This window comes from Chiroxiphia lanceolata, chromosome 2 (assembly GCF_009829145.1).
Source record: "Chiroxiphia lanceolata isolate bChiLan1 chromosome 2, bChiLan1.pri, whole genome shotgun sequence".
Lineage (NCBI taxonomy): Eukaryota > Metazoa > Chordata > Aves > Passeriformes > Pipridae > Chiroxiphia > Chiroxiphia lanceolata.
The window spans coordinates 712,430-818,361 of NC_045638.1; the positions used below are offsets into that span (position 1 = coordinate 712,430).

The 105,932-nt window shown below is 51.2% G+C and overlaps 5 protein-coding genes and 1 long non-coding RNA gene across 20 annotated transcripts; 3 read left to right on the top strand and 3 right to left on the bottom strand.

Annotated features, from left to right (window-relative positions):
- Nucleotides 1-1,064: 1,064 nt before the first annotated feature.
- Nucleotides 1,065-10,446, bottom strand: TMEM50B (transmembrane protein 50B). Of its 6 annotated transcripts, XR_004355408.1 has the most exons (8): nucleotides 10,362-10,446; nucleotides 6,663-6,837; nucleotides 5,346-5,458; nucleotides 4,731-4,798; nucleotides 3,963-4,055; nucleotides 3,702-3,759; nucleotides 1,842-2,297; nucleotides 1,644-1,758 (listed from the first exon to the last, which is right to left on the bottom strand). XR_004355408.1 is itself a non-coding variant. In XM_032680169.1 (7 exons), exons 2-7 carry the CDS (start codon nucleotides 6,759-6,761, stop codon nucleotides 1,610-1,612), a joined length of 615 nt encoding a protein of 204 aa, XP_032536060.1. In that variant the 5' UTR covers nucleotides 6,762-6,837; nucleotides 10,362-10,446; the 3' UTR covers nucleotides 1,065-1,609. The 6 variants fall into 6 exon arrangements, 5 of the variants coding, with proteins under 5 accessions (XP_032536060.1, XP_032536063.1, XP_032536061.1 ...); XM_032680169.1 differs by lacking the exon at nucleotides 1,842-2,297 and having other exon boundaries at nucleotides 1,065-1,793; XM_032680172.1 differs by lacking the exons at nucleotides 1,842-2,297; nucleotides 10,362-10,446 and adding an exon at nucleotides 10,146-10,166 and having other exon boundaries at nucleotides 1,065-1,793.
- Nucleotides 10,447-13,746: 3,300 nt separating this feature from the next.
- On the bottom strand, nucleotides 13,747-17,682 carry DNAJC28 (DnaJ heat shock protein family (Hsp40) member C28). Of its 2 annotated transcripts, none has more exons than XM_032680134.1 (3): nucleotides 17,280-17,682; nucleotides 15,813-15,958; nucleotides 13,747-15,098 (listed from the first exon to the last, which is right to left on the bottom strand). In XM_032680134.1, exon 3 carries the CDS (start codon nucleotides 15,046-15,048, stop codon nucleotides 13,948-13,950), a length of 1,101 nt encoding a protein of 366 aa, XP_032536025.1. In that variant the 5' UTR covers nucleotides 15,049-15,098; nucleotides 15,813-15,958; nucleotides 17,280-17,682; the 3' UTR covers nucleotides 13,747-13,947. The 2 variants fall into 2 exon arrangements, with proteins under 2 accessions (XP_032536025.1, XP_032536024.1); XM_032680133.1 differs by having other exon boundaries at nucleotides 15,755-15,958; nucleotides 17,280-17,454.
- Nucleotides 17,683-19,764: 2,082 nt separating this feature from the next.
- Nucleotides 19,765-21,607, top strand: LOC116781972 (CREB-binding protein-like). Its single transcript, XM_032677874.1, has 3 exons — nucleotides 19,765-20,616; nucleotides 20,650-21,514; nucleotides 21,561-21,607. The coding sequence occupies exons 1-3, from the start codon at nucleotides 19,765-19,767 to the stop codon at nucleotides 21,605-21,607; spliced, it is 1,764 nt and encodes a 587-aa protein (XP_032533765.1).
- A 176-nt stretch (nucleotides 21,608-21,783) lies between these two features.
- On the top strand, nucleotides 21,784-22,940 carry LOC116782993. Its single transcript, XR_004355417.1, has 4 exons — nucleotides 21,784-22,250; nucleotides 22,466-22,542; nucleotides 22,636-22,717; nucleotides 22,854-22,940. It is a non-coding gene; the product is annotated as an uncharacterized LOC116782993 (long non-coding RNA).
- Nucleotides 22,941-42,581: 19,641 nt separating this feature from the next.
- On the top strand, nucleotides 42,582-70,615 carry LOC116782942 (trifunctional purine biosynthetic protein adenosine-3-like). 9 transcript variants are annotated; one of them, XM_032680063.1, is made up of 24 exons: nucleotides 42,582-42,771; nucleotides 44,413-44,518; nucleotides 47,349-47,497; nucleotides 48,122-48,217; nucleotides 48,502-48,676; nucleotides 49,132-49,243; nucleotides 49,700-49,759; nucleotides 50,299-50,424; nucleotides 51,193-51,280; nucleotides 51,603-51,688; nucleotides 52,117-52,285; nucleotides 59,626-59,857; nucleotides 59,982-60,076; nucleotides 60,820-60,929; nucleotides 62,681-62,879; nucleotides 63,706-63,957; nucleotides 64,619-64,771; nucleotides 65,803-66,009; nucleotides 66,943-67,086; nucleotides 67,183-67,236; nucleotides 67,399-67,529; nucleotides 68,725-68,866; nucleotides 69,396-69,511; nucleotides 69,994-70,615. In XM_032680063.1, the coding sequence occupies exons 1-24, from the start codon at nucleotides 42,750-42,752 to the stop codon at nucleotides 70,264-70,266; spliced, it is 3,297 nt and encodes a 1,098-aa protein (XP_032535954.1). In that variant the 5' UTR covers nucleotides 42,582-42,749; the 3' UTR covers nucleotides 70,267-70,615. The 9 variants fall into 9 exon arrangements, with proteins under 9 accessions (XP_032535954.1, XP_032535961.1, XP_032535955.1 ...); XM_032680070.1 differs by lacking the exon at nucleotides 42,582-42,771 and adding an exon at nucleotides 43,334-43,345; XM_032680064.1 differs by lacking the exon at nucleotides 42,582-42,771 and adding an exon at nucleotides 43,442-43,848.
- A 2,238-nt stretch (nucleotides 70,616-72,853) lies between these two features.
- On the bottom strand, nucleotides 72,854-104,403 carry LOC116782943 (trifunctional purine biosynthetic protein adenosine-3). Its single transcript, XM_032680071.1, has 22 exons — nucleotides 104,281-104,403; nucleotides 100,365-100,513; nucleotides 96,626-96,721; nucleotides 95,848-96,022; nucleotides 95,114-95,225; nucleotides 93,847-93,915; nucleotides 92,562-92,687; nucleotides 91,933-92,020; nucleotides 91,464-91,549; nucleotides 90,703-90,871; nucleotides 89,632-89,863; nucleotides 86,461-86,555; nucleotides 85,478-85,587; nucleotides 84,684-84,882; nucleotides 82,848-83,096; nucleotides 82,385-82,537; nucleotides 80,911-81,114; nucleotides 80,530-80,661; nucleotides 79,832-79,962; nucleotides 78,081-78,222; nucleotides 75,374-75,489; nucleotides 72,854-74,118 (listed from the first exon to the last, which is right to left on the bottom strand). Exons 2-22 carry the CDS (start codon nucleotides 100,507-100,509, stop codon nucleotides 73,936-73,938), a joined length of 3,012 nt encoding a protein of 1,003 aa, XP_032535962.1. The 5' UTR covers nucleotides 100,510-100,513; nucleotides 104,281-104,403; the 3' UTR covers nucleotides 72,854-73,935.
- Nucleotides 104,404-105,932: the final 1,529 nt, after the last annotated feature.

Here is a 105,932-nt window from a genome sequence, read left to right on the forward strand (position 1 = left end):
CTTCTCTGGGCTGGGCTGGGAGCAGATGGGGAACCACAGCTCCCAGCAGCAACCACCTCATGCACAACAGAGGGCACAACTGTTAAAACATCTCCTGGATACACACATACACATATATATATATATATATTCCTGAATAAACCCTACACCAGCCTTCTGTCAGGGAAGGGTCTGTCAGAGATCCGAGTCATTAAATAGTTACACAAACAGGCTCTATTTGACACAAATAGGCCAAAGTTAAAAACCATTTCTTGGGGTACAGAAGACACAAAGAATCCCAGACTGGTTTGGGTTGGGAGGGACCTCAAAGCCCATCCAGTGCCACCCCTGCCATGGGCAGGGACACCTTCCACCAGCCCAGGCTGCTCCAAGCCCTGTCCGACCTGGCCTTGGACACTTCCAGGGATCCAGGGGCAGCCACAGCTTCTCTGGGCAACCTGGGCCAGGGCCTCCCCACCCTCCCAGCCAGGAATCCCTTCCCAGTATCCCATCTGACCCTGCCCTCCCTTCCCAGGTGAACACCTCCAGCTCTCCCAGTCTGTCTTGCCTTGTTGAAGTTCTGGTTTCAGGTACAAGATCCAGTCACTGGGATTAGTTTCAGGCCACACTCATTTCTCACCTTGTAAAAACCCAACAACCATTCCCAAGCTCTTGTACGAGAAACCCAAGAAAGCTGCAAACCAAAGCCTGGTTGTGCTTCCCCCCTGGTGTGAACCTTGTGTCCAGGCCAGTCCTCCTCGGGCTCCTGCAGATCAGCTGTGAACCCACAGGAGGGAGAACACGAGCTCACCTTTCCTGCAGTTTTCTGACATTACACCCACCAGCCACGTCCTGCACAGGCTGTGAGTGACACCAGTGACCCCCTCGTGTCCCCCCAGCCGGTGGCACAACGGCAGCTCCAGGGTTTGCTGCAGGTCCTGGCAGCTGGGGAGATCCCCACGGGGAGCAGGTGGATCCCTGGCAGTTCCAGACTCCAAGCACAGCACTTACACTCAGCAGTTTGGTACCACTGGGGCAGAACTTGATACAGGGAAAGTTATAAAAGCTTTGAGACACAGGGGAGAGTCAAATGCCTTAAAACCCACAGAGAACTCGTGAGAGAAGGAGTCACCAACAGCAAACGAATGTACAAGATCAGCCCAAGGCTATAAAACATCCTCTCCCTCCCTTCTGTGCACTCCAGACAGAAGAAACTGGATTTCAAATCACGGAAAGGTGAGATAAGCACATTTTAACTGGGGTAAAGGGCAGCCCCACAGCTGGCACATTTTAACCGGGGCAAGGGCAGTCCTAAAGCTGGCACATTTTAAGTGGGGCAAAGGGCAGCCCTAAAGCTGGCAATTATTTCAAGGTCAGACTGTGTACAACAAATAAATCCATACCCCCATTCACCTTTTAGGTGAACTCATTCACCTGAACATTCACCTTTTAGGTACAGAAGGGGAAAAGTGCAGGAAAACTGTTCATTTACGAGCAAAAAGCTTCCCCTGGAGAAAACAACACCTGTGTGATTTCATAGAATCACAGAATCATCTGAAAGCTGTTGGTCTGACTCTCAGTTGTTCTTTATATTCCTGAAGTAGGACAGGCAGCAGTTTGTTGGAGTTTTTTATTCTAATATCAGGAAATACATTAAATACCAATTGGTATCTCTTACACTGAGCAGCATGAAATTAATTCCAAGGACTGTGGTGCCAGCAAATGTCCTTTGTGCCAGAGCCATCCCAGGGCAGGAGTAGTTTGATTGCCATGCAGAACCTGCCGAGTGTAGGGACGTGCTTAAAAACCAGAACCTTTTACAAAAAAAAAAAAACAAAACAAAAAAGCTACTTTATATTCACCTGAACAATAATATAAAATCTTAAAATCAGCTCTTATCCCAGCACAGCCCCTGCTCCAGGGATGGGCCTGGTCCTGTTCCAGGGATGGGCTTTGTCCTGTTTGCTCACTGACAGTTCACTGAAGCCTCAGACACGGGTGGAGGTTTGGAGGATGAAATGATGGAAAGCCTTGGGGTGGAAGGAAGAAGGCTGAAGATTCCAGCAGGAAAGCCTGGCAGGCTGCCATTCCCTTTGGAAGAGATCCAGTCCTATGTACATATTCACAAGTGTGTCCTGGGAGAAGAGGAGCTTCTTACAGAGCCTGGGATTCGTCTCAGTCCAGGGTTTGGAAAGCAAACCAAGAACAAAGAACTGTAAATTATCTACATACAGAGAGCCACGTGGTAACTATGGACCAGCCCAGGGGGAGCTCAGCCCCACAGCTCTTCTGTCCTTCCAAACTTGTAGATCAGAGTACTGAGGGGAAAAAAATAAAAGGAATAAAAATCAGACCATACATAAGGTAGTTTTAACAGTGTTCTTGACTCTGATCCTATAAATCAACAGCCCTGAATTTGCATTCCAGCCAGTGGCTGTATTTTATTTCCTGTGCATGGCTGAAGCTCAAACAAAAAATAACCAGTTTCACAGCCCTTCTGAAGGGAAAAACTGGTATTTATGGGATTCTAGGACTGATCCACAGAGTTCCAGAGCAGCAAGTCTCAGCCTGGCACCTGGAACCAAGCTGAGCGTGACACGTGCTGGGATAAAATCTAAGCAGTTCCATTTTTATGAGCCAATCCAAAAGAAAATGGATCCTGTGGTGGAGAGGGCAGATCCAAATTACAAAAGCTCCATCCCTGGGTGTGTCCAAGGCCAGGCTGGACGGGGCTTGGAGCAACCTGGGCTGGTGGAAGGTGTCCCTGCCCATGGCAGGGGTGGCACTGGATGGTCCTCAAGGTCCCTCCCAACCCAAACCAGCCTGGGAGTCCAAATAAGACTAAAGATTTCAGGCACAGTGAAACTGTTCTCAAAATCTGCCCTCAGCAATTTCCCACTTCAATCCCAGAGGAGATTTAGGAAGTGCTGTTTCCTGCAGGAGCATCCCTAATTTCCCAGCCAGGGTATTGCTCCAGAGTCCACTGATCTCATTCCCTGCAAAGCATTTGATGTGGGACTGGAAGGAAAAGGGTCAGCTCAGGAATTTAAAAAAAGGAGGTGAGGTGAAATTTTTCAGTGACTGATCTTGGAACTGACACTATTTAAGGCTTTCAGTGTCTTTTGTTAATAAGATCCCTGGACTGCAGAATGCATTCTACATCTGAAGAGTTATTACAGATGCCAACTCAGTTCAAAGTGTTATATGAGAAACCCAACAATATGAGCTGAAATAAATCCAGTGTGCTGTCACAAAACACAGCAGCACGCTCTCAGAAAATGGAATTATCACCCTTTACAACTGCAAGCTCAGCCACTGGAAGGAAATACAGGTAATATCAACTATCAGATAATTGAGCCATCGGTGTGAAATAGTCTGGAAAGGGGCAACTGAATCTCCCACCTGGTTCTGCTGGGACAGATGCCAAGGTATTTGCAGCACAGAGCTAAAAGCATCATTGCCATGATCCAAAGACACTGGCAACACTGGCTGGATCCACATTCCAGAGCTGTAAACTCAGGGAGAGCAGGGAGAGCTGCACTAACAGGAGCCTGAGGGGAAGGAAGCAAGAGCCTCTCATGGGCTGGGAAGGGGCAAATCAAACCTTGTTTTTAAGCTCTGGGGCAAAGGGAGTAGGAAAAAGAACTCTTTTTCCAGGAATCTCAGTGTATGGAAGCAGGTGAGTCCCTCTGGAAGGAGGGAAGTTTGCCAAGGTAACTTACCTGAAAAATATTAATGCATTTTGGAAAAACACTGCTAAGCCAGGGTACACATTAGTGTCTGCAAAGGAAGGAACAAAGGGAAAACATTGAGTTTTCAGCACTGGGAGGGGTGTCCAACACACAGCTCAGGGTCTCTGACCCAAACCTGGGTGCTGTGGTTTGGATCCTGTCAGACACCACACACACCTCCATCCTTTGGGACCTGCTGCCAAAAGCTGGCAGGAAAAGCACTTTTCTAGAGGTGACAAGAACCAAACTCACTCTGTGTGACATATGCTCCAAAGAGGATCCACATGGAAGCAATGAGGGATCCAAACATCAGCATGAAGCCAATGAAGAGCCAGATCCGAGCACCTGCAGGGAGATCAAAACCTCTGAGAACATGGGGGTTGTTATCCATGTTATCCCTGGGGACAGACAATCCAGCTGCTCTGGGATGATGGTTAAACCCTGGATCAGGGACAAAGCAATCCACCTGCTCACTCACAGGAAAGGAAAAATATTCTCTTTTTCTCTTGAGCTGGTTCATGAATGACAGACAAAAGAGCATCACAGGCCAGTTCAACCATCAGTAAATCCCACCAGATTCCCCCTGAGGCATCTACAAACCCCATGGAAAAGGCTGCTGGGACCCACATGGGAAATAGGGCAGGAATTATGAAGGGAAGCAGAGAGGACAGCAGGCCCATGGACACCACACAGAGGGAGTGGGATGTCTGGGACACATTCCTAAGCAATGTCTGCTCCAGAGCCCACCCCAAGGCAGGAATTTAGTTCTCCCAGCAGCCACCCAGGATTTGCAGAGGAAAGTTTAAGAAGCCAAGATATCCAGCAGCTGAATTTTTCTAAGTTCACCTTTTTAATAAAGACAGACCTTATCTCCAAGGGTTAATTCTGTAAAGAAATTCATTCACAGAATTCTCTCCTGCTCCTTGTCTTCAGATTATTTCTTTCACCACAAGTTGGAAAAAACCCCAACACAGAAATAACCAGTCCTTCAGCTCAGTGGGACTTCTAGAGTTAATTTACCTGTTCTTCCTAAGCATCCATCACTGTAGCTGTCTCCTCTCACCTGTGCATTGGATACAGCATTTATCCTAGGAACAAAAACAGCAGACACACTTCAGATTATCAGAAAATCAATTTAAAGTTATAAGTTAAAAATTCTGGAAAAAAATTCCTTGGCATTCTGTACAGTCACAAACCCAAATTCCTCCTTTTTTCTTGCCAGTATTGGGTGACTCAATAAAAGTTGTTACTTCTCCTTCAAGGTTCCAGATTTACATCTCCATGACAAGAGCCAGACCATCACCTCTCCCATTTGAGGAAGTTTTGGGCAAGGAACAGGCATAAAAATTGTTTCAAAATAGGAGGGAAAAATGCAGTTAAATTGTTTTATATTGAGGTATTAAGTTAAGTACTGGGCTCCCCATTCCTGGAAGTGTTCCAGGCCAGGTTGGAGCACCCTGGGCTGGTGGAAGGTGTCCCTGCCCATGGCAGGGGTGGCACTGGGTGGGCTTTGAGGTCCCTCCCAACCCAACCCATTCCATGACCCTACGATTTGTCCATACTGGACATTTGTCCTGTGCCACCTGGGTTGGACAGCTGGAGCTGAGTTGCTCAGAACCCCCCTGCCCCACTCACATGAAGAAGGCCAGTGTGGAGAAGACCCCACAGGTGTGGAAGGCGTGGTTCAGCTGCTCCGGCTTGGGATAGACCACGGCAGCGTCGATCATGATCCACCAGCCTGTGAAAAACTGGGAGCAAAACACACCCCTGTGAGGAACCTGGCAGGGCACAGGGGCAGAGACAGAAACCAGGGCCAGGGGTCAGGGACAGCACTGGCTTGATTGGGTTTTAACAAGCACAAACTCTTCTGGAAAGACACTGAGTTGGACTCTAAAAGTGCTTGATGGACAAGTCCTGCACAAACCTCAGTGTTCCCAGTTTGGGAGGAGTGTTTGGGAATTGGTCACATTTCTAATCAAATTAAATATCAGGGTATGGATAAATTTATGCCCAGAGAAGCTGTGGCTGCCCCTGGATCCCTAGAAGTGTCCAAGGCCGGGTTGGACGGGTTGGAGCAACCTGGGCTGGTGGAAGGTGTCCCTGCCCATGGCAGGGGTGGCACTGGGGGGGTTTTGAGGTCTCTCCCAACCCAAACCTTCCCTGATTCTATGAAATTCCCTTTGCAGCCTTAGGAAAGAGAATCCTCTAACCACAGATGAGGTACAGATGATGCAGAACAGAGGTGTTCTAACTGATCTAATTATGCAGAAAATCCAGGAGGAATTTTTTTTTTTAAAGGGGGGCAGGAATGGTTCATCATCAGCAACGTCACAGGAATCATAAAAACGCTGCTGACGATCCCACAAGACTTTAAGGAATCACAGGATGGCACTTCACAGAATCCCAGAACATGCTGAGTTTGGAAGGGACCCACCAGGATCATCCAGTCCCACCCCTGGCCCTGTGCAGGACTATCCCCAGGAGTCACCCCCTGTGCCCCAGAGGATCATCCAAACCCTCTTGGAGCTCTGGCAGCCTTGGGGCTGTGCCCACTGCCCTGGGGAGCCTGGGCAGTGCCCAACCACCCTCTGGGGGAAGAACCTTTTCCTGAGATCCAACCTGAGCCTGCCCTGACACAGCTCCAGCCATTCCCTGGCTGCTGTCCCTGGTCCCCCCAGAGCAGAGCTCAGTCCCTGCCCCTCCTCTGCCCCTGCCCAGGCAGTTGGAACTGCACTGAGGTCTCCCCTCAGCCTCCTCTGCTCCAGCTGAACACCCCAAGTGCCCTCAGTGCTCTCCCACGGCTCCAAACCCAGGCCCTTCCCCACCTCTGCAGGCTCTCGAGGGGCAGTTCAGGGGGAACCCTCCCCAGAGGTGAAGCCAAACTGCAGCTCCCCGTGGTGCTGCCCCAGGTGCCCCCAGCCCCGTGGCAGCCCCGTGGCAGCCCCAGCTCACCAGCACCCCTGCCACGATGGAGGCCACGGCGTTCCTGCGCTCGCTCCAGTCGATGCACTCACACTCCGGCCAGCGGAAATTGTCCAGGAATCCTGCCATGGCCCCCAGCTCACACTGCCCGGCTGCTCTGGGGCTGGCACCTGGAGCTTTCCATGAACAGCCCTGTCCCAGGTACCTGGAACGCAGCCAAACAGAAATCAGTGACATCTGGAGAGGGACAACTCTCCTGAGCGTTTTTTTTACAGTTTTTTTACAGGGTTAAGTATTTCACACAGAACCTTCCAGTGGAAGGTTCCCTGACCATGGATCGAGGTGATTTTAAGGTCTCCCCCCAACCCAAACCATTCCATGATTCCATGATAAACTCTATGGATGCTTTACTGAGATATTTTTTTAAAAACAACCCACCTTCAACAGAATTACAAAAGAAAATCATCACACAACCCCAAAACTTCAAGACTTAAAGTCATGTCAAGGATTCTGGATTAGACACTAACATTTCCAGTCTCCAAATTAGCAGACAATATAATACAGTGCCTTTCTAACACAGGGAAAAAGAAACCAACTCAGCAAATCAACTGATACTAAGGGTAAGGAAGGTCTTGCTGCAGAGAGAGAAGGTCACAGAGAACTTTAAATATGGGGAGAGGAAAGCAAAGTTAATTAACTGATTCACAGCTACTTCAGCACCATTCTATTTGGGTTTAGTATTGCCAACCTCCATAATTCATTTCCAACCACTTGTTAAAGACTGACAACAAATGTCCTTCAGGATTATGTTACAGCACAGACTGATGGTGACCATATTTCTGGCTAATGTCAACAATCAGAAATTCTACACTAAGAAGTGGAATAAAAATGAATAAATAAAGAGTTTGACTACATTACAAACACAGGTCACCTCCTGTGAATAAGATCAGAACCTCTGTCCTCCTGTACCCAGCTCCAGAAAGCCACAGTTGTGAGGTTACTTTAAACACCAAAATCATTCAGTTCCAACATTATTTTTCGTCTGTGCAGTATCTGGGCTCAGCCATCTGGCCCTCCCTGGTTTTCAAATAGCTCCATCTGGGCTCTGTTTGTCCCTCCTCAGAGCATGGATGTGTCTGTGCCCTTCCCCTCGCCCAGGCTGGATGACTTATGAAAGAACTCTTCTCACTGGGACAGAAAGGCTCCAGCTCCAAAGACAGGGAACTACATAAACACCAGCCCTTCCTTGCTGTGACTGAAAGGAGACACATTGTTTGGATTGGCAGCTCCAAGGGATATAATGTTGATATCATCAAGCCAACTTCCAATCCACAGAGTGACTCACGTTCATCCCAGTAAAGCCCTTCCCACTGGGCACAGTCAGAGCTGAGCAATGTTCTGGGGACACCACACTCTGCACAGCCCCTGCCTTGATCACTGAGGGCTTCCTGAACATTCCTGACAAACCAGAGGCGTTTTGCTCACTTCAGAATCTGAGACAAAACTACAGACGTGGAATATGGATCCATATGGATCATGGAAGGGACCTCAAAGCCCATCCAGTGCCACCCCTGCCATGGGCAGGGACACCTTCCACCAGCCCAGGTTGCTCCAAGCCCCGTCCAACCTGGCCTTGGACACTTCCAGGGATCCAGGGGCAGCCACAGCTTCTCTGGGCAACCTGGGCCAGGGCCTCCCCACCCTCCCAGCCAGGAATTCCTTCCCAATATCCCATCTCTCCCTGCCCTCTGGCACTGGGAAGCCATTCCCTGTGTCCTGTCCCTCCATCCCTTGTCCAAAGTCCCTCTCCAGCTCTCCTGGAGCCCCTTTATGCAGCCACACAGCTCTGGCTGCCCCTGGATCCCTGGGAGTGTCCAAGGCCAGGTTGGACGGGGCTTGGAGCAACCTGGGCTGGTGGAAGGTGTCCCTGCCCATGGCAGGGGTGGCACTGGATGGGCTTTGAGGTCCCTCCCAACCCAAACCATTCCATGATCCGCATCTGTAGTTCCCAACACCCCCAGAAACAAAGGAAGAAAACAATAATAATCTGTATTTCACCGTGAAAAAGCAGCTGAGGCTCCACCAGGAGCACAAGACCAGGCTGAAGTTTGTCCCCACAGAGATTAACACAGACACAGGGACAGGTTTCAGCCCAGTTCCATCCTGCTCCACAAACAGATACCTCTGCTGGAGGCAGATCCTTTCAGCTGGAATTTCTTACCTCCATAAAGGCCCAAAACTCACTCTCTGCCTTCAGCTTCCACCCACACACTTCACAGGAGGAAACAGGCAAAGCCCTTGGCATCCACTGCCCTCCAATGCCCTTCCCACAATCAGCCTCCTCCCCTTTTCCAAGGACAGACAGGTTCTCCCACTGCTCCTGGAGACATTCCTCACTCATGGCCAACGAACAAAAACACATTTGCAAGAGCAAACTGCAGACACTGAACAGGCTGAGCACAACTGAAGCTCTAAAAGCCAGCCTTGGCAGCACTCAGGGTGAACCCACCTGTGTATTATTTAGGCAGAAAACACAATGGCAGCTCAACATTTTCACCTGAAAATAAGCTTTTCTCTTCCAAAATGAACTGATTTCACTTCAATAAAATATTAAAAGCAGCTGCAAGGAAATACAAAAAGTCTACACAAAGAAAACTGGAATATCATCAGGTTAGGAAAGAATAGAACCTCCTGTTCCCAAAGAAAAAAAGATACGAAGGAGGAAGAGAAGAAACTACAAGTCAAGAAGAAAACTCAAGTTTTCCATGAAGAAGTTGCATCTTCCACAAGCAACTCATCAGTATATGCTTTAACCCACATACATAGATGATGAAAAGTAATTCAGGAGCTTCTGTGAACATTTCTATGCAGTCCACTGTGGTTTTTTTCCACTTATTTCAGTAATTCCCTGCAGTTTCACTTTCAGTTCTCCCCATCCCACAGCACTGGGCTGTGCTAATTTTTAAGTATTACAGAAAGACAGAAGGAGGAAAGAAAGGAACTTAGACAAAAACAAGGCTGTGTGGCAAAATTATTAAAAAGTGATGGTATTTACATTTACGTTCTTTGTGATGCCCCATCCCTGGGAGTGCCCAAGGCCGGGCTGGACGGGGCTTGGAGCAGCCTGGGCTGGTGGAAGGTGTCCCTGCCCATGGCAGGGGTGGCACTGGGTGGGCGTTAAGGTCCCTCCAACCCAAACCATTCCGTGATTTATCCCTTTACAGGAATGTGATGCTCAGCCCCGGAGCAAAGCGAGGGCTCTTTAAGAGCGCTATTAAAGTTTGAAGACTTGAGAGAGGCAGGAGAAGAAATAAAACCCCCCAGATGAATCCTGCGGTTCCCCAGCGGCCAGTTCGGGCTGTAAATCCGCACCTGGGGCAGCGACATCCCCGCGACGGGGCGGGAGGAGGCAGGACCCCGAGCCGCAGCCAAAGCCCTGCCAGGAACGGTAACGCTCGAAATAAATTGCCATTTAGACGCAATAAGCCTCTTTTTTTCCCCTTCAAGCCTCACCCGCAGAGCCCAAAATCCGCGCGCGGCACCGGCGGCGCCTCCCCGGGCGAGGTCAGGCGGTGACACACCTGGACGCGCCGGGACCGGCCCGGAGCGCCCTCGCGGGCCCGTTCCCTCTCTGTGTCTGCCGCTCCCACTCCCGCTCCCACTCCCGCTCCCGTTCCCAATCCCGTTCCCAACCCCGCTCCCGTTCCCCCCCGTCCCGACCCCCCGTACCCGCTCCTGGGCGCGACTCTTCCGCCCGCGGCCGCTGAGCCCCCTGAGTGACGCGCCCACCCGCCAATCAGGAGCGAGCGCCGCGCGTCAGCCGGCGCTGGGTGAGAACGGAGCACCGCGATTGGTCAATGTGGCGGTGAGCCCCGCCCCCTCCCCCGAGGGCGGGGAGGGAAGGGGCGGAGCCCGCGCGCTGCCACCTTTCCCCTCAGGCCCCGCCCCCTTCCCCCGTCATGGCCGCCCTCCCCCTCAGAGCCCGGCGGCCCCTCACAGCCCACAGAACTCCCACACGGCCCGAAATAACCCCCGCCCTCCTCCACGCCCCAAAAAGCGCCAACATTAATATTTTCGAGCAGTTCCCGTGTCGGAATAGATAAAACTTCAGCCCCAAAATGCTGTTGCGCCTCAGTCCCGTGACTGGTTTAATAAAAGCAAACGGAATTAATGAGCACTTCGTAGGATTAATGAGCAGTTCGTAGGATTAAAGAATCACGGAATGGTTTGGGTGGGGTGGGACAAGCAAAAGGGGAGTCACAAAAACATCAATAAACTAACCGAGGAACATATTCCGTCTCAAACCACAAAACAAATGCGTGACAGAAAATGGATGTTGAATAAAAGCCCCGTGAGAAGGAAAGGAAAAGAGCTGGATCGAAGTCAACAGACTGAAGATGAGAGGGCACATCTCACAGACACTGAATTTAAAGAATCATGGAATGGTTTGGGCTGGGAGGGACCTCAAAGCCCATCCAGTGCCACCCCTGCCATGGGCAGGGACACCTTCCACCAGCCCAGGTTGCTCCAAGCCCCGTCCAACCTGGCCTTGGACACTCCCAGGGATGGGACATCATAAAGAATGCAAATATAAATAATATCAACCTGTGCCAGAGCCACAGGGGGCACAAAGTAAGAAAAGGGGCAGTGTGAGAAAGGCCCAGAGAGATCACAAGACAAGCTGTGGACCCACGAAATGCCACTGAAATCCCACTAAATCCTACTATAAGTTGTACTCAAAGCCCTCCTCTTCCAGCTCCCCTCCTTTTTTTTCTTTCTAGTTATATGTATGGACTGTGTTCCATCAAGTCTGCAGACACCACACACCCCTGTTCCCTCAGAGGGGCAGTTTCTCCTACTAAGAATAAAGATTTACCACTTGTCTTTTTCTCTTGCAAGATTCCCCGCTCTTGCTTCTCCTTTTACTCCTTCTCCTCGGAGCCTTCTCTGTATCTCCACGTTCGTCCTGAGATGTAATTACTCTGAAACAAAGGGATCCTCAGCAGGCCTTGACATTTACAATGTCTACAGAATAGAAGAATTTCTTCCCAAAAATCGAACCTAAAGCTCTCCTTCAGTTTTAAACCATTCCCCCTTGTCCTCTCACTTCCTTTCCTTGGAAAGCACTGACATGGATAATTAGCTCACCAACAGTGCTTGAAAGAGCCATCAGATTGCTGGGCAAGAAAGAAATTCTTCACCCTGAGAAAAATGGATACTTCAACTAATATATCTTATGTATCTTACACAAACCATCATTATCTTCATATTAAGATATCACCTAGTGAAGCCTTTCAACCCACAAGCTGTAAGGTCACTGAACCAACACGTGGACGTTCTGGGAACAGTCAATATGTCTGGTTCTGGAAATAGCAGTGATTTCACCCTTTTGAGGTCAACGATAAAATAACATTTATCAAATTCAAATTCACAGTCTGTGGCAGCTCGAAAAATTCCTTCTGAAGGCCGTTCTCTCCTGGCTTTTTCTTCCACAGCAGTTGGTATTCCTTGTTCTAGAACGATTTACTAAATACTTGTTCTAGCAGGATTTACTAAACACTGCTCTGAGGATTTTGTGAGCTCAGAGCAACAAAATTATAGACCAGCCCTGAAAAAATGTACTCCTCCACACACCTGGGGAAAATAGAAATGTAAATTATTTTTCCATCATCATCATAAATGCCGAAGAAGTGGATTTTTGTGCCTGGCAGTTTTGATGACAACAGTGTCAGGCTGATTTAAAGTGCTGGAGTCAGGTCACACCTACTCCATTTAAACCTGAGGAGTCTGAATAAGAACATAAAAATCCCCCACTCTGCTGATTCATCCATTACAGCAACTTCAATATTGAAACTGCTGATGCTTCACTTCATCAAGAGCCAAACTGTTTTCCAGCAGGGCTGCATTTACTGCAAACTCGTTTCTGTTTTATCTTGTGCAATGAATTCAATTTGCTCTTTAAATCTCCCACTGGAGTGGTTTAAACAGTAATTCAGATCCAATTCCTGCAGATCATAACGAAAAGCTAAATGCAATCTTTTAAGGAATATTATGTCAAAGGACTTCCAGAAAAGTATGTTTAATTTACAGTTTTCATTCTAAACAAAAATAAACTATTGAAATAAACAGCCATTGGATCACACAGCTGTTGGAGCCAGGCTGGGAGAGCTGAGGGGGCTCAGCCCAGAAAAGAGAAGGCTCCAGGGAGACCTCAGAGTCCCTTCCAGGGCCTAAAGGAGCTCCAGGAGAGCTGGAGAGGGACTGGAGACAAGGGATGGAAGGACAGGAAAAGCAGGAATGGCTTCCCACTGCCAGAGGATATTGGGAAAGAATTCTTCCCTGGGAGGGTGGTGAGGCCCTGGCCCAGGTTGCCTAGAGAAGTTGTGGCTGCCCCTGGATCCCTGGAAGTGTCCAAGGCCAGGTTGGACGGGGCATCCAGTGCCACCCCTGCCATGGGCAGGGACACCTTCCACCAGCCCAGGTTGCTCCAAGCCCCGTCCAACCTGGCCTGGGACACTTCCAGGGATCCAGGGGCAGCCACAGCTTCTCTGGCCAACCTGGGCCAGGGCCTCCCCACCCTCCCAGCCAGGAATTCCTTCCTAAATCTTGTCATGACTAATTTGCTGTAACACAGAGGCCTGAAAGACCCAGAGTGTTCACAAATAAACAAATAAATTTCCAAGACCTGTTTCTGTGTTAAAGATCCAAAAATGGACTTCTGCACATGTACAGCCCAAGCCCAGACACTCAGAACCCTCCCTTCAGGGCCATTTAATTTAATCTTAAATAGATGAATGGACTTTTAAAATACATGCATTGAACCTGCCAACAATTTATGAGCTATAAGCTTTTAAATATAAAGGTCAAACTAACACAGCACAGCAAGACTTTTGCTGCCACTTTATCTTTTAATGTGTTTTTCTTATGCCTCGATTTTCCCTTTTGAAGAGATAACAGACTGTAGAAGTCATTACACTCTGTGCTAAAGTGAAGCATTAATTTGGATTTAAGCAGAAGTAAAATGACCTGAAAGAGAGTAATGGCTTTAACCTCGAGCACAGGGGAGGTGTGAGGGGCCCCTGCTCAGTGACAAAAATTAACTCTACCACAGCCCAAACTGGCACATTTCCTTTAATAGTATTTAAAAATAAATTCATTATTTGTAATGCAAATGCCCATCCGACAACCAAATTTCTTTTAACTGCTGTGACAGTGTGGATTTGATATTTTCAGTGTACCCGAAATTTCTATAGTGCAACATTTCATTAATAAAGTGCATTCAAAATCTTCACAAGAGACAGGAATTAGTATTAAATTATTTCAGTGTAAAGTTTAACCACTTAAACAGAGAAGACTTCCACCCAAACCTTTTACCATCTTCCCCTTGGCTCTCCTTCGTGTCTGGATGAGAAGCCTTTTCCACCAGAGCCTCGTAAGTGTTTTGTGCTCGAACAATTTCCTTCTCTGGGCTGAAATGCACCATCTGCCTGCTCAGAATGGGAACGACCAGGTTGAAGTTGTCGACTCTCTTGTTTAGTTTCCTGATGTCTTCCACGAACTGCTCGCAGACCCGACTCCACTGCTTCTGCTCCAGCGGCGTCATGGGCTCTCCCAGCTTCCTCCTCGAGGCCACCACGCTCTTCCTCAGCCGCTCGATGGTCTCCCGGATCTCCTTCTGCAGCAGGATCCACTCGGGCTGGTACCCGTTGTCGATCAGGATCCTGTTGAGGTTGTGGGTCATGGGGTCGATGTGGGGACAGTCCGAGAATTTCTGCAGAGGTTTTCCTTTGCCCCTGAGGTTGTCGAAGTCTCCTTTGGCCATGGATTCCTGGATGAGGTCCTCCACCAACCGTTCCACCGCTTGAGTTATTTTCACCTTCTTGCTCTCCCTCACATCTCTGGCTCTCATCAGGTCAGTCTCAGCGTAGCTGCTCCCGAGCCTGTGCTGCCGGTACTCCAGCACCTGCTCCGTGGCGCGGTCCACTCGGAACTGCATGTACTGCTTCTCCCTCTGGCTCGGCGTCCCGATGCCGACGCCTTCAAAACTCAAGTAGTGCCTGTGCTGCAGGGACTTGCATTTGAACTGGTCTTCCTCCTCTTCGCTGTCCTCGCCGGGTTTCTGCTTGGCTGCCACGTCGTTGAGCACGACCCTGTAGGCCTCCTCCACCCTGATGAAGGCGGCGGGGTCGGCCGCGCTGGAGCTGCTGTCGGGGTGGTACTTTTTGGCGAGGGTTCGGTACGAGTTCCTCACCTCGTCGAGGGAACATCCTTCCTCAAGCTCCAGGATTTTGTAAGAGTCCTTGACGTCGCCTTTGGGTTTGTAACCCGACAACATCCTGCAGAGAAACGGCTTCAGCTTCCTTGGGATCACGGCTCCCTGTGCCAGGAAACGGTGCCCCATGGTGTTGGTCAGCATGGCACAGACACACTGGGGATTTCTTCAGGTGCAGCTACATTATAAACAGCCTACAAACACATTTGGGTATGAACTGTGTTAAATATGCTTTTTTAAAGAACTCCCAGGATTTATGCCTTATCTTTGTGGTATCATAGAATCATGGAATCACAGGAGGACTTGGGTTGGAAAGGACCTTAAAAATCATCTCATTCCATCCCCCTGCCATGGGCAGGGACACCTTCCACCAGCCCAGGTTGCTCCAAGCCCCGTCCAACCTGGCCTTGGACACTTCCAGGGATCCAGGGGCAGCCACAGCTTCTCTGGGCAACCTGGGCCAGGGCCTCCCCACCCTCCCAGCCAGGAATTCCTTCCCAATATCCCACCTAATCCTACCCTCCTTCAGTTTAACACCATTAATCTGCACTTCTAATTAATTAATATTGAAGTCTGTGGAAGGCCCAGACTAAACTACCACAAAGTCATATTACAATGTAAAAGAAAATTCATTCATACTATAGTTTTCTCCTACAACAGCAGCATGGGTTTGTTTTGCAGTGCAGAATTCCCAGAGAGCATTTTTATCGCCTTTCTTTTATTTTTTGATTAATTATTTTATTGCCCTTATTGCCTATCAGCAAACTCAGAGCAGGGTAAACTGGAAATAGCCTTTATGCTGAGGGGTAACTGCTGAAACGAATCCTTCCCTTTCCCCCTCTGTACCTACATTCAGCACTATCTGAATTTCCCACTCCCACGGATCCCAATGCCTCAACATGTACAACCTGGAACACTCCCAAAGGATGTCATCACAGCACGTTTTTGGTACTTCCCAGCAGTGTTCAGGTTATACATTAATTTAGGCCGACTCTTGTATCCCAGCAGGGGCCAAACTCCTTCGCTGGTGCCAGGTAAGGCTGGAAACCTGGAACTGGAACAGATCAATAGTGGTCAGTATTTCCCTCTGTCAGCACTTCCAGTGCTTTGGGATTATTTGGGAAAAGAGCAAAAGGAACAGCTTATAAATCAGGTCTTTATGTAAGTTCAAAGTAGAAGAATATAACACAACCTGCACCCACTGTTTAAACATAGCTAACTCCTCCTTCATTCATGGAAATAAATCCTAAGGGAAATGCTGGATCACTGGTGCCAAGAGCTCAGGGAGGGCAACATCCCCTTGGCTGACTCAATTTCCAAACAAAAAACTAGGTCAAATCGAGGTTAATTAAGGACTAAATAGTACTTATCTGTCCTGTACATAAAAAACTGCCCTTCTGCCCCAATCCAGAGAAGGAAGAGGGGATGTTCTTGGGAATGGATCAATCCTAAATGCTTTCAGCTGATTTTGATCTGTGTCACTTGTTGAGTCGTCAGCTTGTGATAACGGACTTCATCAACACGTGTTTTTTTTAATTTATGATATAGAGTAGTGTGATATATAAATAATTGTGATTCGTGAAACAAATGGGTGATTACATCAAAATAAAACAAACGGATTGTAAAACTTAATTACACCCCCATAAAGAAATAAAACAGACCCTTACAAGGTCAAGAGGCCCTAAACCTCCCTACTATCCTAAAAATAAAATATGGGTTTTTTAGGTGCCTGTTCGTCCAAGAATGCATGAATTATGACTGGTTGTAGAGATAACCCCTTTTAGCTTTAGCTGTAAGAAATCCCATATATTAAATACTTAGCAAAAACCTGTAGAATGTATATGTATATGATATATGAGAATGTATATGTATATGATATAATTAATATGCATGAAGTAGCTAAGATAAATACTAAATTTGGGAATGGGAAATTGGTCCCCATTTCTGTCACCCAGCTGGCTGCTTGCTTTTACCATATAATAAACTATTATTCAAAAACTTATAGAAACTCGAGACTTTGTTTATCACAGTAGTGATTTCTTTCGTTCTAGGTGTCAGACAAAGATAATAATTGAGTTCTATACAGCCATAAGAACCTGCGTCACTACTACTGAAACGGAAAGAACAGTGCCTACACTCTTCAATTCAATCACTGCTCAGAAAGTGACTTTCTCGTAGCTCCGCAGCCATTAATTTAATATATTTGTGCTTAAAGAAGCGTGAATAGAACCCCGGCTCCACCCAAAGGGGGTTTATCCCCGGCGGGGACTGGGAAGGGGAACCGTGCTGAGCCCCCAGGCCCCCCATCCCTCCCTCCCTCCCTCCCTCCCTCCCTCCCTGTCCGCACCTGAGACCCCCGAGCCCCCCCGGCTCACCTGGAGCCCCGGGCCGAGCAGGCCGGTAACGGCGGCGGGGAGCAGGAGGAGGGCACGGAGGAAGAGCAGAGGATGGGGCAGCCGCTGTGACCCCGCGCTCAAGGACGGGAGGGAGGGAGAGAGACTGAGAGAGGGGCGGGAACGGGGAGGGACGGAACGAGGGGGACGGAGAGGAGACGGGGAAGGAGGGGAGAGGGAGGGAAGGAGGAAAGAAGGGGGGGAGGGAGGGGAAAAGGGAGGGAGGAAAGGACGAAGCAGAAGAAGAAGGGAGTAAGGGAGGGAAGAATGGCGGGGAGAGTGACGAGGAGGGGGGCGAGAGAGGGAAGGAGGGCGGAGAGCGAGGGAAGGAGAGCAGAGCGGGGCAGGCCGGGGACCCGCCGCTGCCCCCGCTCCCCGCCAGGGGCCGCCCGAGAGCCGCGGCAGCCGTGAGGGGCGGGGCCGTGAGAAGCGGGGCCGTGAGGGGTGGGCACTGTGAGGGGGCGGGGCGCTGTGAGGGGGCGGGGCGCTGTGAGGGGCGGGGCCGCTGTGAGGGGCCGGGGCGCTGTGAGGGGCCGGGGTGGCCGTGAGGGGCTGAGGGCCCTCGCGCTGCGATTTCTGCGCGGCCGCTCCCACACACGGACCCCAGCGCCCTTTTTAGGCTTTGTCCTCCCGAGGCAGTTCCGCCGGAGCGGGGGGAGGATCCGCTGCCTCGTCACGGGCTCGTCAAACAGCTTCCCCCGGAATGCGGGGGACGGTTCCCCACAGGAGGCGCTGCCGCCTCTGCCCCATAAGGCGCCTTCCAACTGCTGCGAGGGGCTCTGAGAGTCCCTCAGACAGGGCTAGATGGAATATTGGGAAGAAATCCTTCTCTGTGAGGGGGGGAGCCGCTGGCAGAGATTGGCCAGAGAAGGTGTGGATGCCCCATCCCTGGAAGTGTTCAAGACCAAGCTGGGAAGCTCTGGACCAAGGGAAGAGGGCCTGGGATTAAGGGCAAACCTCTGCAGGCTCCCCCTGCTCTCTGGAATTGAAGGACTTGCTGTGTGAGCAGCGAGGAAACGTCTCAGCCCTGCCAAGCTGAACGTCTTTCTGCAGGGGGGGTTTGGATCCCCAGCAGAGACTTGTCAAAAATTAAAGCTGTTCCTCCCATTTCAGCTTCTCAGGTCCCGCTTTTTATTGCTGTGTGTGAAGCCGGGGGTGATAAAAGTCAGCCCGGTGTGCACATCGAGATGTGTCCCTTGGGGACAGGGATCAGGGGTGAGCGTGGTGGTGCTGGGGGAGGGTGGGACTGGAGGATCCTGGAGGGCTCTTCCCTGATGACTGTGTGACCCTTGGGATTGCCCCGAGGCAGGGGCAGCAGCTGGCCCCTGGCCTTGTGGAAGCTGCTGAGGTTGTGGTGGTGCCACTCGTGCAGCTTGTGCAGGTGGCCGTGGATGGCCCCGTCCTTGCGTGGTGTGCCCTGCCCCGCTGGGCTGCCCGTGCCCTGCCCCGTGCTGAGGGTGCGCTGGTGCCACCGCGTGTCCCTGAGCAGGGCCCTGAGGAGCCGCGGGGCAGAGCCCTGAGGGACACCCCTCGTGCCCGGCCCAGCTCGGGCCATGGGGCCACTGCCCACAAGTGCCTGGCACGGCCACGGGGCCGATTCCTGCTGCGCCGCCCAGCCCAGCCTGCAAAGCTGTGCCCTGTGGAGAGCGGGGGTCGTGTGGGACCGAGGGCAAAGCCGCCCAGGGCTCCGGGCACAGCAGGGGCTGCAAGGCCACAAGTGCCGGGGCTGCCCCGGGCCGGGTCCGGGCGGTGCCGCTGTCCAAGGGGGGCCGGGGGTGGCCCTTTGTGACACGGGCACCTTCCAGGGCCCTTTGTGACACGGGACATGGGGGGGCCCGGAGACCCTTGTGACATCACAGAGCCCTGCCCTGCCCGCAGGGGTTTGAGGGGCACAGAGCCCTGGGGCGCCCACTCCCAGGAGAGCCCCTCTCGCAGGAGGAAGCAGCTCCCGGGATCTCTCTGTCAGAGAGGACGAGAGAAGTTTTAGAAGGAGAAGAAGACGGAGATGGACAAGCGCAACTCCCAGCCCAGCCAGGGGCAAACTCCGAGCCTGCCCAGGGTGAGGGACAGGGAGCCAACGCTGCCATCTCTGCCACGGCAATCAAGGCAGCCACTGCTGCCACTGCGGCCACGAATGTCACCACTGGCACGACAGCCAAGGCAGCCAGTGCTGCCACCATTGCCAGAGCAGCCAAGGCAGCCAACAATGTCACTGCTGCCACCGCTGCCAGCACTGGAACGACAGCCAAGGCAGCCAACACTGCCATCGCTGCCACCACTGCCGAGGCAGCCAACGCTGCCACCACTGTCATCGCTGCCAGCACTGGCAGCACTGCCACGGCAGCCAACGCTGCCACCACTGACAACGCTGCCACCACTGACAACGCTGCCACGGCAGCCACGGGAGACGAGGAAGATGGAGATTTCTGAGGAGGAGAGGAAGATGGAGAGGGACGAGAACAGGAAGATGGAGAGGAACGAGAGCAGGAAGATGGAGATGGATAAGCCACCGCTGCCAGCACTGCCAGGGCAGCCAAGGAAGCAACAACTGCCACCGCTGGCAGCACTGCCACTGGTTCCACCGCAGCCACAGCCGCCGCTGCCACCACTGTCCAAGCTACCACAGCTGCCAGCACTGGCACAGGTGCCTCAACTGCCACGACTGGCACCACTGCCCCAGCGGCCACCGCTGCCACCGGTGCCACGGGAGCCCCCAGTGCCAGCGCTGCCCTGCCCAGAGAGCCCCAGGGACACCGGGAGCCGGGGCACAGAGCTGGGCAGCGCGGGGGCACAGGAGGCCCCAGCCCGGCCCGCGCTCGCTGCCGGCGCCAGCTGGGAGCCTCCTCCTCTGCCGGCAGCTCCCTCGGCCGCTCCTGCCAGCCAGAGCAGCCTCCCCGGCACGGCACCGCTGCAGCACCAGCCTGGCACAGAGCTCAGCCTCGTGTCCGACACGCAGCTGCTGCAGGAGCTGCACAGGAGGGGCCTGCTCCGTGCTGCCACAGATCTCAGCCTCGTCTCGGACACGGAGCTGCTGCAGGAGCTGCACAGGAGGCTCCTGCTCCGTGCTGGCACCACAGAGGCCCCACCGCTCCTGGGGGGCACTACAAGCCAAGGACAGTCCCAGCAGGAAGAGGACAAAGAGCTGTGCCAAGAGACAGGTGGCCTTGGCAAACAAGTGTCCCAAGGGGAAGATGTCCAGTTGGAAGGGGACTCCAATGTCCAAGAGCTCTCCCAACTAGAAGAGGACATTGGGGAACCACTGTCCCCACAGGAAGAGGACATTTTAAAACCACTGTCCCCACGGGAAGAGGACATTTTAAAACCACTGTCCCCACGGGAAGAGGGCAGTGGCAAACCACTGTCCCCAGCAGAAGAAAACACTGTCCCGTGTGGCCCCACTGACTCGTCACAGCTGGAGCACCACGGGACTGGGAAGGAGCCGGACGTCGAGTCTCAGCTGCAGCTCCCACAGAGGCGGCCCAGGAGTGGCCTGTTTGGAGGAATGAAAAGAATAAGGAACTGGTTCCGCGAGCCAAGAGACGAGGCAGCGGAACGGGAATACCAGAGGAGGCAGGAGTATGTGGAGATGTGGCTGGAAGCCCATTTGTCCTGCAATTACAACATCAACGAAAAGAGGAGGCGGAGGGGTGAAGAGCTGGCGCGACAGAAAGCCGAGCAAAGGGAACGGGAGTACAGGGAGAAGTACGAGGGCAGAGACGACTGGATTGAAGACTATTTGCTCCGCAGTCCTTACTGTCCGCTCCCCAGAAAGCCAGAGCAGGAGAGGGACAGGCCCCAAGAGCTGGCCCAGGGGGAGCAGTCCAAGAGCCAAGGACTCGCCCAAGAGAAAGCTGACCAAGAGGAACGGCCGTGCCAAGGGCCAGGGGAGAATGACCAGGCCAAGGAGCTTTCCCAAGGGCAAGACAACAGAGTCCAGGGGCTGTCCCAAGGGCACGATGACAAACCCTTGGGCCTGAGCAGCGAGGACGACCCCCTGGAGGGGCCCAGCTCTCTCTGCATCCCGAGCAAGACCCAGCGGCCTCTGTCTTCCAAGCAATCAAAGGCAGACACTTCTCCATCCACCAGTGAGGAGCAGACCCCAGCAGGGTCCCGCAGCTCCTCACAGGGCAGCCAAGTTCTGCAGGACACAGTCCAGCCCCTCATCCACGACATCCTGAGCAAGGCTGTGCTGGAGGTGGAGACTTCTTCATCCATCAGTGAGTACTTCACCCCAGCAGGGTCCCGGAACCCCTCCCAGGGCAGCCAAGCTCTGTGGGACACAGCTCAGAAATTCATCCAGCACGTTCTGAGCAAGTCTGTGCTGGAGGTGCAGAGGTGCCCCCAGCAGCCACAGGAACAGCAGGAGCTGGGCCAAAGCCCGGCTGCAGAGGTGGAACCAGCAGTTGCAGCGGAACGGGAGGAGAGCCCAGGCCCTGCCCGCAGCCCCTCGCCTGCCCAGGTGGAGGCCCAGGCCCTGGGTGGGAAACGTCCCTCCCTGTTGAGGCGCACGCTCCGCGCTGTGCACAGGCTGTTCCGCTGGCCCCGCAGGCCGGCACAGCCCCACCATTAGGCCCCGCTCCAGCGCCAGGCCCGGCCCAGACAGCGCAGGGCGGGCAGCACTTTGCCGGGACCAACATCTCCCGCAGACCAGCACGGCACGGAACAGCACAGGCGCCACAACCAGGCCAAGGAGTGACCACAGAACGGAGGGGGACCGAGACCCCCAGAGACCCCCAGACCACAGACTCCTTTCCAGAAAGGTCTGAAAGAACAGACTGTGCGTGACAACTCATTGGCACAGAAGACAGAAAGCCACCTTCTGTGGGGAACCCTGTCCCTGCAAAGGTACCCCCAGCAAGCCCAGCAGCCTGGACATCCCTCCAGCTGCATCCACGCTGGACACCGGACTGACCCCTTGCACAGGATGGAGGCGTCACCCATTCTCAGAGGAAGGTAGGACACTGTGCTGAATGTCACCTCCCAGAGCTGTAGGAACAGTCCCTTGACAAGGTCCCAGTGTGCCAGTATCAAAAAGTCAGTTAAATGATGGCCATTTGTAGTGCTGTACAAAACAGCTCCATTTAGGGTTCCTTTCTTTGGCCTCCTGGTGACTGGCTCGTTGTGCTTGGAGAGCCCAAACTGATGCCCTTGTTTGTGGTTTCCTTCAGCTTTGCCCCAGGTTCCTGCAGACCAAGGGCACCACTCAGTCACCCCTGGCCCTTCAGTGCAGTTGCAGAACTCACGGGTACCTTGGTGGTCTGAGAGCTTGTCGTGTTTGATTCCCTTCCCTTGCCCAGAGAATTCCCCCAGCCAAAGCCAACAGGAGTTTGTCCTGCAGGGAAGGCCAGAGCTGCCACCAAGGAGGGAAGCAGAGCCCCGTGGCTGTGGGAAGGACTGACTCTTTGCAGGCTGACAACATGGTAAGTGGGTGCAGCTGTTTGAACAGCCCAAACCCTTCCCAACTGTCACCTGGACCTGGATGCCCTCTCTTGTTGATGCTGCAATCCCTTGGATGAAGTTGTCCCTGTGGATACAATTGGTACTTCTTGTTCCTAGGAAGGACCCTCCCCAGCTGGGCAAGCTTTGTGCAGCCGTGGTTTCTGTTGCACTCGGGGCAGCTCTTTCCCCTCCTGTCCATAGGAAGGGGAGTCTAAAGCACTTTGGAGCTCCCTCGGGGAGAGCCAGCCCATGGCTGGGAGAAAGTAAATATTGCACCAGCTGCTTTGGGGGCAGCAAAGGAAACCAGAGCCCTGTCTTGGTTGCATTTTCCATTCTCACAGCTCAGCCACTCACCTCCACCTACAGTGTTTGCCTCTGTGGGGCTGTAAGAACAATCAACCTACAAGAGCTGTGGAACTGGGTGTTGGCTTTGGGGGAGGGTCACCAGGTCGGGATGCAGCTGCTTCATCGTAACATTGGGACTGAAGTCGGGGTGGAACACGGACTCTCTGGCAGCTGAAGCACTTCAAAATATGTTCCCACTTCAACTGTTTGGGTTTTGCTTCAAATATCCCAGCCTTTTCCCCTTCTTTTCCTGCAGACAATGCCATGACCCGGATGGGAGTGCAGAGCAGGTCTGGATTGACAGGACAGTCATCCGTGACCACATCAGCCTGACATTCCCTGATGATGGCAACGGGATGAACTCGGAGCAGCTGCACAAAATACTAAGGTGGAGAACCCCTCTCTGGAGGAATTCCAGCTCCTCCTTCTGTTAGTGCTCAGCTCATTCCTTTTTCTCTGATGGAATTCCCTCCTTTGGGTCAGGAACTCAACATTTCTGAAGGGCAGGGAGAATTCACGGGAGACTCCAGAACCTACAAATGCTCTGGAAACTTCCACACAACTTTGTCACGGAACTTTGATCTCCTCATTTCCTTTCATCCTTTCTCTCAGCCTTCCCCATGCACTGTGCAACCTCTCTGGAGTGCCCATTAGTGGAGAGAAAGAGAGTTCATATGGTTGTGATTGTCTTTACTTTCAGCTGGCAACCAAGAGAAGAGGGAGACTCGGCTCCAATCCTTTGGAGTATTGATAAGAGAAGGTATTGTGGGAAATGATCCTGTGCTTTTTCTGTTTCTCCTGCCATGGTCGGTAGGGTTTGGACTGATCTCTCTTTTATTTCTCCAGGTAGCAGAGAGGTTTCTTTCCCCTTTAGTAGAGAAGATTGTGTAGTGACCCCTTTAGCAGAGAAGATTGCTCTGCCTGCAGCTGTACCCGTGGACCAGCTTGGATTCCAACAGTTCCGTTCACGGCAAGTGAGTCCCCACTTGTGTGTATTTCTGCTGCTGATCTGCTCGCCCCTCTGCGATTGTTTCCAGCATTTTCTCGCCTGCACTTGGATGTTGATGCTTTTGCATCTCTTTAAACAGTGCAGCTGTGGCAGTTCCCTGCTTAGAGTGAAGCTGGAATTCGTTGGCACTGGAGCACATTGTCCCAGGAAGCGACTACTCCCTGCCAGGACGTAGGAGATGTTTTTCCATTGGCCTTGGGTTTGGGAGCTGGAGGGTTTGTGGGGGTTGTTTTAAAATCAGGTCTGTTTTGTGGGCTTTTGCAGTACTTGGTACCTGAAGCCGAGCACGCAGATCATCCTGGGAGGACAGAAAGCCAAAACACAGCTGGGTTCCAAAGGTCTGGCCTCCCCTGAGTGTGACCCAGACAGTTGCAAAATCCTGATTTCCAGCACTTGCTGGATCCTGAGCCAGTTGGTGTGACTGGGCAGGTGTGGGTCTGGGTCCTGTCTTTGGGAATGCTAATTGCTCAGGTTTGATGTCCCTCTGGGTTTGTCCCCTTCCTTTTTCTTACCTTCCCAACTGCAAACACAAACGTTTTTCCCATTCCACAGATCCGTACCAGTCAGTGGGACTGACCAGGCTGGTTCCTGGCACTTCCTGCCCCAGCAGTCAGGTTTGTCTCTCTGCTCCTTTTGGGGCTGCTTTGACCACGTGCCCGTAGAGGAGGAGACACTCTCTTCCCATGAGCCCTAACACTTGCTTTTCCTGGGGGTTTAGAAATTGAGGATACTGACTTGCAAACTGAAGCTGGAGATAAAATCCTTCAGCACACATGGATTTGGGTTCTTTCCCCGTGGGTGTTGCTCTGGGAGAGGACAGGTTCAGTCTGTCAGCAGAGCCCAGAAGTTACGATGGAGTCTTCCCAAACTTCTCCCCATCCTTAACTCCCTTGATTCTCTCTGTACATTGAGCTGGAGCTGCAGTGACTCCAGTCCTGCATCCCTTTGTCACTAACTGTGGACAGTTCTCTCCCTTTGCTCTTCCACGCAGAGTCAATCAAGTGTGTTGTGTTGTGTTGTTGTGTTGTGTTGTGTTGTGTTGTGTTGTGTTGTGTTGTGTTGTGTTGTGTGAGGAATCATCATGGAATATGTCCCCTGTGTACTGACCACATTCCACGCAGGAAGCAGCAACTGCATTTCCCCCTGTAACTTCAGTGCTGTCCCACCTTCTGTTTCCGTGGGAATGTAACTTCCCCCTTTTCTCTGGTTTTCCCCCAGCTGTCTTCCCCCACACTTGTCATGTGGGCACAGGGATACCACACTTGCAAGGGTTTCTCCAAAGGTTTTTGTGCCAGGAGTGCTCCAGGCTTTCAGAAGGTAACTTTCCAGCCCAGAACAGAAACACGAACCTGATGCTGTCCTTTCCTGAGCACTGTAAGGTGTCCTGCACCTCTTGCCTCCCCACAGAGGGATGGGATCCCATCCCTGCACGGCTGCTCCTTTCTGCCCTTGTGCCGCTTCCTTGGCCCGGCCCAGAAATCCATGGCTTGGCTTCAGAGCTGATCTGGATCCCAGCCCTCTGGGCCAGCCTAGTTCTCTGCACACACTCTGGTGTCAGTGCAGTCCTGGGGGGTGCAGGCATTGGAAGAAGCCAGGCAGGGAGGGACTGACTTGGTTCCTCAGCCCTTTGTTCCTGGGAGGTGAATTCCACCCCCTGACGAGGGGCAGCCTTGACCTGCCCTTCACCCGTGGGGCTGGTTGTTCTCCCTCCCCTCTCCCTGCTGGCTGTGCCAGCTCTGGTGCTCACTGAGCTGCACCAGGAGCCCTGAGCAGGAACCAAATCCAGCCCCAAATGCCCCTGGCTGAGACTGGGCTGTTCCTTTGAGCAGCGGGGACACTTGAGCCCGCCCTGCCCTGAGCCCGGCTTTGCCATCTCCCTGGAGCAGAGTTGTCCGTGGGCTCCGAGTGCTCCTGACCCTGCAGTCCAGGGAGGGACAGAAACAGCCAAACACGGGGGGAGGGCTGGCTGGGCTGGTGGGTTTGGGCTTTTCTTTGCTTCCCCGACTGGGGCTGAACTGGTGAGGCACCTTCAGGGTGTGCCCTGTCCAGGATCAGCATTTCGCAATCCAACACTCCGGATTTCAGGCTTTGTTCTCCAACGTGCATTTCCAGGAATGTTTGGGCTGACAAACATGACTTCACACAATTCCTCATCTCTACAGCTTTGTAAAAGCAAAAGGCTTTTGTAAAGCTTTCTAAGAGAAAAAGCAAAAAAAAAGGGAGATCCAAGAAAAAGCCTTTGGAGTGGTTTTTGCACGGTGGTGTGAGTAGAAATATCGGAGTGTTCCTCCACTTCTTCTGTCCCTGGAGTTTGTAAAGGTGCTTTCTGTGCTAGAACTGTCTTATTTAAGGTGGTCTTTTAAAATCTTGTCCTTTTGGACTCAGCAGAGCAGCCCTGGGAGAGCAGCTGAGTGATGACGGCAATGAGCTGCAGAGGCAGAAGAAGGAGGAACGTCCCTTGGCTGTGCCAGGTGAGGAGATGCAGTGAGTGGCAAGGCCAGGGAGAGCAAAGGCCTTGCCGTGCTGTGGCTGTGGTTGGTTTCCCCGAGTGCTGAGCAGGAGCCTTTGATGGACAAGCTGTGCTGGTTTTTCCCTGGCAGAAAGCAGCCAGAGCAGCCGTGGGTCCATGCGAGGCGCGTGTGAAGTGTGGGAAGGTGGCGGAGGGGACGGAGCAGTTGTGCAGAAGTGGTGCTGCTGCCCGAGCCCTGAGGCGCAGTCCCGGGAATGCCACATTGCAGGGAACATCTGCAACCTGCTCTGAGCTCTGAGCTGATCCCCTGCTGATGCTCAGCTCTTTCTGTTGTGTTTTTTTGTCTCCCCTTTGCTTAACTCAGAAAGTGTAACGCGGCTGAGGAAGTGGGCGGTGATGATTTGATAAAGGAGAAGAAGGAGAAGGAGAAGAAAAAGGAAAAGAAGAAGTAAAAGAAGAAGGAGGAGGAGGAGCAGGAGGAGGAGAAGAAGAAGAAGAAGGAAGAGAAGAAGAAGGAAGAGAAGATGAATGTGGCACTTAGTGCCATGACGTAGTAACCGCAGCAGTAGTGGATCAAGGGTTGGACTTGATGATCTCTCAACCCAGCTGATTCTATGATTGTAAGAAGAAAGAAGAGAAGAAGAAGGAAGAGAAGAAGAAGGAAGAGAAGAAGGAAGAGAAGAAGGAGAAGAAGAAGGAGAAGAAGAAGAAGAAGAAAGAAGAAAGAAGAAGGAAAAGAAGAAAGAAGAGAAGAAGAATGAAGAAAGAAGAATGAAGAGAAGAAGAAAGAAGAGAAGAAGAATGAAGAGAAGGAAGAGAAGAAGAAAGAAGAGAAGAAGAAAGAAGAGAAGAAGAAAGAAGAGAAGAAGAAAGAAGAGAAGAAGAAGGAAGAGAAGAAGAATCACAGAATCATAGAATCACAGAATCAGCTGGGTTGGAAGGGACCTCCGACTTGGACTCATCGAGTCCAACCCTTGATCCAACCCCGCTGCAGTTCCCAGCCCATGGCACTGATGCCAAATCCAATCTCCTTTTAAAAACCTCCAGGGACAGAGAATCCACCACTACCCTGGGCAGCCCATTCCAATGGCTGAGCACCCTCTCTGTAAAGAAATTCTTTCTAATATCCAACCTAAACCTCCCCTGGCACAGCTGAAGACTGAGCCCTCTTGTCTTGCTGATCATTGCCTGGGAAAAGGGACCAACCCCCCACTGGCTCCCCCCTCCTGTCAGGGAGTTGTAGAGAGTGAGGAGGTCTCCCCTGAGCCTCCTCTTCTCCAGGCTGAGCCCCCCCAGCTCCCTCAGCCTCTCCTCATAGGACTTGTGCTTGAGTCCCTTCACCAGCCTAGTTGCCCTCCTCTGGACTTGCTCCAGGACCTCAAGAGAAGAAGAAGGAAGAGAAGAAGAAAGAAGAGAAGAAGAAAGAAGAGCAGAAGAAGGAAGAGAAGAAGAAAGAAGAGCAGAAGAAGGAAGAGAAGAAGAAAGAAGAGAAGAAGAATGAAGAGGAGAAGAAGGAAGAGAAGAAGAAGGAAGAGAAGAAGAAAGAAGAGAAGAAGAAGAAGAAGAAGAAGAAGAAGAAAGAAGAAAGAAGAAAGAAGAAAGAAGAAAGAAGAAAGAAGAAAGAAGAAAGAAGAAAGAAGAAAGAAGAAAGAAGAAAGAAGAAAGAAGAAAGAAAGAAGAAGAAGGAAGAGAAGAAGGAAGAGAAGAAGAAGGAAGACAAGGAGAAGAAAAGAAGGAGGAGGAGGAGGAGGAGGAGGAGGAGAACAATCTGGAGTTCATTTCCCCACAGTAGCCCTCCCAGTGCTGTGCTTTGCACTGGGGGGCAGGAGGGGTTGGTGACCGTCCCACTGAAGCTGCTTCCCAGCAGTGCCGACCACGGCTGCTCATGGGAGCAGAGAACAAACCCTGCTCTCTTTGGCTTCTGCACACGCAAGCTCAGCTTTACTTTTTGCTTTAAATAAACTGCCTTCTCCCGACCCATGAGTTGTTTTCCACCTTAATCTCTCTCTTGTCCGGCTGGGAAGGGGAGGGATAGAGCGGCTGGGTGGGCACCTGGTGCCCAGCCAAGGTCAAGCCACCACAGAGAAGAAGGACAAGATGAAGAAGGAGAAACAGGGGAAGAAGAAGAAGGGAAGGAAGGCATGTCAGAAAGAGAGGGAAGCAGGGAAAAAGAGAGGGAGGCATCTGGATCAAGGGAAGAGGGCCTGGGATAAAGGGCAAACCTCTGCAGGCTCCCCCTGCTCTCTGGAATTGAAGGGCTTGCTGTGTGAGCAGCGAGGAAACGTCTCAGCCCTGCCAAGCTGAACGTCTTTCTGTAGGGGGGGTTGGATCCCCAGCAGAGACTTGTCAAAAATTAAAGCTGTTCCTCCCATTTCAGCTTCTCAGGTCCCGCTTTTTATTGCTGTGTGTGAAGCCGGGGGTGATAAAAGTCAGCCCGGTGTGCACATCGAGATGTGTCCCTTGGGGACAGGGATCAGGGGTGAGCGTGGTGGTGCTGGGGGAGGGTGGGACTGGAGGATCCTGGAGGGCTCTTCCCTGATGATTGTGTGACCCTTGGGATTGCCCCGAAGCAGGGGCAGCAGCTGGCCCCTGGCCTTGTGGAAGCTGCTGAGGTTGTGGTGGTGCCACTCGTGCAGCTTGTGCAGGTGGCCGTGGATGGCCCCGTCCTTGCGTGGTGTGCCCTGCCCCGCTCAGCTGCCCGTGCCCTGCCCCGTGCTGAGGGTGCGCTGGTGCCACCGCGTGTCCCTGAGCAGGGCCCTGAGGAGCCGCGGGGCAGAGCCCTGAGGGACACCCCTCGTGCCCGGCCCAGCCCGGGCCGTGGGGCCACTGCCCACAAGTGCCTGGCACGGCCACGGGGCCGATTCCTGCTGCGCCGCCCAGCCCAGCCTGCAAAGCTGTGCCCTGTGGAGAGCGGGGGTCGTGTGGGACCGAGGGCAAAGCCCCCCAGGGCTCCGGGCACAGCAGGGGCTGCAAGGCCACAAGTGCCGGGGCTGCCCCGGGCCGGGTCCAAGAAAAGGTGAGTTCTGGACAATTTCTGACAAGGGGCTCAACACTATGAACTGCTCAGGACAGCGCTGCAGCAACTTAAGAACACTCCATAGTAGGTTTCCCCCAAGCTCTGCTGCTTAAGGAATGGGGGGGTGGGGATGTTCCTGGAAATACTGAGTCTTCTCTTTCAAACCAGTGTGTGAAGGTGGTAACTCAGTGCGGGGATGTCAGGCACTTGTTTTTACAGGGAAGGGATTTACTCTGGCTGCACATCTTAAAATCCCCGGCAGGGGGACATTCCTTTCTCGTTTTGGAGTGGGAGTTTTGAATCGTGCTCGGAGAAACACTAAACGTGGTTTGAAACAAATATTTGTGCAGCGCAACTGCTTTAGAATCCGACAGTGAACGGCTGAGCAGCACTGAGAGGGACAGACACAAAAGCGAGGTATGTTGTTAAAACAGCTACATCCTTCCAACAGTTCAGTTGTTTCTGGGGTTTATTGCCTGTTTTGTAGCAGTTCTAATACACAGTGTGTTTATGGTTTTCACGGCTCTTTTTTATTTCATTGCCAGATGGAACTACGAGAAGTGGGAAAAAATCCAGTGGCCCGTGTGTGAAGAACTCGAGGCAGAACTCGCCCAGTTAAAGCTTCGATCCCACCAGCAGTTGCACATGCAAATGACTCTACCACCAGTGATTTGCACAGAAGTGAGAAATTTGCACAGAAGTGAGAAATCCACTTTTGGGGTGGGAACCCTGTCCACGAAAAGGTCCTCCCAGCAAACCCAGGACCCTGGACAACCCTTCAGCTGGACTGATGCTGGAACAAGGACTGACATCCCATCAGCTGGATCGACACTGGATTCCAGACTGACCTCCCATGAGCTGCACTGACACTGGAACCAGAACGGATGATCTCTTTTTCTTTATCTCTTTCTTTCTCTCTCTCTCTCCCTCTTTAACTCATCTCTTCCTTTCTCTCTTCCCTTTGAAGCACTTTGGCCTAACTGGAAAATGGCTGTAAGTAGAATTATTTCACCCGGGGTGACTGAGGAAACAAGACGTTCACAGCAACTGAGATAAGGTGACCTTGTCTTAGGAGAAACAGTGTGGCCTGATGCATGTTGATTCATTATTACAAAGGCTTTAAAAAACCAAAAGCAGCCAACTTCCAGTAGGAATATTTTACTGAGGAATAGTTCAATGTGATGTAAATGGACAATACATTCATTCTTAAGTCCTTCTCAGCAACTTGAGGACTGGAATAGGGGAATTCTGCACAAGCTGTTCCCAACGCCAAAGCCTTCCTGGAAAACCTGCCGCAGATGCCGTGGCTGCCCCTGGATCCCTGGAAGTGCCCAAGGCCGGGCTGGCCGGGGCTGGGAGCAAGCTGGGCTGGTGGAAGGTGTCCCTGGCCATGGCAGGGGTGGCACCGGAGGAGCTTTGGGGTCCCTCCCAGCCCAGCCCGTCCCCGCTCCCCCCACAGGCAGAACTCTCCCCGGGCTCTCTCCCGCTCCCTCCCTGCTGGGGGAGGCGCTGCGGGCACTGGGGAGGACTGGGAGCGACACCTCGGGCTCCGACCCCCGGCCAGCGGCGCTTCTGCCGGAGGGGGACAGGGAAAAGCAGATGCCAATCTGTCCGGATGCAAGTTTGTATTCTTGTGACTCCTTCGACGGGAAAGGTTTGCACTTGCAAGAGGGGAGTTTGAGGCCAGGTGGCCCTTGGAGTGGTTTCTGCCTTTAGACAGGCCGGGCGCAGCAGTGCCGGCGAACTGAAATGAAAGTGCTCGTTGTGGGGAGAGGCGAGCGTTGGGCCGGTTGAGTTTTCGGTTTCTTTGTCGGTTTTTGCGGGTCTTTTGCCCTCGGAAGCCCCTGAGGGCGCCTGAGGGGGCGCGCGGGGCGGGGCGGGAAACGGAGGGAGCGCGCGGGGGGAGCGGGCCCAGCCCGGGCCATGGGGCCACTGCCCACAAGTGCCTGGCACGGCCACGGGGCCGATTCCTGCTGCGCCGCCCAGCCCAGCCTGCAAAGCTGTGCCCTGTGGAGAGCGGGGGTCGTGTGGGACCGAGGGCAAAGCCGCCCAGGGCTCCGGGCACAGCAGGGGCTGCAAGGCCACAAGTGCCGGGGCTGCCCCGGGCCGGGTCCGGGCGGTGCCGCTGTCCAAGGGGGGCCAGGGGTGGCCCTTTGTGACACGGGCACCTTCCAGGGCCCTTTGTGACACGGGACATGGGGGTGCCCGGAGACCCTTGTGACATCACAGAGCCCTGCCCTGCCCGCAGGGGTTTGAGGGGCACAGAGCCCTTGGGCGCCCACTCCCAGGAGAGCCCCTCTCACAGGAGGAAGCAGCTCCCGGGATCTCTCTGTCAGAGAGGACGAGAGAAGTTTTAGGAGAGAAGAAGACGGAGATGGACAAGCGCAACTCCCAGCCCAGCCAGGGGCAAACTCCGAGCCTGCCCAGGGTGAGGGACAGGGAGCCAACGCTGCCATCTCTGCCACGGCAATCAAGGCAGCCACTGCTGCCACTGCGGCCACGAATGTCACCACTGGCACGACAGCCAAGGCAGCCAGTGCTGCCACCACTGCCAGAGCAGCCAAGGCAGCCAACAATGTCACTGCTGCCACCGCTGCCAGCACTGGAACGACAGCCAAGGCAGCCAACACTGCCATCGCTGCCACCACTGCCGAGGCAGCCAACGCTGCCACCACTGTCATCGCTGCCAGCACTGGCAGCACTGCCACGGCAGCCAACGCTGCCACCACTGACAACGCTGCCACGGCAGCCACGGGAGACGAGGAAGATGGAGATTTCTGAGGAGGAGAGGAAGATGGAGAGGGACGAGAACAGGAAGATGGAGAGGAACGAGAGCAGGAAGATGGAGATGGATAAGCCACCGCTGCCAGCACTGCCAGGGCAGCCAAGGAAGCAACAACTGCCACCGCTGGCAGCACTGCCACTGGTTCCACCGCAGCCACAGCCGCCGCTGCCACCACTGTCCAAGCTGCCACAGCTGCCAGCACTGGCACAGGTGCCTCAACTGCCACGGCTGGCACCACTGCCCCAGCGGCCACCGCTGCCGCCGGTGCCACGGCAGCCCCCAGTGCCAGCGCTGCCCTGCCCAGAGAGCCCCAGGGACACCGGGAGCCGGGGCACAGAGCTGGGCAGCGCGGGGACACAGGAGGCCCCAGCCCGGCCCGCGCTCGCTGCCGGCGCCAGCTGGGAGCCTCCTCCTCTGCCGGCAGCTCCCTCGGCCGCTCCTGCCAGCCAGAGCAGCCTCCCCGGCACGGCACCGCTGCAGCACCAGCCTGGCACAGAGCTCAGCCTCGTGTCCGACACGCAGCTGCTGCAGGAGCTGCACAGGAGGGGCCTGCTCCGTGCTGCCACAGATCTCAGCCTCGTCTCGGACACGGAGCTGCTGCAGGAGCTGCACAGGAGGCTCCTGCTCCGTGCTGGCACCACAGAGGCCCCACTGCTCCTGGGGGGCATTACAAACCAAGGACAGTCCCAGCAGGAAGAGGACAAAGAGCTGTGCCAAGAGACAGGTGGCCTTGGCAAACAAGTGTCCCAAGGGGAAGATGTCCAGTTGGAAGGGGACTCCAATGTCCAAGAGCTCTCCCAGCTAGAAGAGGACATTGGGGAACCACTGTCCCCACAGGAAGAGGACATTTTAAAACCACTGTCCCCACGGGAAGAGGACATTTTAAAACCACTGTCCCCACAGGAAGAGGACACTGGAAAACCGCTGTCCCCACAGGAAGAGGACATTGGAAAACCACTGTCCCCACGGGAAGAGGACATTTTAAAACCACTGTCCCCACGGGAAGAGGGCAGTGGCAAACCACTGTCCCCAGCAGAAGAAAACACTGTCCCGTGTGGCCCCACTGACTCGTCACGGCTGGAGCACCACGGGACTGGGAAGGAGCCGGACGTCGAGTCTCAGCTGCAGCTCCCACAGAGGCGGCCCAGGAGTGGCCTGTTTGGAGGAATGAAAAGAATAAGGAACTGGTTCCGCGAGCCAAGAGACGAGGCAGCGGAACGGGAATACCAGAGGAGGCAGGAGTACGTGGAGATGTGGCTGGAAGCCCATTTGTCCTGCAATTACAACATCAACGAAGAGAGGAGGCGGAGGGGTGAAGAGCTGGCGCGACAGAAAGCCGAGCAAAGGGAACGGGAGTACAGGGAGAAGTACGAGGGCAGAGACGACTGGATTGAAGACTATTTGCTCCGCAGTCCTTACTGTCCGCTCCCCAGAAGGCCAGAGCAGGAGAGGGACAGGCCCCAAGAGCTGGCCCAGGGGGAGCAGTCCCAGAGCCAAGGACTCGCCCAAGAGAAAGCTGACCAAGAGGAACGGCCGTGCCAAGGGCCAGGGGAGAACGACCAGGCCAAGGAGCTTTCCCAAGGGCAAGACAACAGAGTCCAGGGGCTGTCCCAAGGGCACGATGACAAACCCTTGGGCCTGAGCAGCGACGACGACCCCCTGGAGGGGCCCAGCTCTCTCTACATCCCGAGCAAGACCCAGCGGCCTCTGTCTTCCAAGCAATCAAAGGCAGACACTTCTCCATCCGCCAGTGAGGAGCAGACCCCAGCAGGGTCCCGCAGCTCCTCACAGGGCAGCCAAGTTCTGCAGGACACAGTCCAGCCCCTCATCCACGACATCCTGAGCAAGGCTGTGCTGGAGGTGGAGACTTCTTCATCCATCAGTGAGTACTTCACCCCAGCAGGGTCCCGGAACCCCTCCCAGGGCAGCCAAGCTCTGTGGGACACAGCTCAGAAATTCATCCAGCACGTTCTGAGCAAGTCTGTGCTGGAGGTGCAGAGGTGCCCCCAGCAGCCACAGGAACAGCAGGAGCTGGGACAAAGCCCAGCTGCAGAGGTGGAACCAGCAGTTGCAGCGGAACGGGAGGAGAGCCCAGGCCCTGCCCGCAGCCCCTCGCCTGCCCAGGTGGAGGCCCAGGCCCTGGGTGGGAAACGTCCCTCCCTGTTGAGGCGCACGCTCCGCGCTGTGCACAGGCTGTTCCGCTGGCCCCGCAGGCCGGCACAGCCCCACCATTAGGCCCCGCTCCAGCGCCAGGCCCGGCCCAGACAGCGCAGGGCGGGCAGCACTTTGCCGGGACCAACATCTCCCGCAGACCAGCACGGCACGGAACAGCACAGGCGCCACAACCAGGACAAGAAGTGACCACAGACCGGAGGGGGACCGAGACCCCCAGACCTCAGACCCGTTTCCAGAAAGGTCTGAAAGAACAGGCTGTGCGTGACAACTCATTGGCACAGAAGACAGAAAGCCACCTTCTGTGGGGAGCCCTGTCCCTGCAAAGGTACCCCCAGCAAGCCCAGCAGCCTGGACATCCCTCCAGCTGCATCCACGCTGGACACCGGACTGACCCCTTGCACAGGATGGAGGCGTCACCCATTCTCAGAGGAAGGTAGGACACTGTGCTGAATGTCACCTCCCAGAGCTGTAGGAACAGTCCCTTGACAAGGTCCCAGTGTGCCAGTATCAAAAAGTCAGTTAAATGATGGCCTTTTGTAGTGTTGTACAAAACAGCTCCATTTAGGGTTCCTTTCTTTGGCCTCCTGGTGACTGGCTCGTTGTGCTTGGAGAGCACAAACCGATGCCCTTGTTTGTGGTTTCCTTCAGCTTTGCCCCAGGTTCCTGCAGACCAAGGGCACCACTCAGTCACCCCTGGCCCTTCAGTGCAGTTGCAGAACTCACGGGTACCTTGGTGGTCTGAGAGCTTGTCGTGTTTGATTCCCTTCCCTTGCCCAGAGAATTCCCCCAGCCAAAGCCAACAGGAGTTTTTCCTGCAGGGAAGGCCAGAGCTGCCACCAAGGAGGGAAGCAGAGCCCCGTGGCTGTGGGAAGGACTGACTCTTTGCAGGCTGACAACATGGTAAGTGGGTGCAGCTGTTTGAACAGCCCAAACCCTTCCCAACTGTCACCTGGACCTGGATGCCCTCTCTTGTTGATGCTGCAATCCCTTGGATGAAGTTGCCCCTGTGGATACAATTGGTACTTCATGTTCCTAGGAAGGACCCTCCCCAGCTGGGCAAGCTTTGTGCAGCCGTGGTTTCTGTTGCACTCGGGGCAGCTCTTTCCCCTCCTGTCCATAGGAAGGGGAGTCTAAAGCACTTTGGAGCTCCCTCGGGGAGAGCCAGCCCATGGCTGGGAGAAAGTAAATATTGCACCAGCTGCTTTGGGGGCAGCAAAGGAAACCAGAGCCCTGTCTTGGTTGCATTTTCCATTCTCACGCCTCAGCCACTCACCTCCACCTACAGTGTTTGCCTCTGTGGGGCTGTAAGAACAATCAACCTACAAGAGCTGTGGAACTGGGTGTTGGCTTTGGGGGAGGGTCACCAGGTCGGGATGCAGCTGCTTCATCGTAACATTGGGACTGAAGTCGGGGTGGAACACGGACTCTCTGGCAGCTGAAGCACTTCAAAATATGTTCCCACTTCAACTGTTTGGGTTTTGCTTCAAATATCCCAGCCTTTTCCCCTTCTTTTCCTGCAGACAATGCCATGACCCGGATGGGAGTGCAGAGCAGGTCTGGACTGACAGGACAGTCATCCATGACCACATCAGCCTGACATTCCCTGATGATGGCAACGGGATGAACTCGGAGCAGCTGCACAAAATACTAAGGTGGAGAACCCCTCTCTGGAGGAATTCCAGCTCCTCCTTCTGTTAGTGCTCAGCTCATTCCTTTTTCTCTGATGGAATTCCCTCCTTTGGGTCAGGAACTCAACATTTCTGAAGGGCAGGGAGAATTCACGGGAGACTCCAGAGCCTACAAATGCTCTGGAAACTTCCACACAACTTTGTCACGGAACTTTGATCTCCTCATTTCCTTGGATCCTTTCTCTCAGCCTTCCCCATGCACTGTGCAACCTCTCGGGAGTGCCCATTAGTGGAGAGAAAGAGAGTTCATATGGTTGTGATTGTCTTTACTTTCAGCTGGCAACCAAGAGAAGAGGGAGACTCGGCTCCAATCCTTTGGAGTATTGATAAGAGAAGGTATTGTGGGAAATGATCCTGTGCTTTTTCTGTTTCTCCTGCCATGGTCGGTAGGGTTTGGACTGATCTCTCTTTTATTTCTCCAGGTAGCAGAGAGGTTTCTTTCCCCTTTAGTAGAGAAGGTTGTGTAGTGACCCCTTTAGTAGAGAAGATTGCTCTGCCTGCAGCTGTACCCGTGGACCAGCTTGGATTCCAACAGTTCCGTTCACGGCAAGTGAGTCCCCACTTGTGTGTATTTCTGCTGCTGATCTGCTCGCCCCTCTGCGATTGTTTCCAGCATTTTCTCGCCTGCACTTGGATGTTGATGCTTTTGCATCTCTTTAAACAGTGCAGCTGTGGCAGTTCCCTGCTTAGAGTGAAGCTGGAATTCGTTGGCACTGGAGCACATTGTCCCAGGAAGCGACTACTCCCTGCCAGGACGTAGGAGATGTTTTTCCATTGGCCTTGGTTTGGGGAGCTGGAGGGTTTGTGGGGGTTGTTTTAAAATCAGGTCTGTTTTGTGGGCTTTTGCAGTACTTGGTACCTGAAGCCGAGCACGCAGATCATCCTGGGAGGACAGAAAGCCAAAACACAGCTGGTTTCCAAAGGTCTGGCCTCCCCTGAGTGTGACCCAGACAGTTGCAAAATCCTGATTTCCAGCACTTGCTGGATCCTGAGCCAGTTGGTGTGACTGGGCAGGTGTGGGTCTGGGTCCTGTCTTTGGGAATGCTAATTGCTCAGGTTTGATGTCCCTCTGGGTTTGTCCCCTTCCTTTTTCTTACCTTCCCAACTGCAAACACAAACGTTTTTCCCATTCCACAGATCCGTACCAGTCAGTGGGACTGACCAGGCTGGTTCCTGGCACTTCCTGCCCCAGCAGTCAGGTTTGTCTCTCTGCTCCTTTTGGGGCTGCTTTGACCACGTGCCCGTAGAGGAGGAGACACTCTCTTCCCACGAGCCCTAACACTTGCTTTTCCTGGGGGTTTAGAAATTGAGGATACTGACTTGCAAACTGAAGCTGGAGATAAAATCCTTCAGCACACATGGATTTGGGTTCTTTCCCAATGGGAGAGTGTGTTGTGCTGTGTGAGGAATCATCATGGAATATGTCCCCTGTGTACCGACCACATTCCACGCAGGAAGCAGCAACTGCATTTCCCCCTGTAACTTCAGTGCTATCCCACCTTCTGTTTCTGTGGGAATGTAACTTCCCCCTTTTCTCTGGTTTTCCCCCAGCTGTCTTCCCCCACACTTGTCATGTGGGCACAGGGATACCACACTTGCAAGGGCTTCTCCAAAGGTTTTTGTGCCGGCAGTGCTCCAGGCTTTCAGAAGGTAACTTTCCAGCCCAGAACAGAAACAGGGACCTGATGCTGTCCTTTCCTGAGCACTGTAAGGTGTCCTGCACCTCTTGCCTCCCCACAGAGGGATGGGATCCCATCCCTGCACGGCTGCTCCTTTCTGCCCTTGTGCCGCTTCCTTGGCCCGGCCCAGAAATCCATGGCTTGGCTTCAGAGCTGATCTGGATCCCAGCCCTCTGGGCCAGCCTAGTTCTCTGCACACACTCTGGCGTCAGTGGAGTCCTGGGGGGTGCAGGCGTTGGAAGAAGCCAGGCAGGGAGGGACTGACTTGGTTCCTCAGCCCTTTGTTCCTGGGTGGTCTTTTAAAATCTTGTCCTTTTGGACTCAGCAGAGCAGCCCTGGGAGAGCAGCTGAGTGATGACGGCAATGAGCTGCAGAGGCAGAAGAAGGAGGAACGTCCCTTGGCTGTGCCAGGTGAGGAGATGCAGTGAGTGGCAAGGCCAGGGAGAGCAAAGGCCTTGCCGTGCTGTGGCTGTGGTTGGTTTGTCCCGAGTGCTGAGCAGGAGCCTTTGATGGACAAGCTGTGCTGGTTTTTCCCTGGCAGAAAGCAGCCAGAGCAGCCGTGGGTCCATGCGAGGCGCGTGTGAAGTGTGGGAAGGTGGCGGAGGGGACGGAGCAGTTGTGCAGAAGTGGTGCTGCTGCCCGAGCCCTGAGGCGCAGTCCCGGGAATGCCACATTGCAGGGAACATCTGCAGCCTGCTGTGAGCTCTGAGCTGATCCCCTGCTGATGCTCAGCTCTTTCTGTTGTGTTTTTTTGTCTCCCCTTTGCTTAACTCAGAAAGTGTAACGCGGCTGAGGAAGTGGACGGTGATGATTTGATAAAGGAGAAGAAGGAGAAGGAGAAGCAAAAGGAAAAGAGGAAGTAAAAGAAGAAGGAGGAGGAGGAGGAGAAGAAGAAGGAAGAGAAGAAGAAGGAAGAGAAGAAGAAGAAGAAAGAAGAAAGAAGAAAGAAGAAAGAAGAGGAAAGAAGAGAAGAAGAAGAAGAAGAAAGAAGAAAGAAGAAAGAAGAAGAAGGAAGAAGAAGAAAGAAGAAAGAAGAAGGAAGAGAAGAAGAAAGAAGAGAAGAAGAAGAAGGAAGAGAAGAAGAAGAAGGAAGAGAAGAAGAAGGAAGAGAAGAAGAAGGAAGAGAAGAAGAAGGAAGAGAAGAAGAAGGAAGAGAAGAAGAAGGAAGAGAAGAAGAAGAAGAAGAAAGAAGAAAGAAGAAGAAAGAAGAGAAGAAGAAGAAGAAGAAAGAAGAAAGAAGAAAGAAGAAGAAGGAAGAAGAAGAAAGAAGAAAGAAGAAAGAAGGAAGAGAAGAAGAAAGAAGGGAAGAAGAAGAAGGAAGAGAAGAAGAAGGAAGACAAGGAGAAGAAAAGAAGGAGGAGGAGGAGGAGGAGGAGAACAATCTGGAGTTCATTTCCCCACTGTAGCCCTCCCAGTGCTGTGCTTTGCACTGGGGGGCAGGAGGGGTTGGTGACCGTCCCACTGAAGCTGCTTCCCAGCAGTGCCGACCACGGCTGCTCATGGGAGCAGAGAACAAACCCTGCTCTCTTTGGCTTCTGCACACACAAGCTCAGCTTTACTTTTTGCTTTAAATAAACTGCCTTCTCCCGACCCATGAGTTGTTTTCCACCTTAATCTCTCTCTTGTCCGGCTGGGAAGGGGAGGGATAGAGCGGCTGGGTGGGCACCTGGTGCCCAGCCAAGGTCAAGCCACCACAGAGAAGGAGAAGGACAAGATGAAGAAGGAGAAACAGGGGAAGAAGAAGAAGGGAAGAAGAAGAAGGGAAGGAAGGCATGTCAGAAAGAGAGGGAAGCAGGGAAAAAGAGAGGGAGGCATCTGGATCAAGGGAAGAGGGCCTGGGATAAAGGGCAAACCTCTGCAGGCTCCCCCTGCTCTCTGGAATTGAAGGGCTTGCTGTGTGAGCAGCGAGGAAACGTCTCAGCCCTGCCAAGCTGAACGTCTTTCTGTAGGGGGGGTTGGATCCCCAGCAGAGACTTGTCAAAAATTAAAGCTGTTCCTCCCATTTCAGCTTCTCAGGTCCCGCTTTTTATTGCTGTGTGTGAAGCCGGGGGTGATAAAAGTCAGCCCGGTGTGCACACAGAGATGTGTCCCTTGGGGACAGGGATCAGGGGTGAGCGTGGTGGTGCTGGGGGAGGGTGGGACTGGAGGATCCTGGAGGGCTCTTCCCTGATGACTGTGTGACCCTTGGGATTGCCCCGAGGCAGGGGCAGCAGCTGGCCCCTGGCCTTGTGGAAGCTGCTGAGGTTGTGGTGGTGCCACTCGTGCAGCTTGTGCAGGTGGCCGTGGATGGCCCCGTCCTTGCGTGGTGTGCCCTGCCCCGCTGGGCTGCCCGTGCCCTGCCCCGTGCTGAGGGTGCGCTGGTGCCACCGCGTGTCCCTGAGCAGGGCCCTGAGGAGCCGCGGGGCAGAGCCCTGAGGGACACCCCTCGTGCCCGGCCCAGCCCGGGCCATGGGGCCACTGCCCACAAGTGCCTGGCACGGCCACGGGGCCGATTCCTGCTGCGCCGCCCAGCCCAGCCTGCAAAGCTGTGCCCTGTGGAGAGCGGGGGTCGTGTGGGACCGAGGGCAAAGCCCCCCAGGGCTCCGGGCACAGCAGGGGCTGCAAGGCCACAAGTGCCGGGGCTGCCCCGGGCCGGGTCCAAGAAAAGGTGAGTTCTGGACACTTTCTGACAAGGGGCTCAACACTATGAACTGCTCAGGACAGCGCTGCAGCAACTTAAGAACACTCCATAGTAGGTTTCCCCCAAGCTCTGCTGCTTAAGGAATGGGGGGGTGGGGATGTTCCTGGAAATACTGAGTCTTCTCTTTCAAACCAGTGTGTGAAGGTGGTAACTCAGTGCGGGGATGTCAGGCACCTGTTTTTACAGGGCAGGGATTTACTCTGGCTGCACATCTTAAAATCCCCGGCAGGGGGACATTCCTTTCTCGTTTTGGAGTGGGAGTTTTGAATCGTGCTCGGAGAAACACTAAACGTGGTTTGAAACAAATATTTGTGCAGCTCAACTGCTTTAGAATCCGACAGTGAACGGCTGAGCAGCACTGAGAGGGACAGACACAAAAGCGAGGTATGTTGTTAAAACAGCTACATCCTTCCAACAGTTCAGTTGTTTCTGGGGTTTATTGCCTGTTTTGTAGCAGTTCTAATACACAGCGTGTTGTATGGTTTTCAAAGCTCTTTTTTATTTCATTGCCAGATTGAACTACGAGAAGTGGGAAAAAATCCAGTGGCCCGTGTGTGAAGAACTCGAGGCAGAACTTGCCCAGTTAAAGCTTCGATCCCACCAGCAGTTGCACATGCAAATGACTCTACCACCAGTGATTTGCACAGAAGTGAGAAATTTGCACAGACGTGAGAAATCCACCTTCGAGGTGGGGGGAACCCTGTCCACGAAAAGGTCCTCCCAGCAAACCCAGGACCCTGGACAACCCTTCAGCTGGACTGATGCTGGAACAAGGACTGACCTCCCATCAGCTGGATCGACACTGGATTCCAGACTGACCTCCCATGAGCTGCACTGACACTGGAACCAGAACGGATGATCTCTTTTCCTCTTTCTCGTTCTTTCTCTCTCTCTTTCCCTCTTTAACTCATCTCTTCCTTTCTCTCTTCCCTTTCACCCTTCCCCTTTGTCCCAAACCCACTGACCTGTGCTTTTAGAGTAGGCCCAGAACTAACACAGGAATTTCCACACTTAGTGTGTTTTAATAATTAAGAAAATATGTCATTATATTAATTATATAAATGATTAAATAACTATAACCATAAATCCCCCCCTGTCCCTCAGAGCGTTGTCCAAACGCTCCTGGAGCTCTGGCAGCCTTGGGGCCGTGCCCACTGCCCTGGGGAGCCTGGTCAGTGCCCAGCACCCTCTGGGGGAAGAACCTTGTGCTGAGATCCACCCTGAGCCTGCCCTGTCCCAGCTCCAGCCCTTCCCTGGGTCCTGTCCCTGCTCCCAGCGAGCAGAGATCACGGCCAGAGGGAAGAGAGACTCATGTCCAGATTTCCTGCCCCCGTCTCCCTCTTGTCCAGCACCTCTCAGGAATGGGACAGCACGCAGGGAAACGTTAAAAGCCCTGGATTTATTCTTGCCTCATTTCCCTGGCACAACCACGGTCTCCTGTGTGTCCCACACTGCCCAGCCCAAACCCGGCAGGGCCCCCGTGGTGACCGTGGCTGGAACTGCCCAATTCCTCACCCAGGGGACACCTTTGAAGCACTTTGGCCTAACTGGAAAATGGCTGTAAGTAGAATTATTTCACCGGGGGTGACTGAGGAAACAAGACGTTCACAGCAACTGAGATAAGGTGACCTTGTCTTAGGAGAAACAGTGTGGCCTGTTGCATATTGATTCATTATTACAAAGGCTTTAAAAAACCAAAAGCAGCCAACTTCCAGTAGGAATATTTTACTGAGGAATAGTTCAATGTGACGTAAATGGACAGTACATTCATTCTTAAGTCCTTCTCAGCAACTTGAGGACTGGAATAGGGGAATTCTGCACAAGCTGTTCCACACGCCAAAGCCTTCCTGGAAAACCTGCCGCAGATGCCGTGGCTGCCCCTGGATCCCTGGAAGTGCCCAAGGCCGGGCTGGCCGGGGCTGGGAGCAAGCTGGGCTGGTGGAAGGTGTCCCTGGCCATGGCAGGGGTGGCACCGGAGGAGCTTTGGGGTCCCTCCCAGCCCAGCCCGTCCCCGCTCCCCCCACAGGCAGAACTCTCCCCGGGCTCTCTCCCGCTCCCTCCCTGCTGGGGGAGGCGCTGCGGGCACTGGGGAGGACTGGGAGCGACACCTCGGGCTCCGACCCCCGGCCAGCGGCGCTTCTGCCGGAGGGGGACAGGGAAAAGCAGATGCCAATCTGTCCGGATGCAAGTTTGTATTCTTGTGACTCCTTCGACGGGAAAGGTTTGCATTTGCAAGAGGGGAGTTTGAGGCCAGGTGGCCCTTGGAGTGGTTTCTGCCTTTAGACAGGCCGGGCGCAGCAGTGCCGGCGAACTGAAATGAAAGTGCTCGTTGTGGGGAGAGGCGAGCGTTGGGCCGGTTGAGTTTTCGGTTTCTTTGTCGTTTTTTGTGGATCTTTTGCCCTCGGAAGCCCCTGAGGGCGCCTGAGGGGGCGCGCGGGGCGGGGCGGGGCGGGAAACGGCGGGAGCGCGCGGGGGGGGGCGGGGCGGGGGGGAACCCGCATCGGGGTGTGGGGGTGCTGAGGGTGTGGGGAGCGGGTCTGGGGGTCCTCATGGTGTGAGGAGAGGGTTTGGGGGTCCTCATGGTGTGAGGAGAGGGTTTGGGGGTGCTGAGGGTGTGGGGAGCGGGTCTGGGGGTCCCGGGGTGTGGGGAGCAGATTTAAGGCTGCAAGGAAACATTCCAGAGAAGGGATGGCTCATTTGAAAGGAATTGGATCAGGGAGAGGACAGAGCAAGGACATCCAGGAAAGAAAGGAAAAGAGGAGGCAAAGCACTTTGCCTGGCCTAGACCTCTTAAGTCCTCTTTCTGTTTTCAAGCCTTTGGACAAACTCTTCTTTCTTGCTTTCTCTTCTCTTCTTTTTTGTAAAATCCCTGAGGCTGAATACTGGTTTGAGAAATCCAGAGGTGGTGTGGGATAAAGGATTGTGCCAGTGCTTCTTTGCTGCCTGAAATAAAAGCTGTCAGAAATGTTTCTGGTGTGAATTCAGTTTAGCCCTTAGCATTGGTTTGGAACTAAGAGAATGTTCACCTGCAAAGTGAAAACTCGAGAGGCTCAACTTTGAAAGAACTGGTCGGTTTTGACGTAATCTTGATGCAGTTTGAACTGCATCACTGTTGTGTTGGTTTATGGGAGTCCCATCTGGAGCCTTTCCAGGCTGGGCTGTCAGTCCAGCTTGGTCAGATGAAGAGCTCTGTACTGGAACACAGAACTCCATCTCCATCTAATCCACTGGCATTCTTTCTCCCCAACCTGAATCTCTGTTCTCTGTGAGTGAACGTTGCACAGATTCTGGCCACGATGCTGCCTGACCTGGACCTGCAGCAAGGGAATGATGGCCTTGATGTCGTGGGGGAAATGTCAGGGCAAGTTATAGAACAAATGCTTGAAATCAGGAGGATATCTGAGACAGAACAGGTCTGTGTGTGCAGGTTTAACTGGAGTGTTTCTGTTGAGCTGGACACCACAAAGTTGTGATTCCTTTTCATCTCTGAGTTCCTCTACCTGCCAGAGGATATGAAGTTGTTCTCCCATGGGATTTGAGTGATGAGCTCAGCTTTGTGACACCACACTGGAGCTGCTTTTTCCTTTTTTTCCCCTAGCACTATTTTTCCCCTATTTATGGGGTTGGGAGGGGCTGTTTGTGCTGTTAACGAAGGAAAATGCGGAGAGAGGAGGAGGATCCACATTCCCGAGGGTGTGGGGAGGACTCGAAGGGTGGGAGGCACTGAGGGATCCTGCTGGGCATCCTCCTGGGAGGTGGGAGGATCCAGGGGCACAGGATGCAGGTGTGGCTGCTTCCTTCACTCACTCACCCTCACCCTTGGCTTTAGGAGATCAGGAATCACTTTCATCTGAAGCAGGAACTGAAGGAAAAACTCTAATCCTTCTGGAGGACTCCTCAGCCTTTTGTGTGGACAAACAGCAGAGTGTGACGTGGTAAGAGAAAATAATCCAAGGATTCATCCCTTTCCACAGCCTTTCCTCTGGACCAACTGTCTCTCCAGCTTTCTTTTCTTCCAGTGCATTCTGTCCCTCTCTCCAGCTTTTCCTCTGGACCAGCTGTCTTTCCAGCTTTCTTTTCTTCCAGCTTTTGCTTTGCTTTGCAAAAAGCATCCTCAGCGTCCTCGCTCCGGTGTGGGATGGAAATGTGAGTTTTTCCAAAGGGCTGGAGGCACTGGCCAGTTTCACTCTCTACCCAGTTAGGAACTGGAATTTGTTCTGCTTTAGGAAACTTCAGGGACTTGTGAAATTAAGGGGGGGAAGTTGCTTTTTAGAACACTTTGCTTTGAACGAAAGTTGTAGCACACTGGAGCTTTGCAGAGAAATGTCAGTGCCTTCGTTAGAGACAGAGCAGTTGTAACCCTTTACTTTTAAATTCGCAGCAACTTCCAGCAGTTAGTTGTCAAACAGTGAGAAAAGGAAGGACAAAGCCTGAAATAGTGGCTAGTTACACAAGATAAAGTGTATATATTAGATATAGTAGAAAACTAGGATTATAAATTAAAGTAATATTACAATATTAGAAAACCAAATTAAAATAATAATAAAATAGTAGAAAATTATTAGAAATTAAATAACCCCCAGAAGTCTTCAGTCCCCAGGGCCAGGCTGTGAGAATTCCAGCCACTGTCCTTGGGCAATTCAAGAATGATGAAAGATGTAGAGTGAAATTTGATTTTGTGTCAGGTTAAGATGTTGTGATACTGTCTCAGGAGCTCCAAAGATGACTGTTGATTTCTCACAGTTCTCTGAACATCTTTGCTGGAATATTATCCCTCCGTGTCCCCATGTAGCTCCCGTGTGCCTTTGGGAGCTGTGCAATGAATTTACCCAGTGGCTCTGATTTCTCAGGAGGACAGAGCTGGCATTGCCTGCAAAGCTGGGCTTTATGGGACCTCTAATTTATGATCCCTGTCCTGGGCAAGGACTGGTGTATCCAGCAGCATCTCCCTCAAAGGTCACGTTCTGGGGGGGTTTCTCCCTGACATTTGCCCACAGTCAACACAGACAGAAAATGGAGTTTGCAGATGTGACCTGTGATAACATTGCTGAAATAAATCCCAACTAATTTGCCAAGAAGCATTCTGAGGAGCTGCTTTAAATGTCAGTGTGGCAGTGAGATGAACAGTGGTGTTTTTATGGAGCTGCTGCTCTGCTGGGGTTTCTTCTCAGCAACTGCCAGAGTGTAAAATCTACCCTGAAATCCCTTTGCCATTTATTCCCAGGATATTTGCACTCTTCAGATCTCCAGGGTTGACCCCTATGGTCAAACTGAAATAGATTTATTAAATATTAAGTGGAGTTATAAATGGTACATTTCTTTATTGTGTATTTCTTTATTGTATATTTATCAAATATTTATATATTTATTGATCCTGTATTTATGTTCTCTATATTTATTTCTTATAAATTTGTATAAAAATATATATTAATATATTTATGAGAGCGTTTGCACTCTTAAAAGCTCCTAGACTGATCCTAGTGTTCACCTTGAAATAGACTTATTAATATCATAATATTAATATGATAAAATGATAAAATTCTATATTCCTTTATTGCATATTTACTTATTTTATATTTACTAATTCTATATATATTTATTATTTAATTGTATAGAAATTTGTAATAAATATATTTGTTAGAGCATTTGTAGGACACTTTTAGTCCTGTCCTGTGTAGTTGTGCAGAGGACTTGATGAGACCTACTCATGGCAAGATAATTTCCAGCCTGGGGACGCTTAAGAGATGAAATCTTGACTATGTTGGAACAAGAGGGAAAAAATTCCTGGTGGTTTTGTTGTCAGTTTTTAAACCAGATGTGCCCGATGTGTCCACCCAGTGCCATTGCTGGTCGGTCCCTTTTGGGATCGGTGGCCAACAGGTGCTTCTCTGACACAAACTGGGTTGATATCGCTGAAAAATCAGAACTGGGGGATACAACCCAGAGATTTGGGGATTTTTTACCTGAGTGTGTGCAATAAATAGTGATGTCAGTGACAGTTGTGGTCCCACAGTGATGGAGGTGATGGTTGTGTCCCACAGTTGATGGTTGTGTCCCACAGGTTGATGAGGTGATGGTTCTGGTCCCACAGTTGATGGAGGTGATGGTTGTGTCCCACAGGTTGATGAGGTGATGGTTGTGTCCCACAGTTGATGGTTGTGTCCCACAGTTGATGGTTGTCCCCCACAGGTTGATGGAGGTGATGGTTGTCCCCCACAGGTTGATGGAGGTGATGGTTGTCCCCCACAGGTTGATGGAGGTGATGGTTGTGTCCCACAGTTGATGGAGGTGATGGTTGTGTCCCACAGTTGATGGAGGTGATGGTTGTGTCCCACAGTTGATGGAGGTGATGGTTGTGTCCCACAGTTGATGGTTGTGTCCCACAGTTGATGGAGGTGATGGTTGTGTCCCACAGTTGATGGTTGTGTCCCACAGTTGATGGTTGTGTCCCACAGTTGATGGAGGTGATGGTTGTGTCCCACAGTTGATGGAGGTGATGGTTGTGTCCCACAGTTGATGGAGGTGATGGTTGTGTCCCACAGTTGATGGAGGTGATGGTTGTGTCCCACAGTTGATGGAGATGATGGTTGTGTCCCACAGTTGATGGAGATGATGGTTGTGTCCCACAGTTGATGGAGGTGATGGTTGTGTCCCACAGTTGATGGTTGTGTCCCACAGTTGATGGAGATGATGGTTGTGTCCCACAGTTGATGGAGATGATGGTTGTGTCCCACAGTTGATGAAGATGATGGTTGTGTCCCACAGGTTGATGGCTCAGCGGGTTTTGGTCATCGGCAGTGGGGGCAGAGAACACGCCCTGGCCTGGAAGTTGGCCCAGTCCCCACATGTCAAACATGTGTTTGTGGCTCCAGGAAATGCAGGAACAGCTGACAATGGAAAAATTTCCAATTCAGGTAATAGGGGGGATATAAAATAAAATCTTGTGCCAGCCCATCAGTGCTGCTGGTGCAGGAACTGAACCAAAGCCATCCACAGCAGTCCTGAGGTGGTGTGAGGTAACAGTTGCTCTTTCCTTTTACTGGTGCCACAGCTTATTTAAGGCACATATTTACTTTTTTCAGTGTAATTTTTTCTGAATAGAGGGCTCAAAGCTCTAAACTCTGAGTAGAAACTCCCCTGGTGTTTTCCCAGGCTGCCCAGTGAAATTTAGCTCATGCCCAGGCTTTGGGTAAACCTTTGCTCAGATGTTGACATTGAGTTTCCTTCTGAACTTATAGTTTTATTTTTCAATGCTGTTATTGTTATGATAAGCAGCTTTTAAAAGTTTATCTTGATTACATGTGACAAATAAATAAAATAGATTTAATAAGTTAGCAATGTGTATTAAAAACAGTAGTGCAAAGTGGCAATGTTCACTGCTCCTTTTGGACTCTAATTATTAAATCGTTGTTTTATTTTGCCCTTCATGGGCTGTTTCATTATTTGAAATAGGGAGATGGAAAAAAGGTATTCTCATCTCCTATCTCTTATTTAGGCTTTAAAGTGATCATTTAATTATATTTTGTTTTCCTTTTCAGCTGTCTTGGTGAGCAATCACACAATTGTTACCCAGTTCTGCAAAGATCACAACATTGGACTTGTGTTAGTTGGAGAGGAATCTCTGTTGGCAGCTGGTAAGGCTGAAATAAATTGACAGAAAAAAGTCAGCACCTTAAATTCTGGTTTAAAATGGGGGGGTAACTGTGGCAGTGCTTGGTAATGCACAGAGCTAAAGAGCTCTTAAACTGCACCATGAAACAGGTCACAGATATTCAGAACCTCATTTTAAGGATTAATTAATTATTTGAGACAAGGAAAAGTGTACCAGGGCTGGAATAATGATGGGAATTTCCTTTTGTCAAATGACTTCACGTTTCCAAGGGGCCCCCTTGGTTCCTGTGCTGTTTTTGGTGCTCAGGGATTGTGGATGACTTGAGGGCAGCAGGAGTTCGGTGTTTTGGCCCGTCTGCCAAGGCAGCCCGGCTGGCATCCAACAGCAGCCTCACTAAAGCCTTTCTGGATCGACACGGGATCCCCACAGCACGATGGAAAGCCTTCAGCAGCGCCCAGGAAGCCTGTAGGTTTATCATCAGGTGAATATTGGGACACTGGAAGCTCCTCTGCCAAGTTCTCTGTGCATCTGGCCTTCACCCAGGGTAGTGGAAGTCCCTGGAAGTGTCCCAGGCCAGGTTGGACAGGGCTTGGAGCAACCTGGGCTGGTGGAAGGTGTCCCTGCCCGTGGCAGGGGGTGGCACTGGAGGAGCTTTAAGGTCCCTCCCAACCCAAACCTGTCTGTGACTTTATGATTCTGTGAACTGAAGGAGGTTGGTTTTGTGTTCACAGATCCCAGCTCTTCTTCCCTTCCATCAGCTCCTTCAGGGTGCTTAATAAGCCATTTAAAAGACAAAAAAAATTCCGTTTTTCCGATGTGTTGTTCTTCAAGCACTTGGGGGGAAAAAAATAAGACTATGGGAGGCACTGAGGTGAAAAATGAGGATTTCCCTGGATGCAGAAGTGGTGCCTGAACCTCCCTTTGCTTTCCTTGAAGCACGGACTTCCCTGCACGAGTGGTGCGGGCGAGGGGCCCCGCGGCCAGGAAGGAGGTGACCATCACAGCCAGCAAGGAGGAGGCCTGCAGAGCTGCCCAGGAGATCATGCAGGTGGATAAATCCCTAATTAACCACTGGGAATCCCAGTCAGGATATTCTGTAGTCTGTGAGTTTGTCATTCCAGCTACAGGAGGCAAATACTTTGGGGAGAAACTTGCCCATTTGAGAATTTCTCTGGGTGTCCTCCTCAGATTCCTCCTGTGTGCCTCAGACAGGGCTTGGAGGTTTTGTGACTGAACTCCTGCTCCAGTCCTGAGTCCCACTGCCCTGCTCCTCCAAATTTTAATTTTTCCTTGGCTCCCAGGGCCTGCTAAAGTGCATTTCAGTGTGGCTTCTTTGTCTCTGAATGAAGTGCCATTGGCTGTGCCCAACACATCAGCATTTAAGAAAGCCGGGACTTCTAAGATACATTGTTTTTTCTGTTAAAAGAAACTGAAGACAGAATTTAGCCAGCGGATTCTTGTTTGCTCACTGGGGATTTGTTTGGTCTTGTTTTGTTTTCTATAGGACAGAATGTTTGGAGAGATGGTTGTTATTGAAGAACTTCTTCAAGGGGAAGAACTTTCCGTATGTGATCGATGGGGTGGTGTTGTGCTTTTATTCTTTGGCATCATTGCTCTGCTCCTGCATAAACACACGAGTTTATTGTTTCAAGTCCTTGGTCTTTTGTTTTATTTGCACTTTGAGAAATATATATATACATACATGGCTTAGATTGCATGTTATATATATGCAGTATGATGTCATAGTAATCAATGCATGCTGTCCTAGGTTTTTCTTCTACATTAGCCATAAAATGGCAATTATGGTGATCATTTTTGGTGGGAAATGATCTTTTTTTTTCCTAAAGAGACCTAAAACATGTTTATATGGACTTTGTCTTGGTAATTGGAACAACGTGGAGCAGCCTGGTCTAGTGGAAGGTGTCCCTGCTCATGGCAGGGAGTGGAACAAGATGACTTCTAAGGTCCTCTCGACCCAAACCAGTCTGGGATGCTGTGATTCCCACATTTCCCAGCAGCACTGAGCCCCGGGCTGTGAGCAGCAGTGGGTGTCCCTCAGGCCAGGCCGTTGTCACCGTTCCTGTTGTGTGTTTCTCCTCACAGTGCTCGTGTTTCACGGACGGTGTCACCGTCGCTCCCATGCCCCCGGCCCAGGCCCACAAGCGGTTGCTGGATGGGGACCAGGGCCCCAACACTGGAGGGATGGGAGCCTATTGTCCAGTCCCTCAGGTAGGGCCCTGCTCTTGCTCAGCCTGTGCTCCAGAGATTTTCTTTAGGGCCCAATCTTACAATCACAGAATGTCCTGAGCTGGAGGGACCCACCAAGATCATCCAGTCCAAGCCCTGGTCCTGCCCAGGACACCCCAACAATCCCCCCACTGTCCCTGAGAGCGTTGTCCAAGCTCCTGGAGCTCTGGCAGCCTTGGGGCCGTGCCCACTGCCCTGGGGAGCCTGTTCCAGTTCTTGTTTCTATCCACATTTCTTCTGGGATTGATTACAGGGCTCAAACATTAATAATAATTCTTTAGGATCTAATTAATTTAGCCAGTGTTCTGTGGAATAGCCTCTCTTCTACCTCTTCCAGTATTCCCAGACTTGGTGTTTCTCTGCTCCCATTTGCATCACTTCAAGAATTCCTGCACCTTGTGTGCCCAGGGTCTCTGTGAACATAACCTTGGGGTTCTTGTTGGTTCTTAAAGCTTTGCAGGCGTTCTGTAAATACTCTGCTCACACACATTGTTAGTGTGGCTTTCTCCAAGTCTGCCTGTACAGCCCAGGTTGGCAGTCTCAAACCTCCTTAAGAACCAACCAAAAAACCTTGGGAGGCAGAGGATTGGTGTGTCCATCCTTCAGGCAGCAGCAGCCCAAGGGAAGGAGCTCACGGGTCGGGGTGGGACAGCAGCAAACAGGCCCTTCCTCACCCCAGTCCTTCCAGGTCCTGTGAGCAAATCCAGCCAATGTCATCACCATCCCAACCAATTTGGTGTTGGTTGTCAGGTTCCAGAAGTTCTTCTAGAGCAAATCAGGGGTGCAATCCTCCAGCATGTCGTTGATAGTATGAGACAAGAAGGAACAGCCTATGTGGGTGAGTAACCACTCAGCTGCAAACCAAGGCAAAGTCCCATCCAGGTAAGTTCTGTTGTCAGAGGTTGCTTCTGAATTCCAAAAACCAAACCAGCAGCAGTTCATTTTTCGTGCCTCACTCATTTGGTTTATGGCTCTTTGGAGAGAAGAACTTTGGTCGTTTCTCCATAAATTTTGGCAAAGGCAGGTGATGCCTTGCTCCTAATTCCTTATGATTTGCAGAAATTAATCCCACATTTCAAAATAATGTGTTGCATTTAAAGGAGTCCTTGGAAACAATAAATGTTTCAATTCCTTTGCTTGGCTGTGTTCCCTCTGTCCAGGTGTGCTGCAAACAAGTTTAATGCTGACTAAAGAGGGGGTGAAGATTTTAAACTTTAAGTGTCAGTTTGGGGATCCCCAGTGCCAGGTAAGTGGAACATACTGGATAATTAAAGATGCTTCACGCTTTTATATCTGACTGCTGTAACATCTCTAGGGAAAGATCTGGATGCAAACATCTTAGACAATGTATGAGGTAACTTTAAATTTTGGCTGATCAGCTCCTGTGAATTGTTAGTTAAAGGCTTTAAGTTAAAGAACTATTCCTCAGATTTTTGTTTTTCTGAGTAGAAGCAGAATGGGCTGGGCCTAAATGCTTGTTCCTTTGACATAAGTTCACATCTCATGTCTAAACTTACGGTGCCAAAAAATGCTGCAAATTAAATGCTCACCCGCAGTTTCCCAATCTGCTGGTTCGGCACACACAGATTTTATTCTATTGATTGAATTTCCCCTAAGCTGAACTTCAGCAAGTCAGCAAAATAAAACTTCTGTTACTGTGAAAATTTTCTGCAGGTAACTCTTCCTCTGCTTAAAAATGATTTTTATGAAGTGATTCAAGCAACAATTGATGGCAAACTCTGCAGCTTCATGCCAGCCTGGTCTGAGAGCAGCACAGCCGTGTGTGTGGTCATGGCCAGCGCGGGATATCCGGGGGACTGCGACAGAGGCATGGAGGTGACAGGTGACCGTGGGAAAGTGTTCATTATTTGGGGTAAAAAGGTCAGATCTGGGGGCGTGGGGGCTGGTTGTGAGGGCGAAAGGGCAGATTTTGGAGGCTGAGGCAGGTTTTGGGGTGAAAAGGCAGATTGTGGGGGGGAAATTTTGGGGTCAGAAGTGTGGATTTTGGAGGTCTGGGGCAGATTTTAGGGTGAAAGGGGCAGAACTGGGGGTGGGAGGAAATCCTGAAGTAAAAGGGGCAGATTTGGAGGTGAAAAAGGCAGATTTGGGGTGTGAAGGGGAATCCTGAGGTAAAAAACAGTGCAGATTTTAGAGCGTGGGTGCAGATTTTGGGCTGCAAAATGCTTATCTGGGGGGTCTGAGGCAGATTTGGGGGTGAGAGAGGCAGATTTAGGGGTGCAAAATGCTTATCTGGGGGGTCTGAGGTAGATTTGGGGGTGAGAGAGGCAGATTTAGGGGTGCAAAATGCTTATCGGGGGGGTCTGAGGTAGATTTGGGGGTGAGAGAGGCAGATTTAGGGGTGCAAAATGCTTATCGGGGGGGTCTGAGGTAGATTTGGGGGTGAGAGGCAGATTTAGGGGTGCAAAATGCTTATCTGGGGGGTCTGAGGTAGATTTGGGGGTGAGAGAGGCAGATTTAGGGGTGCAAAATGCTTATCTGGGGGGTCTGAGGTAGATTTGGGGGTGAGAGAGGCAGATTTAGGGGTGTTAAGAGACGTTCATGAGGTAAAAAAATTCAGATTTGGGGGTGAAAAGGGGAGCTTTGAAGGGTGAGGAAATCCTGAGGTAAATGGGGCAGATTCTGGGGTAAAAAGGGCAAATTTGGGACGTGGGGGACATTTCTGAGGTAAAAATACAGTTTTTGGGGTGCTGAGGCAGATTTGGGAATGAAAGGGGCAGATTTTGGGGGGTGAAGAGACATTTCAGAGATAAAAAATTCCAATTTTGGGGTCTGGGGCAGATTTTGGATGGAAGAGGCCGATTCTGGGAAGTGGGATGAAATCCTGAGGTAAAAGGGGCTTATTCTGGGGTAAAAAAGGCAAATTTGGGGGAAGTGGGGGACACTTCTGGGGTAAAAAATGATTTTTAAGTGAAAAGACCAAAATTGAGGGGTGAGGGCATTTTTGTGGTGAAATCTGCAGATTTTGGGAGGTGAGTGGAAATTCTGAGGTAAAAGGAGCCGATTTTGGGATAAAAAAGGCAAATTTGTGGGTTTTGGTGACATTCCTGAGGTAAAAAATTCAGATTTTGGGGTCTGCGACAAATTTTGAGTGGAAAAAGGTGGATTTTGGGGAGTGGGAGGAAATGCTGAGGTAAAAGGGGCAGACTTTGGGGTAAAAGAGGCAAATTTAGAGGTGTGTGGGACATTCCTGAGGTAAAGATTTCAGATTTTGGGGTCTGTGGCAAATGTTGGGGTGGAAGAGGCAGATTTCAGGGGGTGAGAGGAAATCCTGAGGTAAAAGGGGCAGATTTTTGGGTCGAAAAGGCAAATTTGACATTGTGGGGGACATTCCTGAGGTAAAAAATTCAGATTTTGGAGTCTGGGGCAGATTTGGGGGTGGGAGAGGCAGATTTTGGGGAGTGGGAAGAAATTCTGAGGTAAAAGGGGCAGATTTTGGGGTAACAAAGGCAAATTTGAGGGTGTGGGGGACATTCCTGAGGTAAGGCAGATTTTAGGGTCTGAGGCAGATTTTAGGGTGAAAGGGGCAGATTTTGGGGTGTGGAGAGACATTTCAGAGGTAAAAATTCCAATTTTGGGGTCTGGGGCACATTTTGGGTGGAAAAAGGCAAATTTTCAGGAGTGGGAAAAAATCCTGCGGTAAAAGGGGCAAATTTTGGGGTGAAAGAGCCAAATTTGGGGGTGTGGGGGACACTTCTCAGGTAAAAAAATTCAGATTTTGGGCTCTGTGGCAGATGTTGCGGTGGAAATCCTGATGTATAAGGGGCAGATTTTTGGTTAAAAAAAGGCAGACTTTGGAGCACTGAGGCAGGTTTGGGGTTGAAAGGGGCAGAGTTTGGTGTGGACAGACATTTCTGAGGTAAAAAATTCCGATTTTTGGGGTCTGGAGAAGATTTTTGGTGGAAAAAGTAAGATTTTGGAGAGTGGGAGGAAATCCTGAGGTAAAAGGGGCAGATTTTGTGGTAAAAAAGGCAAATTTGGGGGTGTTGGGGACACTTCTGAGGTAAAAAAGGCAGATTTTTTAAGTGAAAAGACAAAATTGGGGGTGGAGACATTTCTGTGGTGAAAGGGCCAATTCTGTGGAGTGGGAGGAAATCCTGAGGTAAAAGGGGCAGATTTGGGGGTAAAATAGACAAATTTGGGGGTGTGGGGGACATTCCTGAGGTAAAGATTTCAGATTTTGGGGTCTGTGGCAGATGTTGGGGTGGAAGAGGCAGATTTCAGGGGGTGAGAGGAAATCCTGAGGTAAAAGGGGCAGATTTTTGGTTAAAAAAGGCAGATTTTGGGGCGCTGAGGCAGGTTTGGGGTTGAAAGGGGCATATTTCAGGGTGTGCAGAAACATTTCTGAGGTAAAAAATTGCGATTTTGGGGTCTGGAGAAGACTTCGGGTGGAAAAAGGAAGATTTTGGAGAGTGGGAGGAAATCCTGAGGTAAAAGGGGCAGATTTTGTGGTAAAAAAGGCAAATTTGGGGTGTTGGGGACACTTCTGAGGTAAAAAAGGCAGATTTTTAAGTGAAAAGACAAAATTGGGGATGGGGACATTTCTGTGGTGAAAGGGCTGATTTTGTGGAGTGGGAGGAAATCCTGAGGTAAAAGGGGCAGATTTGGGGGTAAAAAAGGCAAATTTGGGGGTGTGTGGGACATTCCTGAGGTAAAGATTTCAGATTTTGGGGTCTGTGGCAGATGTTGGGGTGGAAGAGGCAGATTTCAGGGGGTGAGAGGAAATCCTGAGGTAAAAGGGGCAGATTTTTGGTTAAAAAAGGCAGATTTTGGGGCGCTGAGGCAGGTTTGGGGTTGAAAGGGGCATGTTTCAGGGTGTGCAGAAACATTTCTGAGGTAAAAAATTGCGATTTTGGGGTCTGGAGAAGACTTCGGGTGGAAAAAGGAAGATTTTGGAGAGTGGGAGGAAATCCTGAGGTAAAAGGGGCAGATTTTGTGGTAAAAAAGGCAAATTTGGGGTGTTGGGGACACTTCTGAGGTAAAAAAGGCAGATTTTTAAGTGAAAAGACAAAATTGGGGATGGGGACATTTCTGTGGTGAAAGGGCTGATTTTGTGGAGTGGGAGGAAATCCTGAGGTAAAAGGGGCAGATTTGGGGGTAAAAAAGGCAAATTTAGGGGTGTGTGGGACATTCCTGAGGTAAAGATTTCAGATTTTGGGGTCTGTGGCAGATGTTGGGGTGGAAGAGGCAGATTTCAGGGGGTGAGAGGAAATCCTGAGGTAAAAGGGGCAGATTTTTGGTTAAAAAAGGCAGATTTTGGGGCGCTGAGGCAGGTTTGGGGTTGAAAGGGGCACATTTCAGTGTGTGCAGAAACATTTCTGAGGTAAAGAATTCTGATTTTGGGGTGAAAGAGACAGATTTTGTGGGGTTGGAGGAAATCTTGAGGTAAAAGGGGCGGATTTTTTGAGTAAAAAAGGCAAGTTTGGGGGTGTCAGGGACACTTCTGAGGTAAAAAAGGCAGCTGTTGAGGTAAAAAGACAAAAAATGGGTTTTGGGAACATTTCTGTGGTTAAAGGGGCTGATTTTGGCATGTGAGAGGAAATTCTGAGGTAAAAGGGGCAGATTTTGATGTAAAAATTCAGATTTGGGGTGAAAATGCAAATTTGAGGGGTGGGACAACATTTCCAAGGTTAAAAAAGAATTGGATTTTGGGGTCTGTGGGCAGGCTTTTAGGTAGAAAAGGCAAATTTGGGGGGCAGGGAGGAAATTCTTAAGTAAAATATGTGGATTTTTGGGGTCTGGAGGCAGATTTTGGGGTAAAATGGCAGAATTGGGGTGAAAGAGGCAGATTTCGGGGTCTGGAGGGGAATTTGGGAGTAAAAATGACAGATTTGGTGGAAGAGGGGGAGATTGGGGAGTCTGGAGGGATATTTTGAGGTGGAAAAGGCAGATGGGGGGTGAAAATAACAGGTTTTGATGTCTGGGTGGAGGTTTTGGGTTGAAAGAGGAGATTTTGTGGTGAGAAGGGCAGATTTTGATGCCTGGAGGGAGATTTGGGATGAAAGGGGCAGACTTTAGGGTAAAAAGGACACTTGGGGTGAAAATGGCATATTTTTGTGATTGGAAGGAAATTTTGAGGCAAAACAGGCAAATATTGGGTGAAAAAGGGAGATTTGGGGTGAAAATGGCATGTTTTAGGGTCTGGCAGGAGATTTGGGACTAAAAAAGCTGACTTTGATGCCTGGAGGGAGATCTTGGGACAGAAATAGGCAAATTTGAGGCAAAAAGAGTCGGATTTGGGGTGAAAGGGTCAGATATTGGGGTCAAAAAGGCAAAATTGGGGTGAAAAGGAGCAGATTTGGAATGAAAAGGGGCTGATTAAGTGTAAAAATGGCAGATTTGGGGTGAAAAGGGCAGATTTTTGGGTCTGGAGTCAGATTTGGGATTTAAAAGGTTGATTTTGGTGTCTGAAGGGAGATTTTGGGTGTGAAAATTGGAGATTTTGGGTGAGAAAGTCCGATTTGGGGTGACAGAGGCCAATTTGGGGTTGAAGGCTGCAATTGTGGGGTGAAAAGTGCTGGATTTGAGGGCCCACACCTGGGGGAGAGGGGGGAAAGTGCAGCCTCCTCCATCAGTGTGCCAGGCAAGATCATTCCTGTGGGACACCTCCAACGGGTCTTGGAAAGGGGGGCATATAGATATTCAATATAGATATTCAATATCCATATAAATAGTCAGTATAGATATTCACTATTCATGTAGTTATTCAATATTCATGTAGATATTCGGTATTCATATAGCTATTCAATATAGCTATTCAATATTCCTAGAGATATGTAATATTCATTTCCTCTGTTAAAATTCTGGTGGTTCGGTATCTCATGAAGATTATTAAAATTTTTAAAAACGGGGAACTGTTGCAGAACTGTGTCCTTCCCCCTCAGCTCCTGCCTTGCCAGTCCCACAATATCCTTGTTTAAGGATCTTCAGTCAAGACCATCTGATTTTTGGCAGCACACCAGTGACTCTCCATCCCCCTGGCAGAAGGTCGTTGTGTCCCTTTTCCCTGTCAGGATTCCTGCTGCCATGCTCTCCTCCCTCACTCTCCTTCCCTCCCAGTCCCCTTACTGTTCTCTTTGGTTTGTCAGTGAAATCCTGGGGAACTCTGCATTTCTGGGACTGTAAAACCCAAAGCACAGAACCGGGTGGATCCTGCTGGTCCTGAGCTGCCTCCCGCTGGCCACACTCTGGAACTTCACTATTTCCGAGCTGATTTCCATACCCTTAGGGTATGATGACCCCCTGCTGGTTACTCACAAAAAAGACATTCAAATCAATGAAATTCAATCCCTTCTTTTATTACACTCCACTTTGGAGTTTTGTGGGGTTTATTAGGTTTTTTTCCTACTTTTCGCATTGATTCCCACATTTTTAGACAGGGTGGGATTGTTGGGGTATCCTGTGCAAGGCTGAGAGTTGAACTGGATGATCATCCTTATGGGTCCCTTCCAGCTCAGGATATCCTGTGATTCTGTGATTTTAGTGGCTTGACAAACATTTTATTCTGGAGTAGTCCATAAAAAAATGATGGGAAGGGGTTGGATTTCCATTGCAGCTAGGCCAGCCGGGGCAGTGCTGTGGCAGTGTCACACACTGTGCCTTCCCCAGGTATTTAAGGTCCCTTTTATTGCTTAGAGAATCTGTCAAGCTGTGGTGATAACTGTGTTTGGTTTTGCTTTTTCCAGGTGATGGCAGCAGTTCCTCCTTTTCCCTTCTCCTCTCCTCAAAACAGGAATCTAAAAAAAACCCCTGTTTTGCTTTTTTCTCTCAGCTCTGTGAGTGTTTGTAGAGTACCAGTTCCAGGATTTGTAGGGAATTGTGTGGAGTGGGTAACATTGACACTGATGGTTTAATGCCAGGGAGAGTGGAGAATCCAGGCAGTAAATGGCTGTGGATTGTGATTTCCTCGAGGAAAGCCCTGCACAAATTACTCACAATTCCAACACACAGCACAGCCTTCCCTGGCACAGGACAGGGATATGTCCTGATGTGGCTCCTGGATCCCTCACTTCTGCTTCCTTTGAGATCTGTTCCCTTACTTTGAGTCCCCAGCACAGCAAGGACATGGAGCTGCTGGAGAGAGGCCAGAGCAGGCCCCAAGAGGATCCCAGGGCTGGAGCAGCTCTGCTGGGAGGAAAGGCTGGGAGAGCTGGGATTGTTCAGCCTGGAGAGGAGAAGCTTTGGGGGGAACTGATTGTGGCCTTGCAGGGCCTGAAGGGGCTCCAGGAAAGATGGAGAGAGACTATTGACAAGGGCTGGAGGGACAGGACAAGGGGGAATGGCTTCCAACTGGCAGAGAGCAGGGTTAGATGGGATATTGGGAAGGAATTCCTGGCTGGGAGGGTGGGGAGGCCCTGGCCCAGGTTGCCCAGAGAAGCTGTGGCTGCCCCTGGATCCCTGGAATTGTCCAAGGCCAGGTTGGACGGGGCTTGGAGCAACCTGGGCTGGTGGAAGGTGTCCCTGCCCATGGCAGGGGTGGCACTGGATGGTTTTTAAGGTCCCTCCCAACCCAAACCCTTCTGGGATATTGTGATACTTACTGGATGTCTCAGAAGGGGTTCCTGGGCCCGTGGATGCCCTTCACTGGTAGTGCTGTTTCTCCAAAGAAAGGAAGGTAGGAAGCTTTATTATTGTTCTCCCCTGACTGAAAAAAAGACTTCAGTCTTCACTCTTTTGTCCAAAGAAGGGCAACGGAGCTGGGAAAGGGTCTGAGGAACATGTCCTGTGAGGAGCAGCTGGGGGAGCTGGGGTGGGGTTATCTGGAGAAGAGGAGGCTCAGGGGGGACCTCATTGCTCTCCCCAACTCCCTGACAGGAGGGGGCAGGGAGGGGGGGGGTCGGGCTCTGCTGCCATGTCCAAGGGAAAGGAGGAGAGGAAATGGCCTCAAACTGCACCAGGGCAGGTTCAGGTTGGAGATGAGAAACAATTTTTGCCTGCAGGAGTGGTCAGGCCTTGGAATAAGTGTCCCAGGGAGGTGGTGGAGTCCCTGTGTCTGGGAGTGTTCCAGAGGTGGATGTGGCCCTTGGGGACATGGACTGGGGGTGACTGTGGTGGTCCTGGGGTGGCACTGGGTGATCCTGGAGGTCTCTCCCAGCCTTGATTCTGCGATTCTGTCACTAGAGTGTGTGATTTAAAATCCTCAGAGGGTTTCTCTTGCTTTTGCAGGGCTGTTGCAGGCCAAGGCCTTGGGGCTGCAGGTGTTCCATGGTGGCACAGCGCTGAGGGATGGCAGGGTGGTGACCAGTGGTGGCAGAGTGCTCTCCATCACTGCTGTCCGGGAGGACCTGCTGGAAGCCCTGGGAGAAGCCAACAGGGGCGTGGCCACCATCCACTTCCAGGGAGCCACGTACAGGAGGGACGTCGGCCAGCGGGGCTTGCGGCTGCTCCAACAGCCCCTGTATGTGAGCAAAGGCCCTGGCACGGCTGTGCCAGCCCAGATGTTTGTGTCTGTTGTTCCTGTGTGGGATGGCCCTTGCAGAAAATGTCCCTGCTGCTGCCAGCACGTCCCTTCCTCCCCACAGTGCCCTGATGTTCAAAGAGAGACGTGTGGAAGCCTCAGCCAGGGACGTTCTGTTTCATCTGCCACAAACATCAGTTGTGAGTGGTACCAGAGCAGGTAAGACTGGGAAGAATATTTGAATTTCCTCAGTATATTGGATGAAACAACATGTTTTTTCTCCCCAGGAAGCGAGCAGTGCATTTGTGGCATTGAACTTGAGCTGGGGAAGCTGGGCTGGGGTCACCACAAAGAAAGAAAACTCTCATTTCTTTCTTGTCACTCCTCTGATGATTAATTAAAAAATATTTGGCTTCCCCTGGAGGTGATCGTGCTTTGTCAAGGTGCAGAACAGAAAAGAATAGAATAGAAATAACAGAATAAATAAACAAATAATAGTTTAAAAAAAAACCCTGGAGCAAAGGAGGCTCAGGGGGGACCTTCTGGCTCTGCAACCCCCTGACAGGAGGGGGGAGCCGGGGGGGGGGATCGGGCTCTGCTGCCAGGGAACAAGGGACAGGAGGAGAGGGAACGGCCTCCAGCTGTGCCAGGGGAGGCTCAGGTGGGACAGGAGGAGGAATTTCCTCCTGGAAAGGGTGGTGAGGCCTTGGCAGGGGCTGCCCAGGGAGGTTTGGAGTGCCCAGCCCTGGAGGTGTCCCAGGAAGGCCTGGCCGTGGCACTCAGTGCTCTGGGCTGGGGGACAAGGTGGGGATGGGGCACAGGGGGGATCCATGGGCTGGGAGGGCTTTTCCAGCCTCAGTGATTCTGGGATTCTGTGCTATTTTGCAGTTCTTGTCTTGATGAGGGTCTTGGGTTTTTTTATTTGCTGTGGAAATGATCCTTGGTGTGTTTGTACTCGGCAGGCAGTCGCCCAGAACTGGGAGGCTTTGCTGGTTTCTTTGACTTGAAGACATCTGGTTATGAGGATCCCATCCTGGTGTGTCAAACTAAAGGTCTTGGAGCTAAACTGCAGGTAACTTGCAACTCAACTGTGGCAAATCTGGTGTTACCTCCCAAGGCTTTTAAGTGCCACTGCCAGTCACACCATCTGCACCCCCCTGAGCACCATAAATACACCTGAGCCCTCTGCAGTGGGCATCTCAACTTTGGACATGATCATTTGAACCTGTCACTGAGAATGTGGATATTTTGTGATGAAATTCTAATAAATCAGAAATTTAGGTGAGCACTTGAGGCACTAAGAACCAGAATTTCTGTCTGTTGCCTTTGAGAGAGAGGGAGGGTTAAATGAGAACTGTCAGACTCAGCTCAGCAAACTGTGTGTGCAGAGGGAGCACAGTTACCTCTCCTTGGTAACTGTCAGGGCACGGGGGAAAGGAAGGATGGAGGAAATAAACATGAAAGGGGAATAGAAGCCAAGAGATAAAGAGTTTTAATTACCCAAGAACACGCAGGATAAGTTGAACCAGGAATATATTTATGTATTGGATCAGGATAAGTTGAGCCAGGGATACATTTATATATTGAATCAGGGTAAGTTGAGCCAGGGATATCTTTATATGTTGAAACAGAAGGTTTTCAGCCACCAGAAAAGTGGAGACCTGAAGCTCCTTTCACTGGTCAAGCACAGCAACATCACATGTTTGAAGTTGGTGCTTGTACCTTTAATAACAGGGTGATGAACAGCAGGAGACTGCAGGGAATCATCCAGAAGGTCTTTTGCAGTCTTACATCCTTGGACACCTCTGAGCATGAAAAAGGGATTGGTACTGGCTCTTGTGAGTCTTTGTTCCAACTGCTTGGCAGAGAGACATTCCCAACTGTGTTTCCACAGGCTGTTCCCAAGATTCTTCCTTGGCCAAAAAAAAGTTGGCCAATGGCTTTAGGAATTGTTCCTGGAGCAGTGGGAGGGAGGTGCTGTAATGCACCAAAGGGTGAGTGGTTTCCATAGCACTCCTAAATCCAGCAGCCAGGGAGATCAACCAGGCCTGTAATCCCAGCCCAGCCTTCGTTCAGGCTCTGCTCTGTCCCCACTCTGAACTCTCTGAACTCACTGATGTTGGTGTGTGTCTGCCCCTTGTCCATCTTCCTGCCCGGGGCTTTTCTGCACAGGGAAAAGCAGCTTTCCTGAGGGAAATGTTTGTGCTTTGGGAAAGACCTTCCAGGGCCTAAAGGGGCTCCAGGAGAGCTGGAGAGGGACTTTGGATGAGGGCCTGGAGGGGCAGGACAAGGGGGAATGGCTTCCCACTGCCAGAGGGCAGGGATAGATGGGATATGGGGAAGGAATTGTTGGCTGGGAGGGTGGGGAGGCCCCAGAATGGATTTCCCAGAGGATGCCCCATCCCTGGAAGTGTCCAAGGCCAGGTTGGATGGGGCTTGGAGCAACCTGGGCTGGTGGAAGGTGTCCCTGCCCATGGCAGGGGGTGGAACTGAATGGGCTTTAAGGCCCCTCCCAGCCCACACCATTCCATGTTTCCATGATAATATTCCAAAAAGCAAACAAAAAAACCCCCAACCCAAAATGACGATTTCTGGGTAGCTGGAACCAGAATTTGAATCAATGTTTAAAAAAGCAAAACAGATTTTTCTCTTTCTCTACCAGAAGCTGAGCAGTTTTCTCTTGGTTCAAGCCGGGTGATGCACCAGGGCCTCTCCTGCACTTGTGTTCTGCAGTGATTCCTGTCAGAGACAGGAGGGTTTCTGCTCCTTTGCGTGGTTGATCAGTGAGTTCTGCCTGTTCCTCCTCCCCACCTTGTTTTGCAGATGGCACAAGCCTGCAGGAGACACACCACCCTGGGGCAGGACCTGGTGGCCCTGTGTGTCAATGCCCTCCTGGCCCACGGAGCAGAGCCCCTCTTCTTCCTCAGTTATTTTGCCTGTGGCAAACTTGATGCTGAAGTGACTGAGACCATCCAAGAAGGAATAGCTGAAGCCTGCAGGAGTGCAGGATGTGCTTTCCTGGGTAGGAACACTCCTCTCCTCTGGGATTTGAACACTGAGGTTGAAATTATCACCCTGAAATTATCACAGACTCTGGAGGCAGAGGTAGCACATGGCACTAGAATTGTTGGGTTATGTTTAGTGCATAAACAGTTGAGCTTTTGTGCTTAAATACTTTCTTATTTGTAAAAGGGTCAGCACAGAGGGATGGTTTTCACTATTTGTGCATTCGGACCCCAGTTCTTGCTCCTTTATCCTTGTAAAGAGCAGAACAGAACTGGAGGCTTCACGTTCTTCAAGTGTTAATGTTCTCATTCCCTCTCTGATACTCAGTCCTAACCAGGAGGTGCCACATAAGTACACAAAATAATAATAAAAAAAAATGTTTCTTCTTTCCTGGATCTTTGTTGGAGTCTTGAGGTGAAGTAAGAAACCAAGAAGGATTTTTGAAATATATCTGAAAGTGCTTCTTTGGCTGCGTGTCCTGTGGCTCTCCCGGATATCCTGGTGCTTTAGGAGATGCCAGGAATTTAAAATGGTCTTAAAATAATGGCCTTAAGCTGGAGGAGGGCAGGGAGAGATGGGATTTTAGAAAGGAATTCCTGGCTGGGAGGGTGGTGAGGGACTGGAATGGAATTCCCAGAGAAGCTGTGGCTGCCCCTGGATCCCTGGAAGTGTCCAAGGCCAGGCTGGACGGGGCTGGAGCAACCTGGGCTGGTGGAAGGTGTCCCTGTCCATGGCAGGGGGTGGCACTGGGTGGGCTTTGAGGTCCCTCCCCACCCAAACCCTTCCCATGACATGAACCCCCCCGTTGTTCCTCTCTCTCTCTGACCCCTCTCTCCCCGCAGGGCAGGCGCTGTCCCAGCTCCCGGGCGCGTGTTCCGCGGGGGACTCGGACCTGGCCGGCTTCGTGGTGGGCGCGGTGGAGCGAGGGCAGGTGCCCCTGGGGCTGCAGAGAGCCGAGGAGGGGGATGTGCTCCTGGGACTGGCCTGCCCTGGGATCCACGGCCGCGGCTTCGGCGCCGTCCGGAAGGTTCTGCTCGTGTCCTCCCTGCACTGCTCGTCCCCCGCCCCTGGCAGCTGCGGGGACACCACGCTGGGTACGACTGTCTGCTGGGGCACTGCCATGGCCAGGGGCTGCCAGGGGGGTTTGACAGCGGGGGGGCTAATCAGGCCTTGGGGTTGGCACAGGGGCTTGTGTCCAGCTTTGGAAGAGCGGGCCAGCACTTCCTCCTACTTCCCAGCTTTGCCACGAGGAGTGGGAGAGAACCTGTTCAGAGGAGCACTTCCAAAAATAACCTTGTGACCTTTTGCATAAATTGATTGAGTTCAGCCTGGAGAAGAGAAGCCTCTGAGGAGACCTCAGAGCCCCTTCCAGTGCCTGAAGGGGATTATGAAAAGGAGGGAGAGGAACTATTTATATGACCAGAGTGTGACAGCATGAGGGGGAATGGTTTCAAACTGCCAGAGGGCAGGGTGAGATGGGACATTGGGAAGGAATTCCTGGCTGGGAGGGTGGGGAGGCCCTGGCCCAGGTTGGCCAGAGAAGCTGTGGCTGCCCCTGGATCCCTGGAAGTGTCCAAGGCCAGGTTGGACGGGGCTTGGAGCAACCTGGGCTAGTGGAAGGTGCCCCTGCCCATGGCAGGGGTGGCACTGGATGAGCTTTAAGGTCTCTCCCAACCCAAACCATTCTATGACTTTATGACTCCAACCAGCTGCAGATTTCAAACCAAGGGGCTGAGCTGACCCTGTTGTCTGCAGGAGAGGCCCTGCTGAGCCCAGCCAGGCTGTACAGCCCAGCCCTGCTGCCCGTGCTGCGCTCGGGCCACGTGAAGGCCTTTGCCCCCATTGCTGAGGAGGGGCTGCTGGGAGGCATCTCCAGGGTCCTGCCGGAGCACGTCAGCGCCGTGCTGGGTGAGTATCAGAGCTCCCTGTGCCTCTTGGGCAGGACATGGGCTTGGCTCTTCAGCTTCAACTGTAGAGACACTCAGAAACCTCTCTGTCTGAAGAGCTGGGCTGGAATGACCCCAAGTCAGTGCTTTTCCAAAGGTCCCACCAAATCCATTCCTGTTTCAAGTGGCATCAGCTCGTGATCACCGCTCTTGTTGGAGAAGGGACATTTCAGAGGAGTTTGAAGGCAGCACATCTCTAGGACAGGGGGTGTTGGAGAAGATGGTGTGCTCCACAGGCACCTCCACACTGAACCTTGTGACCAAGCAGTGAGGCTTGTTGGGGGCAGTCATTTGCACCGTTTGCTCCACGGTGCCTGTGCACACACACGCTTAGTGCAGCTTTTTGGGAGGCAGCAGCTTCCCCACAACAGCATCTGACATCCCTAAGTAAGGCAGAACTTCCTCTGTTGAAGCCAAAATTGGGCAAAGTATTCAAAAGTTCAAAATAGTAAAGAAAACCATGTTCATGTGAGTCCAAAAACACTGTGGGGATGGGGAGGGGGAGGGAAGGTGTCTGTGGGTCTGACTGGATTTCTCTAGAATGAAATTAGAAAGAATTTTCAAGGCCAGGTTGGACGGGGCTTGGAGCAACCTGGGCTAGTGGAAGGTATCCCTGCCCATGGCAGGGGGTGGGATGGATGGGCTTTAAGGTCCCTCCCAACCCAAACCATTCAGGTTGGACAGGAGGAGGAATTTGTTGCTGGAAAGGGTGGTGAGGCCTTGGCAGGGGCTGCCCAGGGAGGTTTGGAGTGCCCAGCCCTGGAGGTGTCCCAGGAAGGCCTGGCCGTGGCACTCAGTGCTCTGGGCTGGGGGACAAGGTGGGGATGGGGCACAGGGGGGATCCATGGGCTGGGAGGGCTTTTCCAGCCTCAGAGATCCTGGGACTCTGTTATAGCAAGAATTAGTCTCTCAGCTCTTGCAACACCCCGCTGTCCTGGCAGATAATAAATAATGACACACAAATAATGACACACAAATGTCAATCGTTTTCAGACGCTCTCAGCTGGAAGATCCCTGAAATCTTCTGCTGGCTTTACAAGGAGGGGAACCTCTCTGCAGAGGAGATGGCCCAGACCTTTCCTTGTGGGCTCGGGGCGGTGCTGGTGGTGCAGCAGGACCTGGCCCAGCACGTCCTGGGGGCCATCCGGAGGCGGGAGGAGGCTTGGCTCATTGGGAAGGTGGTTGCCCCGTGTCACACAGGTTAGCAGGGTCCTCGTGGGAAGCAAAGCCCCAGAAATGACCCAGAGCGTGGTTTGGTCTCCCTTCAGTGGGGTTTGCACTTAGGGATGTGTTGTTTGTTTTGAAGTGGAGACAGGGTGAGTTGTTTTGGAGGGTGATTCTGGGAAGTGCTGAGCGTGTCCTGGGAGCCATCAGGTGCCCGCAGCTCTGGGGGCCCTGAGACTCCCTGTTGCAAAAGTTGTGTGGTTCACATCTTTTCCCCCTTGTTTCACCAGGCTGGAGGCTCTTTGACACCTCCACATCCACATTCCCTTATCAAATAGTGAGGAGTGAATGTTGCTTCAGAGTGACAGTACCTGGATAACCTCTTACCCCCCAGGTACCTTCTGGAGGCTCCAGTAAATCTCTCAGATATTAGTTGACATTTTACCACAATCCTGGTAATCAACTCACCTCCTTCCCAGCCTGCACAGATCCATGTAAAGGCTGAGGATCTGTGCATCTGATGAGCTGTGGATGGTCTGTGTGATGGTAGGGCTGAAGGTGTGTCCATTGACTGACATCCAGCATGATGTGAGCCAAAATCCTTCTGGAAACCAAACATTTTGGGCAGCCAGCTCCATCAACATGGGTTTTAGTGTCATTTTGCAACATGAGAGGAAGAGGAAGATGGGAATAACAGATGGGGCTAAGCCTTGGGAAGGCCAGGCCATGCCCAGGCCCTCTGAACACCTCTGGGAGTGAGTAACACAAAAGGGATCAGCACAACCCCTGTGAGCTGGGCTGGTCAAGCAGTGAGTGCCTTTGTAGTCCCACCAGTGCCAGCAGAAACTTGTTGCTGATGCACCTTGTCATTGAAACTTATTGTTACTAAACCATGTTCAAGTTTATAAGTTCAACAGGGTCAGTTCAGAGGGCAAAGTCACGTCTAACGCTTTCCTCCTGTGTTTGGAGGAGGTTCCCACATCCAAGTGGAGAACCTGGTGGAGGCCCTGCAGCAGAGCAGCCCCCAGGGCCTGCTGGGTGACACCACCATGGATCCTCGGCACCAGCCCAGGAGGAGGAAGGTGAAGGTGGCAGTTCTCGTCTCTGGAACAGGTGAGCTTCCATTGTCCTGGCACAGGGAAATGTCCTGGCACAGGAGAGCTTGGGATCAGCCCTGACCCAGGTGCATCCACCTTGACTTTCCTTCAGGAGAGTCTGCAGACCTTCTGAAGCCGGGCTTGCACTTTGACCAGAGTCCAGGAGGTGTGTTGTGCTGCTTAAAGGAGCTGTGTCAGTGCTCCAGTTCCTTTGTGCTGTTTGGATAGTTGTGAAAAACCATATTTTTGTTGGATGAGCAGGGCTGGGAGCTCATCCCAGTGCCTGGGGGCTCATGTCTGTCCCCCATGTTTGCTCTGTGTGTCTGAGGCACGACCCTCCCCGCGCTCATCGCTTACACCAGGGAGCCAGGCAGCTGTGCCCAGGTCGTCCTTGTCATCTCCAACAAGTCTGGTGTGGAAGAACTCCGGAATGCAGCCCGGGCTGGAATTCCCACCAGGGTAAAGACACCTGTTTCCTTTCCTTCTTCTCCCCAGCTCCCGACCCCGGAGCAGTTCAGGGGTCACTGCTGGGGAGAACTTTCCCCGTGGCTCAGAGCATGGGGACACAGCTGGCAGAGCTGGAAGGAGAGGCAGGGCTGGGAGTCCTCACAGGGGGCTGGGAGTCCTCACAGGGGGCTGGGAGTCCTCACAGGGGGCTGGGAGTCCTCACAGGGGGCTGGGAGTCCTTCCCAGCTCCTCAGGGAGGGAAACAGCCAGAGTTAGGAAGGGATTTAAACTGCTGGTTTGGGTCTGAGATTGCAGCCCATGAGCTTCAAGCTTTGGCTGAAATCAGTGAGACTTCAGGTTCTGCAAGACACATGAACATGTTTCCCCTGGGCTTATCCCTTCTCAGAATCATAAAATCCCAGACTGGAACCATCCAGTGCCACCCCCTGCCATGGGCAGGGACACCTTCCACCAGCCCAGGTTGCTCCAAGCCCCGTCCAACCTGGCCTTGGGCACTTCCAGGGATCCAGGGGCAGCCACAGCTTCTCTGGCCAACCTGGGCCAGGGCCTCCCCACTCTCCCAGCCAGGAATTCCTTCCCAATATCCCCTCTAACCCTGCCTTTTGGCAGTTTGAAGCCATTCCTCCTTGTCCTGTCCCTCCAGCCCTTGTTTAAAGTCCATCCAAGTCCCTCTCCAGGTCTCTTCAGACACTGGAAGGGGCTCTGAGGTCTCCCCAGAGCCTTCTCTTCTCCAGGATGAAAACCTGTGTCTCATGTTGTGCTGAATAATCCCACAATCATCAAGGCTGGAAGAGCCCTCCAGGATCACCCAGTCCCACCCCAGCACCACCACAATCACCCTCAACCCATGTCCCCAGGGGCCACATCCAGACACCTCTGGAACACTCCCAGACACAGGGACTCCACCACCTCCCTGGGACACTTATTCCAAGGCCTGACCACTCCTGCAGGGAAAGATTGTTTCTAATCTCCAATCTGACCCTGCCCTGGTGCAGTTTGAGGCCATTTCCTCTCCTCCTTTCCCTTGGGACATGAACGAGTCTGGCCCCCACCTCACTCCAAGCTCCTTTTAAATCATAGAGTGCCCTGGAATGAATCCAGTTTGTTCCTATTTGCTGCCCCAGTTGTTGCCCTCAATCCCAGCGAGCTGTTCCCATGACATGGTTTTGCTGTTGGAATGTTCCAGGTGATTGACCACAAGCTGTACGGGAGTCGCTCGGAGTTCGACAGCACAATCGACCGAGTGCTGGAGGAGTTTGCTGTGGAGCTGGTCTGTCTGTCAGGGTTTGTGAGGGTTTTGTCCAGCCCTTTTCTCCGAAAATGGAAAGGTAGGAAATTGTAAGTGTAGAAGGGAACCTATACAGGGATGGTGGGTCTCACGAGGACTCCCCTGCTGGAGTTCTGTCCTTTGGTTAATCCCTCAGCCTCGCTGGCACTGAGGACATTCCAGCAGGGGGGCTGCCCTGTGCTTCCAGTCCTCCTGCCAGTGGGATTCTGGCCGTGGCTTGGCACAGAAACCCCCTGTGCTGCATCAGGGGTGACAGGGGGCAGAGGCAGGGCACCGAGTGGCTCTGCTGCCTCCCCTGGGAAGGGCTTTGATCCTGCCCTTTGCCAAGGAGCTCTGCTGGGGGGTCCTGCTGAACTCACTGCCTGCAGTTTCCTGTCATTAAAAATGGGAGAGAGACTGATTTCTCCTGGAAGAGCAGAATTCCCTCAGACCAGGCCAGAGGTGCTCAGTGCTGTTTGGAACCACTCATCTCACCTCACTTATATTTTTTAAGGAAATTCAGTTCAAATTATCATTTTTTCTCTCTCTCTTTTTTTTTTTTTTTTTTTTTATTCCTCTCTAATGTCCAGGGAAAATTTTGAATGCTTCTCCTTCACTTTTTCCACTCATCAAGGATGGAAATGCCCCTCAGGAGCCCCCCCAAAGTGGATTCAAGGTCACAGGCTGCACTGTGCATTTTGTCCTGGTGAGTGTCTTCAGGAACAGGAACTGGCTTTTTTCTTTCCTTTCCAAAGGCAGAGGCAGGCAGAGGGAACAGGGATGTGTGGGAACCTTGGGGTTGTTACCAGTAAAAGGCAGGGGGTTATGTTGTATTTGGGGTTTCTTAAAGTCCCCTTTTCTTCCTTTGTATTTTGGGGTGAGTTTTGCAGTTTCTCCCACTCTCAGCACTGGCCCAGAGCCTGCCATCCCTGATGTCCCCCTGGGGTCACGGAGGTGTCCCTTGGGCAGGTGGCACCTCTCCAGCCTGCCATCCCACATCCCTCCCTGATGTCCCCTGAGGTCACAGAGGTGTCCCTTGGGCAGGTGGGTCCCTCTCCAGGGGTGCTTGGAACTTTCTGCCCCCGACCACCCGCGTGCCCACCGAGCTCTCTGCCCTGTCAGCATCACCCAGGACCTCCCTGAGCCCGCTCAGCCCCCCCTCTGAACCCCCCCCCTGTCCCATTCCAGGAGGACTCCGGCCCCAGGGCCGTGATCCACCGGGAGCCCATCCCCGTGCGGGCGGAGGACACGGAGCAGGCGCTGGCGGAGCGGGTGAAGGAGGCCGAGTGCCGCGCCTTCCCCGTGGCCCTGCAGCTTGTGGCCAGCGGGGCCATGAGCCTGGGAGCCGATGGAAGAACCTCCTGGAAGCAGGAGAGCCAAAGTCTGGGACTGCACGGGGAGAAGGGAGACTGCACGTCCTCCCTCGTGGCTCCGGAGCCTCGGGAACACGGTGGGGAGTAGGCGGGAAACGAGGGGCTCCTTCGTGCTCACCTTCCCTCCCCCTCCTCCTCCCTGGGCTGCTCTCTGGTGTGTCCATGTCTCAGGTTTCCACTCCCAGCCTTTTCCCTCAGCTCACACCTTTCCTTACACTCCTCTCGGAAAATTGGCTCTGGAAGCCAAGCTGTGCTTTCAGATTTGGAATTTCTTGGTTCTGTTCTTTGGTCTGTGAAGGACATAACGAGTTCCAGGGATGGCTCCGGCTGTGGAACTGCTCCGCTGCTCCCGAGGGAAAGTCATTCTTCCAAGGGATCCGTTTTTGTGGCTGCAGCACACAGCAGAGCCCTGGGAGCTTCCCAAAACAACCCCAGACAGGGACTGTGCTGCTCTCAGAGCAGGAGGAGAAAGATGTGGAACTGCTGGAGAGAGTCCAGAGGAGGCCACTGAGCTGATCCCAGGGTTGGAGCCCCTCTGTTCTGGGACAGGCTGGGAGAGCTGGGGGGGTTCACCTGGAGAAGAGAAGGATCCAGGGAGAGCTGAGAGCCCCTGGCAGGGCCTAAAGGGGCTCCAGGAGAGCTGGAGAGGGACTGGGGACAAGGGATGGAGGGACAGGACACAGGGAATGGCTTCCACTGCCAGAGGGCAGGGAGAGATGGGATATTGGGAAGGAATTCCTCGCTGTGAGGAGGGGGGAGGCCCTGGCACCCAAACCATTCCATGATTCTTGGTGTGTCTGCCAGAATTGGGACCTTCGTGCAAGTAACAAATCAGGAAGAAAGCCAGAAAAGCCAAACCAGAAATGAAGTGGCCAGAGATGAATTTTCCAGAGGAGGGATCAACAAGAGCCATTTGATGCAGTGGGAAAAATCTATTCCTGTTCTGTGGTGTGTCCTGGAAGGGCCCTGCTGTGTCTGTGCTCTTGGCTGTGTTGGGCTGTGTGGGAGCAGCATCAGCTCCAGTTCCAAAGGCTGAATTTTCCCCTTTTTTTATTCTGTGTAGTGGCTTTACTGTGGCATGTGGGGATTGATACTCAGGGAGGGGAGGAATTCAGTTCCCTCCTGTAAACTGCCATTCCTGGACAGAAATCTGGATCTGTCCCTTGCACTGCAACGACTGGAGCAAGGAAGGTGTGTTTTTCAGGATCTGGGAGAAATAGGAAGAACTGCACCCAGGCAAGGTTATGGAATATTTGGTATAGAAAACTTCTGAGATCAAAGCACTGCTTGGTTTGTGTTTGGTCTGTTGTAACTGTGGAGTAGCTTCCTGCTGTACTTCATTGGAATTGCATGGCTGTTCCAAAGCAACAAATAAAGTGTTAAAAGAGAAGAGGGTGCTGGTTGTGCTCTGCTGGGTCTCCAGCTGATCCCATGGTTGGAACAGCTCGGATTTCTCTGTGCTCCTCCCTCCCCTCTGGGGTTGGGTCTGGTGAGGGTTTAGTTACCAGGTTGTTCTTTTTCCAGAGGGGAAACTGAACAAAGATCCAGCTCACTGGGAAACTCCTTTTTAGGCATTTGTAGAAATACAGAGGGGTCAGAGGGGCTTTGGACAAGGGATGGAGTGACATGACAAGGGGAATGGCTTCCCAGTGCCAGAGGGCAGGGATAGATGGGATATTGGGAAGGAATTCCTGGCTGGGAGGGTGGGGAGGCCCTGGCCCAGGTTGGCCAGAGAAGCTGTGGCTGCCCCTGGATCCCTGGAAGTGTCCAAGGCCAGGTTGGACGGGGCTTGGAGCAACCTGGGATGTGGAAGGTGTCCCTGCCCATGGCAGGGGTGGCACTGGGTGGTTTTTAAGGTCCCTCCCAACACAAACCAGTCTGGGATTCCACGACATCCCATTTACCAGCAGCCTTAGGTGGCAAAATACCTGAGTCTGGATCAGTGTGGTGGAGTTGGGGGTGTTGGATTGGGGGTGTTGGATTGGGGGTGATGGATTTGAGGGTGTTGGATTTTGGGGTGTTGGATTGGGGGGTGTTGGATTGGGGGGTGATGGATTTGGGGGTGATGTAGTGGGGTGCTGGATTTGGGGGTGTTGGATTTGGGGGTGATGGATTTGGGGGTGTTGGATTTGGGGGTGCTGGATTTGGGGGTGATGGATTTGGGGGTGATGGATTTGGGGGTGATGGATTTGGGGGTGTTGGATTGGGGGGTGATGGATTGGGGGGTGATGGATTGGGGGGTGATGCAGAGGGGTGTTGGATTTTGGGGTGATGGATTTGGGGGTGATGCAGAGGGATGCTGGATTTGGGGGTGTTGTATTGGGAGTGTTGGATTTGGGGGTGTTGGATTGGGAGTGTTGGATTTGGGGGTGTTGGATTGGGGGGTCATGCAGTGGGGTGCTGGATTTGGAGCCTCTGTGTGTCCTGCCTTTCTGGCAGTGACCCAACTGCTCTGATCAATAATGTGATGCTTATTTAACATGGTATTTATTCACTGCACAGGCAGTGATGTCACCCCTCTAAGCCTCTGTTTCTCCTGACTCCCCTGCCTGGAGCAGCACTGAGGCTGTGTGACCTCCCCTGCCCTGCTTCCAAGAACATCCCCTTTCCCAAACTCCTCCAGCTTCCTGGTAAAGGAATTCCAAGGAAATATTTTTAGATTTTTTTTTTTTTACCTTATTAGACTTTATTTCAAATCCAGAGGAGATTATGCCAACATGGAAGTACCATCAGGACATGAGAGCCCAGAATAAAATCAGCTTTCTCTGTATTAAGGGGGAGCTCTAAAGCACATCCTCAGCTCCCTCTCCTTTGTGGGAGGGAAGCCTGATTCCTTGAGTGAGTACATTAAAATGGTTCCACAGCTGTACTAAAATATTAAAAGAAAACCACAGGTGTTGAGCTGCACAAAGACCTGGATTGTTTTCCCATGTTCACAGTCCCTGGGTGTCCATCAGTGCCACTCCAGGTGGGAACACTGCTCCAAGGATAAAGGCACTCCAGAATTCCCGAGGAATGTCTCACAAGCCAAGGACAAGTTTTGTGTCAGGTCTTTCTGCTCATTTTAAAAACCCAGAAACCCGACTGCTCTGGTGCTGGACGAATCTCTGAGGGGAATTCCTGGGCTTTCACGTGGGAATGCTGAGGGAAAATGGGCAGCACACACTGAATCCCATTGGCATCTGACTGACAGCAGGTTCAGTGCTTGGAATTCCAGGATATATCAAAGAACTGGGCCAGACAAGATCTACCACCACCAAACCAGAAACTGGATGGTAAAAAATCCAACAGCTGGTGTTTGGGGAGGCTGGTTTTTCTTGGTTTGCCCCAAGTTTTTATGAGTGAAAGTTTCTGCCTTTCTCTTCCATTGTGCTTTTCCCCCAGACACTTCCCAGCAGAGCCCAGGAGAAGCCCTGTCCCAGCCTGTGGCTCTGCCAGAGCAGCTCTGCTGTCCCCATTCAGTCCCAGGGGTGCTCAGCTCCCTCTGGAACCACCGGGGTGGGTTTGCTTTGTTAGGAAAGCGACCGACACCCGAAATGTTGGCAAGGAAGTGATTATAATTAGGAAGCACCAGAGCCATTGCTGCACCTCCTGGGAACAGCCTCAGCATTCCCGTTTGTGGCTTTCTCTGGATTTTATTTGAATCTTTACCCCTGTGAGACCATGAGGTGAGTGAAGGGAACACTGTCCGTGCTGTGGGTCAGCCAGGGCCCCCCAGCTGTTCCCTCCGAGGATATCCATGGACGTGCTGCTGCTCCTACTTCCAGCAGATCTTCCCAGCCTCCCCCACTCTCACAGCACCGCTGGCCACGAGCTGCAGGGCAGCGGGGAAAGCCCTGTGCTCCGCCTCCTTCACCCGCTCCGCCAGCGTCTGCTCCGTGTCGCCCACCTTCACCGGCACCGCCTCCTGGAAGATGATGGCTCCGGCATCCACCTCCTCCTGCGGGAACAGCAGCCACGGCGTTGGGAGGGAAGGGCCTGGCTGGGGGACACGGCCACGGCCAGCTGCCTCAGGGATCCTGTCACCGTGTCACCGTGTCACTGTGCTGGGACACGGGGGGGGCTGATGGCAGGAGGGCGGGGAAGGCCCTGGAGCCGATTTTGGCCCGGGAAGGGTTCAAGGGAAAGCAGGAGGGAGCAGAAACTCCAGGGAGCAACCACTGTGCTCCAGAACACACCAAAAGCTCTGTTAACGAGGGACACGAGGGGCTGGACTGGGCAGGACGGTGGCATTTCAATCCCGAGGGGGGAATGAGCCAGACCCTGGCACAGAGCCAGGACAGGATCCAGCCCTTCCCTGGGGAAGATCCCTGCGGGTCAGGGATTGTTCCTCAGGGCACTGCCACACACAGAAACCCCGGGGCATGGCCCAGAGGAAGGGATGCAGTTTTCCCTTCTAGCTGGAAAAATAATTTCTGCCTCTTTATCCAAGAGAAAGGAAAAATCCTGAGGAGAGATCCCAGCAGCAGTGGAAGGGGGAGCAGGAGGAGGGGAGCCAAGTTCCCCTGAGCTGAACAGAGTGGAACAAAGTCTCCCTGGCCTGATAAAAACGTGTCTCTCAAGCTGAGACACCTCTGGGGTCGGTTTGATGAAGTTCTGACCAACAAAAAGTGTCAAGTTTTCCTGTTCCCACAAACGTGGGATCACTCCTTAAAAAAAATTAAAAATCCCAGCTTCTCGTGACATTTCCAGTGGGTTTTTGGGGGGGGTTTATTTTTGGGGGTTTTCCTTTGTGGTGTTTTGGTTTTTGTTTGTGGGGTTTGTTTGTTTGAGGGTTTTGTTTGTTGTAGTTTTTCCTTTTTTTTTGAAAGCAACAACCAAGGCAGGTCATAGGATAAACTCCAAGCAGCTGGGCCGTGTTCAATAAAGATTTTGGCTTAGCCAAGGCCTTACATGAATTAGTCCCCCCACTCCAAAGGGTGGAAGGGAGCAGAGGGATGCTCAGGGAAGAAGTTCCCCTAGGGAAAGCTTAAACTCCCGGCCAGACTCTTCATTTCCAGCCCCCTCTGCAGGGACAGCAAACTACAGCACTGCCCTGATCTCTAAAATCCCTGTGATGCAGGGACAGGATGTTCTGAGGGCACAAAGGAGGGAAGGGGGTCAGACTGGAGGGTCTGGGGTGTTCCAAGCAGGCTCTGGGGTGGGGGCTGGGAGGCTGCTGGGTGCTGGGGCCCAGGGGGGAGGGAGGGACTCACAGCCACGAAGTGCACGGTGCAGCCCGTGACGCGCACGCCCGCCTGCAGCACCAGCCGGTGCGCGTGGGCCCCCTTGAAGGACGGCAGCAGGGACGGGTGGATGTTCAGGATCTTCCCTGCAAAAGGACAAGGGGGGTTACTGGCCCTCAGCACTGACCAGGGTGTGCAAGGCCCCACAGCCAACAGAGGCATCGAATCACTCGTGAATGGGGGTTTTCACCGGTTTTGGTGGCACTGGATCCAACACCCAACGTGTTCCGGGGTCTCGCTGGTTCCCAAATACCAGTGGCTGAAGGACATTTCTCCAGGGATTAATAATGATGGATTTATGGATGGAGCTGTCCCTTCCCTCAGCATCTTGTTCTCCTTTGATCCCAGGATCCCTGAGGCTGGAAAAGCCCTCCCAGCCCATGGATCCCCCCTGTGCCCCATCCCCACCTTGTCCCCCAGCCCAGAGCACTGAGTGCCACGGCCAGGCCTTCCTGGGACACCTCCAGGGCTGGGCACTCCAAACCTCCCTGGGCAGCCCCTGCCAAGGCCTCACCACCCTTTCCAGCAGCAAATTCCTCCTCCTGTCCAACCTGAGCCTCCCCTGGCACAGTTTGAGGCCATTTCCCCTTCTCCTGTCCCTTGTTCCCTGGGAGCAGAGCCCGACCCCCCCTGAGCTCCAACATCTTTCTCCCAACCTGGGGCAGTTCCAAACCACACAAGAGATCCCCCCAGGACAAGGCAACACTTCTTCAGTCTGGACTTTTCCTCCACACCTGTTTTGGCTTAATAAAAGCCAACAGCTCCTCCATACAGGAGCCCTTCTCTCTGCCCTTCCCAAAGTCTGCCACTGCTTTCCACGGGGATCCCAAAATGGATAATGGGACCTCTAAGGACCAACCACATGGTGATGACCCCGGGAGCCCCCACCTTCCCCTGCCCTGAGAGGGGGGAGAACCTTAGTCCCTCTCCAGCTGTGAGGTAAAGGTTGGTCAAAGGTTGGACTTGGTGATCTTGGAGGTCTTATCCAGCCTTAACAACTCTGGGATTGTGGGAGGGAGAGGGGCAGCCTGTGCCCTCACCACTGGGAGGAAACCTTTCCTTCTGGCAGCCTTCCCCTGTTCTGCTCCTGCTGTGTCTGTGACAGCTCCTCCTGCCTGTTCTGGCCCAGAGTGAAGCCCAGACAAAACCCCTTTTGAAGCAGCACCATCTGCTTAAAATTGGTAACCAAACTGGGTTACCTGCTGCTTGAGCCAAAAACCATCAGGGGCAGTGGCTGAAAACCCCACTCTGCACTTCTGCCTCAGTTTCCCATCAGAAGCTGCTCCAAAGGAATGTTCCCGTCTGCTTGGGTTTGTTTGGGTTTGTTTAAATCTGTCCTGTCTGAGAACATTCATCATTAACACTGTCAAGCTGTTAAGAGAGAGTTTCACAACTCCCTTCACGCTCCGTGTCCTTGTGACTGAGAGAGAAAGAAGAAAGAAGCAGCTTTTATCAGAGCTCCATTCAGTGCTGGGCATTCAAAAAACGAGTTTAACCCCCCTGTACTGAGAAGGTCTTTCCTTTTGCTCTCAGTTTTACATGTACAGCAAACCCTGCCTGTGCAGGGCGACCATCAGAGCTCTGTCCCTAAATCAGAAGGGACTAAACCCTTTATTTGCACAACATTCTGCACTAGAGGAAGTTCTTTTCCATCCCCCACACAGGCACATCTGTTGAGTGAGGGGTTCTCTCTCCTAATCCCAGCTGCCCATGGGCATTGACACCTCCTGGGCTCTGAATGGACAAACAAAACCCGTTCCCCCCACAGCTCCCAAACCCCAGGAATGGCCTCAGGAACACCTGCTTTGCTCCACTGCTTTCAAAGAGAGGTTTGAAAAGTAGTTCAGGTGTGAAGTGTCCCAGACACACCCAGGGGAACACAAAAGTCACCATGTGAGCAATAAAAGCTGCCAGGTCCAGGTGCCCAGGCTGGGGCTGCTCTGAGCAGGAGCTGCTTGAACAACCCTGAGCCCAAAGCAGAGCAAAGAGCAGCAGCTCTGCGTGTTCAGGGCTCCCTGGAGGGAACAGGGAGAGAGGAGAGGAAGGGGACAACCAGGGGTGGGAGGGCAGCCCCTGGAGCTGTTCCAGCCTCTCAAAGACCTGGAAAAACTGTAGAAGAGGAGCAGAGTGGAGACACTGTGAACATTCTGGCTAAACAAGACCTGGATCTGCCACCACTCACAGCCTCAGGCAGCTCCTGAGGTGTCTGGCCAGGTTCTGTTATCCAAACTGCAGTGCTGCCCACTTTGGTGGGTTTACACAGATCCAAAGCAGCTCCTCTGTCAGGAAGGAATTCCCAGGGGCTGGAGGATCACCTCTCCCCAGCCAACACCTGCCCTGCACCTCATATTTGCAGAGCTCTAAAGTCTTCACAGCCTTCTTTTAAATATTTTCTAATAAATCAAGGACTACAAGACCCGTCCTCGCCCTTGGCCTCCTTAAACCCCTGCACAAATGAGAGAGGGAAAGGGGGAAACTCTGCCTTTTCCTTACAGGATGGAAGAGTCTTGTTTCATGGGATCACAGCAGGGTTTGGGTTGGAAGGGGACCCCGGAGATCTCCTTGTTTCCTGCACACCCAGAACCAACCCGCTCCTTTCTCCACCTTTTTTGCACCGTGTTTTCCCTGATGACAAAGTGCTGCAGTTTAAATGCCCCCAGCACCCAGCTGGGCTCACCTTCCCACTTCTTGACGAAGGGCCCCGAGAGGATCCTCATGAACCCCGCCAGGCAGACGAGCTCCACACAGAACTCCCGCAGCGCTTCGTCGACGGCGCAGTCGAAGTCGGCGCGGCTGGGGAAGGCCGTGTGCTCGATCACCTGCAACCAACCACAGGCACGTGGGCAGGGGCAGCTCCAGCAGCAGGAACAGCTCCTGGATGCACAAACATTCCCTCTTTGCTCCCAGCCACGGGAGGGACCCTCGGAAGGAAGAGGAGCTGGGTGTGGGCAGGCCCAGGGCAGCGGCCCCGGCGCTCCGCAGAGCTCGGCCCACCCAAGGCCTCTGGGGGTTTTAAGCAGCTGCACCTTGGCAAAAATGGTACCACAAAACCTTGAGAAAAAGGCCAATCCCAAACTCCTAAAGAGCCCCCAGTGCAGACCCAGGGAATCACGGAGTCCTGGCAGGGACTGTACAGCTGGGTTTGGGTTGGGAGGGACCTTAAAGCCCATCCAGTGCCACCCCTGCCATGGGCAGGGACACCTTCCACCAGCCCAGGTTGCTCCAAGCCCCGTCCAGCCTGGAATTGGACAATTCCAGGGATCCAGGGGCAGCCACAGCTTCTCTGGGCAACCTGGGCCAGGGCCTCCCCACCCTCCCAGCCAGGAATTCCTTCCCAATATCCCATCTCTCCCTGCCCTCTGGCAGTGGGAAGCCATTCCCTGTGTCCTGTCCCTCCATCCCTTGTCCCCAGTCCCTCTCCAGCTCTCCTGGAGCCCCTTTAGGCCCTGCAAGGGGCTCTCAGGTCTCCCTGGAGCCTTCCCTTCTCCAGCTGAACCCACCCAGCTCCCCCAGCCTGAGTTCTGTGTTTTCCATCCAGGATATATCCCCTAATTTAGGCAGGAAGAAGGCACGACTAACTAACTGGAAGCATCCAGTCTCTTAAATAAAAGTACCTGTGAATCCCCACCAGAGTCACCAGAACTGCTCAGGTGACCATCAGCTCCCCCACACTCCAACCTTTTTCCTCAGAAAAACCTGAGGGTTGGAACTGGATGAGCTTTAAGTTTCCTTCCAACCCAAAGCAGTGACTCTGTGACTCTGTGGTTCCATGTTTGCTCCTCCCCTGCACACCATGGACATCTCTCACTTGTGACTTTTGTGTCCTCCCAAACAAGAGCCAGATCCCAAAGTTAAGAGCAAAGTTAAAGCTATCAGCAAATTATTAAAGTTAACAGCAAAGCTTTGGGCCCCAATTTCCCAGTGAAAAAGGACTGGAAAACGCTTCTAAGTCAGGACAGGATCATTTCAGATCTGTAATTCGAGAGACAAGGCAGCCCTGGATCCATGGACACCAAGGGAATGAATCCTGGGGAGCCTGAAGTCAGTGGAAGGTCCCACTGAGTGTGACCTCTCTATTCCATTCAACTGAACCACCACGTCATTTTAAAGCTCAACTCAGATAAAACAGGATGTTCCTTTAGTGTCAATGCACTAAAGTTAAATAAATGGCAAAGTTTAAGCTGTGGCTGTGAAGGTTTTGTGCTGGTTTAACATAAAAGTGCTCCCCAAAGCACCAGGACTGCTGGCAGAGCAGGAGAAAAGGAGGCACTTTGTTTCCCCATGTTAGTTTGCCCAAGGGCACAAATCCCTGACAGGCCAAGGGAGAAAAGCCAAGGCTCCCTGTCCTCTTATCCCAGAAAACTCACAGCACCTTCCTGCTGGAGTCAGAGTTAGTGGGGGCTGCTTTTCCAAGAGGGAAATGCTCACCCTTGTAGGGATCCCAGCTCTCTCAGCTTTCCTCAGCCCCTCCACCCCGGGCTTGTTGGACACCACCAGGACGATCTGGGCAAAACTGTTGCTCTTCTTGGTGCTGTTGATCAGGGCTTCCAGGTTTGTGCCTGGGGGGAAAGGATTCATGGATGTCAAGTCTCTCCCGGAGAACAAACCCAGTGAGCAGCTGGGAGAGGCTTTAAATAAGCAGCAAGGTGGGGAGACCAAAGCAAAGAGCTCTGATGTAACATTAATCCTGCTTTAATTGATCTCACTGATCTGGACTGGGACAGCTGAAGGCTCCAGGGCCTTTCCTGGCAACTGCACTTGGAAAGGGGAATTGATAGCACTGGAATGATGGTCTGAGTAAGTGGGAATACTGGGAACACATATGGCAGGAAGAAATCCCATTCTATCTGTGAAATGATGGTGCTGTTCCACAGGGCACCCCAGGGGTGTTTGGGTCTGGACACGGGCAGGGATTTGGGGATGAACTGAGCACAGATACAGTTCATGGTTTGCAGCAGAGGTTAAAAATCCTCCTGTTTGTGACTGAAATTAATCCAAGGGCAAAACCTCTCCCGCCTGTTAGAAGCCTCTCAGAGTGCCCAGGGAGAGCTCCACGGGCTTGGAACCCCAGCTGAATTCCTGCTCAGCAGTCTGGTTCACATGGGGGTAAAGAGTGTGATCCTCACCTGTTCCAGAGATCAGGACAGCCACCTTCACCTTGCCTGCCTGCATCCTGCCCTGGAGGTGGCTCTGCACAGACAGGGACCTGTTGGCCTGCAAGGCTCGCTGCAGATTGTGGACTTGAACGCTGTCAGAGCCTGAGCAAGGACAAGGAAACACCCAAAACCAACAAAACAATGTGTAAATACAGGGAGAAACAGAAAGAGGAGGAAAGCACCTGTGAAAGAGATGAATGGAATGAAATGTCATTTAATATCCCAAGAAAAAAGTCATGGAGGTGCCAAGGAGGAGGTTTGCAGCTGATCCCCAGGAAGTCTCCCCTCCCAGAAGGGGAATTCAGCTCTGCTTTTTTTTCTTATTTTCCCAAGAAAAAAAAGTTTAATAACCTTTTTGCAGGGGGACAACCTTCCCAATGAGCCAGGCTGCCTCGTGTCTCTGGACATCCTGCAGGACCTGCTGAGCCATCTCCTTCTGCACCACCAGCACGGCCCCGACCCCGCAGTTGAACGTCCGGGCCATCTCCTCCTCAGACAGGTTCCCTTCCTTGTGCAGCCAGCTGAAGATTTCAGGGATCTTCCAGGTAAGAGCATCTGGAGAGATTTGGAAATACAAACCAAGAGTGGAAATCACTACCAGTGGACAAACAGGAAAATTACTGGGGTATGAAGAGGTAAAATCTGTGACACGAGTCTCCCTCTGCCCTCGGTTCCACCGGGTGAGGGCGATTTCCAGCAGCACAAAAATGCTACTGCACGAGGCACTGGGAAGGAACTCCAAGGACAGGAAGTTTGTTTCTTGTCATGTTCTCTTGAAAATGGTTCTATCTCATTTCTACAGAATCATGGAATGGTTTGGGTGGGAAGGACCTTAAAGCCCATCCAGTCCCACCCCTGCCATGGGCAGGGACACCTTCCACCAGCCCAGGCTGCTCCAAGCCCCGTCCAACCTGGCCTTGGACACTTCCAGGGATCCAGGGGCAGCCACAGCTTCTCTGGGCAACCTGGGCCAGGGCCTCCTCACCCTTACAGCCAGGAATTCCTTCCCAATACCCCATCTAACCCTGCTCTCTGGCAGTGGGAAGCCATTCCCTGTGTCCTGTCCCTCCATCCCTTGTCCCCAGTCCCTCTCCAGCTCTCCTGGAGCCCCTTCAGGCCCTGCCAGGGGCTCTCAGGTCTCCCTGGAGCCTTCTCTTCTCCAGGTGAACCCCCCCAGCTCTCCCAGAGCAGAGATGTGAATACACATATACATATATATTATATATATTATATATCTATATACACAGATCTATATTAGTGTCACTGGGGACAAATGCAGAATGATTTACCTGCAGTTCTGGAGTTCAAACCTCAGTCTCAGCTCCCTTATTTTAGTCTCCAACCCCCAGAACTCTCACAACCTACAGTGAGTCATTTCCCTTTCCACACCCCAGCTTCTCCATCAGGGAAAGCCTCTTTCCAGCACACCTGAGCAGATGGTGGTGAGGGTGAATTATGCTGAATAGCAGCAGATGTACCTGAGCTCAGAACCCCCCCTGAATGCCAGCTGAACACCTCATGAGCATAATTTAATTAGCAATGACTTCGTGGGTCATTGCAAATGGCAGCAGCTCACTTGGGATTGCTTTTGGGGTTGTTTACTTTTCGCAAGTATCCTAAAAAATCCAATCCCAAGCACCACCAGGGGAAGGGACGTCGATGGGGAGCAGCCTTTACACTGCAGTGTTCTGCCTGGCCCTGCTTCAGGTCCAAGGACAGACTGAGCCGTGTCCAGACAGGTTATGTCCAGTCTCTACACGTGCACAGGCTCCCACATAACCCACAGCAACAGCAGGACCTGCCCACAGCTTTCTTGTCACCTCACCTAAAACGACACCGAAGGAGTCTGGGAGCACTCTGGGAATGTTTTCCAGCAGTCCCCCCCCAGTGATGTGGGCAAAGGCCTTCACGTGGCCCGAGCGCAGCACGGGCAGCAGGGACTTGCTGTAGAGTTTGGTTGGGGTCAACAAGAGCTCTCCTGGAAGAGGAGGAAAAAAAGACCAGTTACAGCACAGAAAGAAAGGCTAATCACCACAAAATGGGGGAAATTAGTGCCCACTGTGCTACAGAGAGAAGCCCAGTGTTCTGCCTTTCTTGGCACACAAGTAGCTATTTATCCCCCTCCCTTCATTTATTTCCTGCACACCTGACTCACGGGACACAAAAAGAAGATGAAAACACCTTAAAGATGGAACACATTTTTCTGGTGCCTTTGAAAAGCTGCAAAAGCAAAGGCCCAGCCCAAACAGTTGTGTGAAGTGTTGGGAAGCTCAGGATCCAGGCAGTACCTAAAGTCTGCTCCCCAGAGGCACCAACGGGAGAGGAGAAGTCCAGGGAGGACTTTTCCACGATCTTCCTGACGAGGCTGTAGCCGTTGCTGTGGACCCCAGAGGATGCCACCCCGATGAGCACGTCCCCATCCGAGATCCTGTCCAGCTGGGGCAGCATCTGCCCCCTCTCCACGGCCCCCACGGCGAACCCGGCCAGGTCGTACTCCCCGGGCGGGTACATGCCCGGCATCTCGGCCGTCTCTCCTCCTGGGGAGCCACAGAACACACAGGCGGGTGTTGGAAAGCCACAGGATTGCAGTTTCCCCAGGTTTTAAGCTCAGGGGGGTGTTCACAGACTAGTTTTTTTTAACTAGAGAATCCCAGAATCCCAGACTGGTCTGGGGTTCAGCTCGTCCCACCTTCCACCAGACAGGCTGCTCCAAGCCCTGCCCAACACTTAAATCCATATTTAATGAAGTTTGTGCACATCCAGGCAGGAGAGGAGCCCTCAGCCCCTGGCTGGGATGAGCTCAGGGTTGTTGAGCTGAGTATTCAGCTGCTGCAAAAACGCCTTTGGAGTTTGAAAGTCTCCAGTTGGAAATCCAACCTCGCCAGTGCAGCGACTCCATCCCGGGATCTCACACAGCAGGGCCTGTGCTGCCCCATGAATGGTCTGGTTGTCTCTGATAAATGGAGAGAACACCTTAAAACAAACATAAGGCTGACCAAGAGTTCACGCAGCAAAAAAATAAACCAGGGCATAAAGAGCCTCCTGTTCAAAGCTGGTGAACAGCCCCAAAACGACACGTTCCCTCTGAGAAAGGACTTTGTTCCCAACTTTCCTAAGGAATTGGAAAAAAAAGACAGAATTACCTAAAGGCATTTGAACTGTCATTTTTTTGCCTCAAAGGTCTTTCTTGAAACATCAGGGTCATTTTACATGTCTGATTTTACAAAAAAAGAAGGAAAAGCAAAAAACTTCGTGAGGAAACAGAATTCTCTGGGTTTAAAATTGAACCCTGTTTTGAAGTCCTTTCACAAGAATTATACAAAAGAATGTGGGTCTTGCTGACCTAGAAATGCTTTCCTTGAGTTGAGCAGTAAGGTAAGGGTGTATTTTTAATGATTTGAGAAGGGAAATATTGTCTTGTGTTGGTGGCTAACCAGATCATTGGACAGCAGAGCACACACAGAACTTGGCAGTAAAATACTTTATGTACTTGTATTCTAGGGCTGAAAAGGAAAACGTCTAAGTTTGAGTCTTAACACTTTGGAATATGTTCATCTTGGGGAAATCATCTTGGTTGGAAGCTGATCAGAGGAATGGAGCAGCTCTGCTGGGAGGAAAGGCTGGGAGGGCTGGGGGGGGTCAGCCTGGAGAAGAGAAGGCTCCAGAAGGATCTGAGAGGGTCCCTTGCAGGGCCTAAAGGGGCTCCAGGAGAGCTGGAGAGGGACTGGGGACAAGGGATGGAGGGACAAGACAAGGGGGAATGGCTTCCCACTGCCAGAGGGCAGGGAGAGATGGGATATTGGGAAGGAATTCCTGGCTGGGAGGGTGGGGAGGCCCTGGCCCAGGTTGCCCAGAGAAGCTGTGGCTGCCCCTGGATCCCTGGAAGTGTCCAAGGCCAGGATGGACGGGGCTTGGAGTAACCTGGGCTGGTGGAAGGTGTCCCTGCCCTTTGCAGGGTGTGGCACTGGATGGTTTTTAAGGTCCCTCCCAACCCAAACCTTCTGGGATTCTTTCTTTTTACCCCTCTAAGATTCTTCAAGAGAGCAGGAAAACAACCCCATTAAGATCAACTATAAAGATCCTGCATAAGCTTTTCCACACCCTCCAGAGGAGGCTGTTCCTACCCAGCAGAGCACAGCCAGCCTTCTTGCAGGCATCAGCAACCCCTGCAATGACCCCCTGGGCCACGTCCACGTCCAGTTTGCCGCAGGCGAAGTAGTCGAGGAAGAAGAGGGGCTCTGCTCCCTGGGCCAGGATGTCGTTGACACACATGGCCACCAGGTCCTGCCCGATGGTGTCGTGCTTGTGACACTCCTGAGCAATCTGCAAAACACACCCAGAGCCTCTGGGGTGGGCTGGGAACCTCGGACACCAGCGGGGGGCTGGGCCCAAAGCACCGACAGCCCCGGATCCCACCGGCCCCGGATCCCACCCGCCCTCCTGGGGCTGCTGGAGGAGCAGCTCCCTCTGGCACCACCCCTGGGGGCTCTCCCAGCTCTCCTCAGGAATTATTCCTGTCTCCACTGGCAAGTCCAACAGACACTTCCTTAGCAGGGGGCAGAGCTGGAAGGGGTTTCCTGGAAAGGCCCGAGCACAACACGACCGTGGGATTAAATGTTTTTCCCCCCGTGAGTGATTTTTTGGAGGGTGGAGGTTCTGCCTTCATGAAACAGAGCTCCTGATTTCATAATTAATATTTAAAACCCACTTATTTTAGGCATCATATCAACTTCTGGCTATTTACAGGCCAGAAGTGAGATGTGTGTTCAATTCTTTTGCCCGAAAAAGGGCAATTTCAGTTTTCATCCCTTTTTTCAGAAAGACAAATAGGTATTTTTACCAGACAACCCATATTTTCCATTAAAGCATTTTCCCTTCTGTGCCATTTTTCCTTCCTTTACCTGGATTTCCACCTTACCTTGAGTTTTGTGCCAACCCCATCAGTTCCAGACACCAAGATGGGGTCTCTGTAACCAGCTGCTTTCAAGTCAAAGAGCCCAGCAAAGCCCCCGAGTTCTGCATTGCAGCCTGTCAGGAAACAGGAGGAAAGAGCCCAGTTTTACTTCCAGGGGCTTCTCCAGGATCTCCAACACAAGTTCTCTCCAATACTTGTCAACACAACTTTGCTTTGTCACCAGGAAACTTTTCTCTGGCATTTAGAGCCTCTTCCCAGGGGCACAGGAGCTCCTGATCTGCTTGGGTTGGCTTTGTCTCTAATTCATCATTAACTTAAGCCCAAAAAATCCCAGACTTGGTGATGGAACAGTCACCAGTTACTGTGACTGACATAATTCACCCTTGCACTGAGTGTTTTTCTGAAAAATAGAGGAGGAATTGTGGCAACAGACTGTTACAGGTTGTACTGGTGTGTGTATCTCTGGTTTTCTCTCTGTGTATATCTGACTTTATGAGAAGGTTCTCAGCTAATCTGAAGTAAAAGGGCTTTTTAATGCATTTTTTTATAATTTAAATCTATCCAAAGAATTACAAGGACTTGCCAGAGCAAAAAAGGCACGAATTGATGCTATTTTAACCAAGCAAAAGATGTGTCTTCCACATCTGTCTCAGGAATTGTAACCTTTCTACACATTCATCCCCCCAAAATTAAACAGTTCACTTTGCAAGAAATAACAACCCATGTAATCAAACCCAGCAGGAGATGGTGGGGCTTTTGCTTGCATTTGTCCTGTGCTCTCTAACACCCCTGGCATTCAGGAGATGTAGTTTAGAGTCATTTGGGGATGAAAACCTGTCTGCCTGGAGGAAATCACAGGCATTTACTTCCCACCCATATTTGTTGTGTCACCTGGAAACACCCAGAACACACAAGCAGGAGGTTTAGATCCAGATCCAGAGATAACCCTCATTCCATGGCACAGGAGCAGAAGGTCCATGTCTTACCTGACCTGGACGTGGCTGCAGCCAAGGGCTTGATCTTCTGAACCAGAGTGTTCCCTGCTGCAATGTCCACCCCACTGTTCTTGTAAGTCAGGCCTCTGGAAAAACGGGAAAAGAGGTTATGGAATTGACTGGTGAATCACAACCATCTGTTTGCAAACATTACTTGACCGGTGAATCCCAAACATCTGTTTCCCAACAGGATTCCCTTGTTCCCATCCCTAAGTGCTCTCCCATCTGGAATGCCATCCTGCCCTCCCACCCCTCTGCTCTCCCACCTGCCCAGTGACTCTGTTCCCATGAACTGATCTCCAAGGACTCAGGCAGGCTCAGCAGCTCAAGGCTGAGCCTTTCTGCTGTTTGGAACCTGACCTGGGGACAGGGATTACTGCACCAAAGAAACAAAGCACGGGGGGTTTGCACCACAGACACTCTGCCAGAAGCAGGACTTGAATATTCCAGAGTGGCACCAGGATCACCCAGTGAAATCCAGGACAAAACCAACGACAGAAAACCCCAACAACAAGGTAAAAGAGGCAGAAATAAATCAATGACCTCGATACCTGCAGAGTTTTACAGCTGTAGCTGAAGGGTGGCCTCTCCTTCCCACCTGGGAGGATCCCACCACAAAACCAGCCCTTTTCACCTAAATGGACTTTCTACTAAACAATATATTTTAAATTTAGTTAAAAAAGACCCACGTTCTAAGGTGGATTTTAGGACTCTAGAAAGGAATGTCAGGAAGCTCCAGGTGGGGTTTATGTACAAAGAGGTGTTTGTGTCCCCTGTGTCCCCACAACTCACTGGGGACATGAGGCACCACCTCCTATTTCCAGCAGGACCTTTTATTTCTGGAGCCAGAGATTTTAATGACCTTTAACTCCCACCAAACACATCTCACTCCAGTTAAGCAGCTGTTATTCCCATGCTGGCAGTGGCAGGAACCAGCTGCATCCCTATTTTAGGTCCAGCCCTACTTTCTCTCTTATTGATGGGATTCAGACTGAAGTTCAAATTCTAAGGCTGCAACACACTCTTGATTAACAAGGACAATACAACCAAACAACTGAAACTCATTTAAAATGGACTCAGCTGAACAAAAAGATACAGTTAATCCCCAAAACCCATCACAGAAACCAGGTTGAGAATTCAGTAAATATTAAAAACCAGTAAGAAACAGACACAAATGTTTAAATTGCATAAAATGGAGTAAATGTTTTTGTATTCTATTAAATCTAATTTTAAGATGTGGGAATTTTTTTTAGTGTCTAGGACACTGTTTCTCCTGTGAAGATCATTGCTGTAATATCTGGCACTGACCAAGACAGACTAAAATCCCAGAATAACTGGCCCAAGAGTGGTGCTACCAGGAAAATACCAAGGTGTCTGCACTGCCACCACATCCCTGTCAAGAGCTGGCAAGAGGAAAACAACTATCACAAGCAGCTGTTCAGGCTGTGAGTGAGACTCAAGGAAATACTGGCCTGCAACAACTAGAGAACAAAGTCAGGCCCTCTTGTGATAAACACTCCCCAGATTTTCACCTTGTTTTTAAAAGTATTTTAAATTTCTAGATTTTTTTTTTCTGTATCTACTTTGGTCCTTTAAATGAATCTCTAATTATTTAGATCTTCTGAAATACTGAGTAAATGTTCTGGCTGTTTTCCTGAAGGGAAATGCCTTGGGATGAATCCTCCTGGTAAGTCCCCAATGTTCCAGGCCAACCTTTCCCCTTCCTTCCCTGTGGGCAGCAAATCCAACTGGGATGGGGCTTGGAGCAACCTGAGCTGGTGGAAGGAGTCCCTGCCCATGGCAGGGGGTGGCACTGGATGATCCCTGAGGTCCCTTCCAAGCCAAACCAGCCTGGGACTGTGGGATTGACACATTCCTGACTGTTCTGCCAGTCCAGGAGCAGAGCCTGGGGCAGAGCCCAGGGCACTGAGACAGGCAGGGACTGCAAAGGGCTCCCAGGAGGCTCCTTGATGAGCCAGGGATCCTCCCAGCCAGGCATTCCAGGCAGGAAACTTGCTGGCTGTGGCCCATGAACCCAGTGCTGCAGGGAACTGCTCATTAAAAGCCTCCTCTTGCCTCACACACTGACCTCATTATTCACTCCTACAGACACAGATCCCAACTCCACGGTGCCACCTCCATTTCTCAGGGGATGCAGAGCACTTAGGAGAGAAAGAAGACTAAATACCAACACCCTTGTTCATTCAGGAAGTTTATTGATCACCATTTTACAGAATCCTAACAGGACCCACTGTCAGCACCAATGGAACTCACTGATGTGCCCCCAGGCTACAAAATAACCCATTAGCAAAAGGAGTGTTTGGAGCTAACTGGAGACAGGCAGAGCTGCTTCAGATCAGGGGAAAAGGAGTCTAAAAAACTGCAAGAAGCTTTCAGTGACATGAGAGGGACAACAGGACTCACTGCTATAAACAAAAACCCTGCACTCACATGATCTCCAGACTGCTCAAACTGAACACTGTGAAAATTAAAGGAATAAGGATAAAAAGGAATGATAAATCCTACCATGTTGCTGGCCAGCTATTCCAGTAAAATGTGTATCCCAACAAGGTGGAGGCTTCAAGATAACTTTAACCCTTTCTAAAAACTCTAAAATGAACCAACGGATCAGCTTAAACTTTGTTCATATTTAGAATCCTGGGATATCCTGAGTGGGAAGAGACTCACAAGGATCATCCAGTCCAACCCCTGGCCCTGAACAGGACACCCCAACAATCCCACCCTGTGTCTTGGGGCTGTGACCACATTTCCTGGTACTAATATTAACATTAGACTTTGGACAATACAAATCCAGAGCAAAAGCTGTGACTTCAGGCAGGCCCAAGAACCAGAAGTTCACCTTCCCCAGAACAGGTCTAACAGCCAGGAGCAGCACAAATGATTCCTGTGTGGTTTAGCTGATTAAAGTTTAATTCCACCGAGGTTTAATCGATATTTGGGAATAAGAACATGGAAGAGAGTCATCCAAAAGCCTGTTCCTCCCTGGCTGGTCTTGCTGAGGTTGAGTACAGGGACAGTGGTTAAAACCTGCCAAGAGTGACACGGAATCACTCCTGCCAAGAGTGACTAATGTGGACCAGGGGTGCTATCTGCATGCCAAGCAGGGCTGTTATTTCCGCTGGAAGCGTTTGGAATATCTACCTGGATTGCCTGAGGAAAGCTATGGCCCGAGCACCAATGTCCTTCCTGTAGCTGGCCCCCTGGAAGTGGATGGAGGCCACCCCCCTGTTGGCCTGCTGCAGGGCCGTGGGCAGGTCGTGCCCCAGGGCGGTGACGGTCAGCACGCGGCCCCCGCTGGTCACCACCCGGCCGTCCCGCAGGGCTGTGCCAGCGTGGAACACCTCCAGCCCCAGCTGCTGTGCCTGGGCCAGCCCTGCCAGGGTGGGGGAGAGAGAAGAAAGGCAGAGAAAGCTGTTGGTTAGAACGTGCTCAGCGAACAGACGCTCAGAAACCACCGAGCCAGCGTGAGCGCGCTGGGAAACGGGGACACACTGGGAAAACTGCACTCGTGGGAGAGGAGTCTGCCCGTGTGTCAGGGGAGGGGAACTCACTGACACTCCTCATCCAGCGTGTGATTCCAGCTGGGCTGTGTGCCCCAGGGCCACACTGAGCACAAACAGCAGCAGCAGTGCAGGGATCAGTGAGCAGAACCCCCGGACTGCAGCAGGTATTAAATAACACTGTGCCAATGTTAAATAATGTTAAATAACACTGTGCCAATGTTAAATAATGTTAAATAACACTGTGCCTATGTCAAGTGTTAAATAATGTTAAATAACACTGTGCCTATGTTAAGTGTTAAATGATGTTAAACAACACTGTGCCAGTGTTAAATGATGTTAAATAACACTGTGCCAATGTTAAATAATGTTAAATAACACTGTGCCAATGTTAAATAATGTTAAATAACACTGTGCCAATGTCAAGTGTTAAATAATGTTAAATAACACTGTGCCTATGTCAAGTGTTAAATGATGTTAAACAACACTGTGCCAGTGTTAAATGATGTTAAATAACACTGTGCCAACGTTAAATGAACGTGGAGAACCGAAACTACAACAGAACAAACCGAGAGGGGTGAAAATTCAGCTGGTTCTTGCTGCCCCACAACCCCAGTTTGGATGAAGCTCAGCTCCAGGGATTCACCTTCACCCAGCAAGAGCGAGAACAGGGGAGGAAGGAGCCTGCTGTGGTTTCTCCTGCTGCATTTACCTGTGATTTCCAAGCCCTTGGGATACGCCCCCGGGTAGCCCTGGCTGGCCATGACCACGGTCACGGCTGCACTGCCCTCCAGCCACACTGGCAGGGAGCTGGAGAGCCTTTTGTGGACAACTGCCTGCATGACCTCGTACAAATCACTCTGCAGCAGGGGCAGAATTACCTGCACAAACACAAGAGCAGAGAGTCAAACCAAGCATTGCTCTGTTTTCTCCCCTGGCCTTTCAAAAGACACTAATGCAGCTGTAAAAATAACATCAAGTATTTCACACATGCTGCCTGTAATCTGGGTACCCTTAAAAATACCCTTCCTTGAAGGTAATTTCTATGGGTAAAACAAGGGAATTGTTACATCTGGAGGGGAAAAGGTACAGGACAAAGAACCCTATTTATCCTGGAGAATAGAAATTAAGAGAGCTTTTTCCACTTTTGAACTGGGAGTGGGGAAAAGAAGTGTTGGCTTCTTTAATAAACTAAAAAAAACCCCAACTCCATTCCAGAAAAGATAGGGAAATGCTGAGTTCCACTCAAGCTGGCCCCTGTGAAGCCCAGATTTGAGTCCAGCCTGCTGAAATCTTCCCTGGAATGGACCAATTTCTGAACAGATCTTCTGTCCTGAATAAATAACCCAAATATTTTAAGTCTCAGTGCAATTAGCTAATTATTCACCCAAAAGCTGGTTAACAACAGTGGTAGATGGTCACAGATTTTTCTCCCCTAATGCCAAAACTGTATCTACCCCCAGAATAACTCACCTGACACTCTGGGTCACCAAATCTGCAGTTAAACTCCAGAACTTTAGGCCCATCTTTGGTGAGCATTAATCCAGCATAAAGCACACCTAGGACAGAAAATGATGTGAAAAACTCCCTCAGCAACTGCCCAGCTCATTTGTTTTGAGTCTGTTGATAACAGGGTTCAGAAGGATGTCCCCTGTGCTCATTGAACTTGAGAAATGGAACAATAAATCAGGCAGAAACAGTTGTGGTCACAGTTTTGCTGTTCCTGGCTGTTCTTTCTTGCTTGACAATTATCCCCCATTCATGAAATGACATCTATTGATTTCCACAGACTCTGAATCAAGCCAGTGACACCAAACCCAGCTGCCAAAGAAATCAAAGCTACCTCCCTTAACTTCCAGGCTGAGTTAGGCCTACAAAGAGGAAAAAGTGAAATAAAAGGTCTTTCTCCTTATGATTAAAAATCCCAGACTTCTGTACCTACCCAAATAGGGGACACCTTCTTTCCTCATGCCATCAACAGTCTTCTGAAGTACAGTATCTCTGATTTGCTGCAGCAAATCTTTAGAAATCTAATAAAACAGGACCAGAAAACAGGGTTTGTGAAAAGGGAGGGAATGATTTTGTGTTTCTAAGACTCGAGCAGAACACTTGGATGGTCCCCTGCTCACTCCAAGACATTCTATCCAATGGAAAACTAATCATTCTTTTCCCTCTATTTTTGCAGACAGAAGTTCCTTGTCAAACAGACACCAAACTGCTTCAAGGCACAGCAGAAATTCATCCCCAGCTTTGTCTGGCACACGGTAAAAGTGTGGCTTTGGAGCACTTGGTTCTAACGATCAGCACTTCAGAACACTTCAAAACCCAGGCTGGAGAAATACCACTTCCACCTTTAAAATTCAAAGGAACTCAGTAGGAATATCCTCCTCTTCAGGGAAATTTAGTAAGTGATGGATTTGACTTGGCCTTGTCTGTTTTAGGCAGCTCTTCCCACCCACAGGAGCCCGTTCCCTCCCGTTGATCCAGGTGGAGCTGAACATTCCCCCATGCTTTGGAGTGAAACATCTCCTCACCCATCCCTTTTCCCCTTCCCCACCATCCCATTTTTACCTGAGGGACTGGGCAATAGGCTCCCATCCCTCCCGTGTTGGGCCCCTCGTCCCCATCCATCAACCTCTTGTGGTCCTGGGCCGGCGGCATCGGAGCGACGGTGACGCCGTCGGTGAAACACAAGCACTGGGGAACATGGGAAGCGTTAAAATTCCAGCCTGTGGAATTCTCCAGCTGAGGGGGACACAGGGGGACTGCAGCTGCTCTGCAGAGCTGCACAGGGACACTGAGGAGCAGGAACTCTGCCCCCCTCGCCAAACAAACGAGGGGATTCTGAAGAGTTGCCTTCCCCTCGTTTCGTACGACCTTCCTCCAGAAATCACCTCTAATAAAACAGGTAAAAACTACTCCACCAGTGACTGCACTGAAAAGAAACACTCAAAAGTTTTTTTAAAAAAAAAAAAAATTAAAACACAGCCCGGTGGAAATTACTTCTTCCCTCCCCTCCCTCCCCCTGCCCCGGAAGGAAGGTGTTCCATTGCTTCCAAGGCTTCCTTTTCCTCACTGAGAAAGCTACTTGCTCCTGAATTATTTATAAATTATTTGTATAGCAGTTGCTTTTATCCCCAATATCTTCATAATTACCAGCCTGCTGGCAGCTTCTGCAGCTGGCTGATGTTGCTCACTGAAGCTGGGTAATGTTTTTCACTGTCTGGACTAACGTGAACAGCACTGAAGCCCATTTTATATTGCTAATTATAAAATTGATAAATCAAACAAGGATTCTGCTAATCAAAAAAAAAGCTAAAATACTAATATATTAAAAAATACATGATTTGTGGGAGGTGAATTATCTTGCTGGGCAAGGAAAGCAGTACATTTTCTTCACTGTTGTCAGTCAGCACAGAAAAAACCCAACCATACACTGGATTTTGTTTTATTGTGCTGTATTAAGTAAGTCTGCTGGGTATTCCAAGTTCTAGTTTTTAAATGAAGGGGCTGAATCAGCTTAAAATGAAGGAAAAGTTTTCTCTACCTCTGCAGAGTAAATCAACACTGTCAAAACAAGGATTGATCTTTTTCCATGTGGCAGCAACAGCTGTTTAAGTTATTCTTATTTAATGTGATTTATTTTAACAGATCACTGGGAGTTTGGTTCTTAGCACAGCTGTCTTTAATTAATACCACTTTATTTACACCAGGTAACTGGTTTTAATTGAAACAATGATTTTTTTCATTTATTAAAGAATAAATTTCTCCCCTGTGCAGGTGGGGTCAGTCCCACAGTGTGTCCCAGGCAGTTTGGGGCAGGTGGAATCAAGGTGTTACAGTGAGATGCACTTACAGAAATCTCTTCTCCTTCAAGAAGCTCTTCAACAACGACAGTTTCCCCAGCTGTGCCAAAACTCTTATCCTACAGGAAAACAAAATCTCTTTACTTCTGTTTCACTTGTTTTAAACTACTGAAAATGGAACAAGAAATAAATACTTTTAATACAGCAAAAAAACCCACAGCACAGGTTTGAGACTCTGAATCCCTTCTCTCCCCTGGGGGTGCCAGCAGTGGGAAATTCCTTGTTCCTCTTTTCTGATTATTCTTAAATAAATGCAGGTTTTCTTACTGAGTATTTCCAAATGGCAGGGGATATCTGTGATTCCTGAGCAATTCCACAAGCTGAATTTTGCCCCCATGTCACTGAGACCAACAGCAACGACTGTCGAATCTCCCATCTGAAGTTTTACTTGACAGGAAAGTGCACTTTTATACAATACATGGGAAGGGAGTGAGATTTTCATATCCCAGGGCAATGTCTGAACACTGACTGCATGCTCTGGGTAATCAAGAAATTAAGAACAACCAGCCCACGCCGACAAGGTAATTTTGGGGTCTGTAAGACTCCCTAACACACAGTTTTTTGTACACGACATTGGGGCACACGTTAAGACATTTATTGTCCAATAACCATTCACCCCCCAAAATGGGACTGCAGAGCCCATATTGAAACCCACACTGAAATACAGGTCTGTCAGATCCCATCTCCTGGGGATCAGCAGAGCTCCATGGAATTTTACACTGCTCCTCTGCTGACACCAGCTGAGGGCCTGACCTGGCAGCCTCAGCTCTGTGCTCCTCACTGGTCAGATAAAATCACTGAATTTTGCCTCACTTCTAATTTTGATGCTCCAAATATGTTTGCAGAATATCCTACCTCATTGTATACTTCACTTGGAATAATTCCACTAGAATTCTACTGTACATTCAAGTGCTGTGTGATGAGTCCTAAAGCTAATGGTGCTTGTAAAGATCCTCCTCAGTGCCAGAGCTCCTGTTCCTGCTTGGCTGCAGCAGCCTCAGATGGTATAATAAAAAAAGGAAATGCATGTACAAATAAGTGAAATCAGGGTGAGTTTTCATGAAGAATGGTTTTATTTGAGCCTACAGGAACTATGCCTCAAGCAATAAATACAACAGAGCTTCATAGCTGTCCAAATAATGGGTGGAAGGTTTGATGTCTTACAGCCAAGCTCCTGTCACACAGAAATAAGGAACATCTCTGAGGCTCTGAGAGGGTTCCTGTGTACCCAGGTGAGTGTGTGACATCCCTGCTCACCTGCATCATTTCAGTGACAGCTTTGCAGGCCTCTGCCTTGGTTGAGGCCACGATGACTCCTTTGCCAGCTGCCAGGCCACTGGCTTTCACCACCAGAGCAGGGAAGTTTGCACTGCAGAGGCACAGGACAGACATTCAACACTAAACAGTCTTTGCAAAGACAATTTGAGCATTTCAAGAGTTGAGAGATCAAAAGGTCAGAATACTTCTGTGTTTTCATAGCAACCTTATTGAGTAACACACAAATCAAGCCAGGCTCCTCCTGCTCTGCCTGTGAAGGGTTTGTGCTTCTTTGCCCCACCACTGAATTCCATGAGTGTTCATTCCTGCTTTCCATGCAATAATTCACTCCTGTATTATGTGGGGTCACCTGGGTTGCACCCTGAGGAGTAGACCATCAGTTGCTGAGTAAGTCTCCAAATATACTCCTGGAGAAGAGGCCAAGAACCAGAACAGATGGTTCTCAGGCTGCTCGCTGGGTCTCCACAGCAGGAGTTTGAAAAGAAATAAAACCTGTCCTACATTCTCCTGTAAACTGAACACTGAACTGTAATTTCACTTTGGAGCAGTAGGTAAGAACCATTTCTATCACCTGCTGCACTTTGACAGTGGCAGGTGATCCTTTAAAACCTTTCCAGACGTTCCATCACGAAGGTATCGATACATCAGCAACCATTTGACTGGGTTTGGATATCCAGCACATAAAAATATGCCTCCAATGCCCAGAGCTGTACCTGTTAATAAAGCTGCAGGCTGCCTTGGGGTCAGTGAAGGCTTTCCACCTCGCAGTGGGGATGCCATGACGGTCAAAGAAGGCCTTGGAAAAGCTCTTGCTGGACTCCAGCTGAGCTGCCTTTGCTGTGGGGCCAAAACACCTGATCCCAGCTGCTGTCAGGTCATCCACAACCCCTGCAAACACAGCACAAACCGTGGTATGAACCTCCAGATGATCTGTGGCAGTCAGGCAGGCCCAGAGCACAGGAGCACTGACTCCCTGGAACAAGGATGTCAGGAATAACAAGTCACATACATCTCTGCAGTCACATACATCTCTGCTGGGCCCTGGCTGCATTCCTCCCCGGAATCAGGAGCCTGGGACTCCTGAGGCTCTGAGGATTTGGGAAGAGCTGACAATCCCCCTTGGGTTTATTGGATCTTTTAGCTCAAAAGCCAACATTAGGCTTTTGTGAAGGTGCCAGTGATTGCACAGGGAAAAGGTTCAAACAGAAAAATTACCAGCACGTTTATATTTATCTTTTCTCACCAAGACTCAAATGATAATTACTTCAAAACATTTGGAAAACCAAACCTGCTTTTATTACTAACACAATATCCTTCAGAAATTCATTTTCACCTCAGCACAACCCTGAGTTTCAGGGAAGGTGTCCCAGAGGATCTATTTCCATTCCCACTGGAGACACTCGGACAGTGCTGAGTGATGACAGACGAGGACTAAAATTTCCCTTTCTTCCTAAAAGCTGAAGGCTGTGATTTTTAGCTTGTTTCTCTTACCAGCAGCAAGAGGGACCTCTGGACCAACCACCACCAGCCTGATGTCTTGATCTCTGCAGAACTGGGCAAGTGCAGGGTGATCACTGACTGGAACAGCTGGTGGAGACACAAAGGTGGGTGAGATCCCATCAGGAGTGTTGGTCAGCACTGACTTTAACCAGAATATAATCTTTTTTTCAGCCAGTCTCCTCCCTCTACAGAGTCACCATGAAGCTTTACAGACGTAAGACCAGGTTGGATGGGGCTTGGAGCAACCTGGGTTGGTGGAAGGTGTCCCTGCCCATGGCAGGGGGTGGCACTGGATGGACTTTAAGGTCCCTCCCATCCCAAAGCACTCCATGATTCTATGATCTCAGGATATTCGTGCCAGCAGGGTGTGGGGAATGAAGCAAGTGGCTGGTGGTGGAATTCCAACTCACCTATTTTCTTTTTTTCCTTCTTTTTGTAGTGCTGCACTAAACCCACCTCACTGAGACCAAGGGGAATCACAACATTTGTTTTGTACATTAAGCTGAACTTAATTAAGAAGGACCAGTGCTGCCATTGTAGCCAAGGGTCCGTGGGCTCAGGTGGCTACAACCATCACCTTTCCACAAACAAACATTCCACATGACAACACCTGGACTGCCCCAAACTGTGCAAACAGAAGGAGAGGCTGCCCCAAAGGCAACAACGACAAGGCTCCTGATAAAAACGTTACGCAAAGGCCCCGCAGTTCCACTGATTTATCTCAGATAAACAAAGCCAAGGTCTGAGGGGATGAACCCCCAGAGCCAAAGAAGGGTGAGCCTGGTGTGGATTGGCTGCTTGGGCTGGGAGGAGACAACACAACAAGGCACCACGTTGGCAAAGGGGGCACAGAATCCCACAGTCATCCAGGCTGGCAGAGCCCTCCAGGATCACCCAGTCCCACCCCAGCACCACCACAATCACTCCCAATCCATGGCCCCAAGGGTCTCTTCAACACTCTCAGAGAGAGGGACTCCACCACCTGCCTGGGACACTTATTCCAAGGCCTGACCACTCCTGCAGGGAAAAATTGTTTCTAATCTCCAATCTGAACCTGTTCTGGGGCAATTTAAGGCCATTTCCTCTCCTCCTTTCCCTGGGGACATGGCAGCAGACAGGCAAACACACCAGGAGCTGATGGGCTCCCCTGGCCAGTTTCTGGGAGGTGATGAGAGAGAAAGGAGAGGAGCAGACAGTGTCCACTGTGCTCCTGCCATCCTGGATGGATGAATCCACAGAAACATGGAATCCCAGACTGGGTTGGGTTGGAAGGACCTCAAAGCCCACCCAGTGCCACCCCCTGCCATGGGCAGGGACACCTTCCACATCCCAGGTTACTCCAAGCCCCGTCCAGCCTGGCCTTGGACACTTCCAGGGATCCAGGGGCAGCCACAGCTGCTCTGGGCAACCTGGGCCAGGGCCTCCCCACCCTCCCAGCCAGGAATTCCTTCCCAATATCCCATCTCTCCCTGCCCTCTGGCAGTGGGAAGCCATTCCCTGTGTCCTGCCCCTCCATCCCTTGTCCAAGGTCCCTCTCCAAGCAGGGAAAGGAAGAGCCTGGAATTCACCCCCAACTCTCTTGCTGCAGGTCTGATCTACTCCTGACATGAACAGTGAATGGGGCCCAAGATTTCCACGATGTGGGAATGTCCTTCCAACATCCAGGAAGGGACAAATCATGGTTTTTCCTCAGGGTGTTGAGTGAAAGGAGGCATTTTTGTAGCTTAAAACAACAGCTGAACCTTCTCTGCAACCAGACAGAAGGACCCTGGACCAAGGCTTTCAAAGCTCCAGCTGAGAGATAAGACCACAAGTGCCACTGGGAGGTAAAATGGGACAGAAGGAGGTGTCAGGGTGGTGGAGTCCATTCACAGACACACATATTTCTATCTCTGCATTCACCAAGCCATTCCAGATGCTTCTGGCACCAAAACTGCCCTGATAATTCAATCTAAATCAAATATAAACCTATATTTAGTCAACCTAAGTCCCTTTATTGTCAGAAATTATTTCAGGCTCAGATTAACTGTAACAACTTTTATTTTTGACTTGGGTACTGGCTAGGTTTTAAAAATTTAAGCTTATTTATAATTTTAAGCTCACTTTTTTATGTTTCATTAATCACCCAAGACCCAGAGATGCAATGCTAATTAAAGGCAATTTCAGGAACCACGAAGGGAGGAAGAACTTTCAGAGCAAAGTGTTGATTATCCCAAAAAATGCCCGGCCCCCAGGGCAGGAGTTTCCCAGCCAGTGCTGCCCACACCAGCTAACAGGGCTCATGTGCTTCTGGGAAACTGCTTCCCATTTTCCCCCCTGAGCTAAAATCCAGTGACAGCACTGGAATTCCTGAGCAGGTGAGACAAATGGTTCCTTAAAATCCTCAAATTCCAGATTCTTCCTGGCTGGCTGAATTTCTCTCCCAAAGTGCAGGTGGTCCCATAGTCCAGGATTAAAGGATTTTATTGCCCATGGGGGATTTCACGGGCCTGGCTCGAGCTCCACCATCTTCCACTGCCGGTGAAATGTTTTTTATGGAATAACAAGGTGAGAGAAGAGCCCAGAGCCTTTAAAATGACACAGTTTGCAAAAACATGCTGGAACTGCCATTCCACAGCCCAGGCAGACTGGCACTGGCTCCATTTAGCACCAGGGGAAAGGTTTTTGTTTGACTTTCTGGTCCTGTCAGGCTCTTCCTTGAGCCCTCCCCTCAAAGGCCAAACAGAGCAAAGAACTACTTATGATACTGGGATTGGACAGAGAAATTAAGGACAAAGTTCTTTACAAAGCCTATAATGAATGAAGCATTCCAGTGGAATTCCATACCACAGTCACCTGCTGGACAAGAACCCGACAGGACTCATTTTCCACAGGAGATAACTGCCCAAAAAGCTGCTCCCATAAAACCAGGAATGCAGCAGTGGATGTGTGTGATCCATGCTCATGCATCCTGCCTTAGCCTGAATTCCATACCTCACCACATGTTCTGAAGTGGAAACTGAAGCCTCAGGTTGTTTAAAACCTCTGATTCGGGATTTGTTATATAAAGGACACAGGAATCTGAGTAATTCCTCCAAGGTTTTTTTTGGAATGCAGCCCCTAATTTCGGATGCTCAATTTGAAACATCTTAGGCTTGATTTCTCCAACTTAATAACTATGAAAGATTTCAATTACAGCCACTCAGAGCTTAATGTGTTCAGCCAAGGGCTCAAAAACAGGCAGTCAGTACACAGAGAGAAATACCTGAAAATAACCTGAATTTCTTAAGGTCCCTAAGACACAGGAATTAATTTGTTTTCATGGTGACAGACTATTCTTGTCACAGGCTGGGGGGATCACAGGGCTTCAACACACTGCTGAGAACACAGGAGTGAATTCAGTGGGAACCAAGCAACTATCCTGGGCTGGATTCCCAGAGGAGCAGCTTTGGCTGAATCCTCCAACCCCAAACCTGAAGAATTCGATATCACAGCTGAGATCTTATAAAATGAATTACACAAGTTACACAAGGCTTGGCTCAGACATTTTTTTGTCTTTGTAACTGCATCTAAAATCTACTTCACAGGCCCAAACCCTTCAAAAATAGTAACAGTAGTAGTAATAATAATAATAATAATAATGACAATAATAACAATTTCACATTCCCAGTAGTGACTTCAGCTCGGGGACTACAAGAACTTACTGGCTGAGTTATGGAATTTAAAAATGGTATATTTTCCTTGGTTTTACCTGCATTGGAAATTTTTCCATTGTCAGCCGTTCCTGCATTCCCTGGAGCCACAAACACATGTTTGACATGTGGGGACTGGGCCAACTTCCAGGCCAGGGCGTGTTCTCTGCCCCCACCGCCGATGACCAGCACCTGCTCAGCCATGGATCTGCAGGAGAGCAGGACACAGGGAAAAGAGCCAGAGTTAGCTGGGGAGGGGAGCAAAGGGAGAGCTTCCCAGCCCAGGAAGTGCTGGAGAACTTCATCAGATGAGACACACACGGAATATCAGAGACTGAACCAGCCCAGAGCACAGCAGGAACCCCTAAGGAAACCCATCCTGGGGGTTAGTGACAGTGGAAACTGCTCCTGGTTATGAAGTGTCTGGGATAAAGGAAAAACCTTGGTGAATGACCAGGCTGGGATTTGCAGCCTAGAGAATCCCACAATGGTTTGGGTTGGGAGAGACCTCAAAGCCCATCCAGTGCCACCCCTGCCACGGGCAGGGACACCTTCCACCAGCCCAGGCTGCTCCAAGCCCCGTCCAACCTGGCCTGGGACACACCCAGGGATGGGGAGTCCACAACCTCTCTGGGCAACAATTCCTGGAGAATCCAAGTGTGCAAAGGGCAAAGCCTGTCTGGACACAGTGTCTCTGCATGAACACAGCACTGCAGAGTTTGGAGCTCAGGGGGACCATTCCAGGGGTTTTAGAGGGAGTGTCTAGAAGAGCTCTGGACACTTCCTGGGAAGGAAAAGCTCCAAGCAACGAGACAAGGAAATAACTTCCAGCTCTGGCTTTCTTTAGGAGAGAACAACCATGAGGCAAACACCAGGGAAGAGAGGTGCCATTAATAAAGAGGATCACTGACAAGGCCTCTCCCACTCCAGTGGGTGTTACAAAAGCACATCAACACTCTCCTGGCCTGTGGAAGCGGGGCCATGAGCAAAGGCTGCGATTTCACGACAATTTTAAGCTGTCAAAACCTTTTCAGCAGCTGTGAAACAAAACGGTCCCAACACTGAAGTGGCCCCTGTGGGTTCTGCTCACCCCGTGTGCTCAGAGCTGCTCTGAGCTGGGCTCCCTCACACACACTGACTGCTGGCTGTGCCCTCCACACATTTACTGCCAGGAGGGGCCACTCACACCGGGAAAACCCACAGGAATTCAGAAAACAGGAAAGAAAGAGAAAGGAAGAAAGGATGTGATTTATAAACTAATTACATGTGTCCTCAGCCAGTGGCAAGTTCACCATAGAGTAGGATCTTAGGGAGGCGGTGGTCCTTCATCCTTGAGACGTGCCCTGCCCAGCGCAGCTGCGTTCTCAGTAACATGGCCTCAATACTAGTGACAGCTGCTTGCTCTAGTACAGATGTATTGGTCACAAAATCTGACCAGTGGATGTTTAAGATTGTACGGAGGCAGAGTTGATGGAAGCGTTCTAGGAGACGCAGGTGGTGGCGGTAGATGACCCATGATTCGGAACCATATAGGAGAGTAGACAACACTATGGCTTTGTAAACACTGATCTTGGTGCTTTTCTTCAAGTGTTTATTATGCCATACTCTTTTGTGGAGTTTTCCAAAGGCACTATATGCCTTAGCTAACCTGTTGTCTATCTCCCCGTCAATCTCACCATCTGAGGAGATGAGGCTACCAAGGTAATTAAACTGCTGGACTGATTTGAGCTCTGATTGGCCAATGGTGATGTGGGGATGATGGAAGACTTCCTGAGGTGCAGGTTGATGGAGGACCTCTGTCTTCTTTAAGCTGACTTCCAGCCCAAAGAGCTCAGCAGCCTCTGCAAAGCAGGATGTTAAACGCTGCAGAGCTGCTTCTGTGTGGGCAACAAGGGCGGCGTCATCAGCATAAAGCAGCTCCCGGACAAGATGGTTTAAGGTCTTGGTGTGGGCCTTCGGTCGCCTTAGATTGAACAGGCTTCCATCAGTACGATATCGAATGTAGATACCGTCCTGATCATCGAGGTCTGCTGTGGCCCTTTGGAGCATCATGCTAAAGAAGACGGTGAATAGGGAACTTGCCACTGGCTGCCGCATGAGAGGAGCCCCGAAGAAAAGATTCAAGGACTCCCTGAAACAACATCTCAGCTTTGGCCATATTGATCACCATAACTGGTCTACTCTGGCCTCCAATCGGGAGGCCTGGAGACACACCATCTATAACGCTGCTGTCTCCTTCGAGAACTCACGCAGGATCACTCTTGAGGAAAAAAGGCAACGCAGGAAGAACCGTATCTTGCAAAATACACCATCTAAGGAGTCTTTCTGCTGTGCCTTTTGCAATCGGATATGTCTGTCACGTATTGGCCTCATAAGCCACCAGTGTGCCTGTAGCAAAAGTGGATAGAGCCTTCCCAAATCTTCGTTCGTGAAGCCCAGCCATGACTGACTGACTGACTGACTGACATGTGTCCTCATTTGGAGTCAGAATCATGGAGTTACTGGCTGGTTTGGATTGGGAGGGATATTAAAGCCCATCCAGTGCCACCCCTGCCATGGGCAGGGACACCTTCCACCAGCCCAGGTTGCTCCAAGCCCCGTCCAGCCTGGAATTGGACACTTCCAGGGATCCAGGGGCAGCCACAGCTTCTCTGGGCAACCTGGGCCAGGGCCTCCCCACCTTCACAGCCAGGAATTCCTTTCCAATATCCCATCTAATCCTATTTTCTGTCAGTTTGAAGCCATTCCCTGTGTCCTGTCCCTCCATCCCTTGTCCCCAGTCCCTCTCCAGCTCTCCTGGAGCCCCTTCAGGCCCTGCCAGGGGCTCTCAGGTCTCCCTGGAGCCTTCCCTTGTCCAGGTGAACCCCCCCCGCTCTCCCAGCCTGGCTCCAGAGCAGAGGCTGTAGGAGCTGTTCCCGGGAGGAGGAACAGAGCCCAGAGCAGAGGTTTGGACACCAGGAATGTGCCGTGCCCCTGATGTAATCCCAGCACATCACACACCCCGGACCCTCCCCTCACACAGGGCACTGACCTGCCCTCGTGGCCAGGGCTCCAAGGTGAGCTCAGACACAGGAGAGCAGGACACACACAGTGCACCTCAGAAAAGGCAAAAAACCCAACAAAACCCAGCATATTTCTAAGAGAAAGGCAGAAATGATCAAAAGCAGATTTTCAGATAAGACAGGGATGCCACGTCAGCTGCTACAGCTTGACTTGGATAAAGCTGCTCTGATAAGGCAAAATATCTGGATTAGGGAAAATACCCAGGCAGAATAAAGCCAAAATAAACATGAAGAGAAGGATAAAATACAGAACATTAACACTGAGTCCTTCACTATCATATAATATCACTATAATATCATATCACTATCATATCATACATCATATCACTATCATAGCATGTATCACATATCACTGTCATACCAGAGATAAAATTCAACAGTAGTTTCATGCTGGGGGAGACCAACAGGTTTCTTATAATCAAGTGTTGGACAAAATATACACGTTGCAACATTGAGAAATGTTTTAGCTACAGAACTCCAGGATGACTTGAAATTAAAAAAAAAACCACCTTGGGCTAGAAATGATCAGTCATGGTGTAGATATTTGGGATATTATGCTTAACCTCTTTTATATTACAAATCAAGAAAAAATTGAAGATAAAAGAATAAGGGATACAGCAAAGGGATGAATTAAAGACAGTAATAGGAATATTAAAGAACATTAATGAGCTGTTTCCTCCACTGAAGTTAAACCAAACATATTCTCAGTGGAGTCCAGAGACAGCTGCCATTAAATAGTAATATTTATGGCAAATTTTTATCAATAATAAGTTGAATTATACACAACATAATTATGTGGGGAAAAAAAAAAATAGAACTTTTGACTCTTAAACTTTTAAATTAAACAAAAATAAAATTGAAATTTCAAACTTTCAAAGTGAGTGACTGGAAGGCAGGGCCAGCCCAGACTTACTGTGTGCTCCGTGCTGCAGGCTGGGCAGGGCAGGACCCGGGAGCTCAAAGGGAACAGGGAGCAGCAGCCCCTGGTTAAAATGTGCTGCCCTGGCCCAACATTCCCGCCCCACTGCTCCCACTCCAGCAGCCAATGGCCAGGGAACTGCAGCCATTCCAGCTGGGAACAGGAACCTGCCTACCAGTGGTGGAGGAGCGAGAAGCAAAAGCTTTGCAGAGCAGAAGCTGCACATTCTGCTGCCTCGAAACAAAATAAACTCTGTCCCATCCAGCTACTTTTCTGCAGTTAAAACTATTCACCAACCAGTTTGTGAACAGTTTCTTTTTATCTAAAAACGAGGCTCTGCATTGTTGCTGTAAATAAAAATGACCTGTGTACATGAACAGTATGAGAGAATAAGGTGCATGGTGCAAATTATCACGGAATGGTTTGGGTTGGGAGGGACCTTAAAGTCCCTCCAGTGCCACCCCTGCCATGGGCAGGGACACCTTCCACCAGCCCAGGTTGCTCCAAACCCCCTCCAACCTGGAATTGGACACTTCCAGGCATGGAGCAGCCACAGCTTCTCTGGGCAAGCTGCCCTGCAGTGACATATTCTAATACCACTGTCAGCTGGAAACACACTAATAATATACAAAGTTTGACATGGGAACAAGGAGACAGAACAAGCCAGGCCTCCTATGCCCAAATAATATTTAATCACTTCAGAATAAAATGTGAGTGAAAAGTAAGTTTCAGATGTTTGTTTCGAGGCTCCATGTTATTGGTGCATCCCACTACAGTATCCAACTTTTATTTAGGAGTGTGGCTTGAGAAGAACTTCTGCTGGCAAACCCAGTTTGGGAGGCTCGGATTTAGCAGTGGCAGCTTCTTTTCTGTGGAGGCCCCTCTGCTGCCCAGCAGGGTCTGGCTTTAAAAGTGAAAATTCCAAGAGGCAACACTTCTTTTTATTTCTGTCCCTAATCCAGGAGTCAAAAATTTGTTATCAAGAGACCTAAAGCCCAGGTAGAAAGACAAGGTAGATGTTTACTACCGTGAGGACTATCACACACCCAGGACTTTTGGGAGCAATTCCTTAAAGGTTCCAAACCATGGGATTCAATTACCTTTGGCAGCCATCGTCTGCTTTGGTAAAGGAGGAAGGAATGTTTGTTTAAAAGGTGTCTCACAATAAGGAGCAGTGACATTTCAGGAAAGGGGCTGTTAGTAGGTCCGTCTATGAAGGGAGAACAGGGAAGAAGAAACTAATCCCTCCAAGGATCCAAGAGGGGAGGAGGCAAGGATAGAGTGAAGACAAGGTGATTCCCAGAGCTTATCCCAGAGGTTGCCAGGAGAAAGTCTGCAGGGAGGAGCAGCAGCCCAGAGACCTTTATCCTCCAGGGCAGGTGGAGTCACTGACAATCCAGGTAACTCTTCCACTCCAGCAGGGCCTGTGGGGCAGAGAAAATCCAGTGAGGAAGGAAATCCCAACAGTCCTGAGGGCTTTTTACCAGCCTGACTCCTCCAGGAGCCACGGAGAGGTCTCAAACACAGGCAGCACTGGGATGAGGCCACCCAGGAGCTGCCCTTTCCCTGTGAAGAGCAGGGACAGGAACCACCAACATTCCCAAACTGGGCTGTGCCCAAGGCTGTTACACCCAGCTCCCTGGCTG

What these genes read in the sequence shown, in the direction of transcription:
- TMEM50B (XM_032680169.1), bottom strand. Translation starts at nt 6,761, where the DNA reads ATGGCAGGATTCCTGGACAATTTCCGCTGGCCGGAGTGTGAGTGCATC. An exon ending in CCATCGTGGCAGGGGTGCTG is followed by an intron (nt 5,459 to 6,662) that starts GTGAGCTGGGGC and finishes TTTTGCTCCCAG; the next exon opens with TTTTTCACAGGCTGGTGGAT. An exon ending in TGGAGCATATGTCACACAGA is followed by an intron (nt 3,760 to 3,962) that starts GTGAGTTTGGTT and finishes CTTCCTTTGCAG; the next exon opens with ACACTAATGTGTACCCTGGC.
- DNAJC28 (XM_032680134.1), bottom strand. Translation starts at nt 15,048, where the DNA reads ATGCTGACCAACACCATGGGGCACCGTTTCCTGGCACAGGGAGCCGTG.
- LOC116781972 (XM_032677874.1), top strand. Translation starts at nt 19,765, where the DNA reads ATGGAGAGGAACGAGAGCAGGAAGATGGAGATGGATAAGCCACCGCTG. An exon ending in CACGGGAAGAGGACATTTTA is followed by an intron (nt 20,617 to 20,649) that starts AAACCACTGTCC and finishes GAGGGCAGTGGC; the next exon opens with AAACCACTGTCCCCAGCAGA. An exon ending in GGAGACTTCTTCATCCATCA is followed by an intron (nt 21,515 to 21,560) that starts GTGAGTACTTCA and finishes CTCCCAGGGCAG; the next exon opens with CCAAGCTCTGTGGGACACAG.
- LOC116782942 (XM_032680061.1), top strand. Translation starts at nt 44,201, where the DNA reads ATGGGGTTGGGAGGGGCTGTTTGTGCTGTTAACGAAGGAAAATGCGGA. An exon ending in CTGCCCAGGAGATCATGCAG is followed by an intron (nt 49,244 to 49,699) that starts GTGGATAAATCC and finishes TGTTTTCTATAG; the next exon opens with GACAGAATGTTTGGAGAGAT. An exon ending in GCACTGTGCATTTTGTCCTG is followed by an intron (nt 69,512 to 69,993) that starts GTGAGTGTCTTC and finishes GTCCCATTCCAG; the next exon opens with GAGGACTCCGGCCCCAGGGC.
- LOC116782943 (XM_032680071.1), bottom strand. Translation starts at nt 100,509, where the DNA reads ATGGCTGAGCAGGTGCTGGTCATCGGCGGTGGGGGCAGAGAACACGCC. An exon ending in TTGAAGGAGAAGAGATTTCT is followed by an intron (nt 92,688 to 93,846) that starts GTAAGTGCATCT and finishes CATGTTCCCCAG; the next exon opens with TGCTTGTGTTTCACCGACGG. An exon ending in GGGTTGGCACAAAACTCAAG is followed by an intron (nt 84,883 to 85,477) that starts GTAAGGTGGAAA and finishes TGTGTTTTGCAG; the next exon opens with ATTGCTCAGGAGTGTCACAA.